Raw genomic sequence first — 130,992 nt, forward strand, 5'->3', positions numbered from 1 at the left:
GCTCAGGTCCTCCGAGAGAGAGAAAGAAAGAGAAAGAAAGAGAGAATTAGAGAAAGCATACTTAAATTCACACAGGACACCGGATAGGACAGGAGAAGTACACCAGATATAACAAACTGACCCTAGCCCCCCGACACATAAACTACTGCAGCTTAAATACTGGAGGCTGAGACATGAGGGGTCAGGAGACACTGTGGCCCCATCCGAGGACACCCCCAGACAGGGCCAAACAGGAAGGATATAACCCCACCCACTTTGCCAAAGCACAGCCCCCACACCACTAGAGGGATATCTTCAACCACCAACTTACCATCCTGAGACAAGGCCGAGTATAGCCCACAAAGATCTCCGCCACGGCACAACCCAAGGGGGGGCGCCAACCCAGACAGTAAGATCACATCAGTTACTCAACCCACTCAAGTGACGCACCCCTCCTAGGGACGGTATGAAAGAGCCCTAGTAAGCCAGTGACTCAGCCCCTGTAATAGGGTTAGAGGCAGAGAATCCCAGTGGAAAGAGGGGAACCGGCCAGGCAGAGACAGCAAGGGCGGTTCGTTGCGCCAGAGCCTTTCCGTTCACCTTCACACTCCTGGGCCAGACTACACTCAATCGTATGACCCACTGAAGAGATGAGTCTTCAGTAAAGACTTAAAGGTTGAGACCGAGTTTGCGTCTCTCACATGGGTAGGCAGACCATTCCATAAAAATGGAGCTCTATAGGAGAAAGCCCTGCCTCCAGCTGTTTGCTTAGAAATTCTAGGGACAATTAGGAAGCCTGCGTCTTGTGACCGTAGCATACGTGTAGGTATGTATGGCAGGACCAAATCAGAGAGATAGGTAGGAGCAAGCCCATGTAATGCTTTGTAGGTAAGCAGTAAAACCTTGAAATCAGCCCTTGCCTTGACAGGAAGCCAGTGTAGGGAGGCTAGCACTGGAGTAATATGATCAAATTCTTTGGTTCTAGTCAGGATTCTAGCAGCCGTATCTAGCACTAACTGAAGTTTATTTAGTGCTTTATCCGGGTAGCCGGAAAGTAGAGCATTGCAGTAGTCTAACCTAGAAATGACAAAAGCATGGATTAATTTTTCTGCATTTTTTGGGGACAGAAAGTTTCTGATCTTTGCAATGTTACGTAGATGGAAAAAAGCTGTCCTTGAAACAGTCTTGATATGTTCTTCAAAAGAGAGATCAGGGTCCAGAGTAACGCCGAGGTCCTTCACAGTTTTATTTGAGACGACTGTACAACCATTAAGATTAATTGTCAGATTCAACAGAAGATATCTTTGTTTCTTGGGACCTAGAACAAGCATCTCTGTTTTGTCCGAGTTTAAAAGTAGAACGTTTGCAGCCATCCACTTCCTTATGTCTGAAACACATGCTTCTAGCGAGGGCAATTTTGGGTCTTCACCATGTTTCATTGAAATGTACAGCTGTGTGTCATCCGCATAGCAGTGAAAGTTAACATTATGTTTTCGAATGACATCCCCAAGAGGTAAAATATATAGTGAAAACAATAGTGGTCCTAAAACGGAACCTTGAGGAACACCGAAATTTACAGTTGATTTGTCAGAGGACACACCATTCACAGAGACAAACTGATATCTTTCTAACAGATAAGATCTAAACCAGGCCAGAACTTGTCCGTGTAGACCAATTTGGGTTTCCAATCTCTCCAAAAGAATGTGGTGATCGATGGTATCAAAAGCAGCACTAAGGTCTAGGAGCACTTAACTGACTTGCCTAGTGAAATAAAGGAAAATAATTAATTAATAAATAAAGCATACTATTACTACCAGGCTATGTACCAGCATACTATTACTACCAGGATATGTACCGGCATACTATTACTACCAGGTTATGTACCAGCATACTATTACTACCAGGCATGTACCAGCATACTATTACTACCCGGCTATGTACCAGCATACTATTACTACCAGGCTATGTACCAGCATACTATTACTACCAGGCAGCATACTATTACTAATATTTTATGTTTACTACTGCAAGACATACAGTACTTTGTGGTGGTGAGATTATATATCTCTCTGTCTGCTATATCAGTCAGATTGTCTTCGTCAGGTTGGTCCCAATGCTGTGTGACTCCTATTGGTTGTGTGATGCTGCACATTCTGATGGATTCTATATTCTTGGATCAGTCAGAAACCTCAGTGTTAGTTAGTCAACACAGCAGGAGTCGAAACCTTTCATATAACCAGGCATAGGGAGAGGGGGGTTGAGATAGAGAGAGGGAAATCCTGCAGCCTGCTCTAACAGATGCAGCTCTCAGTCAGTCTGGCTGGCTGGTGGTGATGTAAGAGCAGAGTTATCTGAAGAATGATATGGTTATTTAATTCAACAGCCTGAGGCAAGCTATTAGAACATTCAGCGTCTTCCATAAACACAACACTGATTCAGGAGGAACACAGATAACAGAAAAAACAACTGTTCTGTCAGCGTCTGTGCACAGAACAGTTAGGGTAGGGACGTCCCAAGGATCCCAGATAGCACGGAACATTCTGTCAGGGTACGCACCATGGATACACTGTCTGCAAACCTTGGATAACCTGTCTGCAAACCTACACATATTCGCAAATACTCTAAAACATGGAATAATTGCCAATGGGCTAACTGAACAGGCTATAGGTCTATAATACGACTGGGGGTGGCAAGAAGTGACCTGACTGCTGACTTGTTTCCCCCCTGGATCTGAACATTGTTTCCCCCTGCTCAACCCTTCATCTGGTCCTCAAGCCTTCATCTGGGCCTCAAACCTTCATCTGGGCCTCAAACCTTCATCTGGGCCTCAAACCTTCCTCTGGGCCTCAAACCTTCATCTGGTCCTCAACCCTTCATCTGGGCCTCAAACCTTCATCTGGGCCTCAAACCTGGGCCTCAAACCTTCATCTGGGACTCAAACCTTCATCTGGGACTCAACTCTTCATTTCGGCCTCAGTAGGAAGAGACGTGGATGGACAGGTGAGGAAGGTGCTCATGGAGAGTGGATCGGACACAGGATGTGACCTGTTGGTCTTGCACTTGCCTCTGTGGATGACCATGGAAGAATTGTCAATAGGCTAACTGAAATGTTTTGTTTTGTTGTTTTAAGAGCAACTCTGAGATTCTTGCTATAATGAAAAGTGCTATACAAATTAAATATATCATTATTAGAATGACCGGTCATTCGTTCCATACCAAATAAATATTATGAACTCAATGTGGAGAAAAAGTAGTAGGCCTACATATATACTGAACAAAAATATAAACGCAACATGCAACAATTTCTAAGATTTTACTGAGCTACAGTTCATATAAGGAAATCATTCAATTGAAACAAATTAATTATGCCCTAATCTATAGATTTCACATGAGTGGGAATACAGATATGCATCTGTTATTCACAGATACCTTAAAAAAACACCAGAGGGATGGATAAGAAAACCAGTCAGTATCAGTGAGACACATCTCCTTTGCATAGAGTTGGTCAGGCTGTTGATTGTGGCCTGTGGAATGTTGTCCCTCTCCTATTCAATGGTTGTGCAAATTTACTGGATATTGGCGGAAACTGGAACACGCTGTCGTACACGTCGATCCGGAGCATCTCAAACATGCTCAATGGGTGACATGTCTGGTGAGTATGCAGGCCATGGAAGAACTGGGACATTTTCAGCTTCCAGGAGTTGTTTACAGATCCTTGCGACATGGGGTCGTGCAATATGCATTATGCTGAAACATGAGGTGATGGCAGCGGATGAGTGGCATGACAATGGGCCTCAGGATCTCTTCACGGTATCTCTGTGCATTCCAATAGCCATTGGTAAAATGCAATTTTATTTGTTTTCCAAAGCTTATGCCTGCCCATACCATAACCCCACCGCCACCATAGGGCACTCTGTTCACAACGTTGACAGCAAAACGCTCACCCACACAACCCATACACGTGGTCTGCTGTTGTGAGACTTGTTGGACATACTGCCAATTTTTCTAAAACGACATTGGAGGCAGCTTATGGTAGAGAAATTAACATTAAATTCACTGGCAACAGCTCCAGTGGACATTCCTGCAGTCTGCATGCCAACTGCATGCTCCCTCAAAATCTGACATATCTATGGCATTGCGTTGTGACAAAACTGCACATTTTAGAGTGGCCTTTTATTGTCCCCAGCACAAGGCTGTGTAATGATCATGCTGTTTAATCAGCTTCTTTTTGTGCCACACCTCTCAAGTGGATGGATTATCTTGGCAAATGAGAAATGCTCACTAAAAAGGAATGTAAACAAATTTGTGCACAGAATTTGAGAGAAATAAGCTTTATGTGCGTATGGAAAATTTCTGGGATCCTTTATTTCAGCTCATGAAACATGGGACCAACACTTTACATGTTGCGTTTATATTTTTTTGTTGTGTAAATCTCCTGAGGCATACCTACCAAGAGAAGCTGTAGATGTGTAACTCTGTCTGATAGCATGTCTGTCTCGCCCATTACAGGCCGTCATCATGAGTAAGGTTGAGAAACGGTTTGATAGCACCATCTAATGGCCAAACCCATTCGTTACTGTGGGAGAGAAATAAAGGCTTTTGTTAGAGATGGGGTTCCCAAGTGTATCCCAGGTGACCTACAAATTGATCTAATTTAATGTATTAACCCCAAAGGGGAACTTTGTCTGGGACGAAGAGGGACATCATCTGGTGTGCATCATGTGATTTTAACCAGTTATGAGTAGGCATTGCCCGTCATTTTTTGCAGACAGAAATGCAATGAGTGAACACGATTCCTTCTCAAATTTCTGATAGAATACAATAAAGCAAATCCTAATCCTAATGTTTATGATATGAACTTGTAGGAAACAGAAAGGGAAGGGACAGACATACAGCACCAGTAAGAGGTTTGGACACACGTACTCATTCTTTGGACACTGTGCTTACAAACCTCCAAACGAGCTTCAACGCCATGCAACACTCCTTCCATGGCCTCCAACTGCTTTTAAATGTTAGTAAAACTAAGTGCATGCTCTTCAACCGATTGCTGCCTACACCCTCCCGCCCGACTAGCATCACTACTCTGGACAGTTCTGACCTAGAATATGTGGACAACTACAAATACCTAGGTATCTGTTTAGACTGTAAACTCTCCTTCCAGACTCACATTAAGCATCTCCAATCCAAAATGAAATCTAGAATCGGTTTCCAACAAAGCATCCTTCACTCATGCTGCCAAACATACCCTCGTAAAACTAACTATCCTACCGATCCTTGACTTCGGCGATGTCATTTACAAAATAGCCTCCAACACTCTACTCAACAAATTGGATGCAGTCTATCACAGTGCCATCCGTTTTGTCACCAAAGCCCCATATACTACCCACCACTGTGACCTGTACGGTCTCGTTGGCTAAAATAGCCTCCCAACACGAATTGCAAAAACCCCTGAAGCTGGAGTCTTATATCTCCCTCTCTAACTTCAAGCATCAGCTGTCAGAGCAGTTTACCGATCACTGTACCTGTACACATCCCATCTGTAAATAGCACACCCAACCACCTCATCCCCATATTATTACTTACCCTCTTTCTCTTTTGCACCCCAGTATCTCTACTTGCATATCGTCTGCACATCTATCACTCCAGTGTTAATGCTAAATTGTAATTATTTCACCTCTATGGCCTATTTATTGCCCATCTCCCTACTCTTCTACATTTGCACACACTGTACACAGATTTTTCTATTGTGTTATTGACTGTACGTTTGTTTATGTGTAACTCTCTGTTGTTGTTTTTGTCACACTGCTTTGCTTTATCTTGGCCAGGTCACAGTTGTAAATGAGAACTTGTTCTCAACTGGCTTACCTGGTTAAATAAATATTCAATAGTTTTTCTTTACTTTTTATATTTTCTATATTTTCTGTAGAATAATAGTGAATACATCAAAACTATACAATAACACATATAGAGTCATGTAGTAACCAAAGGTGTTAAGCAAATCCAAATCTATTTTATATTTGAGATTCTTCAAAGTAGCCACCCTTTGCCTTTATGACAGCTTTGAACACTCTTGGCATTCTCTCAACCAACTTCATGAGGTAGTTACCTGGAATGCATTTCAATTAACTGGTATGCCTTGTTAAAAGTTCATTTGTGGAATTTCTTTCCTTCTTAATGCATTTGGGCCAATCAGTTGTGTTGTGACAAGGTAGGGTTGGTATACAGAAGATAGCCCTATTTGGTAAAAGACCAAGTCCATATTATGGCAAGATTTGACCAAGGAGAGTGATGGAGTGCTGCATCAGATGATCTGTGATCTGGCCTCCACAATCACCCGCCCTCAACCCAATTGAGATGGTTTGGGATGAGTTGGACCGCAGAGTGAAGGAAAACCAACAAGTGCTCAGCATATGTGGGAACTCCTTCAGGACTGTTGAAAAAGTATTCTAAGTGACTACCTCATGAAGCTGGTTGAGAGAATGCCAAGAGTGTGCAAAGCTGTCATAAAGCTGTCATAAAGCTGTCATGTGGTGGCATGCAGCGTAGTGGTTAGTGTGTTGGGCCAGTAACCGGAAGGTTGCTATATCGAATCCCTGAGGTGACAAGGTAAAAATCTGTTGTTCTGTCCCTGAACAAGGCAGTTAACCCACTGTTCCTAGGCTGTCATTGTAAATAAGAATTTGTTCTTAACTGACTTGCGTAGTTAAATAAAGGTTAAGTTGAAAAAAGGCAGGTACTTTGAAGAATCTCAGACATATTTAACACTTTTTTGGTTACTACGTCATTCCATATGTGTTATTTCATAGTTTTGATGTCTTCCCTATTATTCTACAATGTAGAACATAGCAAAAATAAAGAAAAACCCTTGAATGAGTAGGTGTGTCCAAACTTTTGACTGGTACTGTACATCTGTATTATCCAGGGGGGAGTCGGCTTGGAGGAAGACATGAGTCCGTTAAATCTAGACCAGCTTCAGATTGGATCATACAGGGTTGTATACATTTTTTAAAACATTTTGGGGGACAATCTCTGAAATTCTGTTCTGAAATAGTTTCTTAAAAAGTACACCAAAGAAAATGTAACATTGAGGGCAATAAAACAACATGTGCACAAATGAGATAAGACAAGGTATTGATCAGAAACCATAAAGACCATTTAAATCATCAGTAGTCATCAGGATAAGCAGTACAGGGCAGTACAGGGCATTACACCTAATTTATACCCTACGCAAGTACACAACACAAGCCATTAGAAATGTGCGTTCTTGCATTGTGTGCATGCGTAGGGTATACAGTTCACATTGAGTTAGAGATTAGAACACCTCCTTTATAATGAACGGTTGACCAACATGTTTCTGATGTTCGTCTGTTGGTGGCAGCGGTGGGATCTGTTCATGTGTTTTTAGGTCTGGAGCCACAGTGGACATAGCACTCAGAGGCACTGAGGCACGCAATGAGACACATCAATGATGGGCCAGATCAGGTGTCTGTTGTTCAGAAGCTAACAGACACCAGTATGACGGTAACATTGTCGGCACATCCTCTTCTCACTGCCTCGTTGGCCAGTCTCTGACATGCTGCTTCATAGTGGCCTTCTTCCTCAGTCTGTCCCTCCTTCCTCTCAACACTCCCATTCTGAAAATAGCCGCAAAACAGTGTCACACACCGCAGCAAACACACATCATGAGACCTCTTTTATCCATAAACACACATTGTGAGCATGATGTATACCTGCAAGACGTTGAGAACGTATTTAACAGCATCCTCTGCAGAAAACACTTTAAACAGACCATCACAGCCCAGGATAATGAACCTGAGACAGAGAAAAAGAGAAAGAGAGAGAGTTCACCCATCAGTCTGCCAACAAATTCAATTAGCTTTTCCAAGCCCACATCATGTCAGTTCAGTGACTACTTCAAGGAAGGGAGTAAAAGAAAATGCATTTATAAAGTATTGGAACGGGGCTTGGCTTGGAGTACCTGGCATAGTGTTACCTGTCATTGGTTAAAACCGTACATGTCTTACTGATCATTGGTTGAAAGAGTCAGTGTCTTACCTGTCATTGGGTGTAAGCTGACAGCGTCTGAGGTCAGGTGTGGATATGACTCCAATGCGTTTGTACTGTCCATCTCCTATAGACCTGGACACTTCCAGCACCCCAAGGACTCTCCCATCCCTGCAGCAACATACACAGCAGCAACCATGGATAAAGAGTTGATTAAACAGTTATTCCTCCTCACAGAGCAGGTCAAGGACATCACTAGTACTTATCAAAGATTATTTTTGTTGTTGATGGTTTTTTCCAGGCACAGATTTACAGAGAAAATATATGAAATCCCAGTGAAAGCCCAGTACCTCACGGTGCCCCCCGCCCGCTGGATCCTCATGCGCTCCTCGTAGATGGTGGGGTTGTGTTCCTTACTGAGCGCCAGAGTGACACACTTCCTATCTCCGCCCTGCATTTCCTGTTCCATCCGACAGAGAACCGCCTACAGAAAGACAGAGACACAATGTTACAGGTGAGGAAATGTACTACAACGCAACAGAATAAAAAAAGCCGCTTCCTATGGCAATATCATCATTGATGATGGCTAAATAAACAGGTTAAAACTAAGGTTATGTATAAAATTGCACCCTATTCCCTAGTGCATTACTTTAGCCAAGGGTCAATAGGGCACTGGTCAAAAGTGGTGCACTGTATACGGACTGTGTGAGCAGAGGAGCACCTTACCCTGCTGTCTCCCAGGTTGGCTACATACACCATGTCATCCACCACTAACATACAGGTGGCTGTAGAGCCATCCTTCCAGGCAGGCTTCCTGTGGGACCAGACCAAACACACTGTACACATCGCTTCATACATTCATTCATGTAGGACAGATTAGCTCATCAATTTATAAGGCTTCTAAAATACTCCCAAATGGCACCCTATCCCCTACATAGTGCACTACTTTTGATCAGGGCCCATTTGGGAAACAAAGCTATATAAGGAATAGGTTGTAATTTGGGACTCAACCATAGTAATGCACAGACATTCAAAGCACTTACTAGACATCCGTGTTGCCTCCCACAATGTTTCATTGTTCCGGCTTAACACGTCTGTACGTAATAGAATGTCAGTCTGGTAAAGAGGAACTACGTCACTACCTACATCACTGCCTTATCCGCTTGAATAAAATACCAAATAGTAGCTAGCAAGATGGAGATCACAGAGATTTTTAATGAGTGCATTTTGCAAGTGGTTGGTTTACATCAACTACCAACTCACTGAAACCACAAATTTTGGTTTTGAATAATGACGTTCTGGCATGTTTGCCTCGTGATTTGTTGGGAGAGTTGTCCGTCTTCACTTATCGTAGTTACCAAGAGAGTGCGTCACATCTACCAGAACCTAGTCACTGCTGTTGCCTAGGGTCGGGTTTACAAGACTAAGCACTTACTGGCTGGAGGCTTTTTTCAGGAAGTCTTCGTCTGTTTGTCGGAAGGTGTCTAGTAGGCACTTCTTCACGAGTTTGTCCAGGTTCTCAGTTTCTACTATGGGAGGAGACACACAATATGCATTAGATATTGATGAATCTTCTAGAATATTGTGAAGAGATAATACCACTAGAAATGAAAGCCATGTTTATTGAGGATGAATAGGCATGTGATCTGAGTCATTTTTTAAATGATTTAACCAGGCAAGTCTGTTAAGAACACATTCTTATTTACCATGACAGCCAGGACTAGGGTCTGTAGTGACGCCTCTAACACTGAGATGCAGTGCTGCGCCACTCAGGAGCCAAATCTCAAGAATTAACTGATGTATATTGAATATGTGAAGAGATAACACAACAAATAAATCCGGCCCAGTATTTTGACAGTGAAGAGGAGATCTGAGTCTTTCCATTCACCTTTAGGGAACTTCATTGCCAGAGTGTGGTGAAGATGTTCTGCAGCGAAGCGAGAGGCTCTAGCTCCTCCATGGCCGTCGAACACAGCGAAGTAGGCCAGACGAGACCTTCAACACAGACAGTAGTGTACGTCACTTCACTGGAGCACATCACACCTTCCAGGTCCTAACAGACTGACACTCCCCTATGTTAGAGAGAAGGGGGCTTAGGATGTCTCCCAAAAGATATTCTTACCTATATAGTGTACTACTTTTGGAGGGTCTGTTCAAAAGTAGGAAACTACATATGACTGGCAATAGGGTGCACTTTGGGACTCATCCTGACACTGCCCTGCGTCAGAGGGGACTTACACTGTAGTTGGAAGGGTGGACAGGCAGGTTTTCATGTCAGATAGGAGAATGTGAGCGTCCTGCATCTCCTCTCTCTCTCCCCTCCGAGCGGCTACATACCCCTTCAGTATAGGCACACCTGGGGATTGATCAGATCACACAGAGAGTGATCACTTTCACTCAGAGATTGATCATCTGGGGACACAGAGTGATCTCTCATAGCTAGTAGTAACTTTACACCCAGACACAGACAGACAAGACAGACAAACATAAAATAGGTGACATACTGCACATTCATGTGGAAATGTCGAAAACCTTTACAAACTTTCTTTTCTTCTAGTTTTTGTTCTTCCACCACCTCATCATCAGGTGCGTCTCTTTTCCTCTTGGCCCCCCTGTCCTCCAGGGCTGATGGACATGTCTTCTGTACCGAGGCTTCACCTGGTGCAGGACGAACCGGGACAGACAATGAAGGGAAAAGATAGCTATTCAGCCATCCACTGCTAACTGTCGACTACCCAGCTTAGCAGTTCCAGCTTAGCAGTTCCAGTTTAGCTAACAAGTAACGTTTGATAGCTAGTCGGGAAATCCACTGCACTGGGCCTATCAAATTAATGACTAGCTATTCTTATAAAAAATAAACTGTTTGATGATATTTGTTCAAGTAACGTTAGCTCGATAGCTAGATTTGGTTGCTCTCTGTGTGCTACATAGCAGTTGACTTGCTAACCCAAACAAGGCTCGCTAACGTCACATAATTGGCTAATGTAATGTTAGCAAACACGTTATAGCAGAGGCTGGGTTAGCATTAGCAAGCTAACGTTATTTGATTACGACACCTTGAAACATGTTAAATGTGTAATTCGTGAAACATGTTTAAAGTGACATATCAAGTTATCTACCTGCGGTTTGGGTTGGTTCTGGAAGATCGTCAAATAAATCCATATTGAAGAAGGCGCTTTCGCTGGTTTGTTGCTTCTTGCTTCATTCAGGGGCGCTCGAAAATAGTAACTAATGAAAATGTAGCAAATGTGGCAAATGAACAACATTAGCACATCTGTATTATTTCATCGTGACGTATTCTCAAAAAGTTTGCCTATTTTCTATGAATATTTAGCTAATTAGCTAGTCCGATATGTATATGGTCTAATAAAATATATATAAATGAAACTTTTCGAATTACGGAAAACATCAGTTATTACTTCAAATATTAATATGTTTCACACATATTCTATGTCAGCGTTGGTGGTATAGTGGTGAGCATAGCTGCCTTCCAAGCAGTTGACCCGGGTTCGATTCCCGGCCAACGCAAGTTGTTTTGTAATACTGTCTGATCTCGCATGCTATGTGAAAACATTTGGCTTTCAGCTATATACAAACTATTTCCTACATATTTTTTCCCCCAAACAATAACCGATGCAACATTGAATGAAGATGTTCAAAAAGGGTTGTGATATAGCCTTCAACCACCTGGCGACGCCCGACGATTTTGGTCTCTAGTCGAACTCGGAAGCTATGTCAAGCTTTGCTGTAATAGCATCACGGCAGCAAGGTTAAGACATCCGGTTTTCGTATTATGCCTTCAAAATAAATGTCCGCGGTGAAGACGCTATGTGTATGATACAAAATCAATATTTTTTGCAGATTTGCATAGTGCATAGTGTTAAAATTATGTCCAAAAAAATGTAGAACAACATGGAGTGAACATTTTTACCAAAGAGAATTACTACATTATATACAACAAATAATATTATAAAGTGGAGTACACTGAGCAGTGGTTGGAGATTAAGTAAATGAATGTAAAGAACATACAGTAAGTAGTAATAGCCTACCGGTAAAACAAAAAATATAGGCCTAAAATGACCATTTAAAAAAATGTAACATTATTTTGATTGTATGATTATTGTTAATTTATTGCTGCTATTGTTCAAGGTTGCAATTTAGAAATGTAATGTTTAAGAAAAGTCTTAGTTTATGTTTGTTGTGTTGCACAAACAAATTGCACATCACAGAAAAAACTACCGATTGTGTGTCCATTAAACCATAGTCCAGTTTATTCACTAGTGTCCATCCCTATTATACAAAAAAAAAGTGAATTTGAACAAAAAGCTAGGTCTTAGGAGGTGTTGCTGCACTTTTACTGTCGTCAGATAGGTTTGAATGGAGTAACTGGACTCTATGGCACAAATATAGCATTCTACAAGGAAAATGATCGATTGTGTGCCCATAAAACCAGGGTCCAGTCTACTCACTGTCCCTAGAATACAAATCAGGTGCTCACCAGCATTGGGATAATATAGGTCGTTTACAGGTATGCCAGTCAGTTAACACCCCATCCACTGATCACATTGTTGTCCCCCACGATGAAATCGGGGAGGGGACTGTGGTCTGTCTCCGTCCGTTCGTTAGTCACATGAAATATTTTAGACAGCACTGTTCAATCTTTGCTAATGAGAACCAAGATGGGCCTAGCTTCCTCCTTCATGACTGGGAAATGCCTCAATTCTAGGCTGTAGAAAATCCTACATCCATCTCATTAGATCAGAACAGGGTGGATCAACAATGATTCATATTACTTGCATCCTAATAAAAGACTAGTTGTGTTTTGCTGCAAAACACACATTATTTGTCTACCCATATGATGTAGATCATTGTTAAGTTATTTGATGTATAAGCTTCAGTAACAAAATAACACCATGGTTGTAACAAGACTTTAAACAGGTACTTTTTGTGTACAATATGTTTATCTTGAGTCCACACTGGTAAGTTAACTTATGTAAATTAGACAGTCACAGAGGATTTTCTGCTGAATAACTGGTCAGAGCATAGAACTTTCCATTCAGCTTCAGGCAACTTTAATGTAAGGCATGATCACACCTGTAGTGACTACTTCTATCTGTCACACCCATTGTTGCTTATCCATAGTTCACTCGATATATCAACGTAATTAAACCCAACACAATGTTGGGTTTAAACAGAATGCTTCCCACCACTTGATCACATAACTAGACGTGATCTGTACGTGATCCCAAAGCTGCCACCAATGTAGCGGACGAAAGTGAAAGCTTCAACAGGGACTCTAACCAGGGCGTATACTTGGCAAAGTGAGCTCTAACTGATGTTGCCATGAAAGCCTAGTAGACCTCTGGGCAGAGGCAGTAGGCCTAAAATCCTGGCATATGCCTTGTTACAATAGCCTAAGTAAATAACATGATTAACACATCCATAATAATCATCTTGAGACGGCCTTGGAAGTGTAAGCCAACAAAATTCATTATTTTACATTAACCTGTTTAACTGCATTGATATGGCTTAATTGATCATAGTCCGGACTTGTTGTAGTTGCAAATACCATGCAGTTGCACCAGAAGAATTTAAACCAAACATATATTTTTTTAATGTCTTCTGTTTCCTCACATTTATTGATGAATTCATTTCCCATCATGAAAATGCATCCCCATTCCCCAATCAAATATGTTTATTAATACCACAAAAAAAGTGAAAACAAGCATAGAAAACAGCAATGGTGATACTCTGGTACATCTCTACGTAGACGACACCATTCTGTATACTTCTGGCCCTTCTTTGGACACTACTATTATATTATAAATAGTTCGGTGACAACCTGGTTGATTACCAATATTGGTTTGTTAAAATGTTTGTTTTGTTATATAAATAATTGTGGGACACAAAAAAAAGGCAGTGTAGAACACCATTGCCCAAAATGCATTGCTCCAATAACTTTCAAAAGATTGTTCTGAAGTTTGCCCCCCAAAAAACAAATTTTCCTATGAATGAAGTCCACAAATCTTTTTATGTTTTCCTATTAATTTAGTTGCACAAAAATGTGTGTATTTTCACACAAATTAAGCCACACAAAAACACATGAAATGTGCTGAAATACTTTTTTTTCTACATATTTGCAGGAATTGAGTGTGAGATTATGTTGAACATATATATAGCATTCTGTTGGTGGCAAGAATGTTGTATAATAATTTAAATAGAAAAACTGGAAGTGTTGAATCAAGTGTTGTTTTTCGTATCAGTTCATACAGTGCCTTAAGAAAGTATTCAGGCCCCTTGACTGTTTCTACATTTTGTTACGTTACAGCCTTATTCTAAAAAATATTAAATCGTTTTTTCCCCCTCATCAATCTACACACAATACCCCATAATGATAAAGCAAAAACAGGTTTTTAGAAAGGTTTGGCACACATGTATTTGGGGAGTTTCTCCCATTCTTCTCTGCTATTCCTCTCAAGCTCTGTCAGGTTGGATGGGGAGCGTCACTGCACAGCTATTTTCAGGTCTCTCCAGAAATGTTTGATCGGGTTCAAGTTCAGGCTCTGGCTGGGCCACTCAAGGGCATTGAGAGACTTGTCCCGAAGCCATTCCTGCGTTGTCTTGGCTGTGTGCTTAGGCTCCTGTTGGAAGGGGAACCTTCACCCCAGTCTGAGGTCCTGAGTACTCTGGAGCAGGTTTTCATTAAAGAGCTCTCTGTACTTTGCTTTGTTCATCTTTGCCTCAATCCTGACTAGTCTCCCAGTCCCTGCAGCTGAAAAACTTCTCCACAGCATGATGCTGCCACCACAATGCTTCACCGTAAGGATGGTGCCATGTTTCTTTCAGACATGACTCTTGGCTTTCAGGCCAAAGAGCTCATTCTTGGCTACATCAGACCAGAAAATCTTGTTTCTCATATGGTCTGAGAGTCTTTAGGCTATGTACAGGTGCAATGATCGGTAAGCTACACTGACAGCTGATGCTTAAAGTTAGTGAGGGCGATATAAGACTCCAGCTTCAGTGAATTTTGCAATTCGTTCCAGTCATTGGCAGCAGAGAACTGGAAGGAAAGGTGGCCAAACGAGGAGTTGGCTTTGGGGGTGACCAGTGAAATATACCTGCTGGAGCGCGTGCTACGGGTGGGTGCTGCAATGGTGACCAGTGAGCTGAGATAAGGCGGGGCTTTACCTAGCGAATACTTATAGATGACCTGGAGCCAGTGGGTTTGGCAAAAGACTACATCCAATTTGCTGAGTAGAGTGTTGGAGGCTGTTTTGTAAATGGCATCGCCAAGTCAAGGATCGGTAGGATAGTCAGTTTTACGAGGGTATATTTGGAAGCATGAGTGAAGGATGCTTTGCTGCGAAATAGCAAGCCGATACTAGATTTCATTTTGTATTGGAGATGCTTATTGTGAGTCTGGAAGGAGAGTTTACAGTCTAACCAGACACCTAGGTATTTGTAGTTGTCCACATATTCTAAGTCAGAACCGTCCAGAGCAGTAATGCTAGTTGGGCGGGCGGGTGCAGGCAGTGATCGGTTGAAAAGTATGCCTTTAGTTTTACTAGCATTTAAGAGCAGTTGGAGGCCACGGAAGGAGTGTTGTATGGCATTGAAGCTCGTCTGGAGGTTTGTTACAAAGTGTCCAAAGAAGGGCCAGAAGTATACAGAATGGTGTCGTCTACGTAGAGATGTACCAGAGTATCACCAGCAGCAAGAGCAAGATCATTGATGTATACAGAGAAAAGAGTCGGCCCGAGAATTGAACCCTGCGGCACACCCATAGAGACTGCCAGAGGTCCGGACAACAGTCCCTCTGATTTGACACACTGGACTCTATCTGAGATGTAGTTGGTGAACCAGGCGAGGCAGTCATTTGAATAACCAAGGCTGTTGAGTCTGCCGATAAGAATGCGATGATTGACAGAGTCGAAAGCCTTGGCCAGGTCGATGAATACGGCTGCACAGTATTGTCTTTTATTGATGGCGGTTATGATATCGTTTAGGACCTTGAGCGTGGCTGAGGTGCACCCATGACCAGCTCGGAAACCAGATTGCATAGCGGAAAATGTATGGTGGGATTCAAAATGGCCGGTGATCTGTTTGTTAACTTGGCTTTCGAAGACTTTAGAAAGACAGGGTAGGATAGATATAGGTTTATAACAGTTTAGGTCTAGAGTGTCTCCCCCTTTGAAGAGGGGGATGACCGCAACAGGTTTCCAATATTTAGGGATCTGAAACGATACGAAAGGGAGGTTGAACAGGCTAGTAATAGGGCTTACAACAATTGTGGCGGATAATTTTAGAAAGAGAGGGTCTAGAATGTTCAATTGAACAGAAACGTTTCTATACTGAACAACCAGTTGGAGGGATTTGGTTGTGGGCAGATCACTTTTGTCAAGTCAATGGTCTCTGCCTTTCATAGTGTGTTGCATTCTGGGGATAACATTTTTCCAGCTTGCCTACATGTCAACTGCTTGAACTTTACAAAAATCATGTGATCAAAGTTCATGAAGTTTTGACTGAGGTCAACTGCTAGTTTCTTTAGTTGCTTTTCACCAACATCATCCTGCTGCATTGTGGGAGGCTATTGTCAACAATCATTAGGATGTTTTAGTTTGATCCATGCGAACATGACCAAAACATGAACCAATTTTTGTTTTTCATGTGTACAGTGGATATACAGTATACCGATAAATGTGATATTTGAGACTCTCAGTAATTGATTGTACACTGTGTAGCCTACATACACACATATTATTATATTATGATTTCAGTTTGTGAGTGTATGATATGGGGGTTAGATATGCCTACATATTTATCTCTTGGGAACATTGCCATGTTGATATGAGCCTTGCTGTTGGAAATCCACATTAGTGTCTGACTTTCAGCTGTCACAGATGCACTTCCCTGGACTTCACTCCTCCACTTTTGTCCACTGTCGGTTGCTTTGGCCTTACCACTCAAATGCGCCCATAGGTTGTGAGTTGGGGAATGCCATTAGCTTTCCAATGACCTTTAAAATACAGAATTAATTTCTTCAAGCAACACCTCGTCACACCCACCAAAAGGGAGCAAACGTACCTCAAAGTCTGTTCAAGAACATACAACTACAGTTCATCCATGTAGTTTATGGGCCTAGCTACATTTCTTATTCCCCCCTCTATACGTCACTTCCGGTTGAACATGCAACAAGGGAGAGTTTGTTGTTTTGAAAAGTTTGTGACAAAGTTTGCTGTTTTGGAAAGTTTTGAAAGTCTGGTTAATAGAAAGCTCCCTTTTGAGTTTGGATGCGGTGATGCGGTTGGCATCAGTTGATGGAACCGCTACTATCTGTCCAGTGATCCTGCCGACCAAGGCCGGGTATGAGGAGTTGTTTGGTGTAGCTGCTAGCTAGCTAGATGCCTATCAAGTGTGGTGGAATATTCTATTCAAGTGAGAGAGATGTTGTCATTTCTTCAAACAATCATCTTTATTCAATATCGAGTAATTATTGCAATAATGAAACCAGTCCCTCCCAACAGTCACATTCCCAGTGGGTCAGAAGTTTACATACACTCAATTAGTATTTGCTAGGATTGCTTTTAAATTGTTTAATTGTTTAACTTCCACAAGCTTCCCACAATAAGTTGGGTGAATTTTGGCCCATTCCTCCTGACAGAGCTGGTGTAACCAAGTCAGGTTTGTAGGCCTCCTTGCTCACACACGCTTTTTCAGTTCTGCCCACACATTTTCTATAGGATTGAGATCAGGTCTTTGTGATGGCCACTCCAATACCTTGACTTTATTTTCCTTAAGCCATTTTGCCACAACTTTAGAAGTATGCTTGAGGTCATTGTCCATTTGGAAGACCCATTTCCAACCAAGCCTAAACTTCCTGACTGATGTCATGAGATTTTGCTTCAATATATCCACATAATTTTCCATCCTTATGATGCCATCTATTTTGTGAAGTGCACCAGTCCCTCCTGCAGCAAAGCACCCCCACAACATGACGCAGTCACCCCCGTGCTCCACGGTTGGGATGGTGTTCTTTCGGCTTGCAAGCCTCCCCCTTTTTCCTCCAAACAGAACAATGGTCATTATGGCCAAACAGTTCTATTTTTGTTTCATCAGACCAGAGGACATTTCTCCAAAAAGTACAATCTTTGTCCCCATGTGCAGTTGCAAACCGTAGTCCGGCTTTTTTATGGCGGTTTTGGAGCAGTGGCTTTTTCCTTGCTGAGTGGTCTTTCGGGTTATGTTGATATAGGTCTCCTTTTACTGTGGATATAGATACTTTTGTACCAGTTTCCTCCAGCATCTTCACAAGGTCCTTTGCTGTTGTTCTGGGATTGATTTGCACTTTTTGCACCAAAGTACATTCATCTCTAGGAGACAGAACGCGTCTCCTTCCTGAGCGGTATGATGGCTGCGTGGTCCCATGGTGTTTATACTTGCATACTATCGTTTGTACAGATGAATGTGGTACCTTCAAGCATTTGGAAATTGCTCCCAAGGATGAACCAGACTTGTGGTCTTTATTTTTGAGGTCTTGGCTGATTTCTTTTGATTTTGCCATGATGTCAAGCAAAAAGGCACCAAGTTTAAAGGTAGGCCTTGAAATACATCCACAGGTGCACTCAGATTATGTCAATGAGCCTATCAGAAGCTTCTCAAACCATAACATAATTTCCTGTAATTTTCCAAGCTGTTTAAAGGCACAGTCAACTTAGTGTATGCAAACTTCTGACCCACTGCAATTGTGATTACAGTGAATTATAAGTGAAATAATCTGTCTGTAAACAATTGATTGAAAAATTACTTGTCATGCACAAAGTAGATCTCAAGTAGATGTCCTAACCGACTTGCCAAAACTATTTGTTCACAAGAAATTTGTGGAGTGATTGAAAAACAAGTTTTAATGACGCCAATTTAAGTGTATGTAAACGTCCGACTTCAACTGTACAATGGCTCTTCATTTCTGGTAAGTCTAAGTCAAATCGCAATTACGGAAAGATATTCACGTTTGTGCTGTACTGAACTAAAGACTTGTGTTTGCATCTTTTTACAATTGAATCTGGTTTCTCTGTTGCAGTGAGCCAGCCAGGAAGCTGTCAATGTCCATTCCCCATGTCAGTCTCCTAGATCACCCTGTCTTTGTGTCTGAGTGGTGTGGATGCAGTCTTCAAGCCCACCAGTCTCTCCAGGAGGAACATAACTCTGATAGTCAGCGCCACAGCAGAGCACCCTGGCATCTGTACAGGGGGGGGTCTCCAGGTACCTATTGTGGACCAGCCTCACACCCTTTTGGCATGACACTTCACTGTTGTCCCAGAGTGTATCCATAACCAGTCAGGTAGTACACTGGTCTAGTACACTGCAGGCGGGAGCAGTACTCCTACCCTGATCATGGCTTACCGATGAGGTGTAGGTCCTGAAATACAGACCTCACATCCGACCCAACGATTGCATTTGACAAGATGAAGTGAACAACCACTTTGTATAGGAGCTAAATGAAAATAAAACAAATTGCTATGAAAAGTATTTCAGATGTTTATTTGAAAAGTATTTACATCTAGGAATGTATGGATTCATCCTAGCTTGGCATGGCCCCCCACACACATTAAAAAAAATTAAAAGTCTGAGCTGGAGGTACCCATCCTGGGGAGAACGGTCAAAAGCAGTGCACTATATAGTGAATAGGGTGTCATTTGGGACTCAATGTCCTTCTGGGTGAGTAGCGGCGACCAGTATATTCTGACATAATGGGTTTAGGGTTAGAATAGGCCAGATGAGGAGGAATTGTCCTCAGTACTGGAAACTTCTCTTGGTCTGAATGTCATCAAGGATTTGCTGCAGCTCCTCATCCTCAAACCGCCCCTCAACACTGCAGAGAGAACAAGCAGGTTTCAGAACAAAACAGCACAACTCCTGTCATTAAATGTATAATTAAATGTAACACTTATTTAACTAGGCAAGTCAGTTAAGAACAAATTCTTATTTACAATGACGGCCTACCGGGGAGCACTGGGTTAACTGCCTTGTTCAGGAGTAGAACGACAGATTTTTACCTTGTCAGCTCGGGGATTTTATCAAGCCACCTTTTAGTTCCTGGCCAAATGTTCTAACCATGAGGCTACCTGCCACACAGTTTGGTTATACCAAACGTTTAAGCCCGATTTCCTGGTCAAGAGCCGACTGCTACCCAATCAGAGACGAGGCTAAAGAGTCCAGGTTAGAGCAGGGGTTTCTAAAGTTTCTCACTCAGGCCCTCCTTCCAGCATTGTGGAACATCCCGCGCCCCCCTGAGTAAGCACCACATCTATTTCTATGGGCACAAGCTCTGTTCATGACACAAACGGTTCACAACCCGCTTGTTGGCAGAGAGAACATGTTGAAGGTTTAAAGCTTAATTCCTGCAATTGTACACATTTTGTCATGGGGTGCAGAGAATGTTGCTGTTTTAAAGTTCATCTTTTTCAAATTCTTTACATTTTGCCCTGTCTAATGTGTGTTCATGTGATATGAGTGACAAACATTACATGATATTTAGGCAAATAAAACTAGCTTTAAAAAGTTAACTGACATGGGATAGTTGATCTGGACATTCTTGACAAGTTATAAATGGCTCTCTAAGGTATGCAATGACTGACAAGAGGAACTGATGATGCACTACTCAACTTCAAAATGGCACCTTGTGCACTTTCTAGAGTAAGTTGAAAGCCGGACTGACCCCCCCCCCAGGCAGTTTGGGAACCACTGGTTTAGAGGGCTGAGTATGGCGATAAGTGAGGAGACAGTAACAGCAGGTCTTACCTAGGGATGAGGGCTTTGGCCTCCTCCGCTGCTTCTGGACAAAGGTTGGCCAAACTGGCTAACTCAAACTTATGCAGCTTCTTCTGCAAGAGCAAGCTGTGGGATACAGGACAATAATTTCAGTCAACATGAAAAGTTAATGAAAACATTCACCACCAAATAAATGTACATGGACTTTTATAAGGTATTGACATTTGTTTTTGGTTGTGATAGTGACAACAATTACACTGACCTGCGAACACTGGCGATAGTTTCTCTGTTTTTGAAACGGCTGAAACGTGCAGTATAATTCAGAGTTTTCATGAAGACCTCAGATAGCTCTTGTTCGTCCTCTGCACTCTCGTTCTGCTGCTTGCGATGCTCCAGAAGCATGTGTACCTCAGAGTTTAGAAGTGTCTCCGCGTTCTCGAACTCTGAAGAACGCAGGGGAGGGTGGGTTTTAATTAAGCAATAAGGCCTGAGGTGGGTGTGGAATATGGCCAATATACCACGGCTAAGGGCATTAAAAATGACCTTACGGGTATTTTTACTGCCCTAATTACGTTGATAACCAGTTTATAATAGCAATAAGGCTCCTCTGGGTTGGTGATTTATGGCCAATATACCACGGCTAAGGGCTGTGTACAGGCACTCCGCCTTAAGAACAGCCTTTAGCCGTGGTATATTGGCCATTAATCACCAACCTCTCGAGGAGCCTTACTGCTATTGTAAAAACTGGTTACCAAGGTAATTAGAGCAGTAAAAATACCAGTGGTATTCTGATATTCCAGAATTCAGGGCTCAAACCACCAAGTTTATAATGTGGAATATAGTTAGATAGGTACCTTGAGTGAATCGTTATATTCAATCTAGTTAACATAAATACATTTTGATACGAACCTTTGGGGAAAAGTAGCTGAGACGCGTCCTCCTCAATATCTCCGACAGTTGTTGTTGAACCGCCACTGGACGCCATGCTGCTTGTCACACTGAATGAATGAGCCTTCCTAGCTGCGGGTACAGTTAGAAAAATGAATAAAAAAAGAAACAGTTGATATCCAGTTGCTTGCTCTGAACCAAAAATGCCTTATACTTGTTTGCAGAATTGTTTCGGCATAACAAAAACACTAGCACGACGAATCTCCAAATTCATCAAGGAAGGAAGCTGCGTACCACTCAGCGTCTCGTCAGAAACACAAAAAAAGTACTTCTGGGTCACGGAATTTCAGACATTTTCAAAATAAAAGTCCCCCAACGTAATAGTAGAAAGATGTCAAAAAACTGTATTTGTTCATGATATATAACAAATAATTGTCTAAACAATAACAATGATCAAAATTTGTTCATATTTAAGTGACATTTGGGTTTTAAAACATGTTCAAATGTCAAATAAATGACCCCAATGCGAATCAATGTACATATATTACATATTGGTTTATAGATTAAAAACTATTCTGGGTGCCACACAAAGTATTGCCGCGAATACTCCGTAGGGTCTGTGGAATGTATAGGCTATTTTATCTCACTTGGTGCTTTCAAGACAACTTGGACTCAGAAAAAAACGAGGTCAAACGATGACTTCAGATAGTCGGAGCTCTAGAAAGATGGCAGAGTTTCTGACTTGGAACAAAAAAACACAAACACACAGACACACACACACACAGCAGCAGCAACCCAGCAGGATGAATCTGACGTGCTTGCCATGAGATAGTGAGTCACGTAGTCGGAGCTCGTTTTTTCCGAGTTCCCAGTTGTCTTTAAGGCGGCAACTGACACTAGACATGTTCAGGACATGTCCGATACACAAAAACACAGACACACACAGCAGCAGGAAGCCAACAGGATGAATCTGACTTGCTTGTCATGAGACAGTGAGTCACGTAGAACCAGTTTCACTTTCATACACAGCTCGAGACTAGACAGAACTTCATCGGGTAAGCAAAACAAATATTTTGCGCAATACCATTATTGCCTGTAATTTAATAGGAAAGTAGAGTAGGACAATGATGTCCTTAGTTTATACGGCCGTATAGCCTATTGACATAGGTCTGCTGTATTCTTTCTAAAACTATTAGTTTGAAACGGCCAAAAACCTAAAAGGGTTCTTCGGCTGTCCCCATATGAGAACATTTTTGGTTCCAGGTAGAACCCTTTTGGGTTGTATGTAGAACCCTTTCCACAGAGGGTTCTACATGGAACCACCCAAAAGAGTTCTACCTGAAACCAAAAAGGGTTCTCCTATGGGGACAGCAGGAATAACCCTCTTGGAACCATTGTTTTTTCTAATAGTGTAGGATTGCAGAAAATTAGCTTCTGGACCAGAGTCAGGAATATAAATATATAAGTATGTGAAGGGTGTGTATGGACAGTATGTGAATAGAAAATGTATGTACAGCAGTAGTTGTATAGGATGAGCCATAGAATACATTACAGTTGAAGTCGGAAGTTTGCATACACCTTAGCCAAATACATTGAAACTCAGTTTTTCTCAATTCCTGCTTGACGTTTAATCTTAGGAAATATTACCTGTTTTAGGTCAGTTAGGATCACCACTATTTTAAGAATGTGAAATGTCAGAATAATAGTAGAGAGTGATTTATTTCAGCTTTTATTTCTTTCATCACATTACCAGTGGGTCAGAAGTTTACATACACTCAATTAGTATTTGGTAGCATTGCCTTTAAATTGGTTAACTTGGGTCAATAAGTTGGGTGAATTTTGGCCCATTCCTCCTGACAGAGCTGGTGTAACTGAGTCAGGTTTGTAGGCCTCCTTACTCACACACGCTTTTTCAGTTCTGCCCACAAATGTTCTATAGGTTTGAGGTCAGGGCTTTGTGATGGCCACTCCAATACCTTGACTTTGTTGTCCTTAAGCCATTTTGCCACAACTTTGGAAGTATGTTTGGGGTCATTGTCCATTTGGAAGACCCATTTGCGACCAAGCTTTAACTTCCTGACTGATGTCTTGAGATGTTGCTTCAATATATCCACGTAATTTTCCACCCTCATGATGCCATCTATTTTGTGAAGTGCACCAGTCCCTCCTGCAGCAAAGCACCCCCACAACATGATGCTGCCACCCCCGTGCTTCACGGTTGGGATGGTGTTCTTCGGCTTGCAAGCCTCCGCTTTTTTCCTCCAAACATAACGATGGTCATTATGGCCAAACAGATCTATTTTTATTTCATCAGACCAGAGGACATTTCTCCAAAAAGAACGATCTTTGTCCCCATGTGCAGTTGCAAACCATAGTCTGGCTTTTTTATGGCGGTTTTGGAGCAGTGGCTTCTTCCTTGCTGAGCGGCCTTTCAGGTTATGTCGATATAGGACTCGTTTTACTGTAGATATAGATAATTTTGTACCTGTTTCCTCCAGCATCTTCACAAGGTCCTTTGCTGTTGTTCTGGGATTGATTTGCACTTTTCACACCAAAGTGCGTTCATCTCTAGGAGACAGAACACGTCTCCTTCCTGAGCGGTATGATGGTTGCGTGGTCCCATGGTGTTTATACTTGCATACTGTTGTTTGTACAGATGAACGTGATACCTTCAGGTGTTTGGAAATTTCAACCAAGGATGAACCAGACTTGTGGAGGTCTACAATTTTTTTTCTGAGGTTTTGGCTGAGTTATTTTGATTTTCCCACGTTGTCAAGCAAAGAGGCAGTGAGTTTGAAGGTAGGCCTTGAAATACATCCATAGGTACACCTCTAATTGACTCAAATTATGTCAATAGCCTATCAGAAGCTTTTAAAGCCATGACATAATTTTCTGGAATTTTCCAAGCTGTTTAAAGGCACTGTCAACTTGGTGTATGTAAACTTCTGACCCACTGGAATTGTGATACAGTGAATTATAAGTGAAATAATCTGTCTGTAAACAATTGTTGGAAAAACTACTTGTCATGCACAAAGTAGATGTCCTACCCGACTTGCCAAAACTTTAGTTTGTTAACAAGAAACTTGTGGAGTGGTTGAAAAACAAACTTCCAACTTCAACTGTATATACTTACAGTGCCATTCGGAAAGTATTCAGGCCCCTTGACTTTTCCCACATTTTGTTATAGCCTTATTCTAAAATGGATTAAATACATCAATTTCCTCAGCAATCTACACACAATACCCAAAGCAAAAACAGGGAGAGAAATTTTAGCAAATGTATTAAAAATAAAAAAAACAGAAATGCCTTATTTACATTTGTATTCAGACCCTTTGCTATGAGACTCGAAATTGAGCTCAGGTGCATCGATCATCATTATACAACTTCATTGGAGTTCACCTGTGGTAAATTCAATCGATTGGACATGATTTGGAAAGGCACACACCTGTCTATATAAGGTCCCACAGTTGACAATGCATGTCAGAGCAAAAACCAAACTATGAGGTTGAAGGAATTGTCCGTAGAGCTTAGAGACAGGATTGTGTCGAGGCACAGATCTGGGGAAGGATACCAAAGCATTGAAGGTCCCTAAGAACACAGTGGCTCCCATCATTCTTAAATGGAAGAAGTTTGGAACCACCAAAACTCTTCCTAGAGCTGGCCGCCCCCGGCTAAACTGAGCAATCAGGGGAGAAGGGCCTTGTTCACGGAAGTGACCAAGAACCCGATGGTCACTCTGACAGAGCTAAAGAGTTCCTCTGTGGAGATGGGAAAACCTTCCAGAAGGACAACCATCTCTGCAGCACTCCCCCAATCAGGCCTTTATGATAGAGTGGTCAGACGTAAGCCACTCCTCAGTAAAGGGCACATGATAGCCTGCTTGGAGTTTGCCAAAAGGCACCTAAAGACTCTCAGACCATGAGAAACAAGAGTCTCTGGTCTGATGAAACCAAGATCGAACTCTTTGGCCTGAATGCCAAGCGCCACGTTTGGAGGAAACCTGGCACCATCCCTACGGTGAAGCATGGTGAGACAAGTCTCTGAATGTCCTTGAGTAGCAGAGCCAGAGCCCGGACTTAAACCCGATCATCCGTGGCTCGGGTGGCTGAGGTACTTGATAATCTTCTCAGCCTTGCTGTGACATCGGGTGCTGTAGATGTCCTGGAGGGCTGACAGTGTGCTCCCGAGGATGCATTGGGCTGACCGCACCACCGTCTGGAGAGACATGCGGTACCGTGCAGTGCATTTTTATGTACCCTCGCTGTGATATTTCCAACAGAATCCTCTCAATGGTTCATCTGTAGAAGTTTGTGAGGGTCTTAGGGGCCAAGGAAAAATCTTCAGCCTCCTGAGGTTGAAGACGCATTGTTGCGCCATCTTCACCACACTATCGGTGTGAAGGGACCATTTCATGTCCTCAGTGATGTGCACACCGAGGGATTGAAGCTTTTGACCTTCTCCACTGTGGCCCTGTCGATGTGGATGGGGGCGTGCTCTATCTGCTGTCTGCTGGAGTCCACCATCAGCTCCTTAGTTTTGTTGACGTTGAGGCAGAGGTTAGTTTCCTGGCCAGGGCCCTCACCTCCTCCCTGTTGTGTCATCAGCAAACTTGATGATTGATTTGGAGACGTGCGTGGCCACGCAGTCATGGGTGAACAGGGAGTACAGGAGGGGGCTGAGCATCCAGCCCTGTGGGGCCCCCTGTTGAGGATCAGCATGGCAGAGGTGTTGTTGTCTACCTTCACCACCTGGGGTCGAACTGTCAGGAAGTCTAGGACACAGTTGGACAGGGAGGGGTTCAGACCCAGGGTCATGAGCTTAGTGATGAGCTTGAAGGTTGAGCTGTAGTCGATGAACAGCATTCTTACATAGATATTCCTCTTGTCCAGGTGGGATAGGGCCGTGTGCAGTGCAATGGTCTGTAGATCTGTTGGGGCGGTATGCAAATTGTAGTGGGTCTAGGGTGTCGGGTAAGGTGGAGGTGATCCTTAACCATTCTCTTAAAGCACTTCATGATGACAGAAGTAAGTTCTAAGGAGCGATAGTAATTTAGTTCAGTTACCTTCGCTTTCTTGGGTACAGGCACAATGGTGAACATCTTGAAGCAAGCTGGGACAACATACTGGGATAAGGAGAGATTTAATATGTCCGTAAACACTCCAGCCAGCTGGTCTGCACATGCTATGATGATGCGGCACACAGTCCTTGTGAGCAGTGGGGGCTCACATCGGCGGCTCAGTGTTGTTTTCGTTGAAGTGGGCGATGAAAATGTTTAACTTGTCCGAGAGTGAAGCGTCACTGTCCCCGACTTGGCTGGCTTTCCCTAACACATGCGTGCGTCTCTTGTCCGAGCCGTTGAATTGCGACTCCACTTTTTCCATGTACTGTCGTTTTGCCTCATTGATTGCCTTACGGAGGTCATAACCTGTTTGTTTGTACATGTCCATGTCCCCAATCACCTTTCCGTGGTTAAATACGGAGGTTTGTGCTTTCAGTTTTGCACGAATGCTGCCATTTTCCCATGATTTTTGGTTTGGATAAGTTCTAATCGTCACAGTAGGAACAGAACATTTCCCTGTTTGAGTGATCAAAATAGTCTTGAAGCTTCCTGCTTAAGTCTCTGCCTTTATGCGAGGAGGAGCAGCATGGAGGTGTGATCTGATTTGCCAAAGGGAGGGCGGGGGAGGGCCTTGTAGCCACCCCGGAAGGGAAAGTAACAATGGTCAAGCATGTTCTCCCTGCGTGTAGCACAGAAGATTTTCCTCAGATTTTCTTTATTAACGTCCCCAGCTACAATAAATGTGGCCTCGTATATGCTGTTTCTAGTTTGCACAAAGTCCAGTGTGGTTCCTTGAGAGCCATCACAATGTCGGGCTTGGGGGGGAATATACACGACAATAACCGAAGAGAATTCTCTCGGAGGTAATGCAGTGGGCATTTGTTGTAAGATCTTGAGTGGATGGCTGAGCTGAGCTAGTCTGGAGAAAGAGAGAGTTGAGCTGACCAACAGCTCACACGGTTGTGTGTGTGGCAGCCAGCCTAATGCCGCGTTCACATCATGTCGGGAACTCTTAAATGCGATCCACCTACTAGGAAACATGGGTATGATCTCTGGACCCTGATCTTTCCCACATGCTGAACTCAGACTTCATACACCACTGAAAATTGCAACAAACATGGAAATTTAGTACGAACAGTAGACCATGCCACACACAGCAGGTCTAGATTTAGGAATAGGACATAGGAATGGTTTACATGCCACAGTATCTTACCTCCTCTTTTTTGTATTGAATTTACAGAATACTAACTTCTTGAAACTCACAGAACCATGAGTCCCAGAAAGACAAAAGAAAATGTCTCTCACACTGACAGCTCAGCCTTAAAGAGCCCACCAAAACAAAGGCATATCAACAAAGGTTCCACCTTAAATCCCTCTAATGGCTCAGGGGACTCAGGAACCAGCAGAGCGACGGCCAGCCAGGCCAGGGAAGCAGAAGCAAACACAGACATACGTTATGCCAAGAAGAACATCCCTACTGTCAGATATCATCCTGACATCGCACAGAAGAGACCTGAGGCCCATCAGCATAGTCATAGCCCTGACAAGAGCAGTCAGGTCAGGGGTAAGCCTGTGGTCTCTCCCCCCAGGACCAATCAGGATCAAATAAAATCTAGTAAAATCAGCAGAGCCACGGCCAGCCAGGCCAGGGGAGCAGGAGAAAAGACCACAGACACACGTTACGCCAAAAGGAACATCCCTACTGTCAGATATCATCCTGCCATTGCAGAGAAGAGAGCTGAGGCCCATCAGCATAGTCATAGCCCTGACACGAGCAGCCAGGTCAGGGGTAAGCCTGTGGTCTCTCCCCCCAGGACCAACCAAATTGGGGGGAGCTCCATGGTCTCTCCCCTCAGGCCCAAAGCACTGCCCCTGGGGTTATGTCAGAAAGTAGAGGTGGAGGCGGTGGAGCTCCAGACCCGGGGCCAGAGAGAGAACCCCAGCTGGTTCTCCTGGCGTCAGAACCGAATCACAGCGTCGGTCGCTCACCGACTTGCCCATAGCCGCTTCGTTACTGGCCAGAGCACGACCCCGCCGGCTTCCTACCTGGCCGCCATCACAGGCCGCGGCACCAACGTCAAGACCCGCGCCATGACCTGGGGCATTAAGCGGGAAGCCGAGGCCGTGCAGAGGTACCATCTATGCATTTACTTTAATTGTTCTGCGATTGTTTTTAAATGTTGTATTAAATGTTGTATTCTGTGTCTGTAATAAAGTACAATCTCATCTCATTTTATCTCAGATATCAGAGCCTGAAGAGCAAGGCCCTGGGCCGGGCGGTGAGGGTGCAGGAGTGTGGCTTGTTCATCGACCCCCAGCGCCCCTGGCTAGCAGGCAGTCCTGATGGCATCGTAGAGGACCAAAGGACCGGCCAACGGCTGCTCTGTCTAGAGGTCAAGTGTCCCTACAAGCACCGTCAGAACACTGTAGCCCAGGCCTGTAGAGAGGACCCAGCCTTCTGCCTGACAATACAGGACCAGGGGGAGGAGGGGGGACAGGTTAGTTAAGACATGTTGTTTGTTGTATCATTGTACCCCCTGACTTGGGCTATACCAAGCTTTATTTTAATTTTTTTCAAGCATACTATCATCATAAAGGCATTTTAATTACATGAAGAGTGCCTTGCCTTGGTCCCCCTTGTTTTTGATGACCAGTTAACCCCTTAACCAAAGAGCACCTTCAATCTGTAAAGATCTACCTACTAGTGTATTCTAGCAGCACTTCCCTATTCTTCTTTTCTCTACAGGTGAGGTACCATCTGAAGCCAGACCACAGCTATTTCACCCAGATCCAGTGCCAGCTGGCGGTGACAGGGTTAACCCAGGCTGACCTAGTGGTGTTCACCCTGAAGGAAACAGCCATCGTCCCTGTGACCTTTGACCCTGTGTTCTGGGACGAAACCCTGGCCAAGCTGGAGATGTTCTACACCGATGCTGTCCTGCCCTACATCAGAGACGTACTAGATATGAGGCCGGAGGAGTAGCTAGCATGCCTGGACACTGTGGTAGAACCATGTGGCTAGCTTGTTCAGGATGAGACTAGCTTGTTCAGGATGTCAGATATGGAAGTCCCGAGACAAACTGTAGTTGTGTCTGTGGTAAAGGATTGGTCTGGGTTGTGTCTGTGGTAAAGGACTGGTCTAGGTTGTGTCTGTGGTAAAGGACTGGTCTGGGTTGTGTCTGTGGTAAAAGGCTATGGCGACTGCAGGTTTAGAGATTTTAACCTATTACTTTACTGTCAAATATTTGAATGTAAATAAACCATGCCTGCCTTACGACATCTCAGATACCTGGAGCTGATTTCATGTGAGCAGAGATCAACCTATTACTGAACAAAAATATAAACACAACATGTAACAATTTAAAATATTTTACTGATTTCAAAGAAGGAAATCTGTCAATTTAAATAAATGATTAGGGCCAAATCTATGGATTTAACATGACCGGGCAGGGAAACTGCTATGGGTGGGCTAAGACCCACCCACTTGGGAGCCAGGTCTACCCACTGGGCTGGTGTGGTTACACGTGGTCTGCAGTTTTGAGGCCAGTTGGACATACTGCCAAATTATCTAAAATAACTTGAGGCAGCTTATGGTAGATAAATTAACATTAATTTCTCTGGCAACAGCTCTGGTGGACATTCCTACAGTCAGCATGCCAACTGCACACTTCCTCAAAACTTGAGACATCTATGACATTGTGTTGTGTGACAAACCTCACATTTTAGAGTGGTCTTTTATTATCCCCAGCACCTAGTGCACCTGTGTAATGATAATGCTGTTTAATCAGTTTCTTGATATGCCACACCTTTCAGGTGGATGGATTATCTTGGCAAAGGAGAAATGCTCACCAACAGGGATATGAACAAATTTGAGAGAAATAAGCTTTTTGTGCATATGGAAAGTTTCTGGGATATTTTATTGAATCTCATCAAAACACTTCACATGTTGCATTCATATTTTTGTTCAGTATATATGATCAACAGTAGTGTGGCAGCTGACAGGAAGTTGTGCTGGAGATCAGTTGTTTAAATAGGCACGAAGAATACTTGCTTAATAATGGTGATGCTTTTTAAATTTATTTAACCTTTATTCAACTAGCTAGACAAGTCAGTTAAGAACAAATTCTTATTTACAATAACAGCCTACCCCGGACGACGCTGGGCCAATTGTTCCACCCTATGGGACTCCCAATCACAGCTGGATGTGATGCAGCCTGGATTCAAACCAGGGACTGCAGTGATGCCTCTTGCACTGATATGCAGTGCCTTAGACTGCTGCGCCACTCGGGAGCCGTGCTCCATTAAAACCATATCTGATGACTGATGTGTACAATACACTTGATAATATGTAAACAGTACAGAACACCGATGAGACTAATGAGTTAGTCCTTTACCTTTATTACTGCATGTGTCACATATAAGATATAATAAACAACTCTAAAAAGCAAACTATTTACATCTTACTAAAGGTTTACCATCTGATATACACTGAGTGTACAAAACATTATGAACACCTGCTTTTTCCATGACAGACTGACCAGGTGAAAGCTATGATTCCTTATGGATGTCAAATTCACTTCAATCAGTGTAGATGAAGGGGAGGAGACAGGTTAAAGAAGGGTTTTGAAAGCCTTGAGACAATTCAAACATGGATTGTGTATGTGTGCCATTCAGAGGGTGAATGGGAAAGATTGAAGTGCCTTTGAACAGGGTATGGTCATAGGTGCCAGGCGCACCGGTTTGTGTCAAGAACTGCAAGCTGCTGGGTTTTTCAGTGTGATTCAAGAATGACCCACTACCCAAAGGACATCCAGCCAACTTCACACAACTGTGGGAAACATTGGAGTCAACGTGGGCCAGCATGCCTGTGGAATGCTTTCAACACCTTGTAGAGTCCATGTCCTGACTCGACCGTTCTGAGGGCAAAAGGGTGAGAGGGTGCAACTCAGTATTAGGAAGGTGTTCCTAATGCTAGGCACACTCAGTGTACATATATAACGTGTTTGGAAGAGAGGCAGGCATCCACTGGCAATGTATAATACAGAGTCAGAAAGTTGAAGGCGTGACAATCTTATACATCAAATGGCAACAACTGTAGAAATAACTGAAAATGCATATTTTGAGAAAGTAGTCCCCAGAAACGTGTCCATGGGTCTCAAATGGCACCATATTCCCTACATAGTATTGTACTAAGTAATGAATTCAACATACTAGTGTAGATGAGCCAAGGCAAGCCCTTAGGTTCAGTGATGCACAAATGAAGAGATGGGTAGAAGGAGGGTGGAAGGTATGGGTGGGTGGCAGAATGGAGGGGTGGGGGTAAATGAGATTAGCATGTGAGAAGATGTTATGTTCTCACCACAACAGTAACAGCAGGCCGTTACCAAACACATTCCTCTTTCACCCCTGCCCTCACTCCATCCCCCCAATCCCTCGTTCTCGCTCTCCTGTAGCCCCTCATTCCTTCCTGAGTAGATTGTCTGTGAATGCATGGACATTGTACTGTTCTGGGGAGAGTGATAGGATCTTACAATGCCTGGATAGGTATTAAGTATCAGCTAGCCACATCATGTTACAACAATCTGGTGCCCGATGGCACAGTTGATGTGGCACGCAACCATTGGTTGATGAACGTAACATCTGAGCAGGGGAACACAACCATAGACTCATGGCTTGGTTGCTGATGGCAGTGTCCTGGGTCGTGTTCATTAGGCACAAAATGGAAGAAAAAGGACAGAAACAGGGAGGACTACCTGGACTTGTCCAATAACAGAAGTTAATTTACTTTTTCTGTGTCTTACTGAACACAACCCTGGTGGCGGTTTTTGCAGAGCGACAAAATTGACCAGCATAGAACTTGATGCTCACTAGTGGTCAACGTCCCAAATGGCACCCTATTCCCTACATCAAAAGTACATCACTATATAGGATACCCAAGTCAGTTGCACAACTGAATGCATTCAACTGAAATGTGTCTTCATCATTTAACCCAACCCCTCTGAATCAGAGAGGTGCTGGGGGGCTGCCTTAATCGACATCAACAGCGCCCGGGGAGCAGTTGTTGTTTGGGGTTGCTACATAGCTCAAGGGCAGAACAGCAGATTTTTCCACCTTTGGGATTCAAACCTTTCGGTTACTGGCACAATGCTCTTAACCACTAGGCTACCTACTGCCAATTGGGACGCAGCCAATGAACCAGCTGGTGCCATCTAGTCTAGTCGCTGAAGCGTTTGCGGGAGGCGATCCGCGCCCGGTTGGAGCGTCTGATGTTGGTCTTGGTATCTCGGCAGGGCTGGCAGATGAAGACTTCAGGAACATGGGTGCGGCGGATCTTAGCGCAGGACAGGTGCACCCAGGTGCCACACTCACTACACTCTATCATGGGCCGACCCGCAAATGGCTTCAGGCAGAAACAGGTGATCAGGTCCCACGAGTCGTCCTCATCTGAGAAAAGAGAAATAGAAGAGAGACGTTATATTAAACACAGTCTCTGTTTTAAACTATCAATGATGGTTGTAAGATAGTGATGAGGTAATGAGTGAGTGTGTCCAAAACTGCACCCTGTTCCCTATTACTTTTGACCAGAGCCCTACTAGGGTCCTGGTCAAAAGTAGTTCATTATATAGGGAAAATGGGCCCTGGTCAAAATGTATACAAGAGGAGAGCATGCCATTTGGGATGCTTCTTTAGTCTCAGGTGGGGTTCCTCTACTCACCCTCCATCTTGCGGTTGTCTGCAGATGTGTCCTCTCCATCGCTCCCTCCCTGGTCTGTCTGGTAGTTACTCCCTCCATGGTCCCGGTCCTGGTCGGGGCTGCTTCCCTCCTCTGTGTGGTAGCCTGTCTCTTGGTCTTCAGCTAGCTGACCTCTGAACCTCCTGTCCATCACCATCCTTAGGATATCTGACCTCTGACCCCTGTCTATGCCTCCTTCACTCCCAGACCCCTCCCAGCTCTCCCGTGACCCCTTCTCTTCCTTTCTTCTCTTTTTTTCTCTGTCTCCCAGCTTGTGAGGACTGCTCCTCTCCGTCTCACAGCTTGTCATTGTCATGTCAACTGGCTGCTCTGTCACTTCCTGTTCCAGTTCTTCACTTCCTTTCTTCTGAGGGAAAGCGTCGCTCGTCTTCCCAGCCGACCCGTTGGGGTCTGGTGTGTCTGTCTGACCGTTGTTGGTCTTGTTCCTGTGGTCAGACAGAGAGCTGCTGGGGGTGGCTTCAGGGAAGAGTTGAGTCAGGAAAGATTGGGGAAGTTTACAGTCATGGTCACGTTTGGAAACCATCAGAGAATGTGTTTTGTTGTCAGTAGGACAGCTGTTGTGGTTGGTCCATCCAGACTGGGGCAGATGCTGCTCATGGATCTCTGGCGTTTTGCTGACCGTTGATCTAGTGGCAGCCTGTTCCGTATTGGGAGACTTGGCACTTTCTCCTCTAGGCTTCTTCTCCCCCTGACCAGGCCCGACTGGCTTCTTGTCTGACCTCTTCACCTCGTTCCCTTCCTCCTTCCGGCCCCGAGCAGAGGAGCCACAGTCTGAGGTAGGAGAGGACTGGTAGGCCCATGGACTGGTACTCTGGCTGGTGCTGCAGGGGTTGCTGTCCCTGGGCTTGCTCTCACTACACCACCACTCCTACATCACCATGGAAACACAACAGCAGAACTAGAGACATCATTCAACAGAAATATACTGAACAAAAATATAAAAACGGAACATGCAACAATTTAAACGATTTTACTGAGTTACAGTTCATATAAGGAAATCAGTCAATTGAAATAAATTCATTAGGCCCTAATCTATGGATTTCACATGACTGGGCATTGGTCACAGATACCTTAAAAAAAGGTAAGGGTGTGGATCAGAAATCCAGTCAGTATCTGGTGTGAGCACCATTTGCCTCATGCAGCGTAACACATCTCCTTCACATAGTTGATCAGGCTGTTGATTGTGGCCCATGGAATGTTGTCCCACTCTTTTTCAATGTCTGTGCGAAGTTGCTGGATATTGGTGGGAACGCGAACACACTGTCATACACGTCGACCCAAATCATCCAAAACGTGATCAATGGGTGAGAATGCTAGCCACGGAAGAACTGAGACATTTTCAGCTTCCATAATTGTGTACAGATCCCTGCGACATGGGGCTGTGCATTATCATGCTGAAACAGGAGGTGATGGCGCCGGGTGGACTTACTGCCAAATTCCCTAAAACAACATTGGAGGCGGCTTATGGTAGAGAAATGAACATTGAATTCTCTGGTAACAGCTCTGGTGGACTTTCCTGCAGTCAGCATGCCAGTTGCATGCTCCCTCAAAACTTGATGTGTGGCATTGTGTTGTATGACAAAACTGCTCATTTTAGAGTGGCCTTTCATTGTCTCCAGCACAAAGTGCACCTGTGTAATGATCATGCTGTTTAATCATCTTCTTGATATGCCACACGTGTCAGGTGGATTGGATTATCTTGGCAAAGGAGACATGCTCACTAACATGGATGTAAACAAATTTGCATACAACATTTTGGGGATATTTTATTTCTGCTATGAAACATGGCACCAACACTTTAAATGTTGCGTTTATATATTGTTTTCAATGTAGAAACAATAAGACATCAATTAATTACAAGAGCAATTTGGTGTTAATAAGCTACATCTCAGTCTTGAACAGGAGAAAACTGTGTTTTATCAACCTACCTCTGTTTGATAGGGGATGTATCCAGCATAGGCCAACACAAAGGTGCAAAACTGGTTGAAGTCTTCCACAGTGCGTTTTCTCTTTCTCTGCGGGAAAAAAACAAGCCTTGTTATTATAGACCATTAATAACCACATAAATGTGCAGAGTCCCTCCAATCCATGCAACTGGCCTGTAGCGCCAGGTAGGCAGATTGGGCACATTTGAGACCATTCCATTGGGACCATTCCATTGAGAGCAAACTGTCTGTCTACTCTGTGCACCCAGCGAGCTGAAACAAACGCACCTAAGTGCAATAGTAAACTGCCGTGAGCCAAAGCACGGGAGGCGGTCACACCGACCAACCAACCAGTTGTAGGCTAGCCTACACTTTGTTTGGTCGACAACATCAAGACAGTTAAGTAACAGACAAACCCGCTGTGTGAAAGCAGGCATCATAGTAATGATACAATGATTGCCAACTGATTTAGAACATTAGGGCCCACGCCTTTTGAAATGTAAACGTTAATTACCTGGATAGATGGTGGGCTCTTAGCTTGATCGGTTAAAGAATCTGTTTGTGGTATAGTTTAAGCTAATTTATGCAAATATTTATAGCTAATCAAGATTTTGTTACATTAAATGAGGATAGCCTGAACATTATAAAGTTGGTTTGGCGTGTCTAGCTTGAAAGGTTCAAGAGTTGAGGTTGGTGAGTTATTTTATGCTAATTTAGACATTTATGTAGCTATAGTTGATAAAGATTTTAAAGAATTTTAAATTAGGATAGCCTGAACATTTTAAAGTTGGTCTTATAGCTTAATTGGCAAAGGAGCAGGACCATTTTGAATAGCTACCTCTGTAGTCCTATGGTTCTCATTCAAACCCATGTTAATTTATGCAAATCTTAAAAATGGTTATAGGTGAAAAAGTATCAATATGAAACTAAAAAAATAATATGTTTAGGAAGGTCATACAAAACATGATGCATTTATTTCAAAAGAACATAATAGCATGTTTTGAGTTGTATTTAGCTGTGCTTTATAGCAGAGGCTATGAAATCAACTTTTTATATTCCCTTGCCCTACCACAGTCAACACATATTTTACAGTAAAAATGTAATGGAAAAAAGAAAGGATATTTATTGCTGATTGTCACCAGTACTCACATGAGGAACGCAACGGTATGGAGCCTCAGTCTAGGAAAAAGTAATACTTTGTCTGTTTCAATCTGCACCATTTGTAGAGTTGTTTGGCAAAAATAGGTTAACTAAAAACCTTGAAATCTGCTCTTTCCGACAGGGTATAGCAATCAAAATGACTGACCTGCATGGACCTCTGTAGACTGAAATGGAAGTGCTATTTCGTAAGCCCCGGTCCCTTTTCCAATGCGCTGGTGCACTTGTCATCAGCCTCTTCATAATCAATTGATAACATTGTCACCCATCAGACTATTGGCAATTTAATATTTATTATTATAATATTTCAAATTAGTTTCAATATAGTTTAGGTGTAGTTTGGATGGGCTAGATGGGCAGTCAACTGTTGTCTTAGTCAGAAAATACACTATAATCTTATTTTAGTATTTACAGTCTATGCACTTCTGGATCAATCAATTCATTTGTCTAATTACAATTTACATTTGGTGTCCTTGTGACCCATTTTAACAAAATAAATGCATTCATTTAGCAATGTATTGTTTATTATGGAATATTTACACAATTGAAATAACTGACTCGTGACCATTCTAGTAGTTATGGATTTCCGGAGCGCTGACTGTTAATATTTTTATTTTATTTTAATAGGCAAGTCAGTTAAGAACAAAATCTTATTTTCAAAGACGGCCTAGGGTTAACTGCCTTTGTTCAGGGGCAGAACGACAGCTTTTTTATTTTTTTTACCTCGTCAACTTGGGGATTCGATCTCGCAACCTTTTGGTTTACCACCAGGCTACCTTCCGCCCCTTAGCAGTTTAAGCGCTAGAGCGAGTGGAATAATAATAACAATATGATTATATAAGACACCTAGAGTTGTGCTTTGAAACAACCCACAACTTTAGGCTAAGATTGTCAAAATAAACTTTCAAAAGGCCTGGCACCGGAAGGACAAAATGGACAGCCCTTCAAAAACGTGAAGCCAAATAGCCTACAACGCATGAAAAATGTAGCCTAGCGAATATTGCATAGACCTGTGTTGATATACATAGGCTATTGCAACACTGTTGCAACTCGATTGGACATTATGTATAACTTAATAGCAACATTGTATCGAGTGTGTAAAGCCGGGGCTAATGGGGGAGGGGAGGAAACGAGGGCTGAAACAGACTGTAGGTGCACCTAGAACAGAAACACTGACAACTATGCCGGTCTCGATAGTTTCTCGGCGCGCCAAAGGTAGACTAGTCGTCATTTCAACAAAACAACTGTTCGTGTATAGACTGGCTAGCCGTATTGTCATGATCATCCCATCCGGGATTTGACAGTCAGGAGAAGAAAAAAATCAACTTCATGTCTGTCTCTACACCGGGGTCGCCTGCATAGGAAGTGATCGACGCATAACGAGACAAACACTGTTCCCCATATCAATCAAATAATCCTCTACTGACCTTAAGTAATTGTATCTAAAGATGGCGACGAAGATGTAATTTCATCGTAACATGATTGCTGGGCGGTCACCAGAGAAACATGACAGTGGGTTAGACTGTTGAAGTAAGCTTGTAACATGTAACCTTCGCTTCTCAAAATAGTTTCTCTAAATTAGAGAGCTTGATCAGATGGCATCCTAGTCTACTCAAGGATACATTTGTTATTAACTTAAAGTTGCGATTGCAAATCAATGAGCGGAGTGCCAAATATTTCAGCGACACAATAGAATTCCTCCTGACATGGCTTCTGTAGTCTAGCCTAGGCTAAACACACGATGCTGCGCAGGAAAAAAAATAAGTTGTCAACGTTTTCTGGACACCCAATAAACTAGGTCACGTTTCACACGAAATGCAAATAAAAGAGCATCCATCTTCGTCGATGCTTTTTTCACTGACCATCATTTAAAGGTGTTTGATTCATTAGGCTACGCGGAAAGAACGTTGTCGTATCCAAGTCGCGCGCCCTGGACACGCCACAACAAGCTTGCAACCTACACGGAAACTTGTTTGTTCTTACCACTTTGGAAAACATTTACCAACAATGTAGGCTAATAAACCATACATACCTGGGTTAACATTGTTGTATGTCTCTAAATCAAATGCAAACAAAATGCTGAGGGTGAGGTCTTGTCCTCCTTGCTCTGCTGTAGCCTTGTCCTGATGATTTTCAATCGACGAAATTGGGTATTTTAGGAAAACAAATCTCGATGTTTTACTTACAGCAACACGTTCGTTACAACAGACAACAATCAGCTACTAGACATTCTAGCATTGTCAGCAACGATGTTGTTTGATTCACAAAATGTTTAATGATAAACCATGGAACAGCTGTCCTAGAATGAAGACAGAGCGAAAATGTACTGTTCTTTGGTAGTCTCTCTACAAACAATTGTCTTTGTCGCTGCCGCGCAAGCTGTCCTATGATATAAAAAGCAACGAAAAGTACACTGACTCCTGACGGTGGGAGATCCGCGAAACGATCACATTCTATTAGTGACATCAGTCCACGGAGCAGGACAGGACCGCTTTAACTCAAAAGAGGAGGGTAACTCCCGTTTCGTAGATGGTTGAACGAATACTATCTAAAATAACTATTGGAGTATAAGAAATATGCGATATAAATTGTAGCACAATATTATAACACATTTGCATGACGCAACTAAAAACAAAACTCACTACATATAGCGTATCATTTGTGGAACACCCCTTTCCAGTCAGATAGTTGAGTCCGCCCGTCATCTAGTAAGACGCTGAACGGGAGGATATATTATCATATCTCCCGCGAAAAGTCGGCAACTGTTCATGGAGCACAGGTGCCCTCATTCAATTTGAACTGATTTGAAGTTGCATGTTTTTAACTTTGAGAAAGTCACTATGTGAGCCATGTAAAATAGTTAGCCTTCTGCGCAAGTATTTACAAATATTTCAAAAATACAACATGGTGTTTGGCTAGACAAGCCTACTCTGGCACAAAAACATTCCATAGTCTACCAGTAGAGGGTGTTGTAACACTTGTTACCTGGGACAGTAGGCTCTCACTGTCTCACTTTTAAATAGTGAATGCAGGCCTAGCCCACTTACACTGAAAATAAAGACAGAGTTCTTTAATAGATACCATTCTAGAGTTATTTAATAGATCCTGCCCGCAATAGATGACATGTCAACTGCCTTGGTCAGGTGATCGGACATGTCCAGAAACAACCAAGGCAAGTCTGTGGGTCAGAAGACTCAGAAACCTCTACTGTTACTTTGAACCCAAATAGCATTCTTGAGAATAGAAAATGTTTTAAATAAATACACTGCTCAAAAAAATAAAGGGAACACTTAAACAACACAATGTAACTCCAAGTCAATCACACTTCTGTGAAATCAAACTGTCCACTTAGGAAGCAACACTGATTGACAATACATTTCACATGCTGTTGTGCAAATGGAATAGACAACAGGTGGAAATTATAGGCAATTAGCAAGACAACCCCAATAAAGGAGTGGTTCTGCAGGTGGGGACCACAGGCAACTTCTCAGTTCCTATGCTTCCTGGCTGATGTTTTGGTCACTTTTGAATGCTGGCGGTGCTTTCACTCTAGTGGTAGCATGAGACGGAGTCTACAACCCACACAAGTGGCTCAGGTAGTGCAGCTCATCCAGGATGGCACATCAATGCGAGCTGTGGCAAGAAGGTTTGCTGTGTCTGTCAACGTAGTGTCCAGAGCATGGAGGCGCTACCAGGAGACAGGCCAGTACATCAGGAGACGTGGAAGAGGCCGTAGGAGGGCAACAACCCAGCAGCAGGACCGCTACCTCCGCCTTTGTGCAAGGAGGAGCACTGCCAGAGCCCTGCAAAATGACCTCCAGTAGGCCACAAATGTGCATGTGTCTGCTCAAACGGTCAGAAACAGACTCCATGAGGGTGGTATGAGGGCCCGACGTCCACAGGTGGGGGTTGTGCTTACAGCCCAACACCGTGCAGGACGTTTGGCATTTGCCAGAGAACACCAAGATTGGCAAATTCGCCACTGGCACCCTGTGCTCTTCACAGATGAAAGCAGGTTCACACTGAGCACATGTGACAGACGTGACAGAGTCTGGAGACGCCGTGGAGAACATTCTGCTGCCTGCAACATCCTCCAGCATGACCGGTTTGGCGGTGGGTCAGTCATGGTGTTGGATGGCATTTCTTTGGGGGGCCGCACAGCCCTCCATGTGCTCGCCAGAGGTAGCCTGACTGCCATTAGGTACTGAGATGAGATCCTCAGACCCCTTGTGAGACCATATGCTGGTGCGGTTGGCCCTGGGTTCCTCCTAATGCAAGACAATGCTAGACCTCATGTGGCTGGAGTGTGTCAGCAGTTCCTGCAAGAGGAAGGCATTGATGCTATGCACTGGCCCGCCCGTTTCCCAGACCTGAATCCAATTGAGCACATCTGGGACATCATGTCTCGCTCCATCCACCAACGCCACGTTGCACCACAGACTGTCCAGATGTTGGCGGATGCTTTAGTCCAGGTCTGTGAGGAGATCCCTCAGGAGACCATCCGCCACCTCATCAGGAGTATGCCCAGGCATTGTAGGGAGGTCATACAAGCACGTGGAGGCCACACACACTACTGAGCCTCATTTTGACTTGTTTTAAGGACATTACATCAAAGTTGGATCAGCCTGTAGTGTGGTTTTCCACTTTAATTTTGAGTGTGACTCCAAATCCAGACCTCCATGGGTTGATAAATTTGATTTCCATTGATCGTTTTTGTGTGATTTTGTTGTCAGCACATTCAACTATGTAAAGAAAAAAGTATTTAATAAGAATATTTCATTCATTCAGATCTAGGATGTGTTATTTTAGTGTTCCCTTTCTTTTTTTGAGCAGTGTATATAAACATAAAATGTGATAAAACTAATAAATAGTTGAGATGACTAAACATAATTTCTTTCATTAATGTGGAGTGCAACTTTTAGTCCCAGTGTGTGTGTGTGTGTGTGTGTGTGTGTGTGTGTATATCAGGCCACATCGCGTATGCACTCGTGTGTGTGTGTGTGTGTGTGCTACGTGTCCCTCCCCAGGGGTCTCTGTATCTGTTGAAGCTTATGACCTGACAGTGAAACGCTGTCAGGGGGAGTGGCATTGGTGTCACTTCCCCAACCATTGTGGTACACTGACTTCATCAGTGATCTCATCAAGTGAGTAATCTCCTCCCAGGATGTAGAGTCGGTTGGCCACACCCACGGCACCTGCGTTGAACCCGGTATACTCAAATGACACCTGGGAAACAGAACACTGGTACAGACACCTGGGAAACAGAACACTGGTCAATATATCAACATCACCTCTGAAGTTTCTGAATGGATTTGACATACAGTATGTATCTGACCCAGATCTAGGGTTTATTCCAAATGGCACCATATTCACTTTATAGTGCAATACTTTTGACCATGGCCCATAGGGCTTTGGTCAAAAGTAGGGCATAGGGTAGGGTGTAATTTGGGTTACCCCTGATGTAGTGTACCTGTAGGAAAGAGATGAGCTGGAACAACATGTCTATGTTTTCATTGGTGACTACTATCTCTCCAGAGTGAAATAAGTCCAGGTAGCAGCGTACGGCTGGTTACCCAGGGTACCATCCCATCCCCACACTCACGCATTTTCAACTCAAACATGGCCCTGCAGACAGAGAACCGTTAGAGCAAACGCACACATAAACGCACACACACACCAACCTGAAGATGTTGCTGCAGGCTGCCAGGACACAGGGGAAGGTCTGTTCCTGGACTGTTACAGTGAAGTCAAACAGCAGGCCTCTCTCTCTGAACGATCTGAGCATGCCCAGGAACTGCTGGCTGTGAGCCTCTGACACACATAGCTCAGACCTGTGATCCAGAATATAGGGAATACCGTAGGGAACGTAGTCGGTTCCCTCGGACTGGGAGTTGGATCCCTCAGACCGTGGATCCATGATCGCTCCAGAGCCCGGGACAGAATCACAAAAATGTTATTATCACTTTTATGTTCTAAGGTTGTATATTATGCAAACTAGGGGCATCAACTGAATGAGAAGAGGAGGACAGGTAGAGGATGATGAGGTGGAGGAGGAGAGAAGGAAGAGGAGAGGAGGAGAACGAATGGCTTTGATAGTAGCAGTGAGTCTATTTAGCTATTAAGTGGGGATCTTTCAATGATCATTCTCACAATGGCACATTGGTAGTAGTCAGGGCTGGGTTTGATTAAAACCCTGCATAGCTGTAGATGAATCAACTGTCCAGTAGGAGGTTCTACCCAGCCTTAACCATGGAATCTCATATTTGAACTTTTATTTACAAATACTGTATTTTCTAATAGTAATTGTCATTGTTTTTAAAACACAATGTGAAACCTATAAGAAAAACATTTATTTTTTAGAGGTTACACTCTCAGAACATAATTCATATATTTTGTCTCAAATATGTCTTACCATTTCTTTGTAGGAAATGCACCACAATCATGTATTCAATTGTCATATGTCATGTAAGTAACACATATACAAATACAACACTGCCATATAAGGAAAAACACACAACATCTTACTAGATTCTTATTAGATTACTTAGATTTTTGGAAAAAACAATGTTCTTCTGCCATTCAAGATTCTTATTCGATTTTCATGATTATTTTCCATATGGGGCTGTGCAAGCTCTATAGCCTAGTAGTCTATCTATATATCATTCATGTGGAGCTGATTAGACCGTTTAGGATTCAGGGAGAGAGATGGAAGATTGATTGACAGAGGGAGAGGGGTAAGAAAAATATTTGCATGCAGTCTACCTTATTATATCTCAACTGTCTGTGAACACACGGAGGTCGTGTCTACATGTCAGTTATTATTTGTCCCAAAGCAGATCAGTAGCATTGCTTCTGTGCCTTGTTTAGCATCATATATTGAGTGAATCACAAAGCAGACTATTAGTTCGCTAACTGTTTATAATAAAGTATTTGACGAGCACTACCTCGGGAAAAACAACGTTTTTTGTCCATAGATTTGATCAGCTGATCAGATCCGATGTTTGTAAACAATATTGTGCGCGTGCTACTAAAGGTTTCGGCACCACGGACAGCTCTCTACCCTACCGGAAGAGCGAAGCCACGCGAAGACATGAAGTGAAAAATACTCAACCTGCGACCTCATTCCAAGATTTCAAGTATAAAGTATTTCAACTGTCTATGTTTTTTGTTTTGTTGTCTCAATGTATTATTATTTAATCAGGTGATGTTTCACGCATTGAGCCCTGCAGTTAATATAGAAAATGTCTATCTTCATGTGAAAATATCTTGCTTAAAATTGGGTTTATGTTTGATATCAACGAAGACTCACTCATTAAATTGACACACCCCACAATGAATGTGGAATAAAACATTTATTATTCCTCCTGCCAAGTCAACTAGTGGAGAAATATTACAACTAATACAAAACACCTATACTGTACATACAGCTGAAGGAAATTTACATACACCTTAGCCAAATACATTTAAACTCAGTTCTTCACAATCCATGTCTTAGGTCAGTTAGGATCAGCACTTTATTTTAAGAAAGTGAAATGTCAGAATAATACTACAGAGAATTATTTCTTTCAGCTTTTATTTCTTTCGTCACATTCCCAGTGGGTCATAAGTTTACATACACCCAATTAGTATTCTGTAGCATTGCCTTTAAATTGCTTAACTTGAGTCAAACATTTCGGGTAGCCTACCACAAGCTTCCCACAATAAGTTGGGTGAATTTTGGCCCATTCCTCCTGACAGAGCTGGTGTAACGGAGTCAGGTTTGTCGGCCTCCTTGCTCGCACACGCTTTTTCAGTTCTGCCCACAAATTTTATATAGGATTGAGGTCAGGGCTTTGTGATGGCCACTCCAATACCTTGATTTTAAGCCATTTTGCCACAACTTTGGAAGTATGCTTGGGGTCATTGTCCATTTGGAAGACCCATTTGCGACCAAGCTTACTTCCTGACTGATGTCTTGAGATGTTGCTTCAATTTATTCACATCATTTTCCATCCTCATGATGCCATCTATTTTGTGAAGTGCACCAGTCCCTCCTGCAACAAAGCACCCCCACAACATGATGCTGCCACCCCTGTGCTTCACGGTTGGGATGGTGTTCTTTGACTTGCAAGCCTCCCCCTTTTTCCTCCAAACATAATGATGGTATTATGGCCAAATAGATCTATTTTTGTTTCATCAGACCAGAGGACATTTCTCCAAAAAGTGCTATTTGTCCCCATGTGCAGTTGCAAACCATAGTCTGGCTTTTTATGGCGGTTTTGGAGCAGTGGCTTCTTCCTTGCTGAGCGGCCTTTCAGGTTATGTCGATATAGGACTCGTTTTACTGTGGATATAGATACTTTTGTATCTGTTTCCTCCAGCATCTTCACAAGGTCCTTTGCTGTTGTTCTGGGATTGATTTGCACTTTTCACACCAAGGTGCGTTCATCTCTAGGAGACAGAATGTGTCTCCTTCCTGAGCGGTATGATGGCTGCTTGGTCCCATGGTGTTTATACTTGTGTGCTATTGTTTGTACAGATGAACATGGTACCTTCAGGCGTTTGGAAATTGCTCCCAAGGATGAACCAGACTTGTGGAGGTCTACCATTTTTTTTGAGGTCTTGGCTGATTTCTTTTGATTTTCCCATGATGTCAAGCAAAGAGGCACTGAGCTGGAAAGTAGGCCTTGAAATACATCCACAGATTCAACTCTAATTTACTCAAATGATGTCAATTAGCCTATCAGACGCTTCTCAAGCCATAACATAATTTTCTGGAATTTTCCAAGCTGTTTAAAGGCACAGTCAACTTGGTGTATGTAAACTTCTGACCCACTGGAATTGTGATACAGTGAATTATAAGTGAAATAATCTGTCTGTAAACAATTTTGGAAAAATGACTTGTGTCATGCAGAAAGTAGATGTCCTAACCGACTTGCCAAAACTATAGTTTGTTAACAAGAAATTTGTAGAGTGGTTGAAAAACAAGTTTTAATGACTTCAACCTAGTGTAATGTAAACTTCCGACTTCAACTGTACACCGGTGAATCTGTAGATCTATTAGAATGGTAAGAATGAAAGAAAGGAGACAAGGAGATGAACAGCTATAGACTCTTGGGAAGTGCTCGTCTAGTAGATCAGATCACATCGCCGGTACTTCCTCATACTGTGTTCTCTGATTTCACGATACCTCTGAGCATTCACCCTCTTCCTCTTCCTGCTCCTCCAAGACCTCCACCACTACTTCTTCATTGATGATGTCATCAGGGTTGTCATAGTCACCCTCCTTCCAGCCCACAGAGGGGGTGATAGGGTCTGCAGGGTTAGGGGTCGTTGCCACAGCGTTGAAGGAGACAAAGCCCACCAGGATGATCACCAGAGACACAATATACAGACCTGAGAACTACACACACACACACACACACACACACACACCAGATGAGCTATATGAGGCCATAGTAGATTACGCATTATCAACAGTCATCAATACACTGAACAGGGACACGGTGACCAGGGGATTTCTCTGCACGACTAAGATGTTTTAAGATAAGGTCAGCTGTGTCCTGTGATCAGGACAGCTCTACCTCTGTTTCTGGGTACTGATCTTATCACTACTGTCTCCTTGATCTCACAGAGATTAGATTCGACAAGTTTGACAGAGATTACAGTGAGTACAGACATAGTTTAGCAGCAACCAATCAATCTATCATCCATCTATGGAGTCATCAAATCACTGATTAACTCATCTCTTTATCTGTTCAGAAACACAATCACTAACTGAACTGTTAAATGTCTCAACCTGCTGTACCCACTATCCTCAGTGTTTCTGCTGTGTGTGTGTGTGTGTGTGTGTGTGTACTAACTGTGTATTGAAAGAGAAACAGGCCACAGAAGAGGCTGATGAGGTCTTCAGTGAGCAGGGAGAGGTTGACTGCTGTAGCACTGGTCTTCCTGACCACTATGGGCATACAGCTGTACAGGGTGTACATACACAGGGCATAGCCAGCAAACAGCAGGCCTGGGGAGAGAAGAACTATACATTATAAAATGAACATACTATACTATACATTGCTGATCCTTGTTTTTGCAGAGTATGACCGACAACAGGATTTCTAATATATTTTACTTGGCTCTCTTATCACAGGTGCATCTGTCTTTTTAATATTTTATTATGTGTTATTATCTGAATATTATTGATCCTTGTCTTGTGTTTTGTAACATTGATTATGCTTGTGGTGATTAAACAATTTCCCAAGTTGGAATCAACAGAGTACTACTACTCTACACTCTCTACTCATTTATACAGCTGTACTGGGTGTAGTCAGAGAACAAAAGGCCTGAACAGAAAACACATACAGTCATTATACAGGGCAGAAAGTATTATTAACCAGGTAGATCAACTGTTGCAGCTCCCATAAAACCCAAGATAAAGAGCAGCAAAGAGCTGTATGTGGAAACTGTACTTCTGCAAGCTAACACAGCACACATTCTGTACTCTCTGTAACCTTGCCACCAAAACATCAGTAACCACCACCACGTCTGTAACCCTAAGAGAGAGGTAATAACCGGTGCCCTGGGGTGGTCTAGTCGTTTACACTACCGAATCTGCGGACCCACAACTACTTTGTAACTAACCCTCTCCTTACTTTCCTTCTTCTACACTGTCCTGTCTCTTTAATAAAACAAATAATTTAAAAAATGTCAACAAATATACAGGTAACTGCCAAAATAAAGGAAGCACCAACATAAAGTGTCTTAATAGGGAGTTGGGTCACCACGAGCTGCCACAACAGCTTCAGTGCACCAGGCATAGATTCTACAAGTGTCTGGTACTATATTGGAGGGATGCAACACCATTCTTCCATTAGAAATGACATGATTTGGTGTTTTGTTGATGGTGTTGGAAAACGCTGCCTAAGCCACTCCAGAATCTCCCATAAGTGTTCAATTGTGTTGAGATCTGGTGACTGAGACACAGACACACACACACACACACACACACACACACACACACACACACACACACACACACACACACACACACACACACACACACACACACACACACACACACACACACACACATAAATACACACACTCTCACACACACCCTTTTCACCCCCTATGCACCTTTGAGACCCCTCTTTTAAAGTCACTGAGTTCTCTTTCTCCAGTCATGGTAGCCAAAATAATGTGCAACTAGACATTTTTTTCATGACCCTAAACATGATGGGATGTTAATTGCTTAATTAACTCAGGAACCACACCTGTGTGGAAGTACCTGCTTTCAATATACTATGAATCCCTCATTTACTCAAGAGTTTATTTTATTTAGCCAGTTACTTGTATATTTTGTTTTATGTGGTACAAACCAATTCTCCAGTCCCATTGGATGTTTGCCACATTGTTATGCTCCAGAACGCCCCTGTAGGAACACAGCAGACCACTCAAATCAACCACATTCCCATTCTACTACCTTCTCACCGAACATGTACACTCAACACACATCCACACGCATGCGCACACACACGTAAACACACACACTTACAGCTGTATGCCACTGATGAGTGTGCCGAACAGGCCGACCATGCCTAGGAACTCTACACTGCTGAGGTGTTTGACGGTGTACTCCTGACACAAGTTAGACACAGCATATAGACTGGCACTGAGCAGGACCAAGCCATCACCTAGCAGAACGTCTGAGGCTAGGAGAGAGGGAGGAGAGGAGCGAGATAGGAGAGGAGGATGAGGAAAGAGGTGAGGTTAATATGTTACTATTTATTATGATATGAACTGAGAGATTGAATTAAATAATTAATGAATTAACGAATGAATGGAGTGGGTTCTTACTGGATCCCAAGTCTCGTCCAGCCAGTAGGTCAGCTCCCACCATGGCCCCCACCCCCAGCAGACAGACACACACAGATATGTAGTGGACGGGTCTGTAGCACGTCTTCAGGAACCAGCAGGAGAGTATCATCAACACAGGGATCACAAAACAGTCCAGCAGCTGGAAGACAGAGAGACACACCAGAATAGTCACATACATTGACATAACTCAGAACACACACACATGCACACACACACATGCATGCCTGCAGGCACGCAAACTCGCACACACACAAAAACATACACACACCCTTTCGTAGTTCTGACCTGTATACTGGTGAGTGTAGTGTACTGGTAAGCTTTAACCACTGTGTAGTTTGCCTCGACGTCCACCAAGCCTACTAGGAGATGCTTCCACCACCTCTTCTTTAAAATCTGAAACATATTGCCATCCCCTACAGTACGTTAGGAGAGGGTAGCCTGGAGGTTATTGCACTGCTACACAATTATAACATTTTATAGAGTTCACAACTGCACTATTCTGATGAGGAGCGCCCTGGGGTGGTGTGTGTGAGAGAGAGACTACCTGTTCTTCAGAACAGCACGTCGGTGTACGTGAGTGTGTGTGTACCTGTTCTGAACAGCAGAGCGGTGGTGTAGGTGATGCAGAGCAGTGCATAGCTCATAAAGCTCTGGAGCATGGGCGCGTCCACGTGGTAGTCTGAAGCCAGGTACTGGGATGTTACTGCTGTGCCACACATGAGAACAGCCAAACCCTGACCCATGGCTACTGTCTTCACCAGCTGCCTGTTAGAACAATGCATAAGTGAAGCAGAAATTCAGCAACTCTGGAAGACAGTAGAAATTGATAAAACTGGGTCTTTATTGGTAAAACCAACATGTTTCGGTCCTATAGTCTTCATAAGGGTTTTATCACAACTCAGTCCAGGCATCTGTATGGTAGCCGCCAGGGACATTCACAACTACTGGACAGTGGACACCCTCCATTCTTAGACATGGATAGATCTCCACTATGGCACTGTATTCCCTATATAGTGCTCTACTTTCGATCAGAGCCCATAGGGAGCTGGTTAAAAGTAGTGCAATATATAAAGGATAGGTTGCCAGATGGGATGCAGATAATCACTGATATAACATCTCCCCAGACTCACCATGTAAACACTTGTTTAGGGTTGAACTTCAGAAGCTTCCGGATAATAAGGCATTTTCTATCATAATTATTTCTGGGGTCTGTAGCTATAATCCCATCTGGGTCCATCTCAGCCATGTTGTATCTCTGTAACAGTGGGATCCTGGGATGGGGAATACACTGCTGTGTGCTGCCTGTCCTGGGGCTTTTAAATGTCTACTGTGCTGCCTGGGCTGAATGATTAACAGTGTTCTCTAATCAAAGTGCAAAGACTACTTAGTGTTTTCAGATGATAGGTGTAGTGATGAAAGTGTGTGGTACAAAGTGGGTGAACATGGGTGTGTGTGAAACTGTGGGAGGGGGTTGGGGGGTATTTAGATCAGTGATTACTTCATTTCAGCCAGGTAATTACTCTACCCAAGGAAGGAAAGTGGGAGGAAAGGCTTGAATGAATAAAGGAAGGAAAAAAGAGGAAGGAGGAAGGCTGTGTTGCTTCGAACAGGGCGAATATCCCTTCTCTATGTTACTTGCTTGCTTGTCTCCAAGTCACATAGCTACTGTACATACCATGCACTGACCTTTAATAGAACTCAGTAGTTCCATGGCAGTCAAGTCCACGGCAGCTAAGTTTAGCACTGGCCCAGCCCAGTCAACTGTGTCCTACTGTATTTACCTTCCAACACCTGCAATATCCTAGTTGGTGCAGTGTCTTATGTGCATTTAGTAGACAAAGAGCAGCACATAAAAAGGGCAGTGAAAATGTCATGACACAATACTGTAAACTGGACAAATATCTAGCCTTTATCTCTGTTTATTTTTAAGTCAGAAGCTACGTTACCCAATTCCCTCCAACCATACTCTCGCGAGACTGCGCGAGGAGGGCACAAGTTGGAGGAAACATGGCGACGTCTAATTTGTTAAAGGTAAGAGCCTCTTTACTTCAACATTTTACCTGGATTTGAACACGTGATTATGCTCCCAATGCCCATAGTCTGGATGTAAATAAGTTCATGAATGAGTTAAAAACAAACCTGACCACGAACACTGTGTGGCAGTTTTTTGTTGTTGTTGCATTTAAGGCAACAGAAAGGTCTCTCTTGCTAGTTAGCTAGCAAGGGATGCTAAGATAAATTAGCTAGCCAGCCATCTGGCTAACGTGCAATACAGTTGTCACCGGCATAAGCATTTCGTCTTTTAAATTGATAGTTAATCATTAATATAATTCCCAGTTCATTGTAGTAACGGTTGTCTGTCCACATCAAACTGTGAGAGAATATGCAAAGGCTTGTGCAGGTGGTGGAACAATCAGCTGAATTGGCAAGCTAACATTACATTAGTTCTGTTTGTCAGTTCTCCAGCACAGCAAACTGTACATACAGTCTTGACTGCTACAGATTGATCAAAGTTGGGTGCAACTACACTGTTGACAATGTAGTCTGTAGCTAAGGTTTTAGTTGAAGCCGGATTTATTTTAGCGAACTAAACCATTGTAACGTTATGTTTTAAAAGAATATACTAGAAAACTACTATTAAACATACAATTTGATTCAGAACAGCGTCAGTAGCAAATTACTGGGTAATGGGTTAGTATGTAGGAACAGTGTTGTTCGCGTCTTTCTCCAGAATGAATGGCTCTAGATACTGGGTCGTGAGTGGTGTCATCTCTCTGCAGAGTGAAGGCACTCTGTAGTCTGAGATACTAAGTAACAGGTGGTAAAAGTAATTGTTTCAGTTTCTTTCCAGAATAATGTCCCATTGCAGTCTGACAGTAGTTCTAGTGAGTCCTGGGTCATATTCACTAGGCACAAAATATAAGCAAACAGGCCGAAACAGAGAGTGACTACTTTAAATTTTCCAAATAGAAGTGCTTGTTTTCATTTTCTCTTGCCAAACATTTTCCACCGTGTGTACTAATGAATACAACCCTGAGTAGTAACAGTATAGTTGTAGTGAGTAGTAACAGTAGTATCATCTCTCTCCAGAATAAAGGCTCCTTGCAGTTTGAGGACAAGTGGGACTTGATGAGGCCCATTGTTCTCAAGCTGCTGAGACAGGAGGCTGTCACCAAGCAGCAGTGGTTCGACCTCTTCTCGTAAGATACACACACTGCATCACACCACACCAAACTGCACAGAAGACACACACACATACTGCAACCACACACACACACAAACCCTGCGCTTGTTATTTTGTGTTGCAGAGACGTCCATGCTGTGTGTCTGTGGGATGATAAGGGCCCAGCTAAGATCCACCAGGCCCTCAAAGAAGACATCCTAGACTTCATCAAACAAGCTCAGAACGTAAGTGGAACAGTGGGTTACAGGGGAAGGGTTTCGGTAATGGTTGAAATCCCATTTGAGGTTGGAATGTGCCATTCTTCGCACACACGCACATACACACACACCTTTCCAGTACAGTGATCACAGTTGTAGGCAAGAGGCTGACCCTTAAACCTCTGAATCCTAACCTCTACCTATGCAAGCTGTCTCTGACCTAACCTCTGACCTGTTTCCATGGCAGCGTGTGTTGAGTCACCAGGATGACACAGCGTTGCTGAAGGCCTACATTGTGGAGTGGCGAAAGTTCTTCACGCAGTGTGACATCCTGCCCAAACCCTTCTGTCAGCTGGAGATCACACTGATGGGGAAGCAGGGCAGCAACAAGAAGTCTAACGTTGAGGACAGCATCGTACGCAAGGTGAGGAGAGGGGAATGAGGGAGAGGAGGAAGGAGAGAGGTAGGGCAGCAACAATGAGTCTAATGTAGACTACAGCATCGTACGTAGGGAGGGGAGAGATGGACAATGCTCTTCTTTTTGATGGTATTCATCAACTGTCTTGTCCTGCTTTTTCTCTCTCTTATTTATTTATTTATTTATATATATATATATATATATATATATCCCCCTCTGCCTCTCCTCTAGTTGATGTTGGACACATGGAACGAGTCAATCTTCTCCAACATAAAGAGCCGTCTTCAGGACAGTGCTATGAAGCTGGTTCATGCTGAGAGGCTGGGAGAGGCTTTTGACTCCCAGCTGGTTATAGGAGTACGAGAATCATACGGTAGGACATATACACCCTGAGTGGCTAATATCCACACATTTTATATGGGAAGTTTTTGTGAAGTATGGTATGTTTTCGGTATTTTGACAAAGTGTGTGTGTGCTTGCGTTTTGTAGTCAACCTGTGCTCTAACCCTGAAGACAAGCTCCAGATCTACAGAGATAACTTTGAGAAGGCCTACCTGGACTCAACTGAGAGGTTCTACAGAACACAGGCCCCATCATACCTACAGCAGAACGGAGTCCAGAACTACATGAAATATGTAAGGACTGCGCTGTGTGTGTGTTGTGACAATGTCTCTCAGTGAGTGTGTATACATTCACTGACTGTGTGTGTGTCTTGCAGGCAGACACAAAGCTAAGAGAAGAGGAGAAGAGGGCAGTTCGATACCTTGAGACTCGTCGTGAATGTAACTCTGTCCAAGCTGTGAGTAGACGGTTTACCCATGAGGCTGTATAGACTGGTTTAAACTCATATTCACAGTCAAGAGATGATGATGTCATGTAGACCAATGTTAGTCTCTGTTGTCTCTCTCCAGCTGATGGAATGTTGTGTGAACGCTCTGGTGACGTCGTTTAAAGAAACCATCCTGGCTGAATGTCCCGGCATGATCAAACGCAATGAGACAGACAGTGAGTAACATGTTGCATTACTACTGTTACCTACCAACCTTGGGACCGGTTATAGAAGAGGGTCCTTCTTTGTGTGACGTTAATGTCCTTCACCCTGCAGAGCTCCACCTGATGTTTTCCCTGATGGATAAGGTTCCTAGTGGGATAGAGCCCATGCTGAAAGATCTGGAGGATCACATCATGAACGCTGGGCTGGCTGATATGGTGGCTGCTGCAGAGACTATCACTTCTGTATGTACACACACACAGAGCCATGTCTTACTATACTTGTGAGGACTTTTTGGCGACCAACAATTGATCACATTTATTTGCAAATTATGGTGGAAAATAAGTATTTGGTCACCTACAAACAAGCAAGATTTCTGGCTCTCACAGACCTGTAACTTCTTCTTTAAGAGGCTCCTCTGTCCTCCACTCGTTACCTGTATTAATGGCACCTGTTTGAACTTGTTATCACTATAAAAGACACCTGTCCACAACCTCAAACAGTCACACTCCAAACTCCACTATGGCCAAGACCAAAGAACTGTCAAAGGACACCCGAAACAAAATTGTAGACCTGTACCAGGCTAGGAAGACTGAATCTGCAATAGGTAAGCAGCTTGGTTTGAAGAAATCAACTGTGGGAGCAATTATTAGGAAATGGAAGACATACAAGACCACTGATAATATCCCTCGATCTGGGGCTCCACGCAAGATCTCACCCTGTGGGGTCAAAATGATCACAAGAACGGTGAGCAAAAATCCCAGAACCACACGGGGGGACCTAGTGAATGACCTGCAGAGAGCTGGGACCAAAGTAACAAAGCCTACCATCAGTAACACACCACGCCGCCAGGGACTCAAATCCTGCAGTGCCAGACGTGTCCCCCTGCTTAAGCCAGTACATGTCCAGGCCCGTCTGAAGTTTGCTAGAGAGCATTTGGATGATCCAGAAGAAGATTGGGAGAATGTCATATGGTCAGATGAAACCAAAATAGAACTTTTTGGTAAAAACTCAACTCGTCGTGTTTGGAGGACAAAGAATGCTGAGTTGCATCCGAAGAACACCATACCTACTGTGAAGCATGGGGGTGGAAACATCATGCTTTGGGGCTGTTTTTCTGCAAAGGGACCAGGACGACTGATCCGTGTAAAGGAAAGAATGAATGGGGCCATGTATCGTGAGATTTTGAGTGAAAACCTCCTTCCATCAGCAAGGGCATTGAAGATGAAACGTGGCTGGGTCTTTCAGCATGACAATGATCCCAAACACACCGCCCGGGCAACGAAGGAGTGGCTTCGTAAGAAGCATTTCAAGGTCCTGGAGTGGCCTAGCCAGTCTCCAGATCTCAACCCCATAGAAAATCTTTGGAGGGAGTTGAAAGTCCGTGTTGCCCAGCAACAGCCCCAAAACATCACATTTCTAGAGGATATCTGCATGGAGGAATGGGCCAAAATACCAGCAACAGTGTGTAAAAATCTCGTGAAGACTTACAGAAAACATTTGACCTCTGTCATTGCCAACAAAGTATTGAGAAACTTTTGTTATTGACCAAATACTTATTTTCCACCATAATTTGCAAATAAATTCATTAAAAATCCTACAATGTGATTTTCTGGATTTTTTTTCTAGTTTTGTCTGTCATAGTTGAAGTGTACCTATGATGAAAATTACAGGCCTCTCTCATCTTTTTAAGTGGAAGAACTTGCCCAATTGGTGGCTGACTAAATACTTTTTGCACCACTATATACACACACACACACTCACTCAAAATGTATCTGTAACATACAGTATATCTGTATGTTTCTCTTTTTATTCCGGTGTGTAGGACTCTGAGAAGTACGTGGAGCAGCTGCTGACATTGTTTAACCGTTTCAGTAAACTGGTGAAGGAGGCCTTTCAGGATGACCCTCGATTCCTCACCGCCAGAGACAAGGTACACACATACACATACAGCACCAGTCAAAGGTTTGGACACACCTACTCATTTGAGTTTTTCTTTATTTTTAGTATTTTCTACATTATAGAATAATAGTGAAGACATCAAAACTATGAAATAACACATAGAATCATGTAGTAACCAAAGAAGTGTTAAACAAATCAAAATATATTTATATTTGAGATTCTTCAAAGTAGCCACCCTTTGGCTTCATGACAGCTTTGCACACTCTTGGCATTCTCTCAATCAGCTTCACCTGGAATGCTTTTCCAACAATCTTGAAGGAATTCCCAATTATACTGAATACTTATTGGCTGCTTTTCTTCACTCTGCGGTCCAACACTTCCCAAACCATCTCAACTGGGTTGAGGTCAGGTCATCTGATGCAGCACTCCATCACTCTCCTTCTTGGTCAAATAGCCTTGAATTCTAAATAAATCACTGACAGTGTCACCAGCAAAGCACCATCACACCCCCACCTCCATGCTTCTTGGTGGGAACTACACATGTGGAGATCATCCGTTCACCTACTCTGCATCTCAGAAAGACACTGCATTTGGAACCAAAAATCTCCAATTTGGACTCATCAGACCAAAGGACAGATTTCCACCAGTCTAATTTGTGTGTCAAGTGTGGGTCAAGTGTTTCTTGACCCAAGCAAGTCTCTTCTTTTTATTGGTGTCTTTTAGTAGTGGTTTCTTTGCAGCAATTTTACCATGAAGCCTGATTCATGCAGTCTCCTCTGAACAGTTGATGTTGAGATGTGTCTGTTACCTGAACTCTGTGAAGCATTTATTTGGGCTGGTTTGATTTGATTTGATTTGGATCTCTTTTAGTCCCCATTTGGACTTATCTTCCAAGAGTCCTTAAACATTAAAATACAATTTATAATACAAACACACTTTCACATATAACACACTATTACAAACATGCATAATGACCCAATAAATACTCAATCTAAAAAAATATTGATTCTTCATCTACTATAATCCCACAACATTTCTATATACTATATTAAAAAAATTTAAAATTATATATACATTTATATATTGAAAGGTTTCTAGTTTGCTCAGTTAATTTATTCCATTTCTGTATTGCTCTAAATCGAAATGCCTATTTCTCTTTTCTGTCTGGATAACGCATAGATGGTGGCCAATCTATTCCTAGTATTTACGGAATGTCTGTCTCTTTTTCCTGGTAAATATTTAGCTATCCTTCTGATTATGCATGCTGTTTTAATATATATATATTTTTTTACATAGATTAGTTATTTGAGACGACCATGATAAGCAGTTGTCTAGCTGCACTCCGTTTCTGCCACTTCTTCTTCAATTTGTACTCCTCCCATACTTAGTTGTATCCCATGCTGTTTTGGCCTTTTCCTAGTTGAACAGACCAACATAACTTTGGTTTTCTTGGTGTTTAAAACAAGTTTGTTTTGGCAAACCCACTTCCTGATATTCTCCAAATCTCCTTCTAAAGCCTGTTGAACCGATTGTCTTGCTGCATAAATTGTAGTATCATCTGCAAATATAGTAGATTGAGTTTCAACCAAGGCATAGGGTTGTTGGTATATATTAAATAAAGAAGTGGCCCAAGGCAGCTGCCCTGCGGTATTCCACAGTTTAACACATTAGGAGAAGAAAATGAACCATTGATATAGGTGGACTGTTTCCTGTCAGTTAGATATGACTGTACCCAATTCAATGCTACCTCCTTAAAACCATAATGCGTTAATTTTGTCAATTATTTCATGATCCACTAAATCAAATGCTGTACTGAAGTCTAAAAATAGTACACCTACAAATTTGCCATTATCCATAGCATTGAGCCACTGATCATTCATGTCAAGCAATGCAGTGGTAGTGGAATGATTTTTGCGATAAGCATGCTGATTGGCTGTAATCAGATCATTATTTTCCATGTACTCCCACATTTGTCTACTCACAATACCCTCCAATATCTTACTGAGTGTAGGGAGTAGACTAATTGGTCGACTATTAGCAGGAGTAATGGGTTCTTTGCTGTCTTTCGGAATAGGACACAGTTTCAGATGCTTCCATACATTTGCAAACATCCCCTTTTCCAGTGACCAATTAAATATGTATCTCAGTGGAACTGCAATCTGGGGAGCAGCACAGTGAAGCAAAAAATTGTCCATAAGACCCTAACCTGTAGATTTACCATCAGGTAATGACTTCAATAGGTTTAACACCTCCACTGGCTGGTAACTCTAATGAACGTATCCTCTGCAGCAGAGGTAACTCTGGGTCTTCTTTTCCTGTGGCGGTCCTCATGTGAGCCAGTTTCATCATAGTGCTTCAAGGTTTTTGCGACAGCACTTGAAGAAACTTTCAAAGTTCTTGAAATATTACGGATTGACTGACCTTCATGTCCTAAAGTAATGATGGGCTTTCATTTCTCTTTACTTATTTAAGCTGTTCTTGCCATAATATGGATTTGGACTTTTACCAAATAAGGCTATCTTCTGTATACCACCCCTACCTTGTCACAACACAACTGATTGGCTCTGTTAGGTTCTAAATATCAGAGTAATAAATCAATAGACACTAGGAAAGCTCCAACCAATTTTATTCACCCATTGGGTCAATACAGCTACATAAGACAAAGATGTGGTTCCACCAGGGGTGGTATATTTACACCCCAATTTGGGGTGGAGTCTCCTCCTTCTCGCTAAACATTACATCTTTGTTGTTAGGCAGGGAATTAAGTGATACCGACAATAAACTGTTCCTTCTCCCTGAATCTGACCTGACCCCCTTCCTCACTAATCCACAGCTCTCCACCCTTATCAGTGCCTGTCAACATGTGATCGTCTTTCTGTCACTCAGTACATTCCAAGCTTAACTACATCTACCATATCCATTCCTCCTACAGATACCCATTAACTTCTGGTGTAGACCCTAGACTATGGCACCCCTTATGTCTCTAGTATAACTGATGACTAATAATATTCAAAGTTTAGAAATCCGAAACCATCAGTTCAAATGCATTAAGACGGACAGAAATTCCACAAAATTCACGTTTAACAAGGCACCACCTGTTAATTGAAATGCATTCCAGGTGACAACCTCATGAAGCTGGTTGAGAGAATGCCTAGAGTGTGCAAAGCTGTCATTAAGGTAAAGGGTGGCTACTTTAAGAATATAAAATATAATATAAAATAACACTTTTTTTGGTTACTACATGATTCCATGTGTGTTATTTCATTGTTTTGATGTCTTCACTATTATTCTACAATGTAGAAAAAATAAAAAACCCTTGAAAGAGCAGGTGTGTCCAAATGTTGACTGGTACTGTACATGCATACAGCGAGACAAAAGGGGGTGAAGGGAGGAGACGGAGGGGTGGAGAGAAGGGGGGATGGAGGAGAAAAAAGGGGGATGAGAGGGCAGAGACATTAAGTGAGAGTAAAGGGTTGAAGAGAGCAGATGTAATGGAGGGGTGGAGAGAAAAGGGGGATGGACGGAGGAGGAGGAAAAAAGGGGGGGATAGCGGGAGGTTTGACAGTTCTGTGTTTCTCTTCAGGCCTACAAAGCTGTGGTGAACGATGCCACCATTTTTAAACTGGAGCTGCCCCTCAAACAGAAAGGGTGAGAGACAAACCTGGGTTGTATGTTTATATTATATTCCTTGGTTATGGGTCAATATGGCTGCTAGTCCACCCATCACAGAATATGAACTGCATCCTGATTCTTCACCCTTTTCCTGAGGGGTGCATTTTCACACTCCACATCATGGATTTAAAAGCATATGATCAGTGTAACCATTGGCTGGAGGAAAGTGTGCACATGTAGACTTCAGAAAAAGGGTGGAGAATTGGGACGCAGCCAGACTTGAATGTGGAGGCCTGTTCTAGTAATTAGATTTCTATGTGTACTATTAATCTGTGTGTGTGTGTCTTTACAGGGTAGGTCTGAAGACCCAGCCAGAGTCGAAGTGTCCAGAGCTGCTAGCTAACTACTGTGACATGCTGCTGAGGAAAACAACCCTGAGCAAGAAACTCACATCAGAGGAGATAGAACTCAAACTCAAAGAAGTGGTGAGACTCTCCCCTAGTACTGTAGAATGAGCCCTGATTCTCAAGCATTGGATTGGTGTAAGCATTGGCTGTTGTGAAATCCATGACGGGAAGTGTGCACTTTCAGAGAAGGGCGTAGAAATTGGATGCATCCATAGTCTTCTACCCCCCCCCCCACCACCACCTATTCTAGTTGATTGTGTTGAAGTATGTTCAGAATAAGGATGTGTTCTCGCTCCCTCCCTCCCTTCTCTCTCTAGTTGCTGGTATTGAAGTATGTTCAGAATAAGGATGTGTTTATGAGGTACCATAAAGCCCACCTGACCAGAAGACTGATCCTGGACATCTCAGCCGACAGTGAAATAGAAGAGAACATGGTGGAGTGGCTCAGGGTAAGAACACACACACACACTCTTTCTCTCTCTCTCTCTCTCTCTATATCCCCTTTTGATTGAGTTTTTTTCCGCTGGGTCTGTGTGTGTGCGTGTAGGAGGTGGGGATGCCTGCAGACTATGTGAATAAGCTGGCGAGGATGTTCCAGGACATTAAAGTATCGGATGATCTCAACCAGGTCTTCAAGGAGATGCACAAACACAACAAGCTGGCTTTACCAGGTAACAAACACAAACACAGCCACAATACTCCACCAGCTGGTGTACCGTAGTAATACACAAATTCTCTCTCTCTCTCTCTCTCTGTGCCTCTGCCTCTTTTTCTCTGTCTCTCTCTGTTTCTGTCTCTCTGTCTCGCTCCAGCTGACAGTGTGAATATAAAGATCCTGAATGCGGGTGCTTGGTCGAGGAGCAGTGAGAAGGTGTTTGTGTCTCTGCCTACTGAGCTGGAGGATCTGATCCCAGAGGTAGAAGACTTCTACAAGAGGAACCACAGCGGAAGGAAACTACACTGGCACCACCTCATGTCCAATGGCATCGTGAGTGGGAGATGCGTGCACACACACAGCAAACGCACACACTCAGTAGTTTTTCCATGGATTATATTACTATCACCTCATGTCCAACGGCATAGTGATCCCCCTCTCCCCTGTGTGTGTGTGTGTGTGTGTGTGTGTGTGTGTGTGTGTGTGTGTGTTTTTGTGTGTGTTTAGATCACCTTCAAGAACGAAATGGGTCATTATGACCTGGAGGTCACAACCTTTCAGCTGGCTGTCCTATTTGCCTGGAACCAGCGGCCGCGGGAGCGAATCAGCTTCGAGAACCTTAAATTGGCCACCGAGCTTCCCGATGCCGAGCTACGACGCACACTCTGGGTAACACACACACACAAACAGACTCTGGGTACTTTATACACACACACTCACACTCTCTGGGATTGAAAAATGTAAGCACACATGCCGATATAAACACAATTCATACACAGAAGAAACTAATGACCTCTCCTTTTTTTCTCCCTCTGCTGTCTCCTCTCTGTCTCTAGTCTCTGGTAGCGTTCCCTAAACTGAAGAGACAGGTGTTGTCCTATGAGCCTTCAGTCTCCTCCCCTAAAGACTTCACAGACAGCACCCTGTTCTATGTCAACCAGGACTTTTCTCTCATGTACGTAGCGTTGAACCCACAACATTGTGTTAGCCCCATGACCTTAATAAAGGCATTGAATGCACCTGGGGTTGCTAAACTCTGGTAACTTTCCCCAAATTCTAACATTTTCAAAGAAGTACTAATTGGAGCATTCCAGAGTTTCCTGCTTATTCCATCCTGAATCCAGGAATATTTCCACAGGGATTTCTTGAAAACCTGGGATTTTTGGGAAAGATGGCAGTGTTTTGCAACCTTAATTGCACCTCACTTCAACAGTTTTTGGCTAACCATGTTGATTCATGCTCTATTTAGTTGATGTAACTGTATGCATTCTAACTCATTATTCATTTTGGGGAAGTTTGAATGTTGATGAAAGCTTTGTTGTCATGGTTTCCTACTGAGGACCAGGATGGAATGTTGAGCAGTTTCAGGTGTGATGGCTGATCGGATGTTGAGTTCTTTTGTCTCTGTTTCTCAGTAAAAACTCCAAGGTCCAAAAAAGGGGCAAGATTAATCTGATTGGTCGATTGCAGCTGACCACAGAGCGAATGAGAGAGGAGGAGAATGAGGGCATCGTCCAGCTGAGAATATTAAGAACCCAGGTAACTTTACACATTGAAAGGTCCAACTTGAGGAATCTGAAGTTTCAGCACTTTTTTCCCCCCCAAAGACTTTAATGGAGCACTACTGCCTTCCACCCTGCAAGGTTTTATCAATCATAACAATACCAGTTGAATGTGTGCCTCGACATTGAGTAAAGATATAATGCTGTACGTTGTTTGACCCACCCATCCCCCCTCCAGGAGGCCATCATCCAGATTATGAAGATGAGGAAGAGGATCAGTAATGCTCAGCTACAGACAGAACTGGTAGAGATCCTCAAGAACATGTTCCTGCCCCAGAAGAAGATGATCAAGGAACAGATTGAGTGGCTCATCGAACACAAATACATCAAACGGGACGAGACAGACATCAACACCTTTATCTACATGGCATAGAACCCCTTTACCTGGATTGGAACCACCTACCTACCGCTTGACCTGGCTGGGCCCTCGCTGCAGCAGGAGGAAGAAGAAATGCAGTAAGAGGAGGAGGGAGGAGTGGTTGTTTCAGAAGAAGAGGAAGGAGAATATCTCTGCGGCCTGGGGGGGGTTGGTTGGTTGGCTGGCTGTATGAGATAGATGGTGTAGTCTTCAGACTGTGGTGCCCCTCGGGGTCCAGGAGGAGAAGGACAGGAGGACAGTGGGGCTGACTGACAGTCTCAGTATCACAGTAGAGACATTATTAAATAAATAAACTCTCCCTGCCTTACCCTCCTTACGCAGTCCGCACAGAGACAGACAGGAGGACTAGTGGTCTATATCATTATGGAGTAGACACAGAGAGGAGTGTATTTTGCCAAATGTACTGTGTGTGTCTATGTATATGTGTGTCTGCACCTTGACAGCTTGTTGCTCTGTGGAAGTCTTGCAATCACCTGAGGAACCATCGCGCGTGCGTGTGTGCGTATCTTACTCCCCCCCCAACTGCCACACCCCTCAGAGAGGATCATGACTCCTCACATATCAACCAGTCGCTGGGTGAGAACAAACGAGAACATCAGCACTTTTCTGTGTTTCAGTGTGTCTGAATGGCTTTATATATCAATTTCATTCTACTTTTCAATGCTCATCATTATTTTTATGAACACTTGTGTGTTGTGTCTCTCGCTTGTTAAATGCTGCACAGCGTCATCCAATCGATCGAAGTCACAAAGCTCTCTAGCGATCTTTGATTCTTCTCTCTCCCCCACCTATAGCCAGTGCAGGACAGGACATGACAGGTGTGTTATTGTCAGACCATGAGGGGGTGTCATGACTGGTCATGACCCAGGTTTCTTCCCAAATGCCACCCTATTCCCTAGGTACTGCATTACTTTTGATCAGAGCTCTATGGGTTAAAAAAGTAGCTCATGTTCCCTATATACACTGCTCAAAAAAATAAAGGGAACACTAAAATAACACATCCTAGATCTGAATGAATGAAATATTCTTATTAAATACTTTTTTTCTTTACATAGTTGAATGTGCTGACAACAAAATCACACATTATCAATGGAAATCAAATTTATCAACCCATGGAGGTCTGAATTTGGAGTCACACTCAAAATTCAAGTGGAAAACCACACTACAGGCTGATCCAACTTTGATGTAATGTCCTTAAAACAAGTCAAAATGAGGCTCAGTAGTGTGTGTGGCCTCCACGTGCCTGTATGACCTCCCTACAACACCTGAGCATGCTCCTGATGAGGTGGCGGATGGTCTCCTGAGGGATCTCCTCCCAGACCTGGACTAAAGCATCCGCCAATTCCTGGACAGTCTGTGGTGCAACGTGGCATTGGTGGATGGAGCGAGACATGATGTCCCAGATGTGCTCAATTGGATTCAGGTCTGGGGAACGGGCGGGCCAGTCCATAGCATCAATGCTTTCCTCTTGCAGGAACTGCTGACACACTGCAGCCACACGAGGTCTAGCATTGTCTTGCATTAGGAGGAACCCAGGACCAACCACACCAGCATATGGTCTCACAAGGGGTCTGAGGATCTCATCTCGGTACCTAATGGCAGTCAGGCTACCTCTGGCGAGCACATGGAGGGTTGTGCGGCCCCCCCAAAGAAATACCACCCCACACCATGACTGACCCACCGCCAAACCGGTCATGCTGGAGGATGTTGCAGGCAGCAGAACTTTCTCCACGGCGTCTCCAGACTGTCACGTCTGTCACGTGCTCAGTGTGAATCTGCTTTCCTCTGTGAAGAGCACAGGGCGCCAGTGGCGAATTTGCCAATCTTGGTGTTCCCTGGCAAATGCCAAACGTCCTGCACGGTGTTGGGCTGTAAGCACAACCCCCACCTGTGGACGTCGGGCCCTCATACCACCCTCATGGAGTCTGTTTCTGACTGTTTGAGCAGACACATGTACATTTGTGGCCTGCTGGGGGTCATTTTGCAGGGCTCTGGCAGTGCTCCTCCTTGCACAAAGGCGGAGGTAGCGGTCCTGCTGCTGGGTTGTTGCCCTCCTACGGCCTCCTCCACGTCTCCTGATGTACTGTCAATCAGTGTTGCTTCCTAAGTGGACAGTTTGATTTCACAGAAGTGTGATTGACTTGGAGTTACATTGTGTTGTTTAAGTGTTCCCTTTATTTTTTTGAGCAGTGTAGGAAAATATATATATATTCCCTACTAAGGGAAAAATATTTGATATCCTATATATGGAATAGGGTGCCCCAGTAAAATCCCTCCAGTGCAATAGCTCGACAGCCCCTCCTACTGGAGCACTTCCTGTGATGAGGTCATGTTGCTAAAGCAACGGCACTGCAGTGTTGCTATTAATGTACCCTACCCACAACCTTTTACAGAAGACTGTGTGTTGCAGTATGATATGAGTGGGGAGGGTGATGATAGAAGGGAAAAAAATGTGTTGCTGTCGAGTGTTTGTATGCGAGTGTTTGATAAATAGGTCCGGTCTGTAGCGGGCTACTAGGTGTACATAGCCACTTATTGATTTGGAGTAATGTTACATGATTAAATGAATGAGACGACTTAATAACACTATCCCGCTTTTACTCTTGTTAGTTTGAGTTTTACTTCTGGCATTGGGATAATGTTGTACTGTGGGATATTACAGTGCACCCCAAATGGCATCCTATTCCCTATATAGTGCACCACTTTTGACCAGGACCTATAAGGCTCTGGTCAAAAGTTGTGCACTATGTGGGGAATATGGTGCCATTTGGGACGCAGCCTAGGTGTCAATGTCCTCTTTTCTCTCACTCTGATTTTAATGCAACCACATTGGAATCAATTTAGACACCTCAAGACAAAGTGATTGTCAGATGATGGAAACATTACTTGGGATTTAGCAGTTATGAATTGTTTGATCATGATGTCATGGCTTTATTTCACACACACTACATACCTACGCATAGTCCACCATTCTACAGTGGAGGACACCTATGAGAAACACACGTACACACAATGACTATTGACAAAACAGTTAATAGTTTATTCTACCGGGTAATGTCATGTGTGGATAACTACTACCTGTCAACTGGCAATAAGAGGCTCTCCTCCACGTGAGCTAGTTACATTTCTCAACCGACTGACTAGTTCAACTTTAGAACAGTTACTCTGAAGGATATCTGTCTTTGTGAATAAAAAGTGTGTGTTTATCATTATTGAGTTTTATGCGGTGATATCGTCCACTGAATGACATTGTGTCCAGCAGGCCCAGGTTTTAGTAACGTTGTTCTTTTTCATGTCTTCCTTCCCTGGTATCTGACATTAATGGTTACGCATCACTGCTGTAGTTGTTGCATCAAAACAACCTAGAGAAGAAGTCTTTGTCCCAAATGACACCCTATTTCCTATTTAGTGCACTACTTTTGAACAAGGCCCATAGGGCTCTGGTCAAAAGTAGTGCACTATATAAGGAATAAGGTGTCATTTGGGGACGTAGGCAAAGTGTTATTACATTTTAGTAATTTAGCACACTCAATTAGCGCATTCTTAAGATATGTTATCAGAGTAATGTACTTAATGTAACTCCGTCTGATACACTTAGCTATTCTCTAGATTTTAGCCATGTTCAACAATGTTTTAAGATGACACAACTTAGGTCACTTTATGAGTAACAACAAATAAACAGTATTAAACAATGACATACTACATTTTTGTTGTAACAATTCATGTTTTTCTCTGCACAGAAATTTCAGATAGAGCAACTCTTATTGTGTTATGAGACTGACATCTTGCTTCAGTTTGTGTTTAAGTGTTTGTGATGATGGTAAACAGATGGGTAATCATAAGACCCGTATGTATCTCTTCCTCTTCTTCCCTACTTGCATATCTGGAGCCTTGAGTGGAAACTTGAAAACTAAGTTTTATCAATCATAACATTACCAGATGAATGTGACCCTACTTTGAGTAAAGATATAATGCTGTACATTGTTTGAATGGGAGTATTCTGGCTGTTGGACTCAACTACTTAGATGTGCTGCATTATTATAATTTTTTGGTTTGTGACTTTGAGCTATTTTTTGTATAATTTATTTCCTGGCAAATAAAAACTGTACTGTAAAGAGAGAGTCATCTCCACTGCTCTTGGTTTCCTTTGTCTTCTGATGTTTTTCTATAGACAGAGATGTACTTATCTATAGACATGTGTAGGACAGGCACAATTCAAAATGTTGTTCTTCCTCTCAGTGTACTTTGATAGTAGCCCTCCTGAAGCATACCAATGCCCCTTTTAAGAAGTCAGAAACTTTATGGAACAGAAGATAGTGTGATGATTGCCCATTGAGATATATATATATATATTTAAAGTTTAATTGGCCTGCTATGTATGGAACGCTGTTTGGGTCTTTGTGTGTCAAAAAAGATACACAAGTAACACAGTTCTATTATAGAATGTTGTGTGTTCTGAATTTGCACGTGCAAGCCAAGCACCACCACTACTATAAGTAGCACTGTCAAAGCTGTACAAAAAAGTCTGCAAACACCGGCCACGAACGATGTGTTTACAATACCGCGTTGGTAATAAAGCATTACTTGTTCAACCGCAACTTCTGGGCTAGCTAGCTAGCTTTAGCTTGGTACCTAGCTAGCACCATACAACCAGCCTGAAAACAATGAACAGTAGAAACTGCAGTCATTTTCATTATTCTTAGCAATGATTTAGGAATCCTTGTGATTAAGTATTAGCTAGGTAGCCACTTGTTGTTCGCCTATTGAAATTGAATTTAAATTCATAAAAATAAATAGCGAGCCAGCTACTTAACCCTGTTGCCCAAAGCTAACGTTATAAACAACCAGCTAATTTCATCTGGCTCGACTGGACCGGGTTATGTGTTGTGAAGCTAGCCACAATAAGGATTAAGCACAATCATGGAATTTGCAGTTTGCCTTCAAAATAAAAGTACCTCTGAAAGTGATTCAGACGGTTACAATTGGAGGAATCATGCCATATTTAGACTAGATAATGTTATCAATGTTGGAATGTGAAGAAATGAAATGGCGTACCAGTCTACTAGGTGACACCCACAGAACACAACTGTGTCGAGTTTAAATGTGGCTCAATTCACAGTTGTTTCAGAGTCCCACAATAAGAGCTACGACGCTAATGTTCTCTGGGTGTCACTGAGTAGACTGATACCCCATGTCATTGATCCACAATCCATAGGTAAGGCTGTACAGTGAAATAAGTATGCCCCCAATGCAATTCTAAAGTATAACACATCCAGTGTGATTTAAACTGATTATTGTCAAATTAACAAATTATTGTTTTATAATGATTTTATGTAACAACATTCCAACCTCGTTTAGCATGATCTATTCAATTATGGCATAATTCTACTATTTGTGTTAATTTGCATCACTGTCAATTACATACTTTTATTTTGAAGGCTAACCGCAAAGTCCACTATTGTGGCTAGCTTCACAAAGATTGGTCAGACCACCATTAATCTAATAAGAACTGCTTTATAAATTCGGGTTATTTTAGATGATGACACCTAGCTATATAGTTAGCTAGCTAACTATAGCTACTGAATTCAGATTAGGTCGTTTTGCTGTATTTTTGGGGAAGAACATTGTTTGAGTCCATGAGCTGGCTGGCTTTCTTTTATGTCCAGCGCTGTAGGTGCGCGAGTCAACTTTACTAGCAACATAGCATACGTATCGATGAATCAAATCAAAATGTATTGGTCACATACACATGGTTAGCAGATGTTAATGCGAGTGTAGCGAAAAGCTTATGCCCTCTAGTTCCGACCATGCAGTAATATTTCACAACAACTACCTTTTACAAACAAGTGTAAAGGAATTAATAAGATAATGTACATATAAATATATGGATGAGCGATGGCCGAACGGCATAGGCAAGATGCAGTAGATGGTATAGAGTACAGTATATACATATGTGATGAGTAATGTATGGTATGCAAACATTATATAAAGTGGCATTGTTTAAAGTGACTAGTGATACATTTATTACATCCAATTTGTAATTATTAAAGTGGCTAGAGATTTGAGTCAGTATGTTGGCAGCAACCACTCAATGTTAGTGATGGCTGTTTAACAGTCTGATGGCCTTGAGATAGAAGCTGTTTTTCAGTCTCGGTCCCAGCTTTGAATCGTTGTGAGATGTGAAATACGAGTGACAGTGTAAATAATGTGTAATAACTACGAACAAAAAATAATGAACGGATCAAATTATTATGTGACGTGCAGTCATATTCAGGTCCTGACTGGTCAACAACCTTATTTGACACGTTAAAAATAGTGTTATTTGACGTCTGTTTTGACACGCAAAGATACTTCACACTGTAGGGACATGTGGGGAAAAGAGATAAACTGAGAAACAGGCAGACCTGAGGTATTCGTCATTTCTGGTAGAGGGAGGAAGGGGGGCGTTTTATTTATACATAATCGTTAGTTATTTTATATTTCTTACCAATTTCATGCGTTCGATATTATTTTTAATCAAGTACGGTAAAGTACATATTCGAATAATTCGACCTGCAATTTGATTTATTTCCATAGCTAGTACGACTCGATCGCGCACCCATTGAAATCATGTGGTACGTTCCATAGCTCTCTGTTGCCCCGGAAGAAAGCAGTTCGCTTTACCACTTGGAAAGTGATCAGCTCGCGAGGTTGCAACCGTGAAAGTACATGATCTACTCGCATAAAAGAAACACAACTCTTGGAATCCAAGGTTTGCATAAAATATTCACATACTTTTAATATCCAAAACGGTGTTGTATATCCCCCCTTGGGTGGATGCACTGACGTAAACCTGTGGCAAATATTTGGCTAGATACGTTAGCCAACAACGGCTACATATGTTTTCTGACTTGTTGAGAAACTAAGTTTAGCATTCCAGCTAATCGTTTCCATTGTTTTGGTCGAATTCGATTGATCTCTTTACCCAGTGTATTCTAGCTAACCTTAGCTAGACATGCTAGTTAAATACAGCCTTCTTTGCCGGTCCCACGCATTCGACTGTTGGCTTTTGAACGTCATCGTGACAGAAATAACCTGCGAACTGGCTAGCTAAAGTATCTGACTGTTAGCTACCCGCGTTAGTTGGCTAGCTAGCTAATTAGCTTAATTTTTAGTTAACTCGAACTAGCTAGCTATCTTTCTTGACAACAACAAAAAAGCAACGCCCCAGTGTGTGTATTGGCGTAATCTTTATGCAGATAATTAATTTTGTGGTTAAGATGATTAATCACATGTATAGTCCTGATTCAGCCAGAACAACAACGTTGTTTGCTTCACTAAGCTAGCTAACTTACTAACGTTAGTAGGTCATTGATTGCCAAATAACGTTGATCCATTAATTTTACATTTGAAACCTTGCATCGTTTGGAAAGGTTCGTAAACAAGCATTTCGCTGTAAAGTCTACACCTGTTGTATTTGGCTCATGTGATGAATTACATTTTATTTCGAAAAGCAATGCATGTTGTAAGCTACCTGTCTAGTTAGCCTTTGCAATCGCAGTTAAGTTGGCTAGCCGCTAGCTAACATTAGTACTCTGACAATATTTCATATGACAGGTCTAGCCTATCTTTTTAAAAATTGGATTTGATAACAACCGCTATAACGTACTTTGGCATTGTATTATAGTTCATATTTAGACTAATATTTCGACTATCTAGCTAGTTACCCAGTGCAGTGGGTTTCTGAATGTTTCGCATCGTTCGGCATTACGGTGACGCAGTTATTCTGACCAGCGTTGTTTAACGTTAGTTAGCACCTACAACAATAACTGGGAGATACTCCTGCATGTGTGTCGATGCATATCGCTATTTGTTGTAGTTCTGTGTGCTTTAACTGGGTGACTAACGTTAACTATTAGAATAGCGATCATTGATATGTCTGCTGTCTGTACATTAAAGAATCCGGTAGAAATGTAACTTTAGATAACTAGACTATCAAAGTAACTTTGATGAAATCTGGCCGCTAGCTCTGATTTTACAATATCCGGTTATTTCACGTTTATTTATCAGCTTCAAACAGAAAGGTCCACAGGTCTCGAGAACCCAAGGGGGGTATACCCATCTACCTACCCAGTGGTGTAGTGGGGGCTATGTGTCCTCCCCTTCATCTACACTGATTGAAGTGGATTTAACAAGTGACATCAATAAGGGATCATAGCCTGGATTCACTTGGTCAGTCATGGAAAGAGCAGGTGTTCTTACTATTTTGTTCACTCAATGTATTCACATGTCCGCCGCACACAGCCTAGTTTCAGCAAGAGACTGGTTGTCGCCTGGAGCATCTCACAAAATAACGACATCAGTAGCTGGTAGGTAGGAAAGACATTTCAATTCAGGATATCTACTAGTAAATGCTAACTAAGGAAACAATGGGTATGCAAACCAGGTATTGAAAATGTTTTGTCTGAAGTCCTGGTTGAATCTTTGCCTTGCAATTCAGTTATCATGCGCTGTTTGAATGAACATTTCTGAAGCCTTTCCTAAAAAGTCTACCCAATTAAATGTTGACTGCAAAGTACGCCTACCTGGCAGAATGATATCTATGATTTGTATCAATTGGGAGGGCATTTGTTTTGCAAACTCTTACATCGCATGTACTCTACTGTAGGCCTACATTGTGTGCAGGAACACCGCTAGCCAAATGGTCCCTTGCTAGGTGTACAATTTAATAAAGGGCAACTACACCCTCCTCCAAAATATGATTTGATATTCCCAGACCTCATAAATGGTCTCCTGGTGTGGTTTAAGCATTGTTGTAGACTAGGAACATGCAATTTTTGTTGTTTTTCTATCAAGAATTGTGATTTTGAGAGGAAAACTCAAACTATTGGAGAACATTGAATTTTCAGCACAGTGCGCCTTTCCTTTTAGATAATTAGAGTGTACCCACTTCTCCAGACACCACTGCAGCTACTGTCTATTGAATGGGCTACGGTCCACATAACTTATGGACCAGATAGCAGCTAGCCAATTATTAACAACACATGCATTGGATGAGATCTGTTTGTTTAGACTAGGTAGCTGCTTCGATATACAGCCAACTGGCTAACATTAAACATAGGAGTTATCTGATTTGTGGTTTACGCCTTGTCTGGCGCACAACCCCGAATACCACTTACACAAGACGAAGCTAGCTTGCCAGTATATTAGCTACTATGTCATCTCAACTCTCCCTCCCGCTCGCTCTCTCTCTGTCTGTCGCTGTAGGATAGTACACAGTGTTCGTACTGGCTGAGGAGACAGACCTACAGACGGTATCACAGACACTGGACAGATTTGTAAGTTAACAGACTCATGAGTGAACTATTGGGATAACTCAGTACTGTAGCTAGATAGCTAGTTGAGCCACTGCCAGAGCAGGGGCATTCTGAGAGTTGATTAGCTATGTGATGTGACCATACTGTCTTGTCTTTATGTATGCTTTATAATGTTATGGTACTATGTAGTTTATCACCTCAAGTCTCACTGTAAACTGTGTTTTTATTATAGAATCTTATAGATTTGAATGGACAAGGAGACCAGAAATACATAGGTACTTCTCCTATATACTATCTGTAAATAGTATACTGTTTATGGTATGGCTCTCAGCTCGGTGAGCTGACAGACTCGGTGTGTGTGTGTGTGGACCCAGCCCAGCTAGTTAACCCGTGTGGAAACTCTGCGATGCCTGTGAAGAAAAAGAGGAAGTCTTCAGGGTCAGATGACCCGGGACTCAGGAAGTGTAAAATCACCTGGTGAGGAACCCTTCCTCACCCACCACCCGTCACCTCTCCTGTTCCTCACCTCTCCTGTTCCTCACCTCTCCTGTTCCTCACCTCTCCTGTTCCTCACCTCTCCTGTTCCTCACCTCTCCTGTTCCTCACCTTTCCTGCTTTTCACCTTTCCTGCGTCTCACCTCTCCTGTTCCTCACCTCTCCTGCTCCTCACCACTTCTTCCACCATCCTTCACTATTGGATGTTTGGTCTTTTTCCTCCACACACCCCATTTCATGATTCCCACCCCTTAAAAACCTGCTGTAGTGGAACTCTGCCTCACCCAACCGTTCTACTGTAGACCTTCCTTCTCCTCACCCATTCCACCGTATGTGTGTGTTGCAGCTGCTGCTTGCTGGCTTTGCTCTGTGCAGTGAGCCTTGCTGCTTGACTGGGGAACTCAACACTCAGCACATATTTGTCCCATTATGCAGCACAGACCTCAGTCAGTCCACAGGAAAGGAAAGAGGGAGGAGTGTGTGTGACACTGAATATCCTAAGAACTCCTCATGCATGTGTCTGAGTCTGTTTAGTGACCATGTTCTATCCTGTGGTGTAGTTTCTGACTGTGTTCTATCCTGTGTGGTGTAGTTTCTGACTGTGTTCTATCCTGTGTGGTGTAGTTTCTGACTGTGTTCTATCCTGTGTGGTGTAGTTTCTGACTGTGTTCTATCCCGTGTGGTGTAGTTTCTGACTGTGTTCTGTCCCGTATGGTGTAGTTTCTGACTGTGTTCTGTCCCGTGTGGTGTAGTTTCTGACTGTTCTGACCCGTGTGGTGTAGTTTGACTGTGTTCTATCCCGTGTGGTGTAGTTTCTGACTGTGTTCTGTCCCGTGTGGTGTAGTTTCTGACTGTGTTCTGTCCTGTGTGGTGTAGTTTCTGACTGTGTTCTGTCCTGTGTGGTGTAGTTTCTGACTGTGTTCTATCCCGTGTGGTGTAGTTTCTGACTGTGTTCTGTCCCGTGTGGTGTAGTTTCTGACTGTGTTCTGTCCCGTGTGGTGTAGTTTCTGACTGTGTTCTGTCCCTGTGTGGTGTAGTTTCTGACTGTTCTGTCCCGTGTGGTGTAGTTTCTGACTGTGTTCTGTCCCGTGTGGTGTAGTTTCTGACTGTGTTCTGTCCCATGTGGTGTAGTTTCTGACTGTTCTGTCCCGTGTGGTGTAGTTTCTGACTGTGTTCTATCCCGTGTGGTGTAGTTTCTGACTGTGTTCTGTCCCGTGTGGTGTAGTTTCTGACTGTGTTCTGTCCCGAGTGGTGTAGTTTCTGACTGTGTTCTGTCCTGTGTGGTGTAGTTTCTGACTTTGTTCTATCCTGTGTGGTGTAGTTTCTGACTGTGTTCTATCCTGTGTGGTGTAGTTTCTGACTGTGTTCTATCCTGTGTGGTGTAGTTTCTGACTGTGTTCTATCCTGTGTGGTGTAGTTTCTGACTGTGTTCTATCCTGTGTGGTGTAGTTTCTGACTGTGTTCTATCCTGTGTGGTGTAGTTTCTGCAGACCTCAGGCTCCAGGCCGGTTGATCAGCCCAGAGGACCAGTTCTCCAATAAGAAATGTCTGGCCTGGTTCTACGAGTACACAGGTACAGTGCCTTCAGAAAGTATCCATGCCTAGTTAAAGGTTAAATAAAAATTCCACATTTTGTTATGTTACAGCCTGAATTCAAAATTGAATAACTATATATTTTTCTCACCCATCTGTATTGAAAATTAAATATCTCATTTACATAAGTATTCACACCCCTGAGTCGATTACATGTTAGACAATCACCTTTGGCAGCGATTACAGCTATGAACAATGTTCTCTCTCCAAGTAGGCTACTGTTGCTATTTGATCATAATGTAGGCCTATCAGAGTGGTCTACCATAGAAAACAATGTAGAAAATACATCCCATAACATGTTTACATGGAAATAGCTGTTCCTTCATTCAGCCTACAGTAGCAGACAATGTGTGGTGTTCAATGTATATAAACTGAAATAAAATAAACAACTTTTAAGGATGGACATTAACCTGTTTATCCACTTGTCCTTCAGACAAGGTGACTGAAAATGTTGTGGTGTTTGATGCAAGAAACCACTATTCCCTTACCATTATTACAGAGAATCAGACAAATTATGCTACCCTCTGCCTATTTTCTACTTAGCTTATTCAAGCCTGTCTCAAAATACGACACTGCCCCTTTAAGACAGAAAAAAAGCTCTTTATGCAACTTGCTTTTGAAAGATGTGCTCTTACAGGAAGCAACCACTCCCCCACTGCTGACTAGAAATAACTGGGCTAAAACTGACTTACTAAAAAATGTACACATCTGGCTACATGCAGCTCTTGCTTTGATCTCAAAACAAGTGTATCTACTCCCGACCACTTATGCTGTAAACACAGTTCAAAGTGAATGGAACAGCTCCATATATGGCAACGGTCTATTTGCATATAGGGATACTGCAACTCTGATTGGCTATGGCGCACCGGTCTGTGTAGAGTATGGGCCTGAGTCATGCTTGTCAATGCAATAGAATCCTACTCTGTGCTCTACCTACAAGAAAATGTCTTACATAGTTCGTTTTGTTTCAGTATATTGCGTTGATTCGATCACAATTCGCACAGTAGAGGGAAACGTTGAAATAGTTAACTAACGGGAGCTGCGAGTCTGCACGCAGTTTAGAGGGAACATTGTCTGTGAGTCTTTCTGGTTAAGTCTCTAAAAGTTTTGCACACCTGGATTGTACAGTATTTGCACATTCTTTTTTAAATTCTTAAAACTTTGTCAAGTTGGTTGTTAATTATTGCGAGACAGCCATTTTCAAATCTTGCCATAGATTGAGCCAATTTAAGTCAAAACTAACCAGGCCACTCTGGAACATTCAATGTCGTCTTGGTAAGCAGCTCCAGTGTATATTTGGCATTGTGTTTTAGGTTATTGTCCTTCTGAAATGTGTGTTTTTCTCCCAGTGTCTGTTGGAAAGCAAACTGAACCAGATTTTCCTCTAGGCTTTTGCCTGTGCTTAGCTCTATTCTGTTTCTTTTTATTAAAAAAAAAACTCCCTAGTCCTTGACGATGACAAGCAGTACTACATAGAGCCATGACTACATGGAACTCTATTCCACATCAAATAACTGACGCAAGAAGTAAGATTAGATTTTTTTTTTAACTATTTAAAAAAACACCTTATGGAACAGCAGGGACTGTGAAGCAACACAGACACATGCATACACACACATGCACATGGATTTACTACTGTAGATATGTGGTGGAGTAGGGGCCCTGAGGGCACACATTGTGTTGTGAAATCTGTGAATGTATTGTAATGTTTTTTTAAATTGTATAAACTGCCTTATTCTTCTGGACCCAGGAAGAGTAGGTGCTGCCTTGGCAGTAACGAATGGGGATCCATAATAAATACAAATACCCATAACATGATGCAGCCACCACCATGCTTACATATATGAAGACTGGTACTCAGTGATGTGTTGTGTTGGATTTGCACCACACATAATGCTTTGTATTCAGGACATAGTTTATTTCTTTGCCAAATTATTTGCAGTTTTACTTTCGTTCCTTATAGCAAACAGGATGCATGTTTTGGAATATTTTTAATTCTGTACATTTTTCCTTATTTTTCCTTGTCATTTAGGTTAGCATTGTGGAGTAACTACAATGTTGTTGATTCATCCTCAGTTGTATCCTATCACAGCCATTAAACTCTGTAACTGTTTTAAAGTCACCCTTGGCCTTATGGTGAAATCCCTGAGCGGATTCCTTCCTCTCCGGCAACTGAGTTGGGAAGGACGCCTGTATCCTTGTAGTGACTGGGTGTGTTGATACACCATTCAACGTGTAATTAATAACGTCACCATTCTCAAAAGGGATATTCAATGTCTGCTTTAGTTTAACCCATCTACCAATAGGTGCCCTTCTTTGTGAGGCATTGGAAAACGTCCTTGGTTTTTGTGGTTGAATCTGTTTTAAATTTACTGCTCGACTGTGGGACTTTACAGGTAATTGTAAGGTACAGAGATGAGGTGGTCATTCAAAAGTAATGTTAAACACTATTGTTGCACAAAGAGTGAGTCCATGCAACCTATTGTGTGACTTATTTGAGTACTTCTCATATTTGTACTTCTGAACTTTATTTAGGCTTGCCATTACAAAGGGGTTGAATACTAATTGACTCGAGACATTTCAGCTTTTTATTCATTTGTAAAAATGTCTAAACATAATTCCACTTTGACATTATGGGATATTGTGTGTAGGCCAGTGACACGTCTCAATTTAATCGATTTTAAATTCAGTCTCTAACACGACAAAATGTGGGAAAAAGTCAAGGGGTGTGAATACTTTCTGAAGGCACTGTATGTCATGATGATCACAGATAGAAAAATAAGATGGCCGATTAACTTGGCTACACACTCAGGACTCTTTTTAAATTGCAAGGAACTCTGAAGCTGATTATTGGTCACTAAGTATTGAGTCATTTATACCATTTTGTGTGTGTTTTTGTACCTGCTTCCTGTGTACCAGGTCCAGATGAGGTGTTGGGTCCAGAGGGGATGGAGAAGTTCTGTGAAGACATTGGAGTGGAACCAGAAAACGTTAGTCTTCCTCGTCTTTTCTCTTCATCCATCCATCGTTGATAATTATGATGCATGTTCTCTCCCTCCCCGCTCTCCATCTTTCTCTTTTTCAGATAATTATGTTAGTTATAGCCTGGAAACTAGAAGCTCCAAATATGGGATTTTTCACTAAGGAGGAGTGGCTTAAGGGAATGACTTTACTACAGTGAGTAACCTTGATTTACCACATCGCATGTCTATGTTCCTGATGCTTCTCACTCTATAGGTGTGACTGGGAAACCGTGTGTGTTAGTGACACTACACACCCCCCTCCCCCTATAGGTGTGACTGGGAAACCATGTGTGTTAGTGACACTACACACCCCTCCCCTATAGGTGTGACTGGGAAACCATGTGTGTTAGTGACACTACACCCCCTATAGGTGTGACTGGGAAACCATGTGTGTTAGTGACACTACACCCCCTACCTATAGGTATATGACTGGGAAATCATGTGTGTTAGTGACACTACACCCCCTCTCTATAGGTATATGACTGGGAAATCATGTGTGTTAGTGACACTACACCCCCTCCCTATAGGTATATGACTGGGAAATCATGTGTGTTAGTGACACTACACCCCCTATAGGTATGACTGGGAAACCATGTGTGTTAGTGACACTACACCCCCTGTAGGTGTGACTGGGAAACCATGTGTGTTAGTGACACTACACCCCCTATAGGTGTGACTGGGAAATCATGTGTGTTAGTGACACTACACCCCCTGTAGGTGTGACTTGGAAACCGTGTGTGTTAGTGACACTACACCCCCTGTAGGTGTGACTTGGAAACCATGTGTGTTAGTGACACTACACCCCCTATAGGTGTGACTGGGAAACCATGTGTGTTAGTGACACTACACCCCCTATAGGTGTGACTTGGAAACCATGTGTGTTAGTGACACTACACCCCCTATAGGTGTGACTGGGAAACCATGTGTGTTAGTGACACTACACCCCCTATAGGTGTGACTGGGAAATCATGTGTGTTAGTGACACTGACACGCCGCTATAGGTGTGACTGGGAAACCATGTTTGTTAGTGACACTACACCCCCTATAGGTGTGACTGGGAAACCATGTTTGTTAGTGACACTACCCCCCATAGGTGTGACTGGGAAACCATGTTTGTTTGTGACCCCCTGACCCCCCTATAGGTGTGACTGGGAAACCATGTTTGTTTGTGACCCCCCATAGGTGTGACTGGGAAACCCCCCCTATAGGTGTGACTGGGAAACCATGTTTGTTTGTGACCCCCCTATAGGTGTGACTGCATAGAGAGGTTACAGGGGAAACTGGACTACCTTCGCAATCATCTCAACGACACGATCATCTTTAAAAACATCTACAGATACGCCTTTGACTTTGCCAGGGTGAGTCCTCATTCACTGGTTCACAGTCAGGAAATGGTTTGACCTCCTAAGAAGAGAGTAGAGGGTCTGGTTGCATTTGGAAAGTATTCAGACCCCTTTTCCCACATTTTGTTACAGCCTTGTTTTTAAATGGATTAAATCGTCTCCCCCCTCTCAATATACACACAATACCCTATAAAGACCAAGAAAAAAAATGGATTTTAGAAATGTTTGCAAATGTATAAAATATTTAAAAAACTGGAATCACATTTACATATGTACTTTGATGGTCCTGAGCGCTCTAGAGCAGGTTTTCATCAAGGATCTCTGTACTTTGCCCCATTCATCTTTCCCTTGATCCTGACTAGTCTCCCAGTCCCTGCTGATGAAAAACATCCTCATAGCATGATGCTGCCACCACCATGCTTCACCGTAGGGATGGTGCCAGGTTTCCTCCAGACGTGACGCTTGGCATTCAGGCCAAAGAGTAAAATCTTGGTTTCATCAGACCAGATAATCTTGTTTATCATGGTCTGAGAGTCCTTTAGGTGCCCTTTGGGAAACTCCAAGTGGGCTGTTATGTTCCTTTACTGAGGAGTGGCTTCCCTCTGGCCACTACCATAAAGGCCTAATTGGTGGAGTGCTGGTTGTCCTTCTGGTAAGGTTCTCCCATCTCCACAGAGGAACTCTGGAACTATGTCAGAGTGACCATCGGGTTCTTGGTCACCTACCTGACATTGGCCCTTCTCCCCCGGTTGCTCAGTTTGGCCGGGCAGCCAGTCCTGGGGTCTGAGTCTCTACACGGGGCCTCTGGGTGTCCAGGGGGCTGGCAATGGCAGCAGTCATGATGGTGGTGCAGACAGCTCTAGGAAGAGTCTTGGTGGTTCTTAACTTCTTCCATTTAAAAATGATTGAGGCCACTGTGCTCTTGGGGACCTTCAATCCTGCAGACATTTTTTGGTACCCTTCCCCAGATCTGTGCCTCGACACAATCCTGTCTCGGAGCTCTACGGACAATTCCTTTGACCTCATGGCTTGGTTTTTGCTCTCTTGTAGAGCCTTTCCTAATCATGTCCAATCAATTGAATTTACCACAGGTGGTCTCCATCAAGTTGTAAAAACATCTCAAGGATGATCAATGGAAACAGGATGCACCTGAGCTCAATTTCAAATCTCATAGCAAAGGGCTGAATACTTATCATGTAAGGTATCTGTTTTTTATTTTTAATACATTTGCAAAAAAAGCCTGTTTTCCCTTTGTCATGGGGTATTGTGTGTAGATTGATGAGGAAAAAACGTAATTTAATCAAAAGGCTGTAACGTAACAAAATGTCTGAATGCATACATTACCTCTTCCTCTTTCTCTCTTACCCCTCCCCCTGACTCTCTGTTCTCTCCCCTTCTCCCCCCCCCCAGGATAAGGACCAGAGGAGTCTGGACATGGACACAGCTAAGTCCATGCTAGGGTTGCTACTGGGGAGAACATGGCCACTCTTCCCTGTCTTCAACCAGTTTCTGGAGGTAACACACACCCTATGCTGAACACAAATGTGTTGTCCCTGCACTGACTCCCTCCTAATATCGATCTCCTTTCTCCTCCCCCTATCCCCGCTCCTTTATTGTCTCTTCCTCTATTTTCTCTCCTCCCCTGCAGCAGTCCAAGTACAAGGTGATGAATAAGGACCAGTGGTATAACGTCTTAGAGTTCAGTCGTACAGTCAGCACAGACCTCAGTAACTATGACGAGGATGGAGCCTGTGAGTACGTACACACACACTAAAGCATACAAAAACACATGAAAAAACACACACACACAGTCCGTCTAACACTACTCTCGCTCTCTCGCTCTCTCTCTGCAGGGCCGGTGTTATTGGATGAGTTTGTGGAGTGGCAGAAAGCTCGGCTGGCAGCGTTATAGCTGAGGACACACTCGCCAAACCGCAGAAGAGGAGAAAGAGAGAAGCTCACATGAAGATGTTCTCCCTCCGTTTGAAATATACAGAAACGGCACACACACTATAGAGAGATGGCACACACACACCTTCCATGGACTGTGCACACACACACCCATACGGTGTCACGGCGTGCAGATACACTTCCAGTGACGGCCTCTGCTTAGTGGGCCAAACAGTGAAGTCCTCTCTCTCTGAAGATAGTTTGTCAGTGTCAATTTAAGCAAGTTCAACAAGGAGAAAACAAACAAAAAACGAAACAAAAGGGGGAACTATTTTTCATATATATTGCATCTGTGGCCACAGTTCTCTAGCCATTGTTGTGAAGCTCGACTGGGGAATTTTTCGGTTTCCTTGAACATTTTTTCCCTTCATTTTTGAGTCTTACCTTGTTTATAGTATGTTTTCAGAACAAGAATAAAGAATGGAATTCAACCAAATATACTGGGCTGTGATTGGTACGACAAAATGAATCTTGTTTACCATACACTTGCTTGATGCTCATTGGGTCTGGTGGATCAACATGTCCTTAATGTGATTGTTTTAAATTAAAATGCTCAAAAAGAAACAGAACTTAGCAAATACCAATTTCTCAAGAAATAATTTTGCTAGGTCTGTCTGGAAGTGGTCTGAGTGGGGAGAAGAGAACTATGTTATTGGCAGAAAGGTTTGGAACTCTTTCTTATTGGTCTATTAACAAATTTACTGCCTGGTGATGTCACCAGACAGGCCAAAACTCCATCCCACCAAAACAGGTGGTCTTTTCGAACTGTTCTTGCACTAAAAGTACATGATCAGAATTTTCACAGTATTACTCCAGCCTCAGTATGGAAATATACACAGTGTAGAAAGCATTAAGAAAACTGTCCTAATATTGAGTTGCACCCCCTTTTGCCCTCAGAACAGTCTCAATTTGTCGTCGGGCATGGACTCTACAAGGTGTTGAAAGCATTCCAAAGGGATTGCTGTCTCATGTTGACTCCAATGTTTCCCACAGTTGTGTCAAGTTGGCTGGTTGCCCTTTGGGAGGTGGACCCATTCTTGATGCACACGGGAAACTGTTGAGCGTGGAAAAACCCAGCAGTGTTAGTTCTTGACAATTAAACTGGTGCGCCTGGCACCTACTACCATCTTTTGTCTTGCCCATTCACCCTCTGAATAGCACACATACACAATCCATGCCTCAAGGCTTAAAAATCCTTCTTTAACCTGTCTCCTCCCCTTCACCTACACTGATTTGAAGTGAATTTAACAAGTGACATCAATAAGGGATCATAGTTTTCACCTGGTCAATGTTTTGTACACTCAGTGTCTATAGAACACAGGGAAATCATGTTTTTTTTAACTGCCCTGGGCCTTTAACCCAATAGAAAGAACACGAAAAAGTCCCGAGCCAATAGCCATCGGCTTTATATTTAATCAATCACTTCCCTCTGAACACTTCCTCACATATTGTGTGTGTACCTCTAATTTGGAGCCCTGTCTTGCAGTTGTGTGATTCACTAAGCTCAAATAATGATGAAATAAATCATATTTTTTTGTTCACTCTTACATAGGCCAGACTATAGATGTTATTCCAGGCTTATTAGAGTTTTGCACAATTCTAACCTGGGGACAAGGTTAGAACCATATACACTGGGATTAACAACACAATCATCCAAGTTAACATGTATTTTTTTAGGTTTTATTTCCAATTACTTTAACAAAATATTAATGGAATCTGCTGGATTTGATGACAAGTCAAAATCTTAAATTTGTCTGGGAATTTGTGATTGAGTAAATGTTTTGCAATGGAGTGAAATGGCAAGGCACTATCTGTTAAAGTTGTCCAGTAAGAAACTCATTTTTGTCTGTTCCAAACTATTTTGGTACGGTGTGTCTGTATGCCCTATTGAACATGACCCTGATCTTTCTGCTTAGGGGCTGCATCTATCAAGACTAGGAGGGCTGACCTAGAAACAGTTTCGCGTTTTAATTCGTAATCATTAAGATTTATATGAACCGGTCAGGATGGGATCATTTATCAGCCGCCATACTGAGACGCTTTATGAATACAGGCCCAGATCTTGTATGTCACATCTCCAGTTGAAAGCCTGGTTTCTCCTGGCCCTGGGATGGACTGGCTGTATCCCTTTCGTCAGGGTCTGAGTCTCTACCCGGGGGGCTCTGGGTGTCGAGGGGGCTGGCGCTGGCAGCAGCCATGATGGTGTTGAGCCTGGTGAGGGACAGCGAGCACCGCTTGGACGGGGGGATAAGTACTGTTCTCTTCATGACATTTGCTCCTGAAGCTTCTCTGAGTTTTGGCCGGTGGAGATGGGCTGACTTTGTCCATGATAATGCTTGTTGTCGAGGCAGAGTTATCCTCATCCTCTTGTTCCACATCCTGCCGGAATGCCACGCTGACTGTTTCACCATGGTTACGATGTCCCTGTCCTAGCGACCGCTCCCAATTCACACACCTTAGGAGTGCTGGTAAAATGTATCTGTATTTAATGTTGATGATGTTTAAATGAGGGAGGTAAAGAGTGAATGCATGTGTGAGTCCCAAATGGCAACCTATTATATATGTCTTATTAACACAACATGGATGCCTTACAACAGTACTTACAGCTGGTAGGATGAGTGTAGTTTGTCCTCCGGTCAGTAGGAGGCAGTAGTACAGGCTGCTGTGGTGAGGAGAGGCAATGTGAATCTGCAGGCTACCATCTCGTTGCATAGTAACCACATCTTTCTGGTTGGCATGAAGACTGATGTTCAGGACCTGACCAAATGGGGTCTGTCAGTACTGAACTGCTCCTACACACACACCAGTATAACAGGGGTATGGGGACATTCCAAAAAGGTAGTCTTTTTTTTGTGTGCATTATCTCACTTGCATGTGTTGTGTTCATGCAGGGCAGTGTGAGGCTCCTCTCTTTGTGAACTCTGACCCTGGAGGTGTAGCTTAGGGTTTGACTGACCACACCCATACAGAGTGCTGAGCCAATCAGTACATACCCCGGAATTCTCCCCATCCCCACCACTACACACACACACAGAGTAAGGATAATGTTTCCCAGAGGACCCATGTTGAGTAACATGTTTTTATATTCCACAGAGAAATAATAAAGCAATCAACCGATCAATAAATTAACCAATCAAGTATCTGACATGCGTTCTCTTGGCATACTCCTTCATTAAAACACACAGGGTGAATAAGTAATAGCCTTGTGAAAAATTACATTTCAATACATTGCTCCTCATCATAATATCATTATGACTTACTGTGTAGTTTGTTCTAAGTGTATCTCCTACAACAAACCGTCTTCATTTAAACTAACACGTTAGACGTTTCATGTCCATCTCTCCCGTTGTCTGATGTGAATGTTGTCTTTCTTCAGTTCAGTAAAGTGCAGTTTCTCACATGACTCCGGTGACTCCAGTCCCTTAGTGTTAAACATTAATGACACAGCGCGACAGACAGACACTTCGCCACCTCGGTCACGGCCACTGGCAGTACATTACGCTGCGGTCCTTTTACCCGGTGGCCACAGGTGGGCGCTGCAGTACGGTAAATAGCAGAGACGTGAAAAACGTTGTTTCTAAACAAACTGTAACCTTATGCCGATTAAATTAAATTAAATTGTATTGGTGACATACACATGGTTAGCAGATGTTATTGCGAGTGTAGTGAAATTGCTTGTGCTTCTAGTTCCCGACAGTGCAGCAATATCTAACAAGTAATTGAACAATTTCACAACAACTACCCAATACACACAAATCTAAATAAAGGGATGGAATAAGGATATGTACATATAAATATATGGATGGGCCATGACCGACCAGTATAGATGAGATGCAATAGATGGTATAAAATACAGTATATACATCTGGGATGAGTAGCGCAAGATATGTAAAGTGAGTAGTGCAAGTTATTAAAGTGATATTAATAAATGATAAATCATATAATAATGATATTAATAAAGTGACGAGTGATCCATCTGTTAGAGTGGCCAAAGATTTCAAGTCTGTATGTAGGCAGCAGCCTCTCCGTGTTAGTGATGTCTGTTTAACAGTCTTGAGATAGAAACTATTTTTCAGTCTCTCGGTCCCAGCTCTGATGCACCTGTATTGGCCTCGCCTTCTGGATGGTAGCGGGGTGAACAGGCAGTGGCTCGGATGGTTGTTGGCCTTGATGATCTTTTTTGCCTTTCTGTGACATCGGGTGCTGTAGGTGTCCTAGAGGGTAGGTAGTTTGCCCCCCGGTGATGCGTTGTGCAGACTGCACCACCCTCTGGAGAGCCATGCAGTTGTGGGTGGTGCAGTTGCCATACCAGGAGGTGATACAGCCCGACAGGATGCTCTCAATTGTGCATCTGTAGAAGTTTGTGAGGGTTTTAGGTGACAAGCCAAATTTCTTCAGCCTCCTGAGGTTGAAGAGGCGCTGTTGCGCCTTCTTCACCACACTGTCGGTGTGGGTAAATCATTTCAGTTTGTCTGTGATGTGTGCGCCGAGGAACATGAAACTTTCCACCTTCTCCACTGCTGTCCCATCGATGTGGATAGGGGGGTGCTCCTTCTGCTGTTTCCTGAAGTACACAATCATCTCCTTTGTTTTGTTGACGTTGAGTGAGAGGTTGTTTTCCTGACACCACACTCCAAGTGCCCTCACCTCCTCCCTATAGACTGTCTCGTTGTTGTTGGTGATCAAGCCTACTACTGTTGTGTTGTCTGCAAACTTGATGATCGAGTTGGAGGCGTGCATGGCCACACAGTCATGGGAGAACAGGGAGTACAGGAGGGGGCTGAGCATGCACCCTTTTGGGGCCCCAGTGTTGAGGATCAGCACAATGGTGGCCATCTTGAAGCATGTGGGGACAGCAGACTGGGATAGGGAAAGTGTTACATTGTTTCCAGACTGGCAAATTGATTAATCTGCTGCATACTGGCTGCAATTTGATTTGTGCACACAGGCAGCCCAATTCTTTAATTGTTTCCACTAATTCTTCTTTTGACCGATCACATCAGATCTTTTCACATTAGAGCTTTTTCAGATCTGATTGGCCAAGAGACCAATTAGTGAAAAAGATCAGAATTGGGCTGCCTGTGTGAACCCAGCCTAAACGCATGCCACTGTGCCATCAGACATACATCTTCGAAAACATTGTACAGCAACATTCTATCTTTCTTTGTGCGTTCTGAAACGAATTAGACCTAATTCTGGAGAAAAATAAAATATTGAGTTTGCATGTTGCTTTAGTTACAATTCTTTATGAAGAGTAAGGTGACGAGTTTTGTCCAGAATCAAAAGATAATTATAAACTGGATGGTTCAAGCCCTGAATGCTGAATGGCTGCCTGCCGTGATATATCAGACCATATACCATTTATTTTTATGATCCTATTACGTTGGTAACCAGTTTATAATAGCAATAAGGCACCTGGAGGGTTTGTGATATATGGCCAATATACCACGGCTAAGGGCTGAATCCAGGCACTCCCCGTCGCAAGTAAGAACAGCCCGTGGTATATTGGCCATATACCACACCCCCTCGTGCCTTATTGATTTAACAACACACTTATTTTAATGACAAGGCAGAAATAGATTACTGTTTGGAAATTAGCCGAAATAGGCACTTTCCAAAAGAGACGTGGATTTATTCTCAAATGGTTTATGTGAAAAGCAGTAGGCTCCAATTAATATTTTCAAGAGCTTTGATTCAACTTGATCATGTCATTGGAGCAGTAGGTCTAGTCGACACTAAAATGGACCACATGATTCTGATCAACATGGTCAGGGAACAGGAGTAGCCAGAGCTCAGCTCCCGCCGTAAGACTCAGCCCTCCCCTGTGTGTGAGAGAGAAAGAGTGAGAAAGAGACAGCAAGCGAGCCCTAGGGAGCTCGTGCATCAGAAGAGCAGCCTCCAGGAGCGAACCAGGGGTCTCACCGACTGAAGCCCCAGTAGTACCGGAGAGAAACGAATACGTCACCGAGGGAGTCAACTCTTCCAAGGTAAACTAGCCCAAACTAAAGCAGCCAGTCGGTTTTGCGGAAATGAATGATGATGAATGAACTTATTTAATCTTTTGTAGAGCATAGCCCACAGCAATTATGCATATGTTTGTCTCTGTGTGAATGTATTTAAACTTTTTTTAGAGCATACGATTTGACCAACTGTTAGCCAAGTTAAATTATATTCCACGATGTAGACCATCAACGGAGTTGAGCGAAGACGAGTGAAGACGCGAGTGGGAGGACTGGAGCTCGGAAGTTACATATATATATATTTTTTTATTTTTTATTTATTTTATTAATAAAAAAACTACGTATTTAAACCACCCCAAAAATAGCCCACATTTACACAGGACAAAAGCAGTATTTTAGAAAAATACAAAAATATGCATTTTATGTGATGTCGAAGCCCACACTAGATGTAGCGCAACTCCGTTGATGTGAAGTACAGTACATCGTGGAGTTGAGTTTTACTTGGCTACCAACTGCTGTGTCTTCAGCAAGTATAAAACAAACACGTTTCGACGTTAGTTCAGTTCAATAGTCTACTATCTATTTGTGGGTGTGGTTGATATGCTTAGCTCACTCTCAGGAAAGCAGAACATACACGTTCTTTCCCCCCAGCAGCTGCAGTCTGTAAAATGTGTTTAGACTTACTGAGCAGAGCTACTACCTTTGCCCCAGGCTGTGGAGGTCTGTTATGAATCCTGACTTTCTCTCTCCATCCCCAACTCATTTCTCCTCAGTAGAAGTTCTAAAGCCTGATGAGTCATGTAGGACTCAACTATTCTTTTCAGTCCTATACTCTTGAGTATGTTAAATGGGGACTGAACTGTGAACAAAGAGACGGTTGTAGTATAGTTTGTCTCTGCCATTTCAGTCTGTACCATGTCTTTCGGTGTTATTGCCTGAGAACACCCTCACACCATGCCAGTCACACCCTCCGCTAACATTGGGTTGGTGTTGTGGTTCGAGTAGCTAGCTGATTGTTACAGACTAATGTGACGCTCGCTCCATTATTTATTTATTTATTTAACTAGGCAAGTCAGTTAAGAACAAATTCTTATTTACAATGACGGCCTGGCAAAAGGCCTCCTGCGGGGACGGGGGCTGGGATTTAAAACATAGGACAAAACACACATCACGACAAGAGAGATAACACTACATAAAGAGAGACCTAGACAACAACATAGCATGGCAGCAACACATGACAACAACATGGTAGCAACACAACATGGCAGCAGCACATGGTAGCAGCACAAAACAGTGTACAAACATTATTGGGCACAGACAACATCACAAAGGGCAAAAAGGTAGAGACAACAATACAGCCGTGGGCTCCCGAGTGGCGCAGCGGTCACTACAGACCCTGGTTCGATTCCAGGCTGCATCAAAACCAGCTGTGATTGGGAGTCCCATAGGGCAGCCCACAATTGGCCCAGCGTAGTCCAGGTTAGGCCTTCATTGTAAATAAGAATTTGTTCTTAACTAATTTGCCTAGTTAAATAAAAATTAAATAAGTGTGCAAAGCTGTCATCAAGGCAAAGGGTGGCTACTTTGAAGAATCTAAAATATATTTGGATATGTTTAACACTTTTGGTTACTACATGATTTCATATGTGTTATTTCATAGTTCTGATGTCTTCACTATTATTCTATAATGTAGAAAATAGTAAAAATAAAGAAAAACCCTTGAATGAGTAGGTGTGTCAACTTTTGACTGGTACTTTAAGTGCTTTACACCACTGCCTAAAGGACTCTCAGAACATGATTAACAAGATTCTCTGGTCTGATGAAACCAAGATTGAACTGTTTGGCCTGAATGCCAAGCGTCACGTCTGGAGGAAACCTGGCACTATCCCTACGGTGAAGCATGGTGGTGGCAGCATACTGCGGAGATGTTTTTCAGTGGCAGGGACTGGGAGACTAGTCGGGATCAAGGGAAAGATGAATGGAGCAAAGTACAGAGAGATCCTTGATGAAAACCTGCTCCAGAGCGCTCAGGACCTCAGACTGGGGGCGAAGGTTCACCTTCCAACGGGACAATGACCCTAATCACAGCGAAGACAAACACAGGAGTGGCTTCAGGACAACTCTCTGAATGTCCTTGAGTGGCTTAGCAAGAGCCCGGACTCGAACCCGATCTCACATCTCTGGAGGAACCTGAAAATAGCTCTGCAGCGACGCTCCCTGTCCAACCTGACAGAGCTTGAGAGGACCTGCAGAGAAGAATGTGAGAATCTCACCAAATACAGGTGTGCCAAGCTTGTAGCGTCATACCCAAGAAGACACGAGGCTGTAATCGCTGTCAAAGGTGCTTCAACAAAGTACTTGGTAAAGGGTCTGAATACTTATGTAGATGTGATATTTCACTTAATTTTTTATTTATTTATTTTATTTATTTTTAATAAACCTGTTTTTGTTTTGTCATTATTGGGTATTGGGTGTAGATTGAGGGGGAAAAAACAACAATTTAATAAATTTTAGAATAAGGCTGTAATGTAATAAAATGTTATGTCAAGGGGTCTGAATACTTTGCAAATGCACTGTACAAAGAGTGAGAGAGTGATACATGATGAGTGTGGGATAGAACAAAGGGTAGTATGGAGAAGTGAGACAGAATTAAAACAAACAGGCAGAGCAAATGAGATGAAGTGTATGTGAAAGAGGGGAGAGAAAGAGAGAGAATGAGAGTGATAGAGATGAATATGGAGGGGACCTCTGTAGTAGTAGTGATTTTGACATGTGGAGATAATGTTTCCTGTCAGGACAGAACCCAATATTCCCCTTCTTAGACAGAACCCACAGCTAGGCTGGCCACATTCCATTCATACCCCTAGTCCCCTTCCCTAGTTCCTACTCCCTCAGATCTGCAAGGAATATATACACTGCTCAAAAAAAATTAAGGGAACACTAAAATAACACATCCTAGATCTGAATGAATGAAATATTCTTATTAAATACTTTTTTCTTTACATAGTTGAATGTGCTGACAACAAAATCACACAAAAATTATCAATGGAAATCAAATTTATCAACCCATGGAGGTCTGGATTTGGAGTCACACTCAAAATTAAAGTGGAAAACCACACTACAGGCTGATCCAACTTTGATGTAATGTCCTTAAAACAAGTCAAAATGAGGCTCAGTAGTGTGTGTGGCCTCCACGTGCCTGTATGACCTCCCTACAATGCCTGGGCATGCTCCTGATGAGGTGGCGGATGGTCTCCTGAGGGATCTCCTCACAGACCTGGACTAAAGCATCCGCCAACACCTGGACAGTCTGTGGTGCAACGCCACGTTGGTGGATGGAGCGAGACATGATGTCCCAGATGTGCTCAATTGGATTCAGGTCTGGGGAACGGGCGGGCCAGTCCATAGCATCAATGCCTTCCTCTTGCAGGAACTGCTGACACACTCCAGCCACATGAGGTCTAGCATTAGGAGGAACCCAGGAGGAACCCAGGGCCAAGTCTCACAAGGGGTCTGAGGATCTCATCTCGGTACCTAATGGCAGTCAGGCTACCTCTGGCGAGCCCTCCATGTGCCCCCCAAAGAAATGCCACCCCACACCATGACTGACCCACCGCCAAACCGGTCATGCTGGAGGATGTTGCATGCAGCAGAACGTTCTCCACGGCTTCTCCAGACTCTGTCACGTCTGTCACGTGCTCAGTGTGAACCTGCTTTCATCTGTGAAGAGCACAGGGCGCCAGTGGCGAATTTGCCAATCTTGGTGTTCTCTGGCAAATGCCAAACGTCCTGCACGGTGTTGGGCTGTAAGCACAACCCCCACCTGTGGATGTCGGGCCCTCATACCACCCTCATGGAGTCTGTTTCTGACCGTTTGAGCAGACACATGCACATTTGTGGCCTGCTGGAGGTCATTTTGCAGGGCTCTGGCAGTGCTCCTCCTTGCACAAAGGTGGAGGTAGCGGTCCTGCTACTAGGTTGTTGCCCTCCTACGGCCTCTTCCACGTCTCCTGATGTACTGGCCTGTCTCCTGGTAGCGCCTCCATGCTCTGGACTCTACGCTGACAGACACAGCAAACCTTCTTGCCACAGCTCGCATTGATGTGCCATCCTGGATGAGCTGCACTACCTGAGCCACTTGTGTGGGTTGTAGACTCCGTCTCATGCTACCACTAGAGTGAAAGCACCGCCAGCATTCAAAAGTGACCAAAACATCAACCAGGAAGCATAGGAACTGAGAAGTGGTCTGTGGTCCCCACCTGCAGAACCACTCCTTTATTGGGGGTGTCTTGCTAATTGCCTATAATTTTCACCTGTTGTCTATTCCATTTGCACAACAGCATGTGAAATTTATTGTCAATCAGTGTTGCTTCCTAAGTGGACAGTTTGATTTCACAGAAGTGTGATTGACTTGGAGTTACATTGTGTTGTTTAAGTGTTCCCTTTATTTGTTTGAGCAGTGTAGTTGTAGGTAGAACCGTGACAGCTCCATCTAGACCTCCAGTAGACTAAGTCCAACCAGTAGCGGTGGTTGACTGAACTACATACAGTATTCCTGTAGTGAGTGAATGAATTATATTTTATTTTTGTGTCAAATCACCAGTTGGCAAACCCAATGCTTATGGGATTAATTGACACAGAAACAAACTTTACAATGAATGACTGTGATAATTCAGTGATAATTCTTCTTCCTGTAGTCTCTGCAGTGTGCATCACATAAAAAGTAAAAAGTAAATAACAATACAATTCTATACATAATAATAATGAAGTTTATCCAAACAAGTCGTTTATACTGAACAAAAATATAGACGCAACATGCAACATTTTCAAAGATTTTACTGGATGTGGAGGTTCTGGTCTGGCACAGTTACACGTGGTCTGTGGTTGTGAGGCTGGTTGGACGTACTGCCAAATTCTCTAAAGCGCCGTTGGAGGTGGCTTATGGTAGAGAAATGAACATAAGATTCTCTGGCAACGCCTCTGGTGGACACTTCTGCAGTCAGCATGCCAATTGCAACCTCCCTCAAAACTTGAGACATCTGTTGCATTGTGCTGTGTGACAAAGCTGCACCTGTGTAATGAATCAGCTACTTGATATGCCACACCTGTCAGATGGATGGATTATCTTGGCAACTGAGAAAGGCTCACTTAGAGGGATGTAAACAAATTTTATTTCAGCTCATGAAACATGGGACCAACACTTTAGATGTTGCATTTATATTTTTGTTCAGTATAGTTAGTACTTCTAGCTGTTGTGAACCGACTACTCCCTTCACCCCTCTCCTTGTCTATGGTAAACACTGTGTGTGTGTTCTGTCTCTAATAGGGTTGTCAAACACTAACATGATTACACTACCTAGCTACATCCCATAAGCATCTCCATGACTACAAGAGAGTCCTGCTGACTGTCTGACCAGTGAACAGCAGCAATTTGTGTGTTTAGCAGACAGACAATGGTAAAAAACTTCAGACTGTAAAAGCCCACTATGCTAAAAGGTCTGGTAACCTCTGATCTAACATTGGAGTTGGGAGCTGGTTACTCCCAGTGATCCATTGGTAAACTAGGAGTGTCTGTTGTGTGTATGTGTCACGTGACTGGAGACGTATGTTGTTATGGTGTAACGTGCTGTGTGTGTTGAAAAAGAGGATATCCTTGAACAACGGTGGTTCTTTTTCTCTACTTTCAATGGGAGGAGTCAGTGTAGAATGTAGATAATGGGTCTCTGTCACTCTCACACACCACCCAGACACCACAGACACACACACACACACACACACACACACACACACACACACACACACACACCCTTCTCTTGTTTGCCCTCTTCTGGGCATAAATCTGATAGACTCCTCACCAGAACAATGTAGCCTTTAAGCTACAGTAAGAACCATTCACAGGCTGCTGAGAGGAGGACAGCTCATAATAATGGCCTGAACGGAGCAAATTAAATGGCACCAAACACATGGAAACCATGTTTAATTTATTTGATAACATTCTCCTCCAGCTATGACCACGAGCCCGTCCTCCCCAATTACGGTGCCACCAACCTCCTGTGCTACCATTATCAATATCAGGTTTTTAAATATCAAGTGGCTGAGGTGGTCGGCGTGGCAATAGGCGCGCAGGCCCCCATCTTGGCGCTGTAATTTTGTCATGGAGCTGAGAGAAAAGGTTGCAGTTTGAAGCTAATATCCAGCCATTCTATGCATTTTCCCATGACTAATTCAGCTTTCTTTTGTTCAGACATAATAGCAAAATCAATACTGCTAAATTCATTGTTTTTATTCTCCCTGATTACCTAGCTTTTATGTAGGGGACTGGTAGTTCTCTCTTATTTATATACATATAATGTTATAGGTCCCTTATAATTTCTACAATTTTTTTTATTTTTTAGACTGTTTGGACTTTTTTAGACTGTTTGTCTGTAACTGTGTGTGTTCCAGGGAGATGGTTGTGTCGTCTGAGAACCAGTGTTTTGCTGCTGTGTGTGTGACAGTGTATGTGTGTGTGTTCCAGGGAGATGGTTGTGTCGTATGAGAACCAGTGTTTTGCTGCTGTGTGTGTGACAGTGTATGTGTGTGTGTTCCAGGGAGATGGTTGTGTCGTATGAGAACCAGTGTTTTGCTGCTGTGTGTGTGACAGTGTATGTGTGTGTGTTCCAGGGAGATGGTTGTGTCGTATGAGAACCAGTGTTTTGCTGCTGTGTGTGTGTGACAGTGTATGTGTGTGTGTTCCAGGGAGATGGTTGTGTCGTATGAGAACCAGTGTTTTGCTGCTGTGTGTGTGTGACAGTGTATGTGTGTGTGTTCCAGGGAGATGGTTGTGTCGTATGAGAACCAGTGTTTTGCTGCTGTGTGTGTGTGTTCCAGGGAGATGGTTGTGTCGTATGAAAACCAGTGTTTTGCTGCTGTGTGTGTGTGTGACAGTGTATGTGTGTGTGTTCCTGCAGGGTGATGGTGGTGCCATTTGAAGGACAGGGCTATTCCTCCCTGCGTAAGAAGTGCCAGCAGCATCGGGTCCTGTTTGAAGACTCTGTGTTTCCGGCTACAGACCAGTCTCTGTTCTACAAGACGAACAGCATAGGAACCATCACCTGGAAGAGACCTAAGGTACCACACACTGACGGGAGGGGTGTGTGTGGGGGGGAGTTAAAGGGCAATTCCGCCACTTTTCAACCTCATTCATCCTCTTCAGCACCAAACCAGTGTCTACATGATGTGAAACCAGTGTGTTTCTATGATCTGTGGTTAAAAAGAGAAGAAAGGTCCTAAGATAAAAGCTGTCACCACTTGGTAGGATTAAAAGTCAAAAACAGTGATGTTCAAAACAAAGAGTTTCTAACCAGAGGGAGGGTATTTTCTTGTTCCCCACATCACCGCGAATTGTCATAGTGTTTGAAAATCACAGTTTTGAAGAGTCCATGTTATCGCAGAAATGGACTCAACTGCACGATTGCCCGGCCATCCCGTCTACAGTGAGCGGTTCATTATTTTATTTGTACGGTAATTCTATTTCCATGACTGTCTTCATCCATAACTGTCGGTTACACGGTTATACAGTAATTGTGCCAGTCCCAGAGTTAAGGTGTTTGAATATGCATCTGACTGAGAGTTTGTTTATTATCTCACAGACTTTTAGATAGATTGGGGGGGTGTAAGAAAGAACATGGGTCAGGGAAGGAATAGAGGATGAAATGGAAGAAATGTTCCTCTCTATGAACCCTTCAAATGGTGTGTGGGTACATTAATATCAGGTGACCAGTAGGAGAGGTACTAGTTAATACCAGGTGACCAGTAGGAGAGATACTAGTTAATACCAGGTGACCAGTAGGAGAGATACTAGTTAATACCAGGTGACCAGTAGGAGAGGTACTAGTTAATACCAGGTGACCAGTAGGAGAGATACTAGTTAATACCAGGTGACCAGTAGGAGAGGTACTAGTTAATACCAGGTGACCAGTAGGAGAGGTACTAGTTAATATCAGGTGACCAGTAGGAGAGATACTAGTTAATACCAGGTGACCAGTAGGAGAGGTACTAGTTAATACCAGGTGACCAGTAGGAGAGATACTAGTTAATACCAGGTGACCAGTAGGAGAGGTACTAGTTAATATCAGGTGACCAGTATGTTATCACTGCTGATAGATAGAAACACTATTGCAAACACACACACACGTCCTGGTTGCGCAGCACTGAGCTGTATCAGGAGCTAACGTGGCGTTGACTGTCTGAACACAAGAGAAGAGAGAGAGAGAGCAGTCCGTCCAGTGGGAGAGGGATAAAACAAACAGCGACACTCTGGTGACAACCAACAGTACCTTCTGTCTGTTCTGCTTCACATCCGTGTGTGTCTACTGTTCCGATATTCATCTGTTACAGTACATGCCGCTCCCATGATATGTTCTACTTTCTTTATACTCTGCTGTTATTCTACAGCTGTGGTTACAGTCCAGGTAAGGGAGGGTGTAACAGCAGGACTGGTTGGACCAGTAAATAAAGCCTTGGTGTAAAGGTATTACTCATAGATAATATATCTATTGTATTCATGTTTTTCCTCCAGCCTTGCTCCAACACAGCAGCTGATCAAGCTCAAGGCAAAAGGTTACTTCTCACCCAGTGAGATTCCTCAGGAGGGCCCCCTGGCTCAGAGAAAGCGCGGGTAGGGTGTGGCGGTGTGTGGTTAGAGCATCGAACCATGGAAAGGGTTGAGAAAAGAGCCACTCTACCGTGTGTTAGACTTACTGATCTTCTTTGGGAGTGTACCAGAGGTTTTTATCCCCAATGTCTTTCACAAGACCTCTGATCCCCCTGTTAACCTCTAGTTATAGTAGTGTCTAGTACAGTCCCAAAGAGTAGCTTAGTGTGGTCAGGCCTGCTTCTCCTCTTCCTCCTCCTCCTCTGGTCCTGCTCCAGGGCCTATATCACCACCCCAGCCTGGTACTGTCCTCCTAGGGCTGGGCAGTGTACTGTATTTTACGATATACCGGTTTTGATGCACGGACGGGTTTGGGTTTTTACTTTACCTTCTATAATGGTATTTGAATGTTTGGTTTGTTAAATGTGATACGCCTGGTGTACCATTTTCATGGTTTACTTTGCTACTTGAGTCATATCTCTCTTCTCTCTCTCTCCATGCCACTTTCCACACAGACCTAGCCCCGCCCTCTGTCACTCAAGGAGCACATTTCTTGTTCCTCAACCATGAGACACTTGCGTTCAGTCTGCCTGGTCAATGCAGCACATGCAAAAATGTTGACGACAATGATGCTATTTTCACTTAGCTTCTTATTATAAATCAACTAGCGTTCTATAATTACACTATTAGTTTGTGTTTCTTACATCTGTCAACAGCTAGTTTGCATTTTCTTAGCAAGTTGGGCCTAAATCTTGTTAGCCGCTAATGCAAATCACTAGCTAGCCAATAAATACTGTACTGAGTCAGAGCAAACGTAATTAGCAATACAGCCTGATAATACCAGTGATGGTGTAGACCTAATCAGCATGTATCTTCTAAATCAAAGAGGAATACGCAAAGCAAGAATTTTAGCTATATGAAGTAGCTAAGAGAAAACATTCCATGTAGCTAAAGATTATAGGGTCCCCTAGGAAACACTTATCAACACTTTGGTTCCTTGCCTGTCACAATAACAACACCTTCCTGGCATTTTCATTTGTTTTCATGTCAAACAACACTGTATTCAAAGTTCCCACTATTATATTCTAACTATAGAATTAGAATAATCATTATTTCCATGATTCCAACAGTTCACCCAAGTGTTTTGCTGTAAATCGCAAGTCAATTTGCAGGTCTAGATTGTTTGCCCATATCATGCAGCCCTGCCTTGCCGCAGTATGGAAATGATCTCAAATGAGTGCCGGAAATGGATGAAAATGCAGAAAATTATTCTTGATTCAATTGAACAGTATAAAACAATCTGAATGGAGAAAGACTCTGTGTTGCCACCCTAGGATCACTCACTACTCGTAAAGCACTGTAGGATCACTCACTACTCATAAAGCCTTCTAGGATCACTCACTACTCATAAAGCACCGTAGGATCACTCAATACTCATAAAGCCTTCTAGGATCACTCACTACTCATAAAGCACCTTAGGATCACTCACTACTCATAAAGCACCGTAGGATCACTCACTACTCATAAAGCCTTCTAGGATCACTCACTAATTATAAAGCACCGTAGGATCACTCACTACTCATAAAGCCTTCTAGGATCACTCACTACTCATAAAGCACCGTAGGATCACTCACTACTCATAAAGCCTTCTAGAATCACTCACTACTCATAAAGCACCCTAGGATCACTCACTACTCATAAAGCACCCTAGGATCACTCACTACTCATAAAGCACCCTAGGATCACTCACTACTCATAAAGCACCGTAGGATCACTCACTACTCATAAAGCACCGTAGGATCACTCACTACTCATAAAGCCTTCTAGGATCACTCACTACTCATAAAGCCTTCTAGGATCACTCACTACTCATAAAACCTTCTAGGATCACTCACTACTCATAAAGCCTTCTAGGATCACTCACTACTCATAAAGCACCCTAGGATCACTCACTACTCATAAAGCCTTCTAGGATCACTCACTACTCATAAAGCCTTCTAGGATCACTCACTACTCATAAAGCACCCTAGGATCACTACTCATAAAGCACCCTAGGATCACTCACTACTCATAAAGCACCCTAGGATCACTCACTACTCATAAAGCACCCTAGGATCACTCACTACTCATAAAGCCTTCTAGGATCACTCACTACTCATAAAACCTTCTAGGATCATTCACTACTCATAAAGCACCCTAGGATCACTCACTACTCATAAAGCACCGTAGGATCACTCACTACTCATAAAGCACCGTAGGATCACTCACTACTCATAAAGCCTTCTAGGATCACTCACTACTCATAAAGCCTTCTAGGATCACTCACTACTCATAAAGCACCCTAGGATCACTCACTACTCATAAAGCCTTCTAGGATCACTCACTACTCATAAAACCTTCTAGGATCACTCACTACTCATAAAGCCTTCTAGGATCACTCACTACTCATAAAGCACCCTAGGATCACTCACTACTCATAAAGCCTTCTAGGATCACTCACTACTCATAAAGCCTTCTAGGATCACTCACTACTCATAAAGCACCCTAGGATCACTCACTACTCATAAAGCACCATAGGATCACTCACTACTCATAAAGCACCCTAGGATCACTCACTACTCATAAAGCACCCTAGGATCACTCACTACTCATAAAGCACCCTAGGATCACTCACTACTCATAAAGCTTTCTAGGATCACTCACTACTCATAAAGCACTGTAGGATCACTCACTACTCATAAAGCCTTCTAGGATCACTCACTACTCATAAAGCACCCTAGGATCACTCACTACTCATAAAGCACCCTAGGATCACTCACTACTCATAAAGCACCCTAGGATCACTCACTACTCATAAAGCCTTCTAGGATCACTCACTACTCATAAAGCCTTCTAGGATCACTCACTACTCATAAAGCCTTCTAGGATCACTCACTACTCATAAAGCACCCTAGGATCACTCACTACTCATAAAGCCTTCTAGGATCACTCACTACTCATAAAGCACCGTAGGATCACTCACTACTCATAAAGCCTTCTAGAATCACTCACTACTCATAAAGCACCCTAGGATCACTCACTACTCATAAAGCACCCTAGGATCACTCACTACTCATAAAGCCTTCTAGGATCACTCACTACTCATAAAACCTTCTAGGATCACTCACTACTCATAAAGCACCCTAGGATCACTCACTACTCATAAAGCACCGTAGGATCACTCACTACTCATAAAGCACCGTAGGATCACTCACTACTCATAAAGCCTTCTAGGATCACTCACTACTCATAAAGCCTTCTAGGATCACTCACTACTCATAAAGCACCCTAGGATCACTCACTACTCATAAAGCCTTCTAGGATCACTCACTACTCATAAAACCTTCTAGGATCACTCACTACTCATAAAGCCTTCTAGGATCACTCACTACTCATAAAGCACCCTAGGATCACTCACTACTCATAAAGCCTTCTAGGATCACTCACTACTCATAAAGCCTTCTAGGATCACTCACTACTCATAAAGCACCCTAGGATCACTCACTACTCATAAAGCACCCTAGGATCACTCACTACTCATAAAGCACCCTAGGATCACTCACTACTCATAAAGCACCCTAGGATCACTCACTACTCATAAAGCTTTCTAGGATCACTCACTACTCATAAAGCACTGTAGGATCACTCACTACTCATAAAGCCTTCTAGGATCACTCACTACTCATAAAGCACCCTAGGATCACTCACTACTCATAAAGCACCCTAGGATCACTCACTACTCATAAAGCACCCTAGGATCACTCACTACTCATAAAGCACCCTAGGATCACTCACTACTCATAAAGCACCCTAGGATCACTCACTACTCATAAAGCACCCTAGGATCACTCACTACTCATAAAGCCTTCTAGGATCACTCACTACTCATAAAGCCTTCTAGGATCACTCACTACTCATAAAGCCTTCTAGGATCACTCACTACTCATAAAGCACCCTAGGATCACTCACTACTCATAAAGCACCCTAGGATCACTCACTACTCATAAAGCAAATGTACAACTTTTATTATTCAAAAACATAAAATACAGTCTAAAAAATAAATACTGTTTATATGATATTTTGGCCATATCGCCCTGCCCTATGTCCTACCACACGTTGCCTAGAGAGGCTGTTCTCTGCTGGGGCTGAGGGAAGGAGCGGATGGAAAAGGGACTTAATGATCTGTGGTTCTAGGTGACACTTGGGACCTCTATGTTCCCATTTGGGCCCTGGTCGTAGTTAGCGCACTATATCGTGTGGAAGTTGAGACGCACCCAGACTGTTGGGAAACCCTCCCTCCCTCCTGCCATTAGTGGTCAGCTCAGAGAGAGCAGCACAGCCACATAAAACAGTCTCTGAGTGTCATTAATTAACAAGGATAGAGTGATGGATGGATGGACAGAGGAGAGGAAGAGATCTTTATCACTAATGGTTCTCTTGGCTTCTACTCAGATGCATCTCAGAAACTTGTTCTTTTGACTGTTGATTTAGAATTGAATTTTAATTGGGGAAAGGGGTGGTTAGCCTAATATCCTGTCTCATTTCTCTTGTTTGCACCCCCCCTCTTTCTCTGTCTTCTGTCCCTCTCTCTCTCCCACCCTCCCCTCTGTGTGTTAATCCCAGGTTGTCCCCTCCTCCCTTTATCATTTCATTTGAATGTACAATTTGATACAAATGCACATAGTCAGACTGCACTGAACTCAAATTCACATGAGACATTCCTTAGTATTGTAAATCTAGCTTTAACCCCATGTTGTCTCTTCTCTATAGGAGCTGTGTGATAACCCCATGTTGTCTCTTCTCTATAGGAGCTGTGTGATAACCCCATGTTGTCTCTTCTCTATAGGAGCTGTGTGATAACCCCATGTTATCTCTTCTCTATAGGAGCTGTGTGATAACCCCATGTTGTCTCTTCTCTATAGGAGCTGTGTGATAACCCCATGTTGTCTCTTCTCTATAGGAGCTGTGTGATAACCCCATGTTGTCTCTTCTCTATAGGAGCTGTGTGATAACCCCATGTTGTCTCTTCTCTATAGGAGCTGTGTGATAACCCCATGTTGTCTCTTCTCTATAGGAGCTGTGTGATAACCCCATGTTGTCTCCCATGTAACCCCATGTCTCTTCTCTATAGGAGCTGTGTGATAACCCCATGTTGTCTCTTCTCTATAGGAGCTGTGTGATAACCCCATGTTGTCTCTTCTCTATAGGAGCTGTGTGATAACCCCATGTTGTCTCTTCTCTATAGGAGCTGTGTGATAACCCCATGTTGTCTCTTCTCTATAGGAGCTGTGTGATAACCCCATGTTGTCTCTTCTCTATAGGAGCTGTGTGATAACCCCATGTTGTCTCTTCTCTATAGGAGCTGTGTGATAACCCCATGTTGTCTCTTCTCTATAGGAGCTGTGTGATAACCCCATGTTGTTCTCTATAGGAGCTGTGTGATAACCCCATGTTGTCTCTTCTCTATAGGAGCTGTGTGATAACCCCATGTTGTCTCTTCTCTATAGGAGCTGTGTGATAACCCCATGTTGTCTCTTCTCTATAGGAGCTGTGTGATAACCCCATGTTGTCTCTTCTCTATAGGAGCTGTGTGATAACCCCATGTTGTCTCTTCTCTATAGGAGCTGTGTGATAACCCCATGTTGTCTCTTCTCTATAGGAGCTGTGTGATAACCCCATGTTGTCTCTTCTCTATAGGAGCTGTGTGATAACCCCATGTTGTCTCTTCTCTATAGGAGCTGTGTGATAACCCCATGTTGTCTCTTCTCTATAGGAGCTGTGTGATAACCCCATGTTGTCTCTTCTCTATAGGAGCTGTGTGATAACCCCAAGTTGTTTGTGGATGGTATCAGTGCTCATGACCTCCTCCAGGGCCAGCTGGGGAACTGTTGGTTCGTAGCGGCCTGCTCCTCCCTGGCATCCAGAGAAACTCTGTGGCAAAAGGTAAGGATCCCTGACCGTCTGCATGTAGTGTGTTTGTTTGCCTTGGGTGTGTGACAAGCATGCACACACACACACAGAATGACTTGGAGTTTATTATCATTTCCGACTCCTATTTGGAGGAGTGGCTTGTTTGTTTTTGTGTTCATGTGTGTGTGGTGGTGTGGCCCTTCTGAGATGGCAGTGTGTGTTTTTTCCACTGAGTTCACAGTGAATCATTAGCATTAGTCCCACTGGTCTCAACATTTTGTGTTCAACTTTCCACCACTTTCCACCAGCTCCTTACCCCTGTCTCCTTACCCCTGTCTCCTTACCCCTGTCTCCTTACCCCTGTCTCCTTACCCCTGTCCCCTTACCCCTGTCTCCTTACCCCTGGCTCTTTACCCCTGTCTCCTTACCCCTGTCTCCATACCCCTGTCTCCTTACCCCTGTCTCCTTACCCCTGTCTCCTTACCCCTGTCTCCATACCCCTGTCTCCTTACCCCTGTCTCCTTACCCCTGTCTCTTTACCCCTGTCTCTTTACCCCTGGTCTCCTTACCCCTGTCTCCTTACCCCTGTCTCCTTACCCCTGTCTCCTTACCCCTGTCTCCTTACCCCTGTCTCCTTACCCCTGGCTCCTTACCCCTGTCTCCTTACCCCTGTCTCCTTACCCCTGGCTCCTTACCCCTGTCTCCTTACCCCTGTCTCCTTACCCCTGGTTCCTTACCCCTGTCTCCTTACCCCTGTCTCCTTACCCCTGTCTCCTTACCCCTGGCTCCTTACCCCTGCTCCTACCCCTGTACCCCTGGCTCCTTACCCCTGGCTCCATACCCCTGTCTCCTTACCCCTGTCTCCTTACCCCTGTCTCCTTACCCCTGGCTCTTTACCCCTGTCTCCTTACCCCTGCTCTTTACCCCTGGCTCTTTACCCCTGGCTCCTTACCCCTGTCTCCTTACCCCTGGCTCCATACCCCTGGCTCTTTACCCCTGGCTCTTTACCCCTGTCTCCTTACCCCTGGCTCTTTACCCCTGTCTCCATACCCCTGGCTCCATACCCCTGGCTCTTTACCCCTGGCTCTTTACCCCTGGCTCCTTACCCCTGGCTCCATACCCCTGGCCCCATACCCCTGGCCCCATACCCCTGGCTTCTAGTGTGAAGGACGTCACTGTGTTGCTAACAGGTTCACCTTCTCTATTGTGCCTATCCGTGCAATGGCTCAGAATAGTAGTCCTTCGCTTCACATGCACACGTGACTGCCCTGCTTGACAATGAAAAGGTACCAATTGGGCAGCGCCATTGGTGGTATTTTAAGCTGTGGACTGATGTTACTGGCATGATATAACTCCGTACCCCTACCTCACTAAACTATCACATCACAGAGAGGGCTCTGATCTTTCATCTGAAACAATTGAGCAGGTTTATTATGTTTCTCCATTTCCTGAACAACAGAGGATCACTGAGAAAACAGCTGCTGTTGAGTTGGAGAGCGTATTTCACTCCAACGACAGAGCTGGCAGGAGAGCGCTAAACGGACCGGTCTGATGAAGAGATCTAAGCATTTTCTGTTCATTTCCCGGATGATTCTACATGTTGAAGTGCGACTGTTAGTCGACAGCCAGAAGGTGGTCTACTGCACACAACCAACGTTCATTATGGTGGGTCTTCCTCTTAACACAGGCTCTCTGCCGTCGAGCTGGGACTGTTTCCCAACCTAGTCACCGGTACTGTGTTAGTCCGCTGAGCTGAAACCTCAGGCGAGGTCACTTGTCCTAACTAAACTACCTCTGTTACATCTGTACCATCATGACTGTTATTATTAGCTCCCAGGGAATACATTATTGTTGTTATGAGTAGTAGTGGTGTGTGTGTGTGTGTGTGTGTGTGTGTGTGTGTGTGTGTGTGTGTGTGTGTGTGTGTGTGTGTGTGTGTGTTTGATGTTTGGATTAATTAATGGTTGTTTAGTCCCGGTGTTTAACGACATGTTCTATCAAGAGTCAGTAACGATGTGTTCTAGAAGCAGCTCGTTAACACAGAGATGGTGTTATTAATTGGACCAAACTGTACTTTCCTACTGTCCCCTCTACCCCAACACACACACACTTGTTAATCCACTGGGAGGGTGCTGCTATAATAATGTGCTCCGGATCACTCTCATTAACTCTGTCTGTCTGCCTCTGTCTCTCTCTGTCTCTCTGTCTCTCTCTCTCTCTGTCTGTCTGTCTGTCTGTCTGTCTGTCTGTCTGTCTGTCTGTCTGTCTGTCTGTCTGTCTGTCTGTCTGTCTGTCTGTCTGTCTGTCTGTCTGTCTGTCTGTCTGTCTGTCTGTCTGTCTGTCTGTCTGTCTGTCTGTCTGTCTGTCTGTCTGTCTGTCTGTCTGTCTGTCTGTCTGTCTGTCTGTCTGTCTGTCTGTCTGTCTGTCTGTCTGTCTGTCTGTCTGTCTGTCTGTCTGTCTGTCTGTCTGTCTGTCTGTCTGTCTGTCTGTCTGTCTCTGTCTCTCTCTGTCTCTCTCTGTCTGTCTCTGTCTGTCTCTCTCTGTCTGTCTGTCTCTCTCTCTCTCTCTCTCTCTCTCTCTCTGTGTCTGTCTCTGTCTGTCTCTGTCTCTCTCTCTCTCTCTGTCTGTCTGCCTGTCTGTCTCTCTCTCTCTCTCTAAAGTGTTACATTTGCCTTCTGGTATGTAGTCTACCACTTGTGTGTGTGTGAGAGAGAGAGGGAGGGAAAGTGTGTGTATTGATTTCCCTATGAATGAACAGCAACCGTAGCTACTGTATCCTGAGGCTAAGCCATGTCTGTCCTGTTCCCTGTCCTGACCATTAACACAAACACAGCAGGACAGAGTACCTACAGCTCTTTATTGGACAGCAGTAGATGACATGGCCAGTTTAGAGTATATTGTTGTCATATTTCATGCAAAGTGAATATGGTTGAAGTTACATTGCAGCATTGGTTCTCTAATATACCCTATAAAGAAGGATCAGAACAAGCTATTCATATCATTCAGGTTTTCAATATAAATATACAGCTAACTGCCAAAATAAAATAAACACTTGGGTAATAAGGGATACAAAGTATATTGAGAGCAGCTGCTTCCACACAGGTGTGATTGCTGAGTTAATTAAGCAATTAAGATAATACTTAGTCATGTATAAATTCTGGAGCGGCTGAGACAGCGTTTTCCACCACCATCAACAAAACTGTTCTTGGAATTTCTCTTGGAAGAATGGTGTAGCATCCCTCCAATATAGTACCAGACACTTGGAGAATCTATGTCAAGGCGCATTGAAGCTGTTACAGCGGCTCATGGTGACCCAACGACCTATTAAGACACTTTCTGTTGGTGTTTCCTTTATTTTGGCAGTTACCTGTATCTATAGTTTGAATCTGCAGCCTACTGTGTAACTACTTTACCTTCAAAACATGGTTTCTAGCCGCTTGTTGACTGACATGCATAGATAGATAGCTAGATAGATACTCAGGAAGGAAGTACACACACACGCACACACAGATGAGAGATGGGACTCAGTGTGTGTGGGCGGGGGGCGTAAAGAGAAGGATAGGAGTGTAGACTGGTCCAAACTAGACTGGCTGTAGTAGAAGGCATTCCCTTAGAATGGAGAGAGGAAGACTAGAGGAGTAGAGGGAAGCAGTTAAAGGGATACTTCAGGGTTTTGGGAATGAGGTCCTTTATCTACTTCCCCAGAGTTGGATGAACTTGTGGTTACAATTGTTATGTCTCTGTGTTCAGTATGAAGGAAGATAAATGTAGTTTCACGAGCCAGTGCTAACTAGCGTTACCCATAGACTTCCAGTCATTGCCCGAAAGCTAGTTAGCATCGGCTCGCAAAACTACCTCTATCTTCCTTCATACTGGACACAGAAAAGTACACACTTTGGTATCCAGAGGGCCTCATTGCCAAAATCCAGAAGTATCCCTTTAAGGTTTGTAGGTCAGGCCTGATTGAACTCCATGGAGATGCTGACCTTGTCAGCCTCCGCCCCCTCCTTGAAGGCAAGCAGGAAGTACATGACCTTGCGGACCTTTGCCATCTCCGCGATTCGCTCCCCAAACTCCTGGATGTCCGCCTCCAGACACTTGAGGGGCGTGTCCTCCGGGTCACCAGCATTCCGCCAGAATGTTCCGACGGGTTCAAGAAGCTGCCGGGTCATCAGGTGTGTGAGGTCAGGGGTCCAGAGCTGGGAGATCCCTGTGATGGTCACTCTGCCATGACCAATCAGAGACACCGACCAGTGGACGAACGTCAGCTTCTGATTGGAGAAGTCCAGACGGTAAACAGCCTCGTGGGGGAGGAGCAACCGCTCCCCGTCCTGTCGCTTCTGACCGCTCCGCTGCAGGGACTGGACACGCAGCCGCATTACCTAGTAACAATAATAACTATATTAATAATGTAATCATAATACTATAATATAACTGCATTTCTGACCGCTCCGCTGCAGGGACTGGACACGCAGCTGCATTACCTAGTAACAATAATAACTATATTAATAATGTAATCATAATACTATAATATAACTGCACTTCTCACCGCTCTGCTGCAGGGACTGGACACGCAGCTGCATTACCTAGTAACAATAATAACTATATTAATAATGTAATCATATTATAGTAATACTATAATATAACTGCACTTTTGACAACTCTGCTGCAGAGACTGGACACACCTGCGAATCACATTGTAGAATAATACTACTTTTATAATAGTATAACAATAATATGCTGGACGTATTGGATACTCAGACGCAGATACCATTCAGTACAAGTCGACTCCTGAAAACTGTCCGTTTGTCAGTAAATAGGTTACTTTGTTTTTGTTTTTTGACCTGCTTTTCTCCCCAATTTCGTGGAAGCCAATTGGTAATTAGTCTTGTCTCATCTCTGCAACTCCCGTATGGACTCGGGGGAGGCGATGGTCTAGAGCCATGTGTCCCCCGAAACACGACCCAACCAAGCCGCACTGCTTCTTGACACAATGCCTGCTTAATCTGGCAAACTTGCAACCAACTGAACCATCGATTTGTGCTATTTCAATCACCAACCTCGTCTTAACCACATCTCAACCTCGTGAACAGTCTTACCTCAGTGAGGGAAGTGTCCTTTGCAAAGCGTAGCTCCATGGCTGAGCCGTGCGAGGGGGCCGCGGCCAGGTCTGTGCCTGTCTGAGAGCTCATCTTTCTCTGCTGGGGAGGGAACGAGGCCTGCCTGTCTGTCTGTGTGTGTCTGTGTCTGCAGATAGTTTCTCTCTGTTCCTCTCCACCTCTGTCTCTGTCTCTTATGCCATCTCTTTCCCAGAGGGTAACATGGTTGAGTTGGTTCTCTGGTTGGGACTATTGATTGTGTGGCATGTACAGTGAGGGAGGGATGGAGAACAGAAGGGGGAGGGGGGAGGAGGGAGTGTGTGGTGGCGCTAGGCAACAGGAAGTGATGACATCAGAAGAGGAACCAGGGATTTTCCTGATGGCTTCTGGGAGCTGGTTGGTCATAGCTGGATGGGCTGGTTATTAATATGCTGGCTGGCTGTGTGTGTGTGTGTGTGTGTGTGTGTGTGTGTGTGTGTGTGTGCGCGCCATTGTCTGTTTGTGGTGTGTACATTTTGGTTTGGTTGTTATGATGCACTAGGTGGTTGCTTGTTAACTGTGATTTTTCCGATTGGTATTGAGCAGACAGTGAGAGAGACTGGTAGTGGGGAAAGTTAGAGAGCGATTGTATCAAAGGGCAGTAGGCCAGATTTGAACCCATGACCATACTAAAGACGTGTGCCGGAGGCTGCAGCATTACCTCTAGACCAGCCAGGCCATGCAGCTGTGACGTGTTCTGAGCATCTTATCTCTCTCCCAGGTGATCCCGGACCATAAGGACCAGGAATGGGATGAGGACAAGCCGGAGTCTTACGCCGGAATTTTCCACTTCCGCTTCTGGCGCTTTGGAGAATGGGTGGATGTTGTCATCGACGACCGGTTGCCCACTTCGAATGGCAACTTGGTGTATTGTCACTCCAATGACAGCAACGAGTTCTGGAGCGCTCTGGCGGAGAAGGCCTACGCCAAGTTAGTACTATAGATGGACTGTTGTGTTTGTGTAGGATGTGTTGCTTTTGCTGAGTGTGTGTGTGTGTGTGTGTGTGTGTGTGTGTGTGTGTGTGTGTGTGTGTGTGTGTGTGTGTGTGTGTGTGTAGGATGTATGGGTGTTACGAGGCATTGGACGGGGGAAACACAGCGGATGCGTTGGTGGATTTTACGGGTGGCGTCTCGGAGCCCTTGGACCTACTGGAGGAAGGGTTGAGTACAGACAAGGAGAAACGCTCAACGCTGTTCGACAGAGTCCTCAAGGTCCACAACAGAGGAGGCCTCATCAGCGCCTCCATACGGGTATAACACACAAAGATGCACGTGCGCACTCACACACACACACACACACACACATACACACATACACCTAGAATCCTGACCCTTCAACCCTCCCTGCAGGCGGCCAGTTCAGCAGAGATGGAGGCTCGTCTGGCCTGTGGTCTGGTGAAGGGTCATGCCTACGCTGTGACAGACGTTAGAAAAGTCCGGCTGGGCCACGGCCTCATGGCTTACTTCAAGTCAGACAAACTCACAATGATACGACTCCGAAACCCCTGGGGAGAGAAAGAGTGGAACGGTGCCTGGAGCGACAGGTAGGTTTTAAAATGTTATTTACCTTTAGTTATACAACAAGTCCTATTGAGGTCAGAAGACCTCTTTCACAAGGAAGACCTGGCCTGGTAGTGGGGGAGAACAGTGTGTGTAGATGTGCCAATTGGGAATGACAGTCGCCATATCCTAGCTAGCTCAACACCAACAATTTAAAATAGGCTACGAAAATCATTCAAATCCCGAATTAAAAGGCAAATGCAATTTAGTGGCGTTAACCTTCTGACTTTAGGACCATGTGGATACCTGGGAGCGGGAGGGAACGCTATTTGTATGGCTGGCTGGCTTTATGGAGAGCAGAAGGTTCTTTTACTCATTTTGTACATAATGGTGCCACTACCGTCTCTTATGACTGAAAGAACTGCTAGACATCAGGACTGCGATTACTCACCATGGACTAGCAGAATCCTTTTTCTTCTTTCACTACTCTGACGAGCCCGAGGCGGAGGATATACGGCTCCCTCGGGAACAGGCCTCGACCCCCTTGATCTGCGTGAAGAGGAGGCAGAGAAAGAGAGGCAGGAGAGCAGGCTGCCATCTTAGAATTCGAAGGCGATCGAGTAAACCACTTCCCTCAATTCTGCTAGCAAACGTGCCATCTTTGGACAATAAAATCGACAAGTTACTGGGAAGATTAAACTACCAATGGGACATAAAAACTGTAACATCTTATGCTTCATAGAGTCGTGGCTGAACAACAACAATATCAACATACAGCTGGCTGATTATACGATGTACCGGTATGATAGAACAGTGGCGTCTGGTAAGACAAGGGGCGGCGGACTATGTATTTTTGTACAATAACAGCTGGTGCATTATATCTAAGAAAGTCTCAAGCTATTGCTACCCTGACGTTGAGTATATCATGATAAGCTGTAGACCACACTACCTACCGAGAGAGTTCTCATCTGTATTCTTCGTAACTGTTTACATACCACCTCAGTCAGAGGTTGGCACTAAGATAGCATTGAATGAGCTGTATTCCGCCATAAGCAAACAAGAAAACTTGCGGAAAACTTGTGGTCCCCGGCTCCTAGTAGCCCCGGCTCCTTAAATCAGTTTTACGAAATTTCTATCAGCATGTTAAATGTACAACCAGAGGGAAAAGAACTCTGGACCACCTATACTTCACACACAGAGATGCATACAAAGCTCTCCCTCGCCCTCCATTTGGCAAATCTGACCATAATTCCATCCTCCTGATTCCTGCTTACAAGCAAAAATTAAAGCACGAAGCACCAGTGACTCGATCAATAAAAAAAGAGGTCAGATAGTACACACCCCAACCAGAAGCCATGGATTACAGGCAGCATCCGCACTGAGCTAAAGTCTAGAGCTGCCGCTTTCAAGGAGCGGGACTCTAACCCGGAAGCTTATAAGAAAAATCCTGCTATGCCCTCCGACGAACCATCAAACAGGCAAAGTGTTAATACAGGACTAAGATCGAGTCATACTACACCGGCTCTGACGCTCATCGGATGTGGCAGGGCTTGCAAACCATTACAGACTACAAAGGGAAGCACAGCCGAGAGCTGCCCAGTGACACAAGCCTACCAGACGAGCTAAACTACTTCTATGCTCGCTTCGAGGCAAATAACACTGAAACATGCATGAGAGCACCAACTGTACAGGAATACTGTGTGATCACGCTCTCCGCAACCGATGTGAGTAAGATCTTTAGACAGGTCAATATTCAGACTGATCACCAGGACGTGTACCGCGAGCATGCGCTGACCAACTAGCAAGTGTCTTCACATTTTCAAAAACTCTCCCTGTCTGAGTCTGTAAAACCAACATGTTTTAAGCAGACCACCATAGTCCCTGTGCACAAGAACACAAAGGTAACCTGCCTAAATGACTACCGCCCCGTAGCACTCACGTCTGTAGCCATGAAGTGCTTTGAAAGGCTGGTCAGGGCTCACTTCAACACCATCATCCCAGAAACCCAAGGACACTCCAATTTGCATACCGCCCTAACAGATCCACAGATGATGAAATCTCTATTGCACTCCACACTGCCCTTTCCCACCTGGACAAAAGGAACACCTATGTGAGAATGCTATTAGTTGACTACAGCTCAGCGTTCAACACCATAGTGCCCTCAAAGCTCATCACTACGCTAAGGACCCTGGGACTAAACACGTCCCTCTGCAACTGGATCCTGGACTTCCTGACAGGCCTCCCCCAGGTGGTAAGGGTAGGTAACAACACATCCGCCACGCGGATCCTCAACACAGGGGCCCCTCAGGGGTGTGTGCTCAGCTCCCTCCTGTACTCCCTGTTCACTCATGACTGCACGACTCCAACACCATCATTCAATTTGCAGATGACACAACAGTGGTAGGCCTGATCACCAACAACAACAAGACAGCCTATAGGGAAGAGGTCGGAGACCTGGCCGTGTGGTGCCAGGACAACAACCTCTCCCTCAACGTGATCAAGACAAAGGAGATGATTGTGGACTACAGGAAAAGTAGGACCGAGCGCGCCCCAATTCTCATCGATGGGGCTGCAGTGGAGCAGGTGGAGAAGTGGAGAAGCTTCTAAACAGCTTCTACCCCCCTCACTTTGCCTCTTCCTCTCTGTGGAAAGCACATCGATGCATTTGCAGGGAACAGCGTGACTTTTTTCAACACAGAACAGCTGTAGTAGATGGCTTTGGCTCGGTAACTGCTGTTTGACTTGACATGAAACTAAACTAGAGTTGTAATCCTGGTACTTAGCTAATGCATAGCAGGCAGCTAATACTGGAGTAAATGTAGATTTTTTTTGCTGCTCTCCAAATAGAATTTTACCGTTTTAAATAGTTTAGAAATCAGTAAATGAGCTTCGATATATAGTTTTTTTAAATAACCCCAGATGGGGGTGTCGTGATCGGTTCCTGACTCATTGCTCCCTCTGCTGGTTGGGAGAGGGCTTGTTGGCCAACAGGAAAACAGATCTTTAGCACAGATTGATGTGATGGTTCATTCCTCTTAGAATGTTTGTTTTATTTATATCCTGTATCATAGGAAAATTCCAAAAATGATCTTGGCACCAAAAGGTCTCGGGGAAACTGTCCATCTGAGCCTCTGATGTTCATGTCTCAGAACCTTGAGTCCCCTACTCTATCAGTTCTGTTCTGGTAGCATTATTTCACACAGAACACCCTTCAGAGAAACACTGTGAGCGATAGAGAACCTCTCTGCAACAACTTCTCTCTCTCCTCTCTCTCTCAGCTCAGAGGAGTGGGGGAAGGTGAGTAAGAGTGAAAGAGAGAAGATCGGAGTGATTGTGCAGGACGATGGAGAATTTTGGTGAGTTCTAACCCTTAACCTATGACATCTAGCCATGACCCCTAACCTTTCCTCCGCACGGCTGAGAAAATGGATGGCCATAGGATGAAGCCTGATGACTTCCCTTTTCCTGCCCCCCCTCCCCTCAATCCCCACCCAGGATGACATTTGATGACTTCTGTCAGTACTTCAGTGATTTGATCATGTGTCGTCTGATCAACACTTCCTACCTGTCTCTTCACAAGACCTGGGAGGAGGGCTCTCTAAAGGGCGCCTGGCGGAACCATGACGACCCGCTCAGCAACCGCGCCGGGGGCTGCACCAATAACAAACACACTTTTGTTCAGAACCCACAGGTAGGGGTAGGGATGGGGGGAGGGCGCGTGTGTGTGTGTATTAATTTATAGGACTGGTGTGTGTGTGTGTCTCTCCCTGCAGTATGTGTTCAACGTCAAGAAGCCAGAGGATGAGGTGCTGGTATGTCTACAGCAGACAGACAAGAGAGCCAGACCTAAAGAGGGGAAGGGAGAAAACCTGGCTATAGGCTTCGAGATACACCGGGTGAGAAGTGTTATTCATGTGTTCATTCAAATGAATGTGTGTGAAAGTCTTATTCATGTGGTCATTAAAATGATTGCGTGTGTAGGTGGAGTTGAACAGGCAGTACCGTATGCACACTCGGCAACAGAAGGTGTGTGGGAGTGTGTACATCAACTCCAGGTGTGTGTTCCTACGCTGTTCCCTGAAGGAGGGTCGTTACGTTGTCATACCCACAACCTTTGATCCCGCTCTGGAAGGAGACCTGTTGTTACGCATCTTCACTGACGTCCCCGCCGACTGCAGGTACACTCACTCACACACTCACTCACTCACACACTCACTCACTCACTCACTCACTCACTCACTCACTCACTCACTCACACACTCACTCACACACTCACTCACACACTCACACACTCACTCACTCACACACTCACTCACACACTCACTCACACACTCACTCACTCACTCACTCACTCACTCACTCACACACACACACTCACTCACTCACTCACTCACTCACTCACTCACTCACTCACTCACTCACTCACTCACTCTCCTCATTATCTTGCCCTCTCTTTCCCCCATAGAGAGTTAACCCTAGATCAGCCAGCCCAGACGTGTTGGTCAGGACTGTGTGGCTTCCCTTCCCTGGTCACTCAGATTCATGTCCACAGAGCAGATGGACTGGCTGGACAAGACTCTGACGGAGGTATACAAACCTTTCTTCTCTCCCTTCTCCGTCCGTTCCTCTTTCTTCTCTGGTCTGGTCCTTTTCATATCTTCTCCTCTCTTCTCCTACTGACAGTCTGTATGTATGTGTTGCAGCGTCAGACCCATATGTGATCATTCGTTGTGAGGGGGAAAAGGTTCGTTCTCCGGTCTATAAAAACACCCGCAGCCCAACCTTTGACACCAAGGCTCTATTCTACAGGAAGAGAACTAACCAGCCTATACTGATAGAGGTGAGGAGACTGGGCAGGGGGGTGGAGTTAAAGTAGAGTGAACATCACCATTTGGGTTGTTTCAATAAGTAACAGTTCTCTCAATTAAAGTCAATACTTCTTCATTCATCATTCCAGGTGTATAACCACAACGTGTTGATGGATTCCTTCCTGGGTCAGGTCAGTTTGACCTCTGACCCAGGCGACCCCCAGCAGGTTACCGTCCACCTGAGGGACAAGGGTAATCACCAAGACAACGACCTCCCAGGCACGCTCACCGTCTCCATGGTGACCAGCAACATTCTCACTAACGTCTGACTAACCATCAATCAATCACCAATCTATCAATCAGTGCCTTACTCCCTCCGTCCAATATGAGAGAAGAGCAAAACAGGTGCCAGTAACAGAGTATATGATTGGTCAAGAGGTCCCTTCTGTTTCCATATGTGCTGGAATTGGCAGTATACATGATTACACTGTTCAATATGAACATCATCACTATATGTACTGTATATACTAACTATATGTTTACAGTTTATGTATCTTTAAAGTTGTATTGTTTTGCCAAAGATTTGATCATAAATATCAATTAATTTGCCATTAACCTTATCTGATGAGGGACCAAAGTTAGGATTCCAGACTGTATTGTGTTGGTTTTTACGGAGTGTAGTACTAGCCCTGGCCACATGGGGGCAACAGAGGACATTTAATCTCCTAGTTCTCCTTTCTCATCTAATAACCACTTTAACTTGTGCATTACAGATATATAAATACTTGTTGTGTATTTCAGCTGTATATGTTGTCCTGTTTACATTTATTTACATGGTTTAGTTTTACATTTCAGTCGGCTTTGTACTAGTCTCTTTCAAGTAGCTGAGTTGGTTCTGGGTGCTGAGAGTAGTTACGGACATTTTTATTCTTTAGGGGAGACATTGTTCAAGTTATTTTTGTTAATAACTTTATAATTAAACTTAAAATATATATATATATTTCTGTCGGTTGCTCTACTTTTATATCATGTTGATTTTCCAGTGGGAGGCCCAATACAGTAGACAGACTAGATTCACTAGAGGAGAAGAGAGATTAAGCTACAGTTTCTAGCCAACACTGTCACTCTTACATTCGACTCTTTACTCAAACACTCAACTCCTCCCTTCATTCCCTTCTTTCTCATCCCCATTGTACTCTTATCATGTTGTATTACCTCCAGTTACTACAGTGCCATGTAGATCATGTTTCAAATCATATCACATTTATCTATAACATTCTCGTCATCATGAGGACTTCCTAACACTGTCATAAGTGTCATAAACAGTCATAATGCCAGTCTCTGTCATGGTGGTGGGTCCTTGTTAGAGAAGGACTGGTTCATCTGAGCAGGCTTGTTTCTTATCTTTATAAGTAAAGGTTTATGATATTTTAATGTACCGCAGGGTGATTTAAAGGCTATTTAATGATTTAGTGTTATACTTCTCTGTTTATTTCTCTTTAAACCTGTTGGCTGGTTTCAATCAAATGTATACTGTATTAAATAGTTAAAACACAGTCTGTCTGGTGCCGGGTCATTCTGTGTCCCTTCCTCCATTTTATCTAGTGTGTGTGGTCCCATTACTCAGCAGAACTCTCTCTTGATAGAGTCCACTATCAACCATGCTGTGTAGAGCGAGAGAGAGTGTGTGACTGTGTGTGCTGTTAGGTTCAGTGAGGTGTGAGGAACACCGATCAATGTGTCTTTCAGAACAGCCTGACCTTTATTACAGCAACACCAATAGAAGCGAGATGTGCTCTCTGTTTCTGTATGTGAAGCAATGCATTCTCTCTGTGTGCATGTTGAATGGTTGTGTGTGTGTGTGTGTGTGTGTGTGACCTCCACTACGTTGTGCCTCACTGCCCCCCACTGGGTTTCCTGCCCCCCCCTCTGTCTCTCCCTCCCTCTATCGCTCTCTCCCCAGTAACTCTAATTGGGATCAGTGGCAGTGAATGAGCTGGTGTGTCACAGCTAATACCTTGAGAGAGAGAGAGCAGGAGCAAAGGAGTCACTAGTACCTCTACAGTGCAGCAGGTATCTGACCACCCACTAAGAGAGAGAGAGATTCAGGAAGCCCCTCTCTTTCTCTGTCCTGCCTTCTTCCATCCACCCCACTGCCTTCTGTGGACTTGTCTGAGTGAACATAGATCTGGGACAATCATCTGGAACGAGAGAGAGGGGTATAGAAAGAGGACTGTACACAGTGGTAAGAATATACATAGTCAGGAGGCTTAAAGAAGCATGGAGGCTTTGGCTCTTAAAGCTACTTTTTAAAGCTACTTTTTGCTAACGTCTCCCTCGTGTGTGTGTGTGTGTGTGTGTGTGTGTTACAAGGTTTATTGGTGTTGTTTGTCCAGATAACATGTGGGAGAGTGTTAGTACAATATGTTTGCTCTATATCTGACAATGTCTAGTCCTAGTATGTGGTTTGAGGGTGTTGACATGGAGAAACATTAATGATTAACTAACCATTGAATCATAGGCATACCTGCCTTGTGTGTGTGTAAGCAGAGCTGATATAGCCCTCTTTAGCTACTCCCTGTATGTACTGTATCTCATTTAGAGAATCCTGCCTGCTCCGGGTTGTGGATACTGACTAGTTGCAGAGAGAGACCCTCTACCATCTCTCCTGTCCATCCTTCGACTCGCACAGCTCGTGTTGCATTATCAGCTGTAGAATTTTTGATTTTTAAAAATTGCTCTTGCTGCAGCTTAGATGAATGTTCACATGACATTCAGATAACATGTAATGTGCTTATAGGCTCTGCTGTTTCTACCGTCAATTAACTACAGTTACATTACTACCTCTCCTAGAGGGTTAACTCGACTGGCACAGTGCAGTGGGTACTGTATCTGCCTAAGAATTCAGTAACACTTCTCACTTTGGTGATATGTAGCAACAGGAAGCCTTTATATGCATGACATAAAGAATGTATTCTACACGAATGCAACATATCACTACTCTAAGTAAGGTGTTACTGTTACCTCTATTGGCACAGTGGGTAGCGAGCCTTGGTCAGAAGTTATTAAGAAATTCTGAGTTTCTGGTTCAACCCCAGAGTTAATTAGCCCCAAACTTAGCTACAGGAGTTTAAATCTGTTCAAATCAGAGGCTTTACATCGCCATAAACTCATTCCATTAGTCTTATTGTGAGCAGATCCTGGCTAGTCATTATACACCCTCTATACATCTCTGTCTCTCTATCTCGCTCTCTTCTATCAGTTGATCGGTTTATCAGTCTGACAGTTTTGGTGTTGCGTGAGAGTGTTGATTAGAATTTAGTTTTAATGGGGGCAATGGGGGTTAGCCTAATATCCTGTATCCTTTTTCTTGCTGTGCATCTCTCTCTCTCTCTCTCTCTCTCTCTCTCTCTCTCTCTCTCTCTCTCTGTCTCCCTGTGTCTCTCCCTCCCTGTTGGGTTATTTCAGGAGGTATAGGGTCTTAGGGCGGCAGTATGTACAGCTGAGGGCGGGTTCAATGTACTTTTATAATGCTTTTCTGGAATGTATCTGGCATTGTATTATACTGTGATTGGGTTTGGCGGTATCCACTAGTGGGTGGGATGGGGTAATATGGTGTTTTTAGTGTACTGACGAGGTCCCAGAGTCAGTCTCTTTGTCTCTCTTCCCCTCTGACCTATAAAACTATAAAAGTCTGTGTCCTCGCTGGTGGAGGCGATGGAATTACAGACAGGCTGTTTCTCAGAGGCCCACACTCAGGTGATCAACAACAATGACTGGCGTCGCCCAGAGAATGAAGGGAATGGATTATATCTCCTTCTTTCCTTCTGCCTCTCCTTCTGTGTCTCTAATTTTCTTTTCATCTCTGTCTTTCTCTCCTCCCTCTCTTTCTCTCTCTGTTCTGTTCTCTCTCTCTCTCTCTCTCTGTGTGTGTGTGTGTGTGTGTGTGTGTGTGTGTGTGTGTGTGTGTGTGTGTGTGTGTGTGTGTGTGTGTGTGTGTGTGTGTGTGTGTGTGTGTGTGTGTGTGTGTGTGTGTGTGTGTACAAGAAGAAGTATATATTCATGTTTTCCAGAATTGCTGTTCGATATCTGTGTTTTCATATTCAAACACGTTCATACACACAACTTACGCTAGGTCTCCCTGGCTGCAACCTTTGTCCCAGACCTCTGCTGTGGTAATTAGATGCTAAAATATTGATGGAGAGTCGTTACCCTTCCTAATCCTACCGCACGTGTTTGTGTGTGTGTTTATGTGTGGGTTCTCATCAATGGTTTAATCAGAGAGGCTTGGGGGCACAGAGATTACATCTATTTACTGCAGGAAATTAACCAATAAATGGCATTTTCCTGTCTCCCCCAAACATCCCTCCCCTCCCCTTAAACCTCACTCTTTCTCTCCCCCAACTTTCCCTATGTCCCCCAAACATCCCTCCCTCTCCCCAACCCAACTCTTCCCATCTCACCCCTCCCCCTAAACCTTCCTCTCTCCCCCTAACCCTCATTGTCTCCCCCAAAATTCCCTCCCCCCAACTCACTGTCTCCTCCTACTGTGTGTGTGTAGCAGGAAGGGTGTGTCAAAACCTTAAACTAAAGTATAATTAGGGGGATGAATAATTGACTAAAACACAGTGGCAGAGTTGGGAATGAGGTTAGGATGGTCGGTCATGGAGGACCTGTGAGGGGTGTGTGTAAGTGGATGAAGGATGTGGTGGTGTGTGTGTTTTATGCAGTGAGAATGTACATTGAATTTGTGTGAGTGGCCAACTTCAATACAAAGGCAGTTTCAGTTTGAATTAATATGCAAATGAGAATGTTGTTGGTCATTTTCCAGAGCAGCCGACTGACTGGCTGACTGTGTCTCAAATGGCACCCTATTCCCTATAAATTGAACTACCTTTGACCAGAACCCTATGGGCCCTGGTCAAAAGTATTGCACAGTATTGGTGTCATTTGGGACACAGCCACTGTTACTCACTTTGTCATTATGACTTGATGGCTGCCTGAGTTGCTAGCTGCTAACCAGATCCTTTCTCTCTGTCTCCCCTCTCTCTCTGTCCCTGTCTCTCCTTTCTCTCTGTCTCTCCTTTCTCTCTGTCTCTCCTCTCTCTCTGGCTCCCCTCTCTCTCTGTCCCTGTCTCCCTCTCTCTCTGTCCCTGTCTCCCCTCTCTCTCTGTCCCTGTCTCCCCTCTCACTCTGTCCCTGTCTCCCCTCTCTCTCTGTCCCTGTCTCTCCTCTCTCTCTGTCTCAGGGTGGACACGTGGAGACGTCTGATGTCCAGGCATAAGCTCAGAAACCAGAGTCATGGTCATTCTGCAGCAGGTAAAAAAAACACACACACACACACACACACACACACACACACACACACACACACACACACACACACACACAATCTTTCTGGTATGTTTCTGAGGGGAACAACACAGACGCTTTTCCGCTCCATTAAAGGAGTGTCAGGTGTGTGTGTGTGTGAATGTGTGCTTGAATGTGCATAGTGTGTGTGTGTGTCTCGGTCTTCTTGATGTCCAGTAAATGTGGTGTTCGACTCGTCAGCCTTTCTGATCGTCTAATCACCCCTGACAATGGCTCCTCTTCAGCTGAACAGGCCCCTTCACATGCACACACACAGACACACACACACACAACAAGCAGAGAACCAGAGAGAGAGAAAGAGAGTGAGAAAGAGAGAAGGGGTGGGGAGCCAGGGGCAGCGGGAAGGAGAGGGGTATGTGGAGAAAGTTGAGCAGGTCTACAGAGGGTTGGGAGATTCTCAGACAGGCAGAAGCCCAGAAGAAGGAGCTAAAATTGTCTAACAGTGAAGTACTGAGAATCTTGTGAAGAGATCAACAGGAGGCCACGCTAGCAGCCAGAGGAATGTTGCTGAGAGAGGGACAGATGGAACACACACACAGCCTGATATGAGTTTACCATGGCGCGATTAGCGATGACTTCAGCAGAGCCTTGGCCAACCGAAGGCTGGGACAGCAGTGTCCGTCGCCTCAGCTACATATGCCCCACCCTCATACAGGTAACCATAACTACCCTCATGTAGGTACTGTTACCATGGACACAGTAGCCATCAGACCTGGGTCAAGCACTGTGAAAAACTGGCAGTTAGCACTCTTGTGACTATTCAAGCTAAACCAAGCTCAGCTAGTCACAACTTAATGGTGCCAGGTGTAGTTTATGTTGTAGTTTATGGTGACAGTGTGTTGTCACCATGATAACAGTGTGCTTGTTTAGTGATGTTGTTGTTGTCGTGTTCTGCTCACATTCCTCCCTGATGAGAGACTGGCATCCATTCATCTCTCTCATGACCAAACACAATAGAGAGGACAGGGGGGAGGAGGTGTGTGTGTGTGTGTGTGTGTGTGTGTGTGTGTGTGTGTGTGTGTGTGTGTGTGTGTGTGTGTGTGTGTGTGTGTGTGTGTGTGTGTGTGTGTGTGTGTGTGTGTGTGTGTACGTGCATGCATGTGTATGTGTGGCTGGTAACTAATGAGTGTGAGAGAGATCACTCTGTACAGGGGGTGTTGGGGGGCTTACACATGAGTATGGTATCTGTATTGAGAGAGGGTGTGTGTGTGTGTGTGTGTGTGTGTGTGTTAGACTGGCAATAAAAGTGTTAGAAGTGTGTGCCGGATGTCTTGTTGAGTGTTTTTAGTTGATTTATGCTATGTTAATTGTTAATTGAAGCAGAAAACAGAGTGCTGGCTGGATTTATTGACCAGTGTTGATTGGTGTCAAGTGTCTGTTCAATCAGCCAATCAATAGCTTTCGCTGTGACCTTTGACTATCTAAATGCAAATGAGCTGAAGTCTCATTGCCTGCTTAAATCAGCTATTATCGTGACATCACATGGGATGCATTCCAAATAGCACCCTAATCCCTTTACTGTGCACTATTCTATACTGAACTATTCTATACTGAACAAAAATTTTCATGCAACATGTAAGTTGCTGGTCGCATGTTAATGAGCTGAAATAAAAGATCCCAGAAATTTTCCATACTCACAAAAAGCTTATTTGTCTCAAATTTTATGCACACATCCCTGTTAGTAAGCAATTTATCCTTTGTCAAGATAATCCATCCACCTGACAGGTGTGGCATATCAAGTAGCTGATTAAACAGCATGATCATTACACAGGTGCAGCTTTGTCACAGAGCACAATGCAACAGATGTCTCAAGTTTTGAGGGAGTGTGCAATTGGCATGCTAACTGCAGGAATGTCCACCAGAGCTGTTGCCAGATAATTTTATGTTCATTTCTCTACCATAAGCAGCCTCAAACGTTGTTTTAGAGAATTTGACAGTACGTCCAACCGGCCTCACAACCACAGACAACCACGCTAGCCCAGGACCACATCCGGCTTCTTCACCTGCGGGATCACCAGGGGGGTGCTGAGGAGTATTTATGTCTGTAATAAAGCCCTTTTGTGGGGAAAAAAATATTCTGATTGGCTGGGCCTGGCCTATGCCCTCCCAGGCCCACCCATGCACCCCTGCCCAGTCATGGGAAATCCATAGATTAGGAATGTACTTAAATTGACTGATTTCCTTATATGAACTGTAACTCAGCAAAATCTTTGAAATTGTTGCATGTTGCATTTATATTTTTGTTCAGTATAATTTTGACTGGAGCCCCCATGGGAACTGGTCAAAAGTAATACACTTGGGAATATGGTATTACTACCTCTGAGGGTTTAGAGCTTGAGGTAGTCACCTCATACAAGTACTTGGGAGTATGGCTAGACAGTACACTATCCTTCTCTCAGCACATATCAAAGCTGCAGGCTAAAGTTAAATCTAGACTTGGTTTCCTCTATCGTAATCGCTCCTCTTTCACCCCAGCTGCCAAACTAACCCTGATTCAGATGACCATCCTACCATTGCTAGATTACAGAGACTTAATTTATAGATCAGCAGGTAAAGGTGCTCTCGAACAACTAGATGTTCTTTACCATTCGGCCATCAGATTTGCCACCAATGCTCCTTATAGGACACATCACTGCACTCTATACTCCTCTGTAAACTGGTCATCTCTGTATACCCGTCGCAAGACCCTCTGGTTGATGCTTATTTATAAAACCCTCATAGGCCTCACTCCCCACTATATGAGATACCTACTGCAGCCCTCAATCCTCCACACACAACACCCATTCTGCCAGTCACATTCTGTTAAAAGTCCCCAAAGCACACACACATCCCTGGGTCGCTCCTCTTTCCAGTTAACTGCAGCTAGCGACTGGAACGAGCAGCAAAAAACACTCAAACTGGACAGTTTTATCTCCATCTCTTCATTCAACGACTCAATCATGGACACTCTTACTGACGGTTGTGGCTGTTTCGCGTGATGTATTGTTGTCTCTACCTTCTTGCCCTTTGTGCTCTTGTCTGTACCATGATTTGTGCCGCTACCATGTTGGTTTCTATTTATGTAGTGTTGTAGTAGTGTTATTTCTAATCTCAGCCCCCGTCCCCGCAGGAGGCCTTTTGCCTTTTGGTAGGCTGTCATTGTAAATAAGAATTTGTTCTTAACTGACTTGCCTACTTAAATAAAGGTTCAATTAGAAAAGGAAAATAATTATCATAGTCGTATGAGCTGTGGTTTGTGGTGTAATACTTACTGAAAACCACTGGAGGCCAGGATGGTACCTGGTCTTCTCTGGAGGGTGGGTCTGTCAGGGGTAGGAAAGGGTTGTTATGTGTCTCCTCTCCTCGCCTTGTGTGTTTGTCTGTGTTTGTTATGGTTAGTATGTGTCTCTAATAACAGCAGCCACATCTCTCAGTGAATTATTGACTGGACTGGGGAGAAGGGGGTAGCTGCAGCTCAATATGGCTACCGGAGTATTTGCGAGTGAGTGTGTCAAAAGGAAAGTAGTAGGCGTGTGGAAAGGAGTGGGTGTGTCTAAAGGAAGATAGTGGGCGTGTGGAAAGGAGTGGGTGTGTCTAAAAGAAGATAGTGGGCGTGTGGAAAGGAGTGGGTGTGTCTAAAGGAAGATAGTGGGCGTGTGGAAAGGAGTGGGTGTGTCTAAAGGAAGATAGTGGGCGTGTGGAAAGGAGTGGGTGTGTCTAAAAGAAGATAGTGGGTGTGTGGAAAGGAGTGGGTGTGTCTAAAGGAAGATAGTGGGCGTGTGGAAAGGAGTGGGTGTGTCAAAAGGAAAGCAGTAGGTGTGTGGAAAGGAGTGGGTGTGTCTAAAGGAAGATAGTGACTGTGTGGAAAGGAGTGGGTGTGTCTAAAGCAAGATAGTGGGCGTGTGGAAAGGAGTGGGTGTGTCTAAAGGAAGTTAGTGGGCGTGTGAAAAGGAGTGGGTGTGTCTAAAGGAAGATAGTGACTGTGTGGAAAGGAATGGTTGTGTCTAAAGGAAGATAGTGACTGTGTGGAAAGGAGTGGGTGTGTCTAAAGCAAGATAGTGTGCGTGTGGAAAGGAGTGGGTGTGTCTAAAGCAAGATAGTGGGTGTGTGGAAAGGAGTGGGTGTGTCTAAAGGAAGTTAGTGGGCGTGTGAAAAGGAGTGGGTGTGTCTAAAGGAAGATAGTGACTGTGTGGAAAGGAATGGTTGTGTCTAAAGGAAGATAGTGACTGTGTGGAAAGGAGTGGGTGTGTCTAAAGCAAGATAGTGTGCGTGTGGAAAGGAGTGGGTGTGTCTAAAGCAAGATAGTGGGTGTGTGGAAAGGAGTGGGTGTGTCTAAAGGAAGTTAGTGGGCGTGTGAAAAGGAGTGGGTGTGTCTAAAGGAAGATAGTGACTGTGTGGAAAGGAATGGTTGTGTCTAAAGGAAGATAGTGGGCGTGTGGAAAGGAGTGGGTGTGTCTAAAGCAAGATAGTGGGCGTGTGGAAAGGAGTGGGTGTGTCTAAAGCAAGATAGTGGGTGTATGGAAAGGAGTGGGTGTGTCTAAAGGAATATAGTGGGCGTGTGGAAAGGAGTGGGTGTGTCTAAAGCGCTCTGCTATAGGTTACATGTTTTTTATTGAACCGTGTTTTTTTTCTCTTCCGTTTCTCACTGCGCAACTACCGTACTTTGAGCTACCATACCACGAAAGTTTGAACTATTTTAAAGCTGATGATAGTGTCAAGATCGTTTGTAGAATTAACAGACCAAGGTGCAGCATACGTAGAGTTCCACATGTTTATTAAATGAAACTCACAAAACAATAAACAGCAAACGAAACGTGCAGCAAATGCAGTGCTCCCAGGCCACTACACAAAAACAAGATCCCACAAAAACCCAGTGGGAAAAGGCTGCCTAAATATGATCCCCAATTAGAGACAATGATAGACAGCTGCCTCTGATTGGGAACCATACCAGGCCAACATAGAAATACAAAAACTAGAGTACCCACCCTAGTCACACCCCGACCTAACCAAATTAGAGAATACAAGGCTCTCTAAGGTCAGGGTGTGACAGATAGTTTATTTTTTATTAAAAGTACTGATGATGGGTGTACTGTTGCTTCACATGTTGTATGCCTGTGCTTACTGTGACTGTCAACCTGATACTAGGCAACTATTGTACTTCCCACGCCATTGCCGGACAGTAGTGCTTGTCAAGCTGGAGCGAAGGGCACAATGTCCTGGTGTTGTTGCTCTTCATGCCCTCCCCATTGAGAGTAGTATGTGCATGTATCAAGGTGACATCTAGATGGTTATCAACATTAGTTCATGTAGGCCGCTATCCTACTTTAAATAAAATCATGGGATGGGGAAAAAAATCCATTATTCCAACTATATATCATGGTCAGGTCTTACGCCTCGATCACACCGACAGAGTCATGGCGCAAAGTGGTATACAGCATCATCTGGATATGTGTGCAACAAAAGTTCCACATTCACCTTCTGCTACCATTTCTGTCAAGCATACAGTTGGATAAACCCGTAAACACGGGCACCCTCATAGATATTATCCTAAACAACCTGCCCTCCAAATACACCTCTGCTGTCTTCAACTAGGATCTCAGCGATCACAGCCTCATTGCCTGCATCCGAAATGGGTCTGCGGTCAAACGACCACCCCTCATCACTGTCAAACGCTCCCTAAAACACTTCAGCGAGCAGGCCTTTCTAATCGACCTGGCCCGGGTATCCTGGAAGGATATTGACCTCATCCCGTCAGTAGAGGATGCCTGGTTAATCTTTAAAAGTGCTTTCCTCACCATCTTAAATAAGCATGCCCGATTAAAAAAATGTGGTGCCAGGAACAGATGTAGCCCTTGGTTCTCTCCAGACCTGTCTGCCCTTGACCAGCACAAAAACATCCTGTGGCGTACTGCATTAGAATCGAATAGCCCCCGCGATATGCAGATTTTCAGGGAAGTTAGGAACCAATATAAAAAGGCAGTTAGGAAAGCAAAGGCTAGCTTTTTCAAACATACATTTGCATCCTGTAGCACCAACTCCAAAAAGTTCTGAGACACTGTAAAGTCCATGGAGAATAAGAAACACTGTCAACACCGATAAATCCACGATAATTGAGAATTTCAATAAGCATTTTTCTACAGCTGGCCATGCTTTCCACCTGGCTACCCCTACCCCGGTCAACAGCCCTGCACCCCCCACAGCAACTTGCCCAAGCCTCCCCCATTTCTCCTTCACCAAAATCGAGATAGCTGATGTTCTGAAAGAGCTGCAAAATCTGGACCCCTACAAATCAGCCAGGCTAGACTATCTGGACCCTCTCTTTCTAAAATTATCCACTGCAATTGTTGCAACCCCTATTACTAGCCTGTTCAACCTCTCTTTCCTATCATCTGAGATCCCCAAAGGGGGAGGCACTCTAGACCTAAACTGTTACAGACCTATATCTATCCTACCCTGCTTTTCCAAGGTCTTCCAAAGCCAAGTTAACAAACAGATCACCGACCATTTCAAAGCTCACCGTACCTTCTCCGCTATGCAATCTGGTTTCCGAGCTGGTCATGGGTGCACTTCAACCACGCTCAAGGTCTTAAACGATATCATAACCGCCATCGATAAGAGACAATACTATGCAGCTGTCTTCATCGACCTGGCCAAGGCTTTCGACTCTGTCAATCACCACATTCTTATCGGCAGACTCAAAAGCCTTGGTTTCTCAAATGACTGCCTCGCCTGGTTCACCAACTATTTCTCTGATAGAGTTCAGTGTGTCAACTCGGAGGGCATGTTGTCCGGACCTCTGGCAGTCTCTATGGGGGAGCCACAGGGTTCAATTCCCTGGCCGACTCTCTTCTCTGTATACATCAATGATGTCTCTCTTGCTGCTGGTTTATTCTCTTCTTTGGACACTGTGTTAACTAACCTCCAGACGAGCTTCAATGCCATACAACCCTTCTTCCGTGGCCTCGAACTGCTCTTAAATGCAAGTAAAACTAAATGCATGCTCTTCAACCGATTGCTGCCCGCACCCGCCCTCCTGACAAGAATCACTAGTCTGGACGGTTCTGACTGATATGAGGACAACTACAAATACCTAGGTGTCTGGTTAGACTGTAAACCCTCCTTCCAGACTCACATTAAGCATCTCCAATCCAAAATTAAATCTAGAATCGGCTTCCTGTTTCGCAACAAAGCATCCTTCACTCATGCTGCCAAACATACCCTCGTAAAACTGACCATCCTACCGATCCTTGACTTCGGCGATGTCATTTACAAAATAGCCTCCAACACTCTATTCAGCAAATGCAGTCTATCACAGTGCCATCCATTTGTCACCAAAGCCCCATATACTACCCACCACTGTGACCTGTATGCTCTTGTTGGCTGGCCCTCGCTTCATATTCGTTGCCAAACCTACTGGCTCCAGGTCATCTATAAGTCTTTGCTAGGTAAAGCCCCGCCTTATCTCAGCTCACTGGTCACCATAGCAGCACCAACCCATAGCACGCGTTCTAGCAGGTATATTTCACTGGTCATCCCCAAAGCCAAAACCTGCTTTGGCTGCCTTTTCTTCCAGTTCTCTGCTGCCAATGACTGGAACGAATTGCAAAAATCACTGAAGCTGGAGACACATATCTCCCCCTCTAACTTTAAGCACCAGCTGTCAGAGCAGCTCACAGATCACTGCACCTGTACATAGCCCATCTGTAAATAGCCCATCCAAGTACCTCATCCCATACTGTCATTTTTTGTTTTTGCTCCTTTGCACCCCAGTATCTCTACTTGCACGTTCATCTTCTGCACATCTATCACTCTGGTGTTTAATTGCTAAATTGTAATTATTTCGCCACCATGGCCTATTTATTGCCTTACCTCCCTTATCTTACCTCATTTGCACACACTGTATATAGACTTTCTATTGTGTTATTGACTGTATGCTTGTTTATTCCATGTGTAACTCTGTGTTGTTGTTTGTGTCGCACTGCTGTGCTTTAACTTGGCCAGGTCGCAGTTTTAAATGAGAACGTGTTCTCAACTGGCCTACCTGGTTAAATTAAGGTGAAATAAAATAAATAAATACGTTCGACAAATCCAACTTATGCACCACACAGAATGCACTGCAACTGCCTCTGCATATCGCAATGCTGCAAGGCTAACGCAGCGTTCCATTGGAAATGAATGTAATTCTGGTGCACCAAAATGCAATGACACTCTCAGTATGATCGAGGACTACAGGAAAAGGAGGGCCGAACAGGCCCCCATTAACATCGACGGGGCTGTAGTGGTACCCGTTGAGAGCTTCAAGTTCCTTGGTGTCCACATCACCAACAAACTATCAAGAGGGCACGACAACAGCTTTTCCCCCTCAGGAGCCTGAAAAGATTTGGCATGGGTCCTCAGATCCTCAAAAAGTTCTGCAGCTGCACCATAGAGAGCATCCTGACCGGTTGCAACACCGCTTGGTGAGGGTAGCTACAGAGGGTAGTGTGTACGGCCCCATACATCTCTGGGGCCAAGATTCCTGCCATCCAGGACCTATATACTAGGCAATGTCAGAGGAGTGCCCAAAAAATTGTAAAAGACTTCAGTCACTCAAGTCATAGACTGTTCTCTCTGCAATCGCATGGCAAGTGGTACCGTAGCACCAAGTCTAGGTCCAAAAAGTTTCTTTCCTTTCTCTAATAATTCCTGTGAAACGACAGGATTACCGGGACAGAGCACTGGAAGGACTCTGTCTGTGACTTAGTGCACCGATCCTCAAACACACGTCATTTACAATCATAAAGGGACCTGGTGGATCAGTACTCTGAATAGTCAAATTACATTTTGCGGAATCCTGGCAGTGTTCAAGTGGAACCGTTCACAGGCCAGGCCCAGAGGGCAAACAGTTCTGGGTGAGGAGGAAATATCTCCCTGCACTCTAGGCACAGTAGGTCCCGACGCAAAGGGAGGAACCACGGTTGGCCACATAGTAGTTGATTAAGTGATCTCTGCTAGCCAGTGTTTTTCTGGCCAATGCTGCGCTACGCTTCCACTCCCATCGGTGCATCCCAATGCCTCAGGGGAAAGAACAGTGGACACTGTGTATTCTCCATCGATGCATAACGATCCACTGCAGGAATTCAGAAGTGTATCCAAACCTGATTGGCTACCTCACGATGGAGCTTCCACTCCCCATATAGAGGGTTTCCCCTGGAGAGTAAATCTGCCCCCAGATTCAGCACTCCTGGTGCATGAGTAGCTCTCAGTGACTGGAGATGCACACTGTGCCAGTGTGTGTAAGTGAGAGGATTGCAGTCCCCCTTGTCTGTCTGTTTATGTAAGCCACAATGGTGGTAATGTCTGTTTTGACTAGAACATGACGACCCTCCAGAAATGGGAGTAACATCTTTAATGCTAGGGACACTGCAAGGAGTTTGAGGCGGTTTATGTGAGTAGAACAGAGATGGGGTCCCCGCATCCTGTTTACCATTCTGCCCTCATAGGTCGCACCTCAACCTGAGACAGATACATCCGTAGTGATAATTGTTCTGGCTTAAACAGGTTGTGCGAACTGATGCAGGTTGGGCGAACTGATGCAGGTTGGGCGAACTGATGCAGGTTGGGCGAAGGTGCGGCGAGGCACTGGGGAGGCACTGGGCTGTATCTTCCTGGGAAGACAGAGTTGGAGGACTTCACCCTCCCTCTTCTTCTCCTTGCACCGTTTCTGCATCTTCTCAACGGTGGGACTGAAAATACCTTTAGGGTCTACTGAAGCATCCAGGATCTTCAGTTTCTCACTGTCAGACACCGTGGATAGACTGAACCATTGCGCCCTCTCCTGTGATATCATGAGCCCCATTGCTCTTCCTGACGCCTGGACAATGGCTTTAAGCAAATGCAGGTTGAGGTCTGTATCAATGCAGATCTCATCCCATAGACCCAGCTCTGGTGTGACCGCTAGCTAGCTCCTGTAGCTCAGCTTGGTATGCCGAGAGCATGGAGTCAGTGCTGAGAGCCCTCATCGCTGTGGCGACCAACCTGTAGACCTTCTCTGTTACGGAGGACTGGAAGCACTTGTAATTGGTTGGTAAAGTGGGGTCAGTCGAGGTCATGGAGGACTTCTGGTTGGGGTGTAGATGGGAAGCTACCATGGTTCGATGGGGTTCATGTGGGCAAGCCCAATCCCTTCCATGTCAACACAGTCCAACACCGACCCACCTTGGACAGGGTTGTTGGAGGAGAAATGTGTACTCCAGGTATGGGTAACCTCATCTAGGAATTCTGGGAAGACTGGTAGTAACTGCATGGCTGCCCGTATGGCTTTGGGTAGCCTCTTACCCTCGTAGCGGGACGTAGTGGTCTCCGCTATTGCATTGGGCCAGGGAAACACCAATTTATCCACAGCATATTTGCACATGTCCTACAGGTCCAAATCGACAGCTGGTGGAGATGGCGCCCTGCCTGCATCTCTGGTTTTGGATTCCCCGGCAGGAGACTTGTTGGCCTGGCCTGAGGGGATGAAGGAGTCTTCGTCTCCGTACATTGATTCCGGAAGGAGGTTGTCGGAAAACCCATGGAGTCGTTGTCGTCTCCTATCAGGAAACCCGGCAGGGAGGTCGTTGCTGGAGTCCTCCAACAGCGGGGCAATTGTGTCGAGCCGGTCACCCCAGCTAGCGCAAGCCGTTGCTCCGGGAGACTCTGTGGGGAAATCCACCTCTGATTAGTCATTTTGGATGTCAGCCCCATGTTAGAATTCTGTTGACTCAGGCTAGCTTGGCATGCTAGCTTGCAACGGAGACTTCACAGTGAAGAGGGCACAGTGTGGACAGGAGCTGGGGAGGATTACGCTTCCTAAACATGTTGCAGCCCAAGGCAGGTGGATCACGCTGAGTGGGTGTCCTTGGCCGATATCTTGTTTCAACAGGAGAAGATTAATGCCGGTAGCTTCTCCTTGTTTAGAGTGGGAGATGTTTTTGTCGCCATAGCTTGGATGCTATTGTCATGAAAATTCTACACAGAGACACTCAAAGTCAATCTTAAATGAATCATCCTTCATTATCAATGCGCTGAAGAGGTTTGTGGTGGAAATTCTAAAGAAGAGAGAGACTGTAGATACTTCTAACAACAACTTTATTATAAGATTTGCAAAAATGGAGCAATCAACAATCACTCAAATAGAGTTGGCTTTCAGCTTTTATAAATCAAATCAAATCAAGTGTATTTATAAATTCCTTCTTACACCAGCTGATATCTCAAAGTGCTGTACAGAACCCCAGCCTAAAACCCCAAACAGCAAGCAATGAATGTGTAGAAGCCCGGTGGCTTGGAAAAACTCCCTAGAAAGGCCAGAACCTAGGAAGAAACCTAGAAAAGAACCAGGCTATGAGGGGTGGCCAGTCCTCTTCTGGCTGTGCCGGGTGGAGATTATAACAGAACATGGCCAAGATGTTCAAATGTTCATAGATGACCAGCAGGGTTAAACAATAATAATCACAGTAGTTGTTCAGGGTGCAACAGGTCAGCACCTCAGGAGTAAATATCAGTTAGCTTTTCATAGCCAATCATTCAGAGTATCTCTTCCGCTCCTGTTGTCTCTAGAGAGTTGAAAACAGCAGGTCTGGGACAGGTAGCACGTCCGGTGAACAGGTCAGGGTTCCATAGCCGCAGGCAGAACAGTTGAAACTGGAGCAGCAGCATGGCCAGTTGGACTGGGGACAGCAAGGAGTCATCAGGTCAGGTAGTCCTGAGGCATGGTCCTAGGGCTCAGGTCCTCCGAGAGAGAGAAAGAAAGAAATAAAGAAAGAGAGAAAGAGAATTAGAGAGAGCATACTTAAATTCACACAGGACACCAGATAAGACAGGGGAAATACTCCAGATATAACAGACTGACCCTAGCCCCCCGACACACAGAAAGTCGGGGTTGGGAGACACTGTGGCCTCATCCGACAATACCCTTGGATAGGGCCAAACAGGCAGGATATATCCCAAACCCAGCACTGGAATAATATGATCAAATCTTTTGGTTCTCGTCAAGATTCTAGCAGCCGTGTTTAGAACTAACTAAGTTTATTTCGTGCTTTACCTCGGTAGCCTGAACGTAGAGCATTGAAGTAGTCTAACCTAGATGTGACAAAAACCTGGATACATTTTTCTGCATCATTTTTGGACAGAAAGTTTTGATATGTTCGTCAAAAGAGAGATCAGGGTCCAGAGTAACGCTGAGTACCTTCACAGTTTTATTTGAGACGACTGTACAGCCATCAAGATTAATTGTCAGATTCAACAGAAGATCTCTTTGTTTCTTGGGACCTAGAACAAGCATCTCTGTTTTGTCCAAGTTTAAAAGTAGAAGAATTGCCGCCATCCACTTCCTTATGTCTGAAACACAGGCTTCTAGCGAGGGCAATTTTGGGGCTTCACCATGTTTCATCGAAATGTACAGCTGTGTGTCATCCGCATAGCAGTGAAAGTTAACATTATGTTTCCGAATGACATCACCAAGCGAAAACAATAGTGGTCCTAAAACTGAACCTTGAGGAACACCAAAATTTACAGTTGATTTGTCAGAGGACACTTCATCCACAGAGACAAACTGATATCTTTCCGACAGATATGATCTAAACCAGGCCAGACCTAGTCCGTGTAGAACAATTTGGGTTTCCAATCTCTCTAAAAGAATGTGGTGATCGATGGTATCAAAAGCAGCACTAAGGTCTAGGAGGACGAGGACAGATGCAGAGCCTCGGTCTGACGCCATTAAAAGGTCATTTACCACCTTCACAAGTGCAGTCTCAGTGTTATGATGGGGTCTAAAACCAGACTGAAGCGTTTCGAAAAACATTGTTAGTCTTCAGGAAGGCAGTGAGTTGCTGCGCAATAGCCTTTTACATTTTTTTGAGAGGAATGGGAGATTCGATATAGGCTGATAGTTTAAATATTTTCTGGGTCAAGGTTTGACTTTTTCAAGAGAAGCTTTATTACTGCCACTTTTAGTGAGTTTGGTACACATCCGGTGGATAGAGAGCTGTTTATTATGTTCAACATAGGGGTTCCAAGAACAGGAAGCAGCTCTTTCAGTAGTTTAGTTGGAATAGGGTCCAGTATGCAGCTTGAAGGTTTAGAGGCCATGATTATTTTCATCATTGTGTACTAAAACACTTGAGTGTCTCCCTTGATCCTAGGTCCTGGCAGAGTTGTGCAGATTCAGGACAACTGAGCTTTGGAGGAATACGCTACACCAATTAAGTAAAACCACAAGTCTAAATCCTTATCTCCATCCATGGCTAATTTGGGAATGGGACAATTTTAGCTAGCTAACCATCAGAGGACAGCAACACAATGAGATGCAACAATTCAAGTTTTTTCTGTCAATGTAATTTGGCTTTTGATGTGATTGGTGTGAAGCCAAATCCAAACCTGCTTCCCTTGACACTGCGCCAGGACCATTCACAGTAGAGCTCACTCAGTTTAGCTTAACACTGAACATTTTTTTATGGCTCCCTGGCATTCAATGCTACGGGCAGCAACAATAAGACACACCTATCTGATGTAAGACACACCTATCTGATAAGGCATATAGGAATGACAGGAAGAGGGGGAGGGCGGGGGGGAGAGAGAGAGAGAATGAATGAGAGAGAAAAAAAGAGGGGGTGGAGAAAGACGGAGGGGGATACAGAGACACAGATCTGGTAGGTTTTATAAATTATTGAGACTGTGGTTGCTGATAGTGGTTTTGGCCCTGGTGACAGGTGTGTGTGTCTGCCTGCCTGCGTGAGCGTGATCGTGTGTGTGTGTGACAGCTGTGTTCTGTGGTGTAGTGTTCAGTCCAGTCCCAGGTCGTTTGCCAGAGGGGTATTTACTTAATTAAACAGACATATAACACACAGGGAATGATGCTACCACCCAGACCCATCCCTCTCTCTATCCTTCTCTCTATCTCTCCACCCAACACTCCTCCCCTCCATTCCTCTCTCCACTCCTCCTTGCTGTCACTGCTGCAGCAGGTATTCAGAACCATTGATCACATGTGCTGTGGAATACATGTAGAGAGAGAGAGGGACAGAGAGAGCGTGAGGGAGAGAGGGATGATTAGAAATAGAGAGAGAGCAGTGATGGCGTGACTCGGGAAGATGAGAGCAGATAGACAAAACACCAGGACCTAGATTCAGTTTCCTCAGGAGCAGTGGAACAGAAAGAAGAGAGAAGGGAAGGAGGAGGAGAGGAGGAGTAGGTCTACCCAGGGGTCTTGTTTCATCCTGTAGCTGTGTCTCTCAGGAGGT

At 43.9% G+C, this 130,992-nt stretch overlaps 9 protein-coding genes and 1 non-coding gene across 26 annotated transcripts; 5 read left to right on the forward strand and 5 right to left on the reverse strand.

Moving 5' to 3' along the window:
• Positions 1 to 7,108: 7,108 nt before the first annotated feature.
• LOC112234012 (integrin-linked kinase-associated serine/threonine phosphatase) lies at positions 7,109 to 11,611 on the reverse strand. Of its 3 annotated transcripts, none has more exons than XM_024401984.2 (10): positions 11,103 to 11,611; positions 10,516 to 10,641; positions 10,222 to 10,339; positions 9,872 to 9,978; positions 9,419 to 9,509; positions 8,710 to 8,797; positions 8,334 to 8,467; positions 8,035 to 8,154; positions 7,710 to 7,791; positions 7,109 to 7,613 (listed from the first exon to the last, which is right to left on the reverse strand). In XM_024401984.2, the coding sequence occupies exons 1-10, from the start codon at positions 11,143 to 11,145 to the stop codon at positions 7,473 to 7,475; spliced, it is 1,050 nt and encodes a 349-aa protein (XP_024257752.1). In that variant the 5' UTR covers positions 11,146 to 11,611; the 3' UTR covers positions 7,109 to 7,472. The 3 variants fall into 3 exon arrangements, with proteins under 3 accessions (XP_024257752.1, XP_024257753.1, XP_024257751.1); XM_024401985.2 differs by having other exon boundaries at positions 9,419 to 9,512; positions 10,522 to 10,641; positions 11,103 to 11,610; XM_024401983.2 differs by having other exon boundaries at positions 9,419 to 9,512; positions 11,103 to 11,609.
• Positions 11,440 to 11,511, forward strand: trnag-ucc. Its single transcript has one exon. It is a non-coding gene; the product is annotated as a tRNA-Gly (tRNA).
• A 7,894-nt stretch (positions 11,612 to 19,505) lies between the features above and the next one.
• polr2d (RNA polymerase II subunit D) lies at positions 19,506 to 21,963 on the reverse strand. Its single transcript, XM_024401982.2, has 4 exons — positions 21,661 to 21,963; positions 21,014 to 21,194; positions 20,782 to 20,877; positions 19,506 to 19,852 (listed from the first exon to the last, which is right to left on the reverse strand). The coding sequence occupies exons 1-4, from the start codon at positions 21,734 to 21,736 to the stop codon at positions 19,774 to 19,776; spliced, it is 432 nt and encodes a 143-aa protein (XP_024257750.1). The 5' UTR covers positions 21,737 to 21,963; the 3' UTR covers positions 19,506 to 19,773.
• Positions 21,964 to 22,423: 460 nt separating this feature from the next.
• Positions 22,424 to 29,977, forward strand: LOC112265435. Its single transcript, XM_024442729.2, has 4 exons — positions 22,424 to 22,694; positions 27,939 to 28,830; positions 28,941 to 29,196; positions 29,445 to 29,977. Exons 2-4 carry the CDS (start codon positions 27,968 to 27,970, stop codon positions 29,679 to 29,681), a joined length of 1,356 nt encoding a protein of 451 aa, XP_024298497.1. The 5' UTR covers positions 22,424 to 22,694; positions 27,939 to 27,967; the 3' UTR covers positions 29,682 to 29,977.
• A 1,585-nt stretch (positions 29,978 to 31,562) lies between these two features.
• Positions 31,563 to 39,255, reverse strand: LOC112234009 (PHD finger protein 13). 2 transcript variants are annotated; one of them, XM_024401979.2, is made up of 4 exons: positions 39,178 to 39,255; positions 35,381 to 35,467; positions 33,414 to 34,320; positions 31,563 to 33,142 (listed from the first exon to the last, which is right to left on the reverse strand). In XM_024401979.2, the coding sequence occupies exons 1-4, from the start codon at positions 39,238 to 39,240 to the stop codon at positions 32,913 to 32,915; spliced, it is 1,287 nt and encodes a 428-aa protein (XP_024257747.1). In that variant the 5' UTR covers positions 39,241 to 39,255; the 3' UTR covers positions 31,563 to 32,912. The 2 variants fall into 2 exon arrangements, with proteins under 2 accessions (XP_024257747.1, XP_024257748.1); XM_024401980.2 differs by lacking the exon at positions 39,178 to 39,255 and adding an exon at positions 38,568 to 39,076 and having other exon boundaries at positions 31,564 to 33,142.
• Positions 39,256 to 45,522: 6,267 nt separating this feature from the next.
• Positions 45,523 to 48,223, reverse strand: LOC121838959 (solute carrier family 35 member F2-like; the record flags this gene model as incomplete). The annotated part of the gene is made up of 4 exons (XM_042294939.1): positions 45,523 to 45,917; positions 46,378 to 46,532; positions 47,887 to 47,939; positions 48,063 to 48,223. Coding segments are annotated over 4 exons (591 nt in total), but the record flags the coding sequence as incomplete, so codon positions are not given.
• Positions 48,224 to 50,321: 2,098 nt separating this feature from the next.
• Positions 50,322 to 62,734, forward strand: LOC112234008 (cullin-5). Of its 2 annotated transcripts, none has more exons than XM_042296095.1 (19): positions 50,322 to 50,416; positions 51,476 to 51,585; positions 51,694 to 51,793; positions 52,014 to 52,190; positions 52,416 to 52,557; positions 52,698 to 52,819; positions 52,903 to 52,983; positions 53,096 to 53,189; positions 53,290 to 53,420; positions 55,001 to 55,108; positions 58,661 to 58,725; positions 59,042 to 59,174; positions 59,414 to 59,545; positions 59,644 to 59,767; positions 59,909 to 60,084; positions 60,259 to 60,420; positions 60,588 to 60,706; positions 61,167 to 61,290; positions 61,492 to 62,734. In XM_042296095.1, exons 1-19 carry the CDS (start codon positions 50,393 to 50,395, stop codon positions 61,684 to 61,686), a joined length of 2,319 nt encoding a protein of 772 aa, XP_042152029.1. In that variant the 5' UTR covers positions 50,322 to 50,392; the 3' UTR covers positions 61,687 to 62,734. The 2 variants fall into 2 exon arrangements, with proteins under 2 accessions (XP_042152029.1, XP_042152028.1); XM_042296094.1 differs by having other exon boundaries at positions 52,674 to 52,819; positions 61,492 to 62,733.
• A 5,407-nt stretch (positions 62,735 to 68,141) lies between these two features.
• Positions 68,142 to 79,828, forward strand: LOC112234007 (DCN1-like protein 5). Of its 10 annotated transcripts, none has more exons than XM_042296099.1 (11): positions 68,142 to 68,443; positions 70,939 to 71,009; positions 71,221 to 71,263; positions 71,363 to 71,465; positions 72,965 to 73,056; positions 75,996 to 76,066; positions 76,162 to 76,253; positions 77,349 to 77,457; positions 78,853 to 78,957; positions 79,091 to 79,197; positions 79,296 to 79,828. In XM_042296099.1, the coding sequence occupies exons 4-11, from the start codon at positions 71,395 to 71,397 to the stop codon at positions 79,312 to 79,314; spliced, it is 666 nt and encodes a 221-aa protein (XP_042152033.1). In that variant the 5' UTR covers positions 68,142 to 68,443; positions 70,939 to 71,009; positions 71,221 to 71,263; positions 71,363 to 71,394; the 3' UTR covers positions 79,315 to 79,828. The 10 variants fall into 10 exon arrangements, with proteins under 10 accessions (XP_042152033.1, XP_042152034.1, XP_042152035.1 ...); XM_042296096.1 differs by having other exon boundaries at positions 68,145 to 68,443; positions 79,091 to 79,193; XM_042296101.1 differs by lacking the exon at positions 72,965 to 73,056 and having other exon boundaries at positions 68,143 to 68,443; positions 79,091 to 79,193.
• A 5,139-nt stretch (positions 79,829 to 84,967) lies between these two features.
• Positions 84,968 to 112,938, forward strand: LOC112265441 (calpain-5-like). 3 transcript variants are annotated; one of them, XM_042296106.1, is made up of 13 exons: positions 84,968 to 85,379; positions 92,303 to 92,462; positions 99,838 to 99,969; positions 105,796 to 106,004; positions 106,133 to 106,325; positions 106,425 to 106,618; positions 109,853 to 109,930; positions 110,070 to 110,265; positions 110,348 to 110,470; positions 110,556 to 110,752; positions 111,040 to 111,161; positions 111,278 to 111,414; positions 111,532 to 112,938. In XM_042296106.1, the coding sequence occupies exons 2-13, from the start codon at positions 92,307 to 92,309 to the stop codon at positions 111,709 to 111,711; spliced, it is 1,917 nt and encodes a 638-aa protein (XP_042152040.1). In that variant the 5' UTR covers positions 84,968 to 85,379; positions 92,303 to 92,306; the 3' UTR covers positions 111,712 to 112,938. The 3 variants fall into 3 exon arrangements, with proteins under 3 accessions (XP_042152040.1, XP_042152041.1, XP_042152042.1); XM_042296107.1 differs by lacking the exon at positions 99,838 to 99,969 and having other exon boundaries at positions 84,969 to 85,379; XM_042296108.1 differs by lacking the exons at positions 84,968 to 85,379; positions 92,303 to 92,462 and adding an exon at positions 101,396 to 101,601 and having other exon boundaries at positions 99,837 to 99,969.
• On the reverse strand, positions 102,773 to 105,385 carry LOC112234005 (olfactory marker protein-like). Of its 2 annotated transcripts, none has more exons than XM_024401975.2 (2): positions 105,036 to 105,385; positions 102,773 to 104,318 (listed from the first exon to the last, which is right to left on the reverse strand). In XM_024401975.2, exons 1-2 carry the CDS (start codon positions 105,126 to 105,128, stop codon positions 103,890 to 103,892), a joined length of 522 nt encoding a protein of 173 aa, XP_024257743.1. In that variant the 5' UTR covers positions 105,129 to 105,385; the 3' UTR covers positions 102,773 to 103,889. The 2 variants fall into 2 exon arrangements, with proteins under 2 accessions (XP_024257743.1, XP_024257744.1); XM_024401976.2 differs by lacking the exon at positions 105,036 to 105,385 and adding an exon at positions 104,486 to 104,556.
• Positions 112,939 to 130,992: the final 18,054 nt, after the last annotated feature.

The sequence above is a fragment of the Oncorhynchus tshawytscha genome, linkage group LG13 (assembly GCF_018296145.1).
Source record: "Oncorhynchus tshawytscha isolate Ot180627B linkage group LG13, Otsh_v2.0, whole genome shotgun sequence".
Lineage (NCBI taxonomy): Eukaryota > Metazoa > Chordata > Actinopteri > Salmoniformes > Salmonidae > Oncorhynchus > Oncorhynchus tshawytscha.

Coding starts and splice junctions, on each gene's coding strand:
- polr2d (XM_024401982.2), bottom strand. CDS start 21,736: ATGGCGTCCAGTGGCGGTTCAACAACAACTGTCGGAGATATTGAGGAG. Junction 21,195..21,660: donor TCAGCTACTTTTCCCCAAAG/GTTCGTATCAAA, acceptor TGCGTTCTTCAG/AGTTCGAGAACGCGGAGACA. Junction 20,878..21,013: donor ACTATCGCCAGTGTTCGCAG/GTCAGTGTAATT, acceptor TGTATCCCACAG/CTTGCTCTTGCAGAAGAAGC.
- LOC112234012 (XM_024401983.2), bottom strand. CDS start 11,145: ATGGATTTATTTGACGATCTTCCAGAACCAACCCAAACCGCAG. Junction 10,642..11,102: donor AGAACCAACCCAAACCGCAG/GTAGATAACTTG, acceptor GTCCTGCACCAG/GTGAAGCCTCGGTACAGAAG. Junction 8,155..8,333: donor CGGGCGGGGGGCACCGTGAG/GTACTGGGCTTT, acceptor ATGTTGCTGCAG/GGATGGGAGAGTCCTTGGGG.
- LOC112234007 (XM_042296097.1), top strand. CDS start 71,395: ATGCCTGTGAAGAAAAAGAGGAAGTCTTCAGGGTCAGATGACCCGGGA. Junction 71,466..72,964: donor AGGAAGTGTAAAATCACCTG/GTGAGGAACCCT, acceptor TGTGTGGTGTAG/TTTCTGCAGACCTCAGGCTC. Junction 77,458..78,852: donor ACGCCTTTGACTTTGCCAGG/GTGAGTCCTCAT, acceptor CCCCCCCCCCAG/GATAAGGACCAGAGGAGTCT.
- LOC112265441 (XM_042296106.1), top strand. CDS start 92,307: ATGGTGGTGCCATTTGAAGGACAGGGCTATTCCTCCCTGCGTAAGAAG. Junction 92,463..99,837: donor TCACCTGGAAGAGACCTAAG/GTACCACACACT, acceptor TCTTCTCTATAG/GAGCTGTGTGATAACCCCAA. Junction 99,970..105,795: donor GAGAAACTCTGTGGCAAAAG/GTAAGGATCCCT, acceptor TCTCTCTCCCAG/GTGATCCCGGACCATAAGGA.
- LOC112265435 (XM_024442729.2), top strand. CDS start 27,968: ATGAGTCCCAGAAAGACAAAAGAAAATGTCTCTCACACTGACAGCTCA. Junction 28,831..28,940: donor GAAGCCGAGGCCGTGCAGAG/GTACCATCTATG, acceptor ATTTTATCTCAG/ATATCAGAGCCTGAAGAGCA. Junction 29,197..29,444: donor AGGGGGAGGAGGGGGGACAG/GTTAGTTAAGAC, acceptor TTTTCTCTACAG/GTGAGGTACCATCTGAAGCC.
- LOC112234009 (XM_024401979.2), bottom strand. CDS start 39,240: ATGACGGGCGGACTCAACTATCTGACTGGAAAGGGGTGTTCCACAAAT. Junction 35,468..39,177: donor CAAATGATACGCTATATGTA/GTGAGTTTTGTT, acceptor TTTTTCCCGCAG/AGAAAGAGAAAACGCACTGT. Junction 33,143..33,413: donor AGACAACCGCAAGATGGAGG/GTGAGTAGAGGA, acceptor CTCTTTTCTCAG/ATGAGGACGACTCGTGGGAC.
- LOC112234005 (XM_024401975.2), bottom strand. CDS start 105,128: ATGAGCTCTCAGACAGGCACAGACCTGGCCGCGGCCCCCTCGCACGGC. Junction 104,319..105,035: donor AGGACACTTCCCTCACTGAG/GTAAGACTGTTC, acceptor TATTGTTACTAG/GTAATGCGGCTGCGTGTCCA.
- LOC112234008 (XM_042296094.1), top strand. CDS start 50,393: ATGGCGACGTCTAATTTGTTAAAG. Junction 52,820..52,902: donor TCCAGAACTACATGAAATAT/GTAAGGACTGCG, acceptor TGTGTCTTGCAG/GCAGACACAAAGCTAAGAGA. Junction 58,726..59,041: donor CTGCCCCTCAAACAGAAAGG/GTGAGAGACAAA, acceptor GTGTCTTTACAG/GGTAGGTCTGAAGACCCAGC.